Source organism: Symphalangus syndactylus, chromosome X (genome assembly GCF_028878055.3).
Source record: "Symphalangus syndactylus isolate Jambi chromosome X, NHGRI_mSymSyn1-v2.1_pri, whole genome shotgun sequence".
NCBI classification, from domain to species: Eukaryota; Metazoa; Chordata; class Mammalia; order Primates; family Hylobatidae; genus Symphalangus; species Symphalangus syndactylus.
Genome location: NC_072447.2, coordinates 120492766 through 120636944, shown reverse-complemented (window position 1 = coordinate 120636944; position 144179 = coordinate 120492766). Strand labels below are relative to the sequence as shown.

At 36.8% G+C, this 144179-nt stretch overlaps 1 pseudogene; it reads right to left on the bottom strand.

The window, feature by feature from the left end:
• Nucleotides 1-104030: 104030 nt before the first annotated feature.
• On the bottom strand, nt 104031-106773 carry LOC129475383 (protein SET-like; annotated as a pseudogene).
• Nucleotides 106774-144179: the final 37406 nt, after the last annotated feature.

Sequence of the window (144179 nt, the reverse complement as noted above, 5' to 3'; positions counted from 1 at the left end):
CCTCCTATCACTCTCCACCATGTGATAACACCCAGTGTACGTTTTCCCCTTTGTGTCCATGTGTTCTTATTGTAGATACTTTTCTAAATGTGGTAAGACATCAGATTCTCACAGCAGGAAGAGATGACTAGATATTAGCTAGGTAACTAGTTGATAACTAGTTAATAACTAACAATTGGCTAGTTATCTAGTAATTACACATTAGCTAGTTATCTATTAAAGAGCTATCAGCTATTAACTAGTTATATAGATATTAACTAGCTATTATGTAGTTATCTGGCTATTAACTAGTGATAAGCTAGTTATCCAGCTACTAATTAGCAAGCTGTTAGCTATTAGCAAGCTGCTAGTTATCAAGTTAGCCAACTATTAAGTAGTTGTCCAGCTGTTAACTAGCTATCCAGCTATTAACCATCTATTAACTAGTTACCTAGCCATTAAGTAGCTATAAACTAGCCAGATAACTAGCTGTTATCTAGCCATTAACTAGCAATAAAGCTGTTATTAACTATCCAGTTAACTAAGTATTAAGTAGCTATTTGCTAATTATCTAGATTTAATCCACTATTAACAAGTTAACTAGCTGTTAACCAGTTATTAACTAGCTGTCTAGCTATTAACTCAATCTAAAACAGTTTAGCTAGCAACCAGTCATCTAGCAATTAACTAGCTGTTAACTATATAACTCGATATTAACTAGCAATTACCTACTAACCAACTACTAACCAGCTATTAAACAGTTACTAACTAGCTGACAAGCTATTAACTAGAATTTAACTAGATATCTAGCTAGTAAAAAGTCATCTAGCAATTAAATCGCCTGTAACTTGTTATCTAGCAATTAAGTAGCTGTTAACTATTAATGACATATTAACTAGTGACTATCAACTATTAAATGTCTATAAATAGCAATTATCTACAATTAACTAGCTATTAACTAGTTATTAACTACCTTCCCAGCTATTATCTATATCTTTAACCATCTTGCAATTGACTAGCTAGTAACTATATATCTAGTGGTTAGCTGTTAACTGTATTTTAACTACCTATTAAATGGAAATTGCCTAATCAAATATGAACTAGCTATTAACGAGCTGTCCAGCTATTAACTAGATCTTAACTAGTTAGCTAGCAACCAGACATTTAGCAATTAGCCAGTAACTAGTCATCTATCAATTAAGTAGCTGTAAATTAGGTATAAACTAGCTATTAAATAGCAATTATCTACTATTAACTAGCAATTATCTACTATTAGCAAGCAAAAATCTATTAACTAGCTATTAACTAGCAATTATCTGCTATTAACTAGCTATTAACTAGTTATCAAATAGCTGTCCACATATTAACTAGATTTAACTAAACAGCAATTATCTGCTATTAACTAGCTATTAACTAGTTATCAAATAGCTGTCCACATATTAACTAGATTAAACCATTTAGTAAATAACTAGCTATTAACTGGTTATTATCTAGCTGTCCAGCTATTAACTGCAACTTAACTAGTAATGTAGCAATTAACTAGCTTTTTAACTAGTTATTAATTGTCCAGCTAACTAGATTTTTAACCACCTAGAAATTAGCTAGTAACTAGTTATCTAGTGATTAGCTGTTAAGTAGCTATTGACTTGAAATTGCCTGCTAACCAAATATTAACTAGCTATTAACTAGCTGTCCAGCTATTAACTAGCTCTAAAGTAGTTAGCCAGTAACTAGTAATCTAGCAATTAAGTAGCTGTTAACTATGTATTAACTAGCAATTAACTAGCAATTATCTACTATTAACTAGTTATTAATGAGTTATCAAATAGCTATCCAGGTATTAACTATATCTTAACTAACCAATTAGGAAATAACTAGCTATTAACTAGTTATTAACTAGCTGTTCAGCTATTAATGAGAACTTAAGTAGTAATCTAGCAATTAATTAGCTATTAACTAGCTGTCCAGCTAGTAACTAGACCTTAAATATTTAGCTAGTAACCAGTCATCTAGCTATTAACCATAAATTAGCTATTAGTGGCCATTATCTACTATTAACTATTAATTAGCTACTAAGTATGAACAGGTTTGTAGCTATAAACCACCTATGATATAGTTATGTGACTATTAGCAATTATTCATCCAGGCTGTAGCTAGCTAATAGCCTGCTATGAACTGGCAATATAGATAACTAGCTATTAGTATCCAGTTAACCAAGTATTAAGTAGCTATTCACTAATTATCTATTAATCCACTAGTAAGTAGCTGCCTAGCTATTAACTCGAACCAAAAGTTATCTAGCTAGTAACTAGCCATCTACCAAATAAGTAGCTAGTAAATTTTCTAGTGATTATCTGGTAGCTATACATTTAATAGCTATCAATTAGCAATTTTCTATCAACTAGCTATTAACTAGCTGTTAACTATAAATTAACTAGCTATTAACTAGTAATTAGTATTACCTAGCTATTAACTAGCAATTATCTACTATTAACTAGAAATATAGTTATCTAGCTTGTAAACAGCCATCTAGCAGTTAACCAGCTAGTAACTTATCTAGGATTAACTAGCTGGTAGATATACATTACCAGCTATTCTCTAATCTAGTTGTTAATCCACTATTAATCAGCTGTCTAGCTATTAAACTAAAATAGTTATCTAGCTAGTAACCAGCCATCTGGTTACTAGCTAGGTACTAGTAGTTACTCGCTAGTAACTAGGGATTAACTAGCTGGTAGATATATATTAACTGGCAATTATGTACTATTATCTAGTTATTAACTAGCTGTTAACTATATATTAACCAGCTGTTAACTAGTAATTATCTTCTATTTACCAGCTATTAACTAGCAATTATCTATTAACTAGCAAGTATCTACCACTATAACTAGCGATTAGCTAACTGGCTGTCAAGCTATTTACTAGGTTTTAATTAGTCATCTAAAAATTAACTAGCAAGTAACTAGTTATTAACTACCTAAGTATTAAGTAGAACTTTACTAGGTAGCCAGGAACTAGACATCTAGCAATTAATTAGCCATTAGTTATCTAGCAATTGAGTAGCTTTCAACCATGTACTAACTAGCTATTAGCAATTATCTACTTATAAATAGCTATTGGAAGAGAGTAGTGGTTCTCCCAGCACGCAGCTGGAGATCTGAGAACGGACAGACTGCCTCCTAAAGTGGGTCCCTCACCCCTGAGCAGCCTAACTGGGAGGCACCCCCCCAGTAGGGACAGTCTGACACCTCATTCAACCGGGTACTCCTCTGAGACAAAACTTTCAGAGGAACTATCAGACAGCTGAATTTGTGGTCTCACGAAAATCCACTGTTCTGCAGCCACCGGTGCTGACACCCAGCCAAACAGGGTCTGGAGTGGACCTCTAGTAAACTCCAACAGACCTGCAGCTGAGGGTCTTGTTTGGTAGAAGGAAAATTAACAAACAGAAAGGACATCCACACCAAAAACCCATCTGTACATCACCATCATCGAAGACAAAAAGTAGACAAAACCACAAAGATGGGGAAAAAACAGACCAAAAAAACTGGAAACTCTAAAAAACAGAGCACCTCTCCTCCTCCAAAGGAACGCAGTTCCTCACCAGCAATGGAACAAAGCTGGATGGAGGATGACTTTGATGAGTTGAGAGAAGAAGGCTTCAGACGATCAAACTACTCTGAGCTACGAGAGGAAATTCAAAACAATAGCAAAGAAGTTAAAAACTTTGAAAAAAAATTAGAAGAATGGATAACTAGAATAACCAATGGAGAGAAGGGCTTCAAGGAGATGATGGAGCTGAAAGCCAAGTTTCGAGAACTACGCGAAGAATGCAGAAGCCTCAGTAGCAGATGTGATCAACTGGAAGAAAGGGTATCGCTGATAGAAGATGAAATGAATGAAATGAAGAGAGAAGGGAAGTTTAGAGAAAAAAGAATAAAAAGAAATGAACAAAGCCTCCAAGAAATTTGGGACTATGTGAAAAGACCAAACCTACGTCTGATTGGTGTACCTGAAGATGATGGGGAGAATGGAACCAAGTTGGAAAACACTCTGCAAGATATTATCCAGGAGAACTTCCCCAATCTAGCAAGGCAGGCCAGCATTCAGATTCAGGAAATACAGAGAACGCCACAAAGATACTCCTCGAGAAGGGCAACTCCAAGACACATAATTGTCAGATTCACCAAAGTTGAAATGAAGGAAAAAATGTTAAGGGCAGCCAGAGAGAAAGGTCGGGTTACCCACAAAGGGAAGCCCATCAGACTAACAGCTGATCTCTCAGCAGAAACTCTACAAGCCAGAAGAGAGTGGGGGCCGATATTCAACATTCTTAAAGAAAAGAATTTTCAGCCCAGAATTTCCTATCCCGCCAAACTAAGCTTCATAAGTGAAGGAGAAATAAAATACTTTACAGACAAGCAAACGCTGAGTGATTTTGTCACCACCAGGCCTGCCCTAAAAGAGCTCCTGAAGGAAGCACTAAACATGGAAAGGAACAACCGGTACCAGCCCCTGCAAAAACATGCCAAATTGTAAAGACCATCGAGGCTAGGAAGAAACTATAGCAACTAACAAGCAAAATAACCAACTAACATCATAATGACAGGATCAGATTCACACATAACAATATTCACGTTAAATGTAAATGGGCTAAATGCTCCAATCAAAAGACACAGACTGGCAAACTGGATAAGGAGTCAGGACCCATCAGTGTGCTGTATTCAGGAAACCCATCTCACGTGCAGAGACACACATAGACTCAAAATAAAGGGATGGAGGAAGATCTATCAAGCAACTGGAAAACAAAAAAAGGCAGGGGTTGCAATCCTAGTCTCTGATAAAATAGACTTTAAACCAACAAAGATCAAAAGAGACAAAGAAGGCCATTACATAATGGTAAAGGGATCAATTCAACAAGAAGAGCTAACTATCCTAAATATATATGCACCCAACACAGGAGCACCCAGATTCATAAAGCAAGTCCTCAGTGACCTACAAAGGGACTTAAACTCCCACACAATAATAATGGGAGATTTTAACACCCCACTGTCAGCATTAGACAGATCAACGAGACAGAAAGTTAACAAGGATATCCAGGAATTGAACTCAGCTCTACATAAAGTGGACCTAATAGACATCTACAGAACTCTCCACCCCAAATCAACAGAATATACATTTTTTTCAGCACCACACCACACCTATTCCAAAATTGACCACATAGTTGGAAGTAAAGCTCTTCTCAGCAAATGTAAAAGAACAGAGATTATAACAAACTGTCTCTCAGACCACAGTGCAATCAAACTAGAACTCAGGATTAAGAAACTCACTCAAAACCGCTCAACTACATGGAAACTGAACAACCTGCTCCTGAATGACTACTGGGTAAATAATGAAATGAAGGCAGAAATAAAGATGTTCTTTGAAACCAACGAGAACAAAGACACAACATACCAGAATCTCTGGGACACGTTCAAAGCAGTGTGTAGAGGGAAATTTATAGCACTAAATGCCCACAAGAGAAAGCAGGAAAGATCCAAAATTGACACCCTAACATCGCAATTAAAAGAACTAGAAAAGCAAGAGCAAACACATTCAAAAGCTAGCAGAAGGCTAGAAATAACTAAAATCAGAGCAGAACTGAAGGAAATAGAGACACAAAAAACCCTTCAAAAAATTAATGAATCCAGGAGCTGGTTTTTTGAAAAGATCAACAAAATTGATGGACCGCTAGCAAGACTAATAAAGAAGAAAAGAGAGAAGAATCAAATAGATGCAATAAAAAACGAAAAAGGGGATATCACCACCGATCCCACAGAAATACAATCTACCATCAGAGAATACTACAAACACCTCTATGCAAATAAACTAGAAAATCTAGAAGAAATGGATAAATTCCTCGACAAATACACCCTCCCAAGACTAAACCAGGAAGAAGTTGAATCTCTGAATAGACCAATAACAGGTTCTGAAATTGTGGCAATAATCAATAGCTTACCAACCAAAAAGAGTCCAGGACCTGATGGATTCACAGCTGAATTCTACCAGAGGTACAAGGAGGAACTGGTACCATTCCTTCTGAAACTATTCCAATCGATAGAAAAAGAGGGAATCCTCCCTAACACATTTTACGAAGCCAGCATCGTCCTGATACCAAAACCTGGCAGAGACTTAACCAAAAAAGAGAATTTCAGACCAATATCCTTGATGAACATTGATGCAAAAATCCTCAATAAAATACTGGCAAACCGAATCCAGCAGCACATCAAAAAGCTTATCCACCATGATCAAGTGGGCTTCATCCCTGGGATGCAAGGCTGGTTCAACATACGTAAATCAATAAATGTAATCCAGCATATAAACAGAACCAAAGACAAAAACCACATGATTATCTCAATAGATGCAGAAAAGGCCTTTGACAAAATTCAACAACCCTTCATGCTAAAAACCCTCAATAAATTAGGCATTGATGGGACGTATCTCAAAATAATAAGAGCTATCTACGACAAACCCACAGCCAATATCATACTGAATGGGCAAAAACTGGAAGCATTCCCTCTGAAAACTGGCACAAGACAGGGATGCCCTCTCTCACCGCTCCTATTCAACATAGTGCTGGAAGTTCTGGCCAGAGCAATCAGGCAGGAGAAGGAAATAAAGGGTATTCAGTTAGGAAAAGAGGAAGTCAAATTGTCCCTGTTTGCAGATGACATGATTGTATATCTAGAAAACCCCATTGTCTCAGCCCAAAATCTCCTTAAGCTGATTAGCAACTTCAGCAAAGTCTCAGGATACAAAATTAATGTACAAAAATCACAAGCATTCTTGTACACCAATAACAGACAAACAGAGAGCCAAATCATGAGTGAACTCCCATTCACAATTGCTTCAAAGAGAATAAAATACCTAGGAATCCAACTTACAAGGGATGTGAAGGACCTCTTCAAGGAGAACTACAAACCACTGCTCAATGAAATCAAAGAGGATACAAACAAATGGAAGAACATTCCATGCTCATGGGTTGGAAGAATCAATATCGTGAAAATGGCCATACTGCCCAAGGTAATTTATAGATTCAATGCCATCCCCATCAAGCTACCAATGACTTTCTTCACAGAATTGGAAAAAACTACTTTAAAGTTCATATGGAACCAAAAAAGAGCCCGCATCGCCAAGTCAATCCTAAGCCAAAAGAACAAAGCTGGAGGCATCACGCTACCTGACTTTAAACTATACTACAAGGCTACAGTAACCAAAACAGCATGGTACTGGTACCACAACAGAGACATAGATCAATGGAACAGAACAGAGCCCTCAGAAATGATGCCGCATAGCTACAACTATCTGATCTTTGACAAACCTGACAAAAACAAGAAATGGGGAAAGGATTCCCTATTTAATAAATGGTGCTGGGAAAACTGGCTAGCCATATGGAGAAAGCTGAAACTGGATCCCTTCCTTACACCTGATACAAAAATTAATTCAAGATGGATTAAAGACTTATATGTTAGACCTAAAACCATTAAAATCCTACAAGAAAACCTAGGCAATACCATTCAGGACATAGGCGTGGGCAAGGACTTCATGTCTAAAACACCAAAAGCAATGGCAACAAAATCCAAAATCGACAAATGGGATCTCATTAAACTAAAGAGCTTCTGCACAGCAAAAGAAACTATCATCAGAGTGAACAGGCAACCTACACAATGGGAGAAAATTTTTGCAACCTACTCATCTGACAAAGGGCTAATATCCAGAATCTACAATGAACTCAAACAAATTTACAAGAAAAAAACAAACAACCCCATCAAAAAGTGGGCAGAGGACATGAACAGACACTTCTCAAAAGAAGACATTTATGCAGCCAAAAAACACATGAAGAAATGCTCCTCATCACTGGCCATCAGAGAAATGCAAATCAAAACCACAATGAGATACCATCTCACACCAGTTAGAATGGCCATCATTAAAAAATCAGGAAACAACAGGTGCTGGAGAGGATGTGGAGAAATAGGAACACTTTTACACTGTTGGTGGGACTGTAAACTAGTTCAACCATTGTGGAAGTCAGTGTGGCGATTCCTCAGGGATCTAGAACTAGAAATACCATTTGACCCAGCCATCCCATTACTGGGTATATACCCAAAGGACTATAAATCATGCTGCTATAAAGACACATGCACACGTATGTTTATTGCGGCACTATTCACAATAGCAAAGAGTTGGAACCAACCCAAATGTCCAACAACGATAGACTGGATTAAGAAAATGTGGCACATATACACCATGGAATACTATGCAGCCATAAAAAATGATGAGTTCGTGTCCTTTGTAGGGACATGGATGAAACTGGAAAACATCATTCTCAGTAAACTATCGCAAGGACAAAAAACCAAACACCGCATGTTCTCACTCATAGGTGGGAATTGAACAATGAGAAGTCATGGACACAGGAAGGGGAACATCACACTCCGGGGACTGTTGTGGGGTGCGGGGAGGGGGGAGGGACAGCATTAGGAGATACACCTAATGCTAAATGACAAGTTAATGGGTGCAGGAAATCAACATGGCACATGGATACATATGTAAAAAACCTGCACATTGTGCACATGTACCCTAAAACCCTAAAGTATAATAAAAAAAAAAAAAAAAAAAGAAATTCAGGAAAAAAAAAAAAAAAAAAAAAAAAACAAAAAACAAAAAAAAAAAAAAAAAAAAAATAGCTATTAAGTAGTTAATTAGCTTTCCAGCTATTAACTGGATCTTAACAAGTCATCTGGAAATTAACCAGATAATAACTAACCATTAACTAGTTATTAACTAGGTGTCCAACTATTAACTAACTTGACTAGTCATCTAGCTAGTAACAAGTCATCTCGCAAGTACGGAGTAACTATCTTGCAATTAAATAGCTGTTAACTATGTATCAACTAGCTATTAACTAGTAATTATCAACTATTAAATGGCTATAAACTAGTAGTTATCTACTATTAACTAGCTATTAACTACTTATTAACTAGATATCTGGCTATTAACTAGATCTTAACTATCTAGCAGTTAACTAGCCACTAACTAGCTATTAACTAGTTATCAACTAGCCATCCAGCAATTAACTGTATCTTAACTAACAATCTACCAATTTACTAGCTACTGTCTGGCTATTAAGTGGTTATTAACTAGCTGTCCAGCTATTAACTTAATCTTAACTAGTTAGCTAGTAGCAACACATCTAGCAATTAGCTACTAACTAGGTATTAACAGGAAATTAGCCATCCAGCTCTTAATCTTAACTAGTTAGCTAGTAACAATTCATGTATGCAATTAGGGAGTTACTCATTTTTTAGGAATTAAATAGCTGTTAACTATGTATTAACTAGACATTAATTAGCAATTATCAACTATTAACTCATATAGATTAGCAATTAACAATTAACAGTGTTAACTAGCTGTCCAGCTAATAACTAGATCATAACATCTAGCAATTATCTAGTGATTAATGATACATTAACTGGCTATTAAATGGCAATTGTCTACTATTAACTAACTGCTAAGTATGAACTGGTTTTGCAGCTATAAATGGGCTATGATGTGTGGCTATTAAGTAGCAATTAGTTATTCATCCAGGCAGTAGCTAATAGCCTGCTGTGAACTGGCAATATAGCTGATAACTAGTTATTAACTAGTGTCCAGTTAACTATTAACTAGCTATTCAAGAATTATCTGTTAATTGCTAGTAGCTGTCTAGCTATTAACTGGAACTAAAAAAGGTATGTAGCTAGTAACTAGCCATCTAGCAATTAACTAGCTAGTAAATTGTCTAGTGATTAGCTGGTTGGTATACATTCAATAGGTATTAATTAGCAATTATCTACTATTAACTAGCTGTTAACTATATATTAACTATTAACTAGAAATTGGTATTAACTAGCTATTAACTAGCAATTATCTACTGTTAACTGGTAATTATCTGCTAACGTATAACTACCTATTAACCAGTTATTAACTGGACCTTAACTAGTTATCTAGCAATTAAATAGCTACTAACTAGCTATTACCTAGTTATTAACCAGCTGTCCACCTATTAACTTAATCTTAACTAGTTAGCTAGTAGCGATACATCTAGCAATTAACCAGCGAGTTACTGGTTTTAGCAATTAGCTGTTAACTGTGTATTAAGTAGATATTAACTAACAATTATCAACTATTAACTTGTACAAACTAGCAATTATCAGAAATTAACTAGCAATTGTTAACTAGCTGTGCAGATGTTAACTAGATATTAACTGACATCTAGCAATTAACTAGCTAGTGAACTAGTTATCTAGTTATTACCTAGCTGTTAACTATAGATTAGCTATATGGCTGTTACCCAGCAATTATTTATCCAGGCATTAACTAGTCAATAGCCTGCTATGAACTGTATGTTAAACAGCTATTAACTATATATTAACTAGCTGTTAACCTCTTATATAACTAATATAACTATATATTAAATAGAACTTATCTACTAACCAAATATTAACTAATTATTAAACTATTAAACTATTAAGCTATTAAACTATTTAACTAGCTGTCCAGCTATCAACTAGATCTTAACCAGTTATCTAGGTAGAAACCAGTCATCTAGCAATTAGGTAGCCAGTAACTAGTTATTTAGCAATTAAGTAGCATTTAACTGTATTAACTAGCTGTCCAGCTGTTAACTAAATCTAAACTAACCATCTAACAATTCATTGCCTATTAATAAGTTATTAACCAGCTGTCAGCTATTAACTAGATTTGAACTCCTTATCTAGCTAGTAACTGGTCATCTACCTATTAACTGTATATTAACAAGGTATTAACTAGCAATTATCTACTATTAGCTATTAATTAGCTAATTATACACTTGTTTTTCCATCTGTTAACTAGCTATTACATAGTTACCTGGCTGTTACCTAGCAATTTATCCAGGCATTAGGTAGCTGATAGCCTGATATGAACTAGCAATATAGCTGATAACTAGTTGTTAACTAATATCTCGTTAACTGAGTATTGACTACCTATCCACCAATCCAGTCATTAGTCCACTTTTAAGCAACTGTGAAGCTATTAACTCTAAAATAGTTATCTAGCTTGTAAACAGCCATCTAGCAATTAACTAGTAACTTATCTATGGATTAATTAGCTGGTAGATATACATTAGTAGCTATTCACTATTCTAGTTATTAATCCACTATGAAGTAAATAGCTCTTAAGTCGAACTGAAATAGTTAGCTAGTAACCAGCCATCTAGAAATTAGCTAGTAACTTCTCTAGGGATTAACTAGCTGGTAGGTATACATTAGCTAGTAACTAGTCGTTATGTACTATTAACTAGCTATTAACTAGCTGTTAACTATATATTAACTGTGTATTAACAAGCAATTTTCTACCATTAACTAGTTAAGTAGCAATTATCTACTATTAACTAGCAAGTGTCTACTCCTATTACTAGATATTAAGTAGCTGTTCAGCTGTTTACTGGATTTTAGCTAGTCATTGAAAAATTAACTAGCTAGTAACTAGTTATTAACTAGCTGTCCAGCTGTTAGCTATAACTTCACTAGTTAGCTAGGAACTACACATCTAGCAAGTAGCCATTTAATCGTTATCTAGCAATTAAGTAGCTGTCAACCATATGTTAACTAGCTGTTAACTAGCAATTATCTTCTAGCTTATGGTTAACTTATTAACTAGCTGTCCAGCTATTAACTAGATCTTAAGTGATCAGTAAGTTTACTAGCTAATACCTAACCATTAGCTAGTTATTTACTAGGTGTCTAGCTATTAACTAGAACTTCATTAGTCATCTAGCTATGCAATTAACTAGGAAGTTACTAGTGTTTTAGGAATTAAATGGCTGTTAACTATGTATTAACTAGCTATTAACCAGTAATTATCAACTATTAACTGGCTATAAACTGACAATTATATACTACTAACTTGCTATTAACTACTTATTAACTAATCCTCCAGCTGTCAACTAGATCTTAACTAAGAATCCAGCAATTAACTAGCCACTAGATTGCTGCTAGTTATCAACTAGCCATCCAGCTATTAAGTAGATCCTAATTAACAATCTAGCAATTAATTAGCTACTAATTGGCTATTAATTACTTATTAACTGGCTGTGCAGCTATTAACTAGACCTTAACTAGTCATCTAGCAATTAGCTACTAGGTAGGTATTAACAGATTATTAACTAGCTGTCCAGCTATTAATCTTAACTAGTTAGCTAGTAACAATTTACACAATAAACTAGTGAGTTACTAGATTTTGATTAAATACCTGTTAACTATGTATGAACTAGATATTAACTAGCAATTATCAGCTATTAGCTCATATAAATTAGCAATTATCAACAATTAACTAGCAATTAATTAGTATTATTAGCTGTCCAGTTATTAACTGGATCTTAACTAACATCTAGCAATTATCTAACAATTACCTAGGTGTTAACTATAGATTATCTATATGGCTGTGACCTAGCAACTAGTAGTTACTAGTAACCAGTAATTTAGCTATTAACAGTGAATAAGCTATTAACTATCAATTATGTACTATTAATTAGCTATTAACTAGCTACTATGAACTTGTTTTTCTAGCTATTAATTGGCTATTATAGTTATCTTGCTGTTATCTAGCAATTATCCAGGCATTAGCTAGCTAATAGCCTGCTTTGCACTAGTAATATAGTTGATAACTAGTTATTAACTAGTATCTGGTTAACTGGAGTATTGATTAACTATTCCCTAATCTAGTTATTAATTCATTATTAATTAGCTGTCTAGCTATTAACTCAAGCCGAAGTTATCTAACTAATAACCATCCATCAATCAATTAACTAGCTACTAACTTCTCTAGGGATTAACTAGGTGGTAGATATGTATTAACTATCAATTATGTATTAAGTAGCTATTAACTAGCTGTTAACTATTAGCTAGGTATTGACAATTATCTACTATTAACTGGCAATTTTCTGCTATTAGCAAGTATTGACTATAACTAGCTATTAACTAGTTAATAACTAGCTGTCCAGCTATTTACTAGATTTTAAGTGGTCTAAAAATTAACTAGCTAGTAACTAGTTATTAACTAGCCATACATCTTTTAACTAGACCTTAACTTACCATCTATGAATTAGCTACTAACTACCCATTAACTAGTTATTAACTAGCTGTCCAGCTATTGCCTATATCTTAATTAACAATCTAGCAATTAACCAGCTGTTAGCTAGCTGTTAATATTAACTAACTTTCTGTAGAGCTGTTATCTAGAACTTTACTAGTAATATAGTAATTAATTAGCTATGAACTGGCTGTGCAGCTATTAAGGAGATCTTAACTACTTATCTAGCTAGTAACTGTTCATCTAGCTACTAACTATATATTAAGTAGCTATTAGCTAGCAATTTTCTACTATTAACTAGTTAATATCAACTGGTTTTTTGCTATTAACTAGCTATTATACAATTTTCTGGCTATTAATTAGCAAATAGCTATTCATGCATTAGCTAGCTAATAGCTTGCTATGAACTAGCAATATAGCTGATAACTAGTGATTTTCCAGTATCATTAGCTAAGTACTAACTTGCTATTCACGAATTATGCAGCTATTAATTCACTATTAACTAGCTGTATAGCTATTAACTGGAGCTAAAATAGCTAGTAACCTATCATCTAGCAATTTATTAGTAGTAACATGTTATCTAGATAATAACTAGCTGTTAACCATACATTAACTAGCAGTTATTTCCTATTAACTAGCTATTTAGTAGTAATTATTTATTAACTAGCTATTAATTTGCAATTATCTACTAATAACCAGCTATTAGCTAGTAATTAGTTAGCTGTGTAGCTACTAACTAGACCTTAACTAGTTATCTAGTAACCAGAGAGCTAGCAATTAACAAGCTGGTAACTAGGTCTCTAGCAATTAACTTGCTGTTAACTATATATTAATTAGCTATTAACTGGCTGCTATCATACAATAACTGGTTTTTTAGCTCTTAAGTATCTATTGTATACTTATCTAGCTACTAACTAGCAATTATTTATACAGCCATTAGCTAGCTAATAGTCTGCTATGAAATAGCTATTTAGCTGTCAACTACTATTAAATAGTATCCAGTTATCTAAATATTAATGTTATCTAAAAATTACCTGGCTAGTATTAACTGGCTGTCTAGCTATTAACTAGAACTTGACTAGTTAGCTAGGAACCAGACAGCTGTCTATTAAGTAGCCATTAAACAGTTATCTTGCAATTAAGTAGCTGTCAACTATGTATTTACTAGCTATTAACTAGCAATTATCTAACTCATGACTATTAACTAGTTATTAACTAGCTGCCCAGGTATTATCTAGATCTTAACCAGTTTTCTAGAAATTAATCAGATAACTTACCATTAACTAGTTATTAACTTGGTGTCCTAGCTGTTTACTAGAACTTGTCTAGTTATCTAGGTAGTAACAGGTCATCTAGCAATTAACTAGTGAGTAACTAGTTATCCAGCAATTAAATAGCTGTTATCTATGTATTTAGTACCTATTAGCTAGCAATTATCAACTATTAACAGGTTATATACTAGCAATTATCTACTATTAACTAGCTGTTAACTAGTTGTTAACTAGCTATGTGGCTATTGACTAGATCTTAAATAATCTAGCAATTAAGTAGCTACCAACTAGCTATTAGCCATCCAGCTGTTAACTGGATCTGACTAACAATCTAGCAGTTAACCAGCTGTTAACTAGCTTTAACCAGTTAGCAACTAGCTTTACAGCTATTATCTGGAACTTAACTAATAATCTAGCAATTAACTAGCTATTAAGTAACTGACCAGCTATTAACTAAATCTTAACTACTTATCTAGCTAGTAAATGCTCTTCTAGCTATTAAGTAACTGACCAGCTATTAACTAAATCTTAACTACTTATCTAGCTAGTAACTGCTCTTCTAGCTATTAACTATATGTTAACTAGCTATTAACTAGCAATTATCCACTATTAGCTAGCTACTATAAACTGGTTTTCTAGCTATTAACAAGCTATTATACAGTTATCTGGCCATTAATTAGCAATTAGTTATTCATGCATTAGCTAGCTAATAGCCTGTTTTGAACTATCAATATAGCTGATAACTAGTTATTGTCTCGTATTGAGTTAACTATTAACTAGCTATTCACAGATTATCTAGCTAATTCACTATTAGCTGTCTAGCTATTAACTCAAACTAAAATAATTAGCTAGTAACAAGTCATCTAGCAATTAACTAGCTAGTGACTTGTTCTCTAGCTGATAACTAGCTGTTAACCATACATTAACTGGCAATTATCTCCTATTAGGTATTTACTAGCAATTATCTACTATTAGCTGGCTATTAACTAGCAATTATCTGTTAATAACTAGCTATTAATTAGTGGTTAATTAGCTGTCCAACTATTAACTAGACCTTAACTAGTTTTCTAGCAAGTAACCAGACACTTAGCAATTAACAAGTAACTAGTTATCTAGCAATTAACTACCTGTTAACTGTATATTAATTAGCTATTAACCAGCTACTGTCCATACAATAACTGGTTTTCCAGCTCTTAAATAGCTACTGTTTACTGTTTTGTCTATTAACTAGCAATTATTTATTTATGCAGCCATTAGCTGGCTAATACCCTGCTATGAATCAGCAATTTAGTTGTTTACTAGTATTAAATAGTATCCAATTATCTAAATATTAAATAGCTGTTCACTAATTAGGTGTTAATCCACTATTAACTAGTTATTAACCAGTTGTTAACTAGCTGTCTATTAACTTGATCTAAAAGAGTTTTGTAGCTAGTAACCAGCCATCTAGCAATTAAGTAGCTAGTAAGAAATTATCCTGCTATTAGCTAGCTGTTAACTGTGTATTAGCTACCAATTACCTACTAACCAATATTACCTAGCTATTAACTAGTTATTAACCAGCTGTTTTGCTATTAATCTAAAATACTTAGCTAACTAGTAACCAGTTATCTAGCAGTTAACTAGATAGTAACTATTGCTGATTATCTGTTAACTATATATGAACTAGCTATTAACTAGTAATTATCTACTAACCTAACTAGCTAATAACTAGATACTAACTATATTAACTGGTTTTCTAGCTATTAACTAGCTTTTGCATACTTATCTGTCTACTAACTAGCAATTAGTTATCCAACCATTAGCTACATAATAGCCTGCTATGAACTAACAATATAACTGTTAACTATTATTAGCTAGTATCCAGTTAAGTATTTATCTAAGTATTAACTAGCTATTTTTAAATTATGTAATAACCTACTATTAACTAGTTACGTAGCTAATAACCGGTTATTCACTAGCTACCTAGCTATTAATTAGATCTTAACTAGTTATCTAGCAATTAACTAGGAATTAACTATAAATTAAATAACTGTTAACCAGCTATTAGCTAGCTATTATTGACTATTAACTAGCTGTCATGTAGTTATTACATATATAATCTAGTTTTCTTGCTATTAACTAGCTATTTTATAGTTTTGTGCCTATTAACTAGCAATTTGCTATTCAGTCATTAATTAGCTTATAGCCTGCTAGTTGCTAATTGTACAGTTATATAGCTATTAAGTGGTTGTCCACCTATTAACTAGCTACCTATTAACCAGCTGTTAAATATATCTAGCTATTAACTAGTTGTTAACCATTTATTAACTAGCAATTAACTGGTTTTCTAGCTGGTAACTAGTTAGCCAACTATTAACTACACAGCAAGTTAGCTTGCTATTAACTAGGTGTTCATTTATTAACTAGCTATCTAGCTACTAACTAGCTATTAACTGTCTAGCTATTTGCTAGATACTAACCATTATTTAACTTGCTATTAATGAGTTATCCAGCTGGTAACTAGTTAGCTATTAACTCTTATCTAGTTAGCTAGTTATTAACTAGCTGTTAACTAGTTGTGTAGCTATTAACTAGCTTTGTTATTAGCCAGCTATTAACCAGCATTTTGCTCATTATTAACTAGCTATAAAGTAGCTACTAACTAGTTGTTTATTATCTAGTTGTATGGCTATTAGCTACTTCTTAATTATCTAGTTATGAACTAGCTATTCATTCGGTTACCTGGGTATAAACTCATTATCTAAATAACCAGATATTAAGTTATCTAGTAAAATTCTCTTATTTCACTGATGGAGAAACAGGCTCAGTGAAAGAAAGGGCTCTTCTAAGGCTACTTATTAATTCTAAAGCTTTAAACTTTAAACTTTTCTATTTAAGCATGCTACTTCTCCTGCAGAAGACAAAATTAATAGAGATCATAATTAGAGGCACTTCTTTCATTCTCTCACTTATTCTGTCAAGTAGAATTGCCAAGTTTAGCAAATAATCAAACAATTTTACATTTAAGTATGTTCTGTATATTGCATTGGATATAGGTATACCTGGCAGTCCTACTTATCAACACATATCTTTTACTCCCACATTATTGCCAGACATTTCATTATTGTCTATATCAATAAAACAAGGAGAGAATAGATCAAATAATTTTCTGTACAGGCTAAACTCATTTAGACTTGGGAGAATCAGTGGATATAAGTGGCTCCTTCTGCTTCCTGGAGCCCCACTACACCAATACACTGTTTCACCCATTCAAAGGACTTTCTTTTGCATGAGATCACTTATTTCACTTATTTGGGGCTCTTATATCTTACTTCTAACAGGTATGCTTTTGAGCTGCATAATAACCAAGGATGGATCCTAAGAGATATTTGTGAAATGAGTATTTCTGTATAAACACTGTCTTTGCTCTCACAGAATGTTGTAACACAAATTTTGGAAGCTAAGGCATAAAAGATGCACCAATTACTACTAGAATACTAAAGAATAAGTACAAGAGAAATGAAGGTACTTAAGAAATCTAGTCCAGCTAATCATAAAAAACACTCTGGGAAGTTACTTAAACAACAGGTTTTAAGCCTCACTCCCAAATAATCTAATTTAGTAGATCTAGGATTTAACCCTAAATTCCCATTATGCAGATGCAGATGATCCAGGGACTAAACATTGCAAAACACTGGCCTAGGATAGGTTAAGGCAGCACTTCTCTTCCCTCCCATACCAACCTCTTTCTGCTCTCCTCTTATTCAATAGGTAAGTCCCATTCAGTATTTGTTATCATTCCCTCCTATTTATTTCAATTGTGTAGTAGTCTACTTGATATCCACTATTTTGTCCTTTTAACCATACATTCCAAAGTGTGAAGTAGCTTTCAATTTTTCTCCCAAAATAAGGTTGCTAGGTGGTGGGAATATGGATTCCCTTTCTATAAATAAGAGGCTTGTTACCGGTTAGTCTTGTTTTTATTAACCCAGTCTACAGCTCTTGCAGTTATCAAAGTGCACAGTATCAATGTATAACTTGGCGCTTTTCCTCCACCTTCATCCGAATGTCATATCACAATGGCCTCCTATAACTTATGACTAATGCCTGCCTTTTCTGTCACAATGAAAGATATCCCATCCAGAGCGGTACCACATTGGTGGCTGGATTTGAACTGTGCCTTCAAGTATGAGCTGCATTTTAACATACAAAAATGGTGGGAAAAATATTCTAGCAAAAGACACCGTCACCCATGGTTTATTCTAAAGTTTCTGAAACCTGAGTTATTCCAAGAATCACCTGCATAGTTTGGTACAATTTATCTGGGGAGCAATTTAAAAAACAGGCAGATTTAATTATAGAAAAAGGCCCTGGATTATGCCTTTTAATCATACTCAGTTGTGATTTACAACCAGGTTTAAGAACAACTTAAGCTAATATATTGGCACCTGGAAAAAAAGAAGTAAAGGACTCTGGGTAGACTGGAATTTTTTTTTCTTGTCCAGGAATAATCAAGAGGTGATGTCACATGCTATAAGGCCCCTTGTCTTTTATTGCTTTGCTGTTTTGAACTTAGATATGGTTTAAGGAAATGCACAAACATATTTTACCCCTATACACACAATGGCAAATCTGCTAAGGAGAGGAGAGTATGGAAGTGAATTGCCGACCTATATTAAACAATAACAAACAGCACATAACCAGTCATTACTTTGACCATCAGAATCAGTTTAATGACTAAAAATGACTGAGCTTTATTCAGCAATCTACATGTGCTATGAAAAACTCCTCTGATGGATTTGGCTACCTTCATTGTGATAAATGGATTAGACACAACATGGCAATGACCCAGAGAAGAAAAATCAATTTATATCTGTGGAGATTATTCCAGTAATTTGGTGGCACTCTGCGTATGAGAACAAAAATTTCAATGACATGTTTTTCATCTGAAACTAGAGATGATGTTCCAAGGTTAAAGAGGCTTATATGGATAATACAATTAGTGAGGCCAAATACTGTGTATTGTGGGAATTCTTATTTGTCTTATTGGTGTGCTTTCATTGAGGTTCTCCCCGTGGTGTTTGTATTTGCAGATGTAAATTAAACTTATTTAGAAAAATAAAATAATAACTAATCCTACCATTACTTTTGGGGGGGTGTCTTTGTGTGCCTGATATAGTAGTGGGCTTTTTACATATGTTGTTTTGTTTAGTTTCTAATGGAATCTTATGGAAATCTCATGGAGATAGAGATTATTAACCTTATTTTATGAAAGAGAAAAGTGAGGCTGAGAGAAGATTCCTTCATTCATTTATACATGCATTCATTCAACAAGTATATATTGAGGATGGAGTATATGCTAGGCATTGCTCTGGTTGCTAGGGAAACATCAATGAACAAAACAATATATCATCCTTCATGGAGTTTATGTGAAACAGAGGAATGCAGATCAACATGAAATAAATATTTGTAGTGATGATTAGTGCTAAGAAATTTTAAGAAGTGTTATAAAACCTGGGCATGGTGGCTCATGCCTGTAATCCCAGCACTTTGGGAGGCCAAGGCAGGGGCATGGCTTGAGACCAGGAGTTTGAGACCAGCCCGGGTAATATAGTCAGACCTCGTCTCTACAAAATGTTAAAAAAATTAGCTGAGCATGGTGGTGCACATCTGTCGTCCAAGCTACACTTGAGCAAGGGAGGCTGAGGATTCAGTGAGCTGAGATCATTCCACTGGACTCCAGCCTGGATGACAGAGTGAAACTTTGTCTCAGAAAAAAAAAAGGTGCTAAGAAAAAAAAATTAGGATATACCCTATCTTATAGGATAGGGATAGAGATATACCCTATCTTATAGGATAGGGATAGAGATATACCCTATCTTATAGGATAGCGATAGAGAGCAAGAGTGCTGCTTTTGTAAGGGTGTTCAGGGAAGACCTATGATAAAGTGGCATTTTTGCAGAGACCTGAATGAGGTGAGAGATGGAGTGATAAAGCCTCCCCTCACCATGACACTGCCAGAAGTATCTATAGCCTCAAATCCTTCTCAGTACCATAAGATAGTACTGCCTGAAGTTCCTCTTTGTAACAAGGTATCCCTATGTCGCAAGAAAGAGACAAAAACAGTGTTGGAATAAAAGACCCCTAACTGCAGAAAAATAAAATATTCAGAGAGAAACCTCTACGAACTTACTCAAGTTACTAGGCTAGTTCTTCATATTTCTTCTTCATTTTGTTATATATTTGTAACTTCAATGTACTTGATATGGTTTAGCTGTGTCCCCACCCAAATCTCATCTTGAATTTTAGCTCCCATAATTCCCATCTGTCATGGGAGGGACCTGGTGGGAGGTAATTGAATCGTGGGGGTGGGTCTTTCCTGTGCTGTTCTCGTGATAGTGAAAAGTCTCACGAGATCTGATGGTTTTATAAAGGGCAGTTCCCCTGCAGAAGCTCCCTTGCCTGCTGCCATGTAAGACATCCCTATGTTCTTCCTTCATCTTCTGCAATGATTGTGAGGCCTCCCCATCTATGTGGAACTGTGAGTCCATTAAACCTCTTTCCTTTATAAATTACTCAGTCCCGAGTCTGTCTTTGTTAGTAGCATGAGAACAGGCTAATACAGTACTAAAATGCTGAAGGTGTGGAGTTGTCTTGTCTACCTGTAGTCTGTGTTCCTTCTCTCTTTTCTTGAGAGAGAGAAAGAGAGTGGTAGTAGTAAAAACAGTTGTAATTTGAATGAGTCTATAGCCTTTATTTCTGTAACACAAGCTATACATATATCTTTTCAAAGATCATCCCAATGAAAGGTAACAGAAAGTCTGAAGATCTGAGGCAAGAGTGTGTTGGTGAGTTTGCCATGTGGGCGAGTATGACTCGAGTGGAGCAAGGAAGAGAAGAGTTGTAGGAGACAAGGTCACAAAGTTAAGGGACAGATCAGGCAAGTCAACAGCTAGAGAGAGTGAAAGAATTAGGATTTAACAAAGATGTCTCTGACTCTAAAGCCAGCATTGTTTTCTGCTATGATTCTGAAAATAGATGGTACCAACTAGAAATGTCTTCATCATTTTGTCACCAAATCTCCTTTCCAGCCTCCATCAGTATCTTTTAGAATGAAATGCCGTTCTTCATGTAAAGAGCCAACTTCTCCATAGGGGTGTTAGATCCCAGCCCTCTTATTTTTTCAGAGAAGTTACTCCTGAAATTCTCTCCTCTCTTTCTTGAATCATCAATTTCTTGTGTTTCACTTTACTCATTAGTATACAAGTTTGTTCTGGTGTCTCAGATTCTAAACAAACATGTACACTCATCTCCATACCACCTCCATCAATCTTGTCTGTCTTCAAACTAAAAGATAAATTAGCGTCTCTCCTTCTTTCCTTATTGATCATTTCCTTAAGCCACTTTCTCACCTCCACTGAGGTTACTCTAGTCAAGTTCACCCGGAACTTGAAGACCTCCCCGATGCCAAATCATTTTCTATTTTCATCTAACTTTGTATTTCAGCAGATTTAATAAAATTGACCAGTTCATTCTCGCAGCACTTTCTCTCTCTTTTGAGACCTCACACTCTTGTTTCTCTGGCTACTCTTTTTCATGTTTCTTTACTAGATACTCCTTTCTTTCCAATATCTATACAAATTACTGTCTTAGTTCAAGTTCTGTTTCCTTTTTTGCTCGGTCAATCTTCTCTTTCCAAGTGATCTCATCTAGTTCCTAGTGTTAACTACCATCTGTATATATGGGTGAGTTTCTAAATCTCTATCTCTATCTCATATCTCTTATCTGAGCTCCATATTGTATACTCAGTTCTCCAGTTAATATCTCAATTTTGCTGCCTAATGGGCATCTCAAATCTAATGTGTCTTGATTTCTTTCTTGAACATGGTCTTCTCCTTTCCCGAGAAGATTCAAGTAAAAAACCCTAGCATCTTCCTGATTTCTCTCTCCCCCCTCCTTCCATTAGCAACTCTTGTTAGTTCTACCTCTGAAACATATCACAAATGTATATACTTTTCGTCACCTCTGCAACTACCAACTTAGTTCTGACCACTATTCTGGTGTATCTGCGTTACTGCAATAATGTCCTAATAGGTGTCCTTACTTTTAAGTTTGACATCCCAGCAAAAAATTAACTCATAAAACAGCCAGGTTTTATAAAACCTTTTTTGATATAATTGTAGATTTGCGTATAAATATGAGAAATAATACAGACAGACACTGTATACACTTTATTTAGATTTCCCCAATGGTAACATCTTGCAAAACTATAGTATAGTATTATAACCCAGAAACTGACATTGCTATAGTCAAAATGCTGAACATCACAAGAGGAAACATCATACTGCCCTTTAATAACCATAGTAACTTCCCTCCTGTCCAGACTCCCTTCTCAGATCCTGACTGCTAATCTAGTCTCCATTTCTATAACTTTTTCATTTCAAGAATATTGTATAAATGAAATAATGCAGTATATAATATTTTGAGATTTCCGTGGAGTTTTATGCAGGATGTTATGTGTATCGATACTTTATTCCATTTTGCTAAGTATTATTGTATGATGTGGATGTACCCAACTTGTATAGCAATAGAGCTGTTCAAGCACATATAGGTTATTTTCAGTTTTGGAGTGATTTTAAATAATATTGTGTTTTTAATTTTAGTTTGCATGTGTTCATTGTTAGTGTGTTGAAATGTGCTTGATTTTTTTTTTTTCTGTTAACCTTATAGCCTGTGATTGTTCTGAAGTCACTTATCAGTTTGAGTTAGTTAAGGGTCAGTTTTTATAGATTCCTTAAGATTTTCTACTTAGACAATCATGTCATCTTAAAGAATGGATTCATCATAATGTTGATGTCATTTTATTGTTTTCTTCTCGTTCGAGTTGTGGTTTTCTTGATTCTTTGGTGGTATCCTGGGTATTTTGTCTACAATATTAGAAAACTCTGGATCCTATTCGATTTTTTTTTAGTAGGCAGTCACCCTATTTTTAATTAGTAAGCAGGTCCTGGCCTATTTTAAGGGACTATAGCTCCAATGGCAATCTAATTTTTAAAGCTTGTGTGGTGTTCTTTTGGTCTGTTTATTTTACCTAGGAGCACTGAGGCTCTCACTGGTCGTTGCCAGTGGTGCTTTGAGGGAATGGAAAGAGATTCTCCAGTTTGAGCCCCCTGGTACCTCTAGGAGGGGGAAGAGAGTCTCCGGTCCTACTGGGATGAAGATGACTTCTTGAACTAGTGCATGTTATTTTGGGATGACTCCTGTGGGTCAGGTCTGCAGCTCATTGTGGCAGGATCATTCTTGCTGGTGCTGCATGGTGTCTATGGGTGTGGGAGGGGAATTTCAGGCCATTTACTGTTTGGGCACTTGTGGTGGTGGGATGTCCCTCATTGGCCCCTCATTGTCTCTGGATGGGTGGGGGAGTCTATACATCTGTGATTTTCCCAATTTCTACCTCAATCCTGCACCTCATCTCTGTGTATCCATCAGCTGCTTAGCATCTCCATTTTAATGTCTAATGAATATCTCACATCTAATATGTTTTGATTTCTTCCATTATCATCAATATTTACTTATTCATGCAATTTCTGTAGTAGATTCGGCTCCTCTGAAAGCCAGCTTTAAGACCCAGTTGACCTTTGTGGTCAAGATGTTTACTAAGAAATATTATTAGCAGCAACACTTATAGAAGGGAAGGGAAGAAAGCAAGGCTGAGTAAAGGGAGAATTTAAACTGTGATGCATACCCAACAAGACCATACACAGAGATCTGAAGCTAGAATGGTCCTTCAAAATAGTTCCAAATATGGCAGGTATGGCTGTGTCTTCATATTCCTGCATAAATCAGTCATTAGATATGGGCCACTGGGGAATGAGTGTGGTCCTGAGTGAGGCAGCTGTCCGCAGCTAGAAGCTTTTAAGGTTACTCTCAGCAGCTGGGGCAACAAGTCCTTCACTGGAGTCTGAGCTATACATGAGTTCCAAATCAATCCTCTTGGAAACAAGAAAAACTCCTGACTACATGGCCCTCCTTAATCTCAGTGTGAAGGAATCACATTGGTTAGCACAGGGTGAGCGTTTCCATTCCTGGGTGCTGGCTAGCCAAGAGATTTCCTCTCTAACATGCCTGCTAATTGAGAGTTATCTACCTAGACTGCAGTGTGCCCACTGTCCAGGATTTTCCCATTAGCCATCTTCACACTTGTGGAGAGTTTCCTCCTGGGAACCAATGGTGTAGGCCTCAAAAGTTTCCTTCTAGCCCCTGCATATGCCCAGTTAAAAGCCCCCTTTTAAAATTTTAATTATCGTGGGTTTTCTCTGCTCTGTGTCTGTGAAAGTATAATAATTAATAATGATATTTTGTATATTTTCATATATGCTTATTGGCTAGTTTTACATATTCTTCTGTGAGTTTTCGGTACAGTTTCTTTGCCCAGTTTTGGGGAGCGCTGTTTGTGTTATTTTTGAGTTGCTTGAGATTTTTTTGACTTTCTGTGGGACACTACTGAATTCTATGGGATTGTGTGTGTGTGTGTGTGTGTGTGACAGAGAGAGAGAGAGATAGGGGAAAGAGAGAGAGAAGAGGAAGAGAGAAGATATTTATTTCTTTTTTATTCGTTTTTTTTTGAGATGGAGTCTCGCTCTGTCAAACAGGCTGGAGTGCAATGGTGTGATCTCAGCTCACTGCAATCTCCACCTCCAAGGTTCAAGTGATTCTCCTGCCTCAGCCTCCCAAGTAGCTGGGATTACAGGTGGCTGCCACCACACCTGGCTAATTTTTGTATTTTTAGTAGAGACAGGGTTTCACCATGTTGGTCAGGCTGGTCTTGAACCCCTGACCTCAAGCAATCCACCCGCCTTGGCCTCCCAAAGTGCTGGGATTATAGGCGTGAGCCACTGCTCTCAGACTTATTTTTAAATGATTAGCTTTTCTTTTCTATTCCATGTTCCTGGATAAGCTTGTCTTCTTTTCTGAACTAAGTTTATCAGTGGAGAAGCTAATTAGCTTGCTGCTATCTCTAGGCAAGAACTCCTTTGAAATGACTTAAAGGCCACAGTTTTTACTGATTTGACCACAAGCAACTCTGGTCTTTTGATGTGAAGCTCTGACTAGCACCCACAAAGGTGTCTCTTTTATAATTTCAAATCAATATTTTTAGTTTTCTGTATCATTTGGCTGCATAGACAGTTTATCTCTAAAGTTCACCACCATACTGATTAATATTCCAAGGCTAAGTGCATGCCTGAGAATTAGTCACAAAGTGATACCACAACTCTAAACCCACATTCGAATGCATTGCTTGAAATTCTTATCTCTAATGAAAATGCAGTGTCATTCCTCCTCAAACAATAATCATCCTCTAAGAGGAAGGCACAGACAGAAGTTATAAATTGAGCACCGCTTTAACACAGAACAGAATCTAAGACCAGTTTTTATGTTGAGAGATTTAGAGGTACAAGATGCAGAGAAAGTTGAGGAACAAATTGAATTGAAGTTGGTATTGATTTGTTTTGCTGTTGTTTGACCTCTCTTGTACATGGTATCAAAGCAAAACCTATGGTTTGTCCTTTCTGCTGAAGAGACCCAAGAAATGCACCCCTATTATGCAAGTGCACCTTATCCTAGAAGATAACACGTACTGTAGTTGAAGCAGAATCACAATCACAATGTCTGAAGCAGACCAGGCTTGGAAGTCATGTTATCCTACCTCTTCACTTCATAAAAGATGAAACTGCCTAGAGAGCAAAAAGAACTTTCCAAAAGTGGACTGAATTACTCTCTGATTTAGTTTACCAGAGGATTAGTCAGAGGTTATTTCCTCTACACCATTTATTTAAATTGCATGGCTTTTGGCAGTGCAATTTTATTTGTATTAGAAATGCATTCTGCATCTCATTCCTAGGTCTGGCTGCCCTTCTAAAGTGGAAAAGAATGTTGCTGGTTTCTCATTGCCTTCCAAGCCAGTTTCCTATTGTTTCTATTTCCTATTCTAGTGGTGTTCTCATTTTCTGTTCTCTGGAGTCTATTGTATTTTTAAAAAAACTTCTATTTAAATTTTTTTGCTAATGTATCTACTAAACTATATATTCTGGGAGAAAGTTTCATTGTCACTTTAGAAAAACCTGCTAATGAGAGGTATTTTACAAAATGATGTACAGGATTTGAGGAGGAGCATAGTTTTACAGAACCATCTAAAATTATATGACATATAAAGGCATAGTTTCTCTTTCTACAGTTTTTTTTTCCTAGGAGCACTTAGATGAAAAATAAAGCAAATGGAACCCCTCTTTTGATAGTTTCATGGCTATCTATAGAAATTGATTAAATCTCTCTCTGGAATGTGTGACATAATTGTTAATACTGGAAATATGTCTATCTGCCAACAATTCACAGTTCCAAGCAGGCATGGAATAGTTCATTTGGGCATGGAGATTAATTTCTGTACTAAAGGATGCTTTGAAAATCAAACTACTCAATTATGGTAGCAACTTCCTAATTGATAAAGGAATGGTTTTCATAGCAGGCTAGTTGTTCTCAACTTTTGGTAATGGGGCACCAGATTGAATATTGAAAAAATTCCCGGGTGCTGCTCATTTGCAAATAGGATTGCAAAACACTGAACCCCAATGGTAAACTACTGATTTTTGACAAAAATTTAAATTAGATGAAATTTCCTTTGTTTGATTAGTGAGGTATAGTTTCCATTCAATAGACTATATTTATTTTAAGTGTAAAGCTCAATTAATTTTGTCAAATTTAATACCTGTGCAACCTCCCTTCCCCAAGCAAACCCTGATCTGATTTTTTTTTACCATAAATTAGATTTGCTTGTTCTAGCACTTTATACATGCAAGTGTACAGCCTGTACTCTTTTTCGTCTTGCTTCTGTCACTTACCAAAATGTTGGTGAGAGCTGCCCATTTTTTTTATGTATAGTTCTTTTTGAGTAGTATTCTATTCTATGAATATATTAATGTCTCTTTATCCATGTTTCTGTTGATGGACATATGCATTCTTTTGGCTCTTTAAAGTAAATTTTCTATGAAATTCTTGTACATGTATTTTGGTGGACATGTGTTTGCATTTCTCTTGGGTGAATACCTAAAACTTGGTATGCTTAACTTTATGCAAAATGGCCAAAACATTTTGCAAAGTAATTGCATCATTTTACATTCCCTGGGGTGATATGTGAATGTTCTAATTGCTCAACATTTTTACCAGCATTTGGCTTTAGAGAAATAATTTAAATTTGAAGCATTCTTATAGGTGAGAAGTGCTAACAGATTTTGAGTTTAATTTGCATTTTCCTCATGACTAATGATATGAGCATCTCTTCATGTGTTGTTATCCACTCATAAATTTTCTTTTGTGAAGCATCTATTGAAATCTTTTGTCCATTAACAAAAAAACTACTTTACTTATAATTTGCATAGTAAATGCACACATTATAAGTTTTAACAATTATTTTAAAGTTCTGTGGCAATAACCTCAATCAAAATATCAAAATTTTTTCTACCCTAAAATAGTGATATTCTAGGAAACATTGAACAACTGGCTCTTTAAGGAAAAAAGCTCTGATTTTTACGTTTTGACCAAAATTATGATATAAATACTCCAGCTTGGTACATTTCAAGGTAGCAATGACATCACTGAATGTGAAGGTGGGAGAAAAGATGCCCACAAATGGCTCTCTCAAAGTCATATGAGCTGGCTCAGCAAAAAGACTATGAGATTTATCCATGCTGTTGCCTGTATCAGTAGTTGGGTTGTTTTTTTCCCCTTTTATTGTTGAGTAATAATGTATTGTGTGGATATGCTATATCATTTTACCCATCACCTGTTGATGGAGTTACCTTACTAATTATTTTGAATAATTCTGCTATAAACATTCATGTACAAGTATTTGTGTATATACATTTTCATTTGTCTTAGGTAAATAGGAGTGAAAGTTTTAGGTCATATGATAAATGTATGTTTAATTTTTAAAAAATGCCAAAGTATTTGCAAAGCATTGTATAATTTTACATCTCCACCAACAATATATTAGAATTCAAGTTGCTCCATATATTCTTCAATATTTGAATCATCAGTCTTTTTAATTTTAGGCATTAGACTAATTGGTACACATTGAAGTTTTAATGTGCGTTTCTTTCATGACTAATGATATTGAGAATCTTTTCCATTTGCTATTGGGCACTCTTAGATATTCTTTTGAAAAGTGTCAGTTTAAGCATTCTGCCCAATGTGTCATTTTTTGGCTTATTAATCGGATGTAAGAATTTTTATATATTCTGGGTACAAGTCTTATATTGTATATAGCTAAGGAAAATATTTTATTCTAGTCTGAGCCTTCCTTTTTCATTGTCTTGTGGATATCATTCAAAGAGCAGCATTTTAATTTTGATGAAGCATGTTCATTGATTTTTCTTTTATGATTCATGCTTTTTGAACCTATCTAAAAACCTTTACCTATTGTAAGATGACAAGGATTTCCTTCTATGTTATTCTCTAAAATCTTTTATGTTTCTAATTTAAGAAATTCTATTTTGGGATATTTAATTCTGTTCAAGTTGTGAGGTAAGAAGACACCTTTTTTTCCCATATGGATAGTCTCTTATTCCAGACCCACGTTTTCAAAATTATATCCTTTCCCCATTGAATTTCTTGGGGGCCATTGTAGAAAATCAGTTGACTCTATATGTGTGGATCTATTTCTGTTCCATTGATGTATACATTTATCCTTAGACTAATGCCCACTGTCTTGATTATTTTGGCTTTTATTAAAAGTCTTTTAAAAGGTAGTTAAGTACTTCAATATTTTTTCTCCTTCTATCCCTGTGACCATACAGTTTATTGGTGATGGAGACCCATTATAATGGGTCAAAACAGTGTAAACATCCATGTCCAAAAAGATGTTAATATTCTTACCTGTCACTTCAAGAGTTACCCAAGGTTAATCTGGAGATATGGCTAGTTGTCCAAAAGGAATTGCAGTGGAAGTTCACAGAACCTGTCACTCTTGGGCTTGCTCGGCTATTTTGGTCGTTATTGGTTCGGTGCTGATGGTTTCCTTTAGAGCACTGGGCATGCCCTCTTCCAAAGGCCAGTTTTCCTACAGTGTGCAAACTGATTTTTGCTGATTCCAGGTATGTTTTCTGGTGTTCCATGCTCATGCTGCTATCTTAAAGGAACGGAGATACTACTAACCACTAAGGTTTCCCCTATAAAACATCGTTTGGAAATTTTAAATCTATTAGATGTCGTTTTGCTGCCCAAGTAGGTAGCTGTAATTCATTCCAGAGGTCATAAAAAAGGAGATTCCAATGTGATAAGGAGAAACTCCTTTGAAGATGCTGTAGTTAAAGCCACTGCATTAAAGGAGGTGTTGTAGGCATGTTAGTGCCCATTGCCTTCCTAGTAATCGAACCAGAATATACTAAAGAGGAGCAAAACTGGGCTAAAGGTCATGGTTTAATTCAAGATCTTTCCAGCTGGCTAATTAGTGATGTTGACACTGGGTGCTAATCAATGGAAAATAGTTAAACATATGTATGTTTCTACTCGGGAAGAAATTTTCTTTTCATATTAATGTCTCATATTTTTATAGGAAGGGCTTACTTAAAACTATAAAGCATGTAACTCTGGCCTGTGAACTCTGTGCCTGAAATAACCCATGTAACCAACGTTTACTTCCTCCTCTAGTAAGTCCTGTTCAGCATAGGGGAACGTATTACCCTGATGAACACTGGCAAATAGACTATACTCAGATGACCCCATATAAAGGGTTTAAATATTTATTAGCATTCTTTGATGCCTTTACTAGTTGGATTGAGACTTTTCCTACCCCGTTTGTAAAAGCAATTGAGATTTCTATACTCTAATTAAAGGAAATAATTCTAGGTTTGGGCTGCCTAAGAGCTTACACAGTGATAATGGCCCATATTTCACAGCAAAAATAACACAAAATGTGTCTTCAGCCCTAGGAATCTAGTACCACCTTCATTCAGCATGAAGGTTGCAGTCTTCAGAGAAAGTAGAAAGAGCCCATCAAACTCTAAAAACGACTCAACAAACTCTTACAGGAAACATAAGAAGCATGGGTGTCTCTACTGCCTGTAGCCTTGTTGCGGGTTTGAGGTGTCCCTAAAGGAAAACTACAACTCAGCCCTTTTGAAATAATGCAAGGAAGGTCGTTCTTAACTACAGATTTCTAAACAGACTAATATGGTTTGGCTGTTTGCCCACCCAAATTTCATCGTGAATTGTAGTTCTCATAATCCCCATGTGTCACGGGAGGGACAAGGTGGAGATAATTAAATCATGGGGGCCGTTTCCCCCATCCTGTTATCATGATAGTGAGTTAATTCTCACAAGATCAGATGGTTTTATAAGGGGCTTCCCCCTTCGCTGGACACTCATTCTCTCTCCTGCTGTCCTGTGATGAGTTTCCTTTCTCCACGATTGTAAGTTTCCTGAAGACTCCCCAGCCGTGTGGAACTGTGAGGAAATTAAACCTCTTTTCTTTATAAATTACCCAGTCTTGGGTATGTCTTTATTAGCAGCATGAGAGTGGACCAATACAGTAAATTGGTACTGCAGAGTGGGATGCTGCTGTAAAGATACTCAAAAATGTGGAAGCAACTTTGGAGCTGGGTAACAGGCAGAGGTTGGAACAGTTTGGAGGGCTCAGAAGAAGAAAGGAAAATGTGGGAAAGTTTGGAACTTCCTAGAGACTTGGAGGGCTCAGAAGACAGGAAATGTGGGAAAGTTTGGAACTTCACAGAGACTTGCTTTGCTTCTGTTTGCTCGTATTTTGTTGAGGGCATTTGCATCTATGTTCATCAAGAATACTGGCCTGAGGTTTTCTTTCTTGTGTCTCTGCCAGGTTTTGGTACCATGTTGATACTGGCCTCATAGAATGAGTTGGGCAGTAGTCCCTCCTCCTCAATTTTTTTGGAATAGATTCAGTAGGAATGGTACCAGCTCTTCTTTGTACATTTGAAAGATTTAGACTGTGAATCCATCTGGTCCTGGGCTCCTTTTGGTTGGTAGGACATTTATTACTGATTCAATTTTGGTCCTCATTATTGGTCTGTTCAGGGATCATTTTCTTCCTGGTTCAGTCTTGGGAGGGTGTATGTGTCCAGGAATTTATCCATTTCTTCTAGATTTTCTAGTTTGTGTGCAGAGGTGTTTATAGTGGTCTCTGATGGTTACTTTTATTTCTATGGAGTCTGTGGTAACATCCCCTTTTTCATCCCTAATTGTGTTTATTTGGGTCTTCTCTCTTCTTCATTAGTCTAGCTTGCAGTCTATCTTATTTTTTTTTTAACAAAGCAACTCCTGGACTCATTGATATATTGAATGTTTTTTCTTGCCTCACTATCCCTCAGTTCAAATATAACTTTAGTTATTTCTTGTCTTCTGATAACTTTAGGGTTGGTTTGCTCTTGCTTCTTTTAGTTCTTTTAGTTGTGATGTTAACTATTAAATTTATAACTTTCTAACTTTCTGATTTGGGTGTTTACTGATATAAACTTCCCTCTTAACACTGCCTTAGGTGTGTCCCAGAGATTCTGATATGTTGTATCTTTGTTCTCATTTGTTTCACATAACTTTGATTTGTTCCGAATTTTCATTATTTACCCAAAAGTCATTCATCAGTAGGTCATTCAGTTTCCATGTAATTTTGTGGTTTTGAATGATTTTCTTAGTCTTGATTTCTATTTTTATTGTGCTGTGGTCTGGGAGAGTGGTTATTACGATTTTGGTTCTTTTACATTTGCTGAAGATTATTTTATGCATGACTGTGTGGTCTATTTTTGAGTTTGTGCCATGTGTCAATGAGAAGAATGTATATTCTGTTTGTTTTTGTTGTTGTTTTTCTATTGCGTGGGGAGTTCTGTAAACGTCTATCAGGTCCATTAGGTTGGGTCCATTATGTAATGTCCTTCTTTGTCTTTTTTGATCTTTGTTGGTTTAAAATCTGTTTTATCTGAAACTAGGATTGGAACCCCTGCTTTTGTCTGTTTTCCATTTGCTTAGTAGATTTTTCTTCATCCCTTAATTTTGAGCCCAAGGGTGTCACTGAATGTGAGATGGATCTCTTGAAGAAAGTATACTATTGGGTCATGCTTCTTTAGTCATCTTTCCACTCTGTGCCTTTTAATTGGGACACTTAACTCATTTACATTCAAGCTTAGTATTGATATGTGTGGATTTGATCCTGTCATGTTTTTAGCTGATGATTTTGCAGATTTATATGTGTGCTTTCTTTATAATGTCACTGGTCTATGTATTTAAGTGTGTTTTTGTAGAGGCTGGTAATGGCCTTTCCTTTCCATATTTAGTGCTTCTTTCAGGATTTCTTGTAAGGCAGGTCTGGTGGTAATGTATTCTCTTAGTATTTGTTTGTCTGAAGAGGATCTCATCTCTCCATTGCTTATAAAGCTTAGTTTGGCTGAATATGAAATCCTCGGTTGGGATTTCTTTTCTTTAAGAATGTTGAATATAGGCCATCAAAGTCTCCTAGCTTGTAGGGTTTTTGCTGTGAGGTTCACTATTAGTCTGATGGGCTTCCATTTGTAGGTGACCTGCCCCTTCTCTCTAGCTTCCTTTAACATTCTTTCTTCCATTTTGAACTTGGAAAATCTAATGATTTTTTGTCTTGGGGATAATCTCATGAAGTATCTTGTGAGAGATCTCTGAATTTCCAGAATTTGAATGTTGGCCTCTCTGTCTAGGTTGGGGAAGTTCTCAAGGATGATATCCTGAAATATGTTTTCTAAGTTGCTTGCATTCTCCTCATCTCTTTGGAGGATGCCAATTAGTCATAGATTTGGTCCCTTTACTTAATTCTATATTTCTTGGAGGTTTTGTTCCATTTTTCAAATTTTTGTCTGACTGTCTTATTTCAGAAAGCTATTCTTCAAGGTCTGAGGTTATTTTCTAAGCTTGGTTTATTCTGCTATTAATACTTGGGATTGCATTATGAAGCTCATAGTGTGTTTTCTGCTCTATCAAGTTAGTTATTTTTTTCTATAGTGTCTATTTTGTCTGTCAGCTTCTGTATTATTTTATTATGATTCTTAGCCTCCTTGGATTGGGTTTCAACGTTCTTCTTAATCTTGATGATCTTTCCTACACATATTTTGAATTCTATTTCTGTCATTTCATCCTGCTTAAGAATGCTTGCTGGAGAACTAGTGCAGTCTTTTGGAGGAAAGAAGGCATTCTGCCTTTTTGAGTTGTCAGAGTTCTTGCACGGGCTCTTTATCATGTTTGTGAACTGATGTTCCTTCAAACTTTGACATTGCTGTCTTTGGATGTTTTTTATTGAGCTATTTTATGACCTCGTGGGTTTGATTATAAGTTGGGTTCAGTTGATTGGTTTCAGTTGACTGGCTTCACTTCTAGAAGATTTAAGGGGCCGGAGGCTCAGTTCAGGAATCCTGAACTGCGTTCTCTAACTCTGGGGGACTAATATCAGGCCCTGACTTTGTTCTCTGACTCAAGATTAAGAACCCGCTACCCGGCCGGGCGTGGTGGCTCACACCTGTAATCCCAGCACTTTGGGAGGCTGAGGTGGGTGGATCACCTGAGGTCAGGAGTTTGAGACCAGCCTGACCAACATGGTGAAACCTCGTCTCTACTAAAAATACAAAAATAATCTGGGTATGGTGGCGGGCCCCTGTGATCCTAGCTACTCAGGAGGCTGAGGCATGAGAATTACTTGAACTCGGGAGGTGGGGGTTGCAGTGAGCCGAGATCGTGCCACTGCACTCCAGCCTGGGCGACAGAGTAAGACTTTATCTCAAAAAAAAAAAGAACCTGCTACCCTAGAGGGGCCAACCTTCTCCAGACCACTAGTCACAACACTCTGATTCATAGTACCAGCCAAAGTGCTTCACAGGATAGTGGCAGCAGGATCCATCCTCGTTTGCACATGCCAACAATGGCATCTGCAATGTAGTGGGTGCATGCTCATCAGTTGCAGCAGGGTGCGAGTGGGTGCTGGGGTGCTTGCCTGCATTTGGATATTCCCAGCAGTGATGGTGGCACCATTGCTCGGTCACATAGGCCCTCCCCCCAACCAGCAACTGTGCTTGCGTTTGCACCAGTGGTGATGTTAGCACAAGACAGGGCTCTGGTGGGTGCAGAACTGTGTTCACCCACTGTGTGTGGTCACGTGGGCATTGCTGGCCGCTCAGGGAAGGAGCAGGTCTGCTTTTTTCTGTGTCTAGTTTTGTACTGGTAGCAATGTCAGCTCAGGGGCGGGACACTGGCAGCAGCAGGGCTGGTGGGCTTCATACCCGCTAAGACTCTAATGACAATGGTGGTGTGGTGAGAGGAGGGAGTTGCTTTCTCGCTGGTAGCAGTGGCATGGCATGATGCATGCACACACACATGCTGACAAGGAAGGTTAAGCAAGGTTGTCCTGTGAGCACACACCCCAGCAAAACAATGTGGGGGTTGCCTGTGGGTGAGTGCATGCAGGCAAAGTGGCACAAGGGAGGCTGCAGTGAGGAGAGGGCATGGGCTGGCTGGTGTGTGTCCCCTGGGGCCATTCTGCTAGATCTTTCTGATAGTCAGGTGTAGCCCACCAGCACAGGAGCTATTCATATGATGTGGCCACCAGGAGATATCCCCGCTGGGCACCCAAAGTTGCACTGCAATGAGGCACCACCAGGCTGAGGCCCTGTGAGAGGTCAGCAGACCGCAAGGTACCCAGGTTGTATTGGCCCCATCTCATGGGCAAGACTGCCCTGCAGAGTTGAGATCTAACATTCCCCTAGGGTTATAGTCTCCTATGGGAGCAAGCCAAGCTTAGAGGGATGGGTATCCTTGGCCTTGCTCCACTCTAGATGATCCCACACCAAACCCTCTGAGCTCTGCACCAGCTGGAGTTCTTCCCATATGACCTCTCTGAGCAGCTCTTCCTGGCAATTCAAGTGTCCATGGTGGTTATGGATTCCAGAGGCTCATGGTGAGAGTGGGTTGCTCCTTGCCTGTTCAACTCATGCCTTCCCCAGGAGTTGTTGGGGGCCAAGAATGAGTCCTGGTGTGGGGTAGCCCCGTGCAGGGTGCCCAGCTTCCTCCCCCTTCAGCACAGTATCTGTGTCTTCCATCCTTCCACTCTCAATGCCTTCTCTCTAAAGATCTGCTAGGAGTGTGCCAGTTTTCCCAATGTCCTGATTCTTTGGTGGCAGATGTTCTTCCTGGCTGTGTCTAGTCAGCCATCTTTCCTTCCCTTTTATAATTTGAAGTATTTTTATGCTGAGTCATAAATTTTAACTATTATTTTAGCTTGTATTATTTATTATATTAAATTGTAATACGTCTGGTGCGCACCTGTGTGTATGTGTATACAAATGTGTGTAAACATATATTTGCAAGGACTTTTAATTACAAAATATTGGTCATTTTGGTTTCTGCAGCCTCACACCCTAGCACCCACTGGAGTTAAAAGTCATTTCAAAGGCAATTCAGAGACCATATTACTACATAATGATGGTTTGTTATCATCCATATTAATTTTTTGGTGATCTGAAAGAAATGCTTCAATCATTTTACTTTGTAATGGGATAGGTTTACTGTGTGGTAGTTTTGCTTTAGGAAATTAGTTGGAGATTTCATGTAAAAATACTACACTATAAATTTTCTAATTTAAGCTATTGGGAAGTTTTGATTAATGTTTTCTACACAATACCTGATTTTTAGGAATAGTGTACTGCCATTAGGTATAAAGTGCCTGATCTTAACATCATACTTATTAACGCATCCAAATGTACCAATTTGTGAACACTTCATTTTTTTATTCATTATTTGAATAGTTTGTCAATACAACACATTTTGGTAATTGTTACTTTAATAATAAATATACAAGATTTTTAAAATAATATATCTAGGTGCTCTTTTCCATCAATCTTTTTTTTCAATTTTACTGTTTATCCTTACAAATGAATTGTTTCTTCAAATTTAAAAAAAAGCCATAGTGTTTATTGTAATTGAATGAATTTGCATGTTAAAATTTGGAAGAATTACAATGCTTGCAACCTTTATTCTTCTTATGAAGCAAGTGAACTTGTATTTCTTTCAGAAAAATTTTGAAGATTTTCTGACATAGCCATCACATTTTTCTTCTTTTCTTGCTAACTTTTATGCATTGATTTTATATACACACACACAAACAAACACACGCACACTGGAATTTCACATATATGAAATATATTCATAATTCAATACATAAGGAATGAAATGTTTCCCTTTATCTTCTGACTGCATCTACCATTTAGGGTAGTTCATGATATTTTTGAGCAATTTTTTAGAAACTGGCCTCAGTACTGAACTACTGGTATATACAAATCTAATACTTGTTCAGTTAATTATTTTAAATTTTCTATTCTAGGCAAACAACCATTATCTATCAATAATGACAATTTTTAATTTCCTTTCCAATATTTTTTGTCGGTTTGTTCCTTTTTCTGCTATAGGCTAGTGATGTTGTGCATTATATTAATACATGCTTAATTAGAAATCACACTTACATTTATTAAATACGTACAAGTCAGAGATTTTATTTGCTAGTACTTTACAGATTTTTGTGGTATATCCATAAGTGCGATTGTTTTGCAATTTATATTTTTCTCCTGTATATGTTACATTCTGGTATTGAGGCATATAAATTTCATGAAATCAATTTAATTTTTTCCATTTTCATCTATGGTCCAAAAAAACTTCTGTGCCATAAAAATTTTATGCTCTTTAGAAGTTACAGAACTATCTATCTGGGTTTGGAAACTTCTTTGATCATTGTTTCACAACTTACCCATTTTCTTCTATGGTTATTGATCTCAGGTATTTCAGTTTCTACTACTTAACTTTGGTGATTCCTGTCATTTAGAAAATTACTCATTTAATTGAGTTTCTCATATTTATATTTTTAAAGCTGTAAAATATGTTTATATTTTAATTTCTTGTTATGTCACTTTTTACCTTTGTCTCAGTCCATTTGTGCTGCTATTACAAAATACCTGAGACTGGGTAATTTGTAAGGAAGAGATATTTATTCTCTCGCATTTCTGGAGGTTGAAAAGTTTACGATCAAGGCACTATCATCTGGTGTGGGCCTTCTTACATCATTGTCACATAACAGAAGGGCAAAAAAAAGCAAGCCCACTCCTGCAAGCCCTTTCTATAGTGGCATTAATCCATTCATGAGGGCAAAGCCCTCATGACCTAAACACCTCTGGAAAGGCTCCATGTCCCAACACTGCTGAGCTGGGAATCGTGTCAATATCACTAATCAGGGAAATGCAAATAAAAAACACAATGAGATACCATCTCATTCCAGTCAGAATGTCTATTTTTAAAATGTCAGAAAATAACAGATGTTGGTGAGGTTTTGAAAAAAAGGGAATGCTTATACACCACTGGTGGGAATGTAAATTAGTTCAGCCACCGTGGAAATCAGTTTGGAGAATTCTTAAAGAACTTAGAACTGCCATTCAACCTAGCAATTCTATTACTAGGTGTATACCCAGTAATATCCAAAGGTGTATAAGTCATTATATCCCCAAAGGTATATAAATCAGTCTACCAAAAATGCACATGCACACATATGTTTATTGCAGCACTATTCACAATCATAAAAACATGCAATCAACCTAGATGCCCATCAACATCAGACAACTAAATAAAATATGGTACATATATAACATGGAATACTATATAGCCTCAAAAAAGAATAAACTCATGTTTTTTGCAGCAACATGGATGCAGCTGGAGGCCATTATCCTAGACAAATTAACACAGAAACAGGAAGCCAAATACCACATGTTCACACTTATAAGTGGGAGCTAAACATTGAGTAGACATGGACACAAAGAGGAGGATGATATACACCAGGGCTTACTTGAACGTGGAAGTTGGGAGGAGGGTGAGGATAGACAAACTACCTATTGGCTACTTTCCTCACTACATGGGTGATGAAATCATTTGTACACCAAATCCCTATGATGCACAATTTACCCATATAGCAAATCTGCACACATACTTCCTGAACTTCAAATAAAAGTTGAAAAAGAAAAAAGAAATAATTTAAAATAAATGTCCTGTTTTCTTTGTTATCTAATTTTTAGAAGTACCTTTCTCTTTTTAAACATAATAAGGTTGCCTTTTTCTTGTCCTATAGTATTTTTTATTGTCCATACATAAGATTTGAATTTGTTTTTACTTTGTTTGGCTCTACTGTAATAACTTATCATGAATTCACAAGAGATCTCCTTAGAATCATTGTGCGCCACTAAACAAGCATGTGTCTTGTCCTTTCACCTCCAAATAGTCATTTGAACAATGTTGCCAGATCATTTCAAAGGAAATACTATATAGTAAGGGTCATACACCTATCAACCACACAGCAAATTGGCATTATCATATGCTACAAGCCTGTTAGTTTAAGTAATACATGTGCACACATCCCATTAGAGTACTTTCTTATTTCTATGACAGGAAAACTTAAATTCCAGACCCTCTTGTGAAAAAGAAGCTAGAATGAGGCAACTCTACCCTTGTATGTTAGTAGAATCTCCCACTCCAATCTGCCCTTGAGAACAGGGTTGATATTGATAACACCTAATTTCTAGCTCTTATTTTGTTTTAGTGTGATTCTGCTGAATTGAAATATAATTGTCTACCTCCTATAGGAGAATGATTACACTATGATGTCCTGGAAATCTTGCGGGTAACCACGTAGGTCATACAGACAAAGGCTTGTAGAAAAGCTTATCTGAATCTTGGCAAATATCTTGTAATCCTCCTGGAATTTGAGAAAACGGGAGGCCTGTGAGTAACTGTCATCTCTTACTTATCTACCTCATCTGTGAAACTATCATGAGATAATTTCTCATTAACTCCTGTGTTCCAATAAGATATTGGGATTTCTGTACTGTCTTCCTCAGAATGGAGCTGCAGACTATAAAACCTCTTAGCTGAAGTATAGTATTGGCATAAAGTATCCTACAACTCTTGTTGCTATCAATTGGCCCTTTTTGTTTCAATGTTCTTTCTTTGTATGAAACAAGGATCATGGGGACCTGGCACCTTTGCCTACTCTTCCTTCTCCTATCTACGTAAGTAATAAACTCTCTGAATCTAAAAGTACCTTCTTGTATATTTACCAGCTAAATTAGTCAGGCCTTGGCCTTAGCCTTGCATTGCCTATCTTTGGCAATTGCTTATCTTCGGACACCTTTACCACCATGTTTGTTGATGCTTTGCACTAAAAATGCAATAAAATAACTCATAATAAAATAACTCCTAATATTTCTGTAATAGAGAGATTGCTCACAATTTTCAGACTGGTATAACTCTTAGATATTTAGTCAGAGTGAAGGCAGTAGGAAAAGGATCATGTGTCTTCTTATTGTCCATCAAGACATTGAGTTTTCTCTCCCTCAAGTGACAGTGCTTGAGTCAGCATCTAGTGATGATTATCATTTCTATTTGAAAATAAGTGGTTTTGTAATTAGCAATAATGCCCCCAAAGATATGGCAACAGGAGGGCTATTGGTTTTGGTGTTCAGAGTGATTACCCATTTTGCTTTTGCTTAATCTTCATGGAAAGCTGAACCAGGGTCGTTGGGTCGTCAGATGTTATCTCTAACAAGAAACCTCACTAAGTAATGTTTTTATAATAGCAATAATAATAACAGATAGGACTTTTGAGGACTGAGTGTGTGCCAGGAATTGTGCTAAGAGAAGAGCTTCACATGCATTTTTTTCTGTAGACTTCTCAAGAGCCTTGTGTAAGGTAGTTACTGTTATTGTCTCTACATTAAATATAAGGAATCTGAGGTTTTAGTAAGGCTATGTGACATGCCTAAAGGCATACATCTAGTTAGCCAGGGTTTGATAGCACTGGCCAAGTCAATACAAAAATTCTGGTCTTTGTGACAGTTTTATTTTTAAATAACATTTGATACTTTGATAATTTGATTATATAAATTGATATCCACGATATTGGCTTACTATTCCAACTTTAAATTTTATACTTTTATTTGTAATTTAATAGCATCATTTTTTCCAAGCCTGCTGATATGGAAATAAACCACGGACTATGATGAACTCAGAAAGGGACATGCTTCTTGGTTAGGACTTAATCTGGGTAGCTAGATGGCATTCCCTGGTACTGCCCCAAATTCTTCATAGATTAGGAACCTTTCCAGTGGAACATCAACAAATGTTGACCATGTGTTTAGAATAATCATTTGTGTGGCCTATAATATTCTTACTCAGAAAAGAAGAAAGATGTTATATTTATTGTATTGTCTTTAGCAAGAGAATGCAAATGCGTACTGTTGAATTAGTGCTATAATAAAGCTTGAAACCAAAAAGATTTTCTAGTCAGCCTTCAATTGATAGAGTCAATTGATGAGAGCAATCTCATTGTATTTAAATGAGGTTTTATTGTTAATACTTCTTGACTGTAGTGGAACTGGAGGGCATGTGTGCCAAAGAGCATGAAAGCCTGGAAGCCCCTGTCATTTAGTGGTTGCGCCAAAGATTTCTGTTGGCAGTTGTCTATTATGCAAGTCAGTACAGAAGGCACCTCCAGGCCCAAATCTGACCAAACAGAGCCTCTTTCTTGGTCCATTTGGTACATATATAACAGAATACCTGAGACTGGGTAATTTATGAATAACACAAATTTATTTCTTACAGTTCTAAAGGCTGTGAAGTCAAAGATCAAGGGGACTGCATCTGGTGAAAGCAATTATGGTGCATCATCCCATGGCAGAAGGGCAAGAGAGAATTCACAAGAGCAAGAGGGGGGTTGCACTTGTTTTCTAACAAGCCCACTCTCTCGTAATAACTAACCCACTTCCATGATAACAACATTAATCCATTTATAAAGGCAGAACCTTCATGACTTAATCGCCTCTTAAAGTCCAACCTCTCAACACTGTTACATTGAAAATTGTTTCTAACACATGAACTTTGGGGGACACATTCAAATTATGGCAGCCCCAGAAAGGAATTTTTGCTCAAACTTTCATTTTACTTTTCTCACAGCTGTTTAAGACATTAGAGTGTTTCTGATAAATTCTCAGGCACCCACATCTATTGCTTTGAAGTTGAAACTTTGATTTTGATATAAACTTCAGAGAAACTGAATTATCACATTTATTTTCTCTCTATCAAGTTTTGTCCTTCACTTGTTCACCCTGCCCAGACAAGCAGAAAAGACTCACTATTTACAAAAGGTAATAACCTGGCAGGGCCAACTTGCTCACTATCTCAAGTCTCTCAGGTGGTACATTGTACTAATCTTTCAGGGTTCATTGCCCTTTATATGAGGCTCTTGGAGAGGGACTGCTTATTCCACTAGAATGTATCTCCAAAGCACTCTTGCTATATGGTTAAGAACAAAGAATTTGATGTCATAGAGTTGTATGCTCTAACCTCTGCTACATCACTTATGAATGTGTACTTTGTACAAGTTCTTAACCTCTTAAATCCTCAGTTTTTTTTTATCTATCAAATGGAGATAAGTTTCTATCTAATGTAATGTTAAGTGCTTATTATAGTGCTTGGTAAGCAGTGCTCACAAATTGTTAGACATTTTTTGGTTCCATATGAAATTTAAGGTAGTTTTTTTTCTAACTCTGTGAAGAAAGTCAATGGTAGCTTGATGGGGATAGCACTGAATCTATAAATTCTTTGGGCAGTATGGCCATTTTCACGATATTGATTCTTCTTATCCATGAGCATGGAATGTTTTTCCATTTGCTTGTGTCCTCTCTGATTTCCTTGAGCAGTGGTTTGTGGTTCTCCTTGAAGAGGTCCTTCACATCACTTGTAAGTTAGACTCCAAGGTATTTTATTCTGTTTGTAGCAATTGTGAATGGGAGTTCACTCATGATTTGGCTCTCTGTCTATTATTGGAGTAAATTCATCCTTTTTATGGCTGCATGGTATTCCATGGTGTATATGTGAAACATTTTCTTTATCCAGTCTATCATTGATGGACATTTGCATATATTCGGTATAAATATATGTATTATGTAATATATGGGTTGGTTCCAAGAGCCCGTATAGCCAAGACAATCCTAAGCAAAAAAACAAAGCTGGAGGCATCATGCTACCTGACTTCAAACTATACTACAAGGTTACAGTAACCAAAACAGCATGGGACTGGTACCAAAACAGATATATAAACCAATGGAACATAATAGGGGCCTCAGAAATAACACCACACATCTACAACCATCTGATCTTTGACAAACCTGACAAAAACAAACAATGGGGAAAGGGTTCCCTATTTAATACATGTTGTTGGGAAAACTGGCTAGCTACATGCAGAAAACTGATACTGGACCCCTTCTTTACACTTTATACAAAAATTAATTCAAGATGGATTAAAGACTTAAAAGTAAAACCTAAAGTCATAAAAACCCTAGAAGAAAACTTGGCGATATCATTCAGGACATAGGTATGTACAAAGACTTCATCACTAAAACACTAAAAGCAATGGCAACAAACGCCAAAATTGACAAATGGGATCTAATTAAAACTAAAGAGCTTCTGCACAGCAAAAAAACTATCATCAGAGTGAACAGGCAATCTACAGAATGGGAGAACATTTTTGCAATCTATCCATCTGACAAAGGGCTAATATCCAGAACCTACAAAGAACATAAACAAATTTACAAGAAAGAAACAAACAGCCCCATCAAGAAGTGGGCAAAGGATATGAACAGACACTTTTCGAAAGAAGACATTTATGCAGCCAACAAACATATGCAAAAAAGCTCACCATCACTGGTCATTAGCAAAATGCAAATCAAAACCACAGTGAGATGCCATCTCATGCCAGTTAGAATGGTGATCATTAAAAAGTCAGTAAACAACAGATGCTGGAGAGGATGTGGAGAAATAGGAATGCTTTTACACTGTTGGTGGGAGTGTAAATTAGTTCAACCATTGTGGAAGACAGTATGGCAATTCCTCAAAGATCTAGAACCAGAAATACTATTTGACCCAGCAATCCCATTACTGGGTATATACCCAAAGGATTATAAATCATTCTACTATAAAGATACATGCACACATATGTTTATTGTGGCACTGTGCACAATAGTGAAGACTTGGAACCAACCCAAATGCCCATCAGTGATAGACTGGATAAATAAAATGTGGCACATATACACCATGGAATACTATGCAGCCATAAAAAGGATGAGTTCGGCCGGGCGCGGTGGCTCACGCCTGTAATCCCAGCACTTTGGGAGGCCGAGGCGGGTGGATCACGAGGTCAGGAGATCAAGACCATCCTGGCTAACACAGTGAAACCCCGTCTCTACTAAAAATACAAAAAATTAGCCGGGTGAGGTGGCGGGCGCCTGTAGTCCCAGCTACTCGGGAGGCTGAGGCAGGAGAATGGCGTGAACCCCGGGGGGCGGAGCCTGCAGTGAGCCGAGATCGCGCCACTGCACTCCAGCCTGGGCGACAGCGAGACTCTGTCTCAAAAAAAAACAAACAAAAAAAAGGATGAGTTCATGTCCATTGCAGGGACATGGATGAAACTGGAAACCATCATTCTCAGCAAACTAACACAAGAACAGAAAATAAAACACCACATGTTCTCACTCATAGTTGGGAGTTGAACATGAGAACACATGGACATGGGAAGGGGAACATCACACACTGGGGCCTGTCAGGGTGTGGAGGGCTAGGGGAGGGATAGCATTAGGAGAAATACCTAATGTAGATGACGGTTTGATGGGTGAAGCAAACCACCACGTTGTGTGTATACCTATGTAACAAACCTGCACGTTCTGCACATGTATCCTATAACTTAAAGTATAGTAAATTTAAAAAAATTTTTAGATATTATTATTGTAAAGAACACCTTTCAACACATTTAAGAATATGACATATGTTCATAAAAGTGGCTTAATTAGTGGCAGTGATTCACAATGAAGGGGAATTTGACAAAGTCTCAGGAGAGACAATTTCAAAAAACCCAAAAAGACTCTGAACTGTTCCCTAAAGGAAGTGTGCCACCACAGAGGGGTAAATCATTTCATCAGTAATAATATTTCAGACATTGTTTCACTGAGATTATTTGAAAACTTTGGAAAAGCTAGGGAATTTCAAAATATCCCTGAGATCATGGATGTCATTGTTTCTGAAAATGTGGTCTGTGAGTCACCTTCATCAGACTTGCCTAGGGAACTATTAAACAAAAAATGCAGATTCATAAGACCTTCCTACCCCAAAGCTAATGCTCTAATAAAATCTCTGCAGCTAAGACCCAGGGATGTATATTTTCACCAAGCTTTCCAGGTAAACACCACTCTACTGAGATATGAGAACCATCGAACTGTTCAGCAGTGTACTCTGTTTACAGGAAAGGACAGTCCAAAGCCTTGGGGAAGTGATTAATTGCCTCCAAGTACAATTAATATAGCGGTAATAATAATATATTTTGCTGAGTTCTTTGCTCTAGTACAGACTGTGTTAGGAAAATAAATATTGAAATTACAGTAAATATTCTGTTCACTTTGTATTTTGAAGTGTCCCAAACTCATGAGAATAATTCCTTTTCAGTTATAAGCCTAGAGATAGCAGTCCTAATGTGACCTTTCATACCATTGAAAACTGTGCCTGGCTGTTCTCCCTCCAACACCCTGTTAGAGGATGTTTAGTCATCCTCTATTTCTGTTTATAATCTCTCCAGTTATTTGGGATATATTTCTACTCCGTGCCTCCTTCTAAAGGTCTTTTGACCTTCTCTTGCTGGGTCACAGGTTAGGCAGCAATAGAGACCCACCACTATCTGTAGGACACTCTGAAGGCTTTATTTCTTCTTTTTTAATCATTGCCACCATAAACAACACTGCTGGCCAACACCATTCTTTATTTCTCTCCAAGAGGTGAGATTTCATTTGTCTTAATTTTATTCACGAAAGCAACCACAAGAATGATAACCAACAATACAAAAATCAAATAGAGACCTGAAACTCTACCATGGCGTGTATCTGGTTCCTTTCAGTTCTCTCCCTGCTTACCTTAGAAAGATGAGAAATAACAATCTCTGGAGTTACACAGGAAGATGTTTGGGTTAAAACTAGTATCCTAACTTTTAACAAAGAATTACTAGATAATACCCCTTAATTTTCTATTCATAGCTGAAGCAAACTTAGGCCAATAATTCTAAAGATACTATACTACTACTGCTATTATTAATATTTGTATTATTGCTACTACTACAACTACTACTTCCATTATTAATACCACCACCAGTGCTATGACTATTTAAGATTGCTTTCATTATGCTGATGCTGTTTCAAATGCTTTATCTATAGTTTAGCATTTAATAGTAACAACAAAAATATGCATTAGGGTCTATAATTTCCACTTTTTTTTTCTAAAGATGAGGAAATTGAAGTATAGGGGACTTAAATTACTTGTCAAAATTCATACAGCTTGTAAGTGGTAGAACAGGATTTAGAATCCAGGCAGTCAGCCTGGATTTCTATTCTCAATTAATCCAATCTTCCCATGAGGTAGAAATCTTTTTCCCCTGTAAGTAGTCCTGGCCCATGTGTATATACTGTTAGGTGATACGCACAGTTCTAGATATCTTTTGTTTATAACCTCCCTGAAGCACTGGGAAGGTTTCTATCATTAATTTCATTGCTTGTTTAGGAAGTTCTCAACTATACACTTTATTTGTTGAGGAAAATAGAGTAGGGGATTTTACCAACATTTTTCTATTTTGAAAACTGAGGCTTGAATAAAACAACCCAAGGTGAGGACTGACAAGACTAGAACTAGATTAGAAACAGACTAGAACCAGACTAGAAGCCAAGCCTTCCGTATTCCATCGCCAGACTAAAGGTTAGAAGAGGGGAAGAAGCAACAGGATATTACTGTAGGAACTATAAGGTTCAAGCCAGGGGAGTATTTTCTATGTAGTCATTCAGCAGACACAAAACATGATAATACAAATTTAGGTTGCAAAACTGATTAACTTCCTGCCATCTATTGTGAACTATTAATTGTATCTATCATGTAAAGATAAAGATTTAAAGATTTTTACAACCTTTAAAGATGCAATTCATAAAACATTGATCTGTGACATAACAGCCCAAACCCATTGCTTTGTATTGAGCATTGTTTTCAGTTAGCCACATTATAACTTGTGTTGTGGCCAAGTCAATTAATCAAAATACAACTTACTGGGAAGAAAGGACAAAAAGGTGAGGAGATGAGGTGGAAATAAAAATCTGTGTTTATTTTCAAAACAAAATGAAAATTATGGAAACAGCCAGGTTTGGGAGCCTTTAAATAAATGTCTTTTGAAAATTGTATTTTGTAGGAAACAAAATTTAACCAGTAGAAGTAACTTTTTTATATGAAGTCGTGTGCTTCCAATCAATATGGTTTACTTCAGTGTATTATTATTTGAATGAGTGGCAGAAAGAAACGTAAAAATGAATAAATTGTAAATTTAAACTATCACAGAATATCTGATATTCTGAATATGAGAACAAGACTAAGCAGACCACAGATTCACTGTTTGGCCTTGGCCTAGGGAAATAATGCAATCTAATATTTTCATGACACACCAATCCATGTAGAAATAACATGTTGTTTTGAAGGTGGACTGGGAAAGGGTGGAGCGGAAGAATTAAGAATTTTTTTTCATTTATGATATGTGTGATGAAAGATATTTATAATTCATAGTCCAAGGGAACCAATCAAAAGCCTATGTATCCAGCTAATTCAAGAGTTCTATATTTAGAATATATTTAGAATCCCAGGTACAACACTGCAGAAGTTGAATTTATACAACATTTTCAGAAACATTTAGCTGACATAATATACCACGTGACTAATAATCATAGAAGTTAAGTAGAATTTTCAAGATCCAAGGCTATATCTGCCATAATAATAGAGAGACAGTTGAGAAATGTAATCATGACTATGATTAAGTGCTATAAATAAGAATAAATACAGAACTATTGAATGAAATACATGAAAACAGAATTGGACATTCTTTTATTAATTTTAGATTTATTGTTTAAATTACTACAGCTTATTATACTGGGTTATATAATGTTTACCTAAAATTAATGTTCACCTGGAACCTGTGCATATGACCTTATTTAGAAATAGAGTCTTTGCAGATACAATCAAATTAATATGAGGTCTTACTGCATTAGGATGAGCCCTAATCTGATGCTTGGTGTTCTTATAAGAAAAGGGAAGTTTGGACACAAACACACAGAAGGAAGATGGCCATATTAAGAAGGCTGCAGAGATTGCAACTATGCTGCCATACATCAAGGAATGCCAAAGTTTGCCAGCAAATACCAGAAGCTAGAAAAGGCAAGGAATGATTCTTCCCTAGAGACTTCAGAGGGAACATGGCCATGCTGACACCTTTATTTTGAACTTGTTGCCTCCAGAACTGTTGTTCTAAGCCCCTCAGTTTGCTGTGATAGCCCTAAAAAATTAATATAGTTATGTTCCTTGTATTATGTTTACAATATGATGTCAAAGTGTTAGAGGATTAATTTAACTTTGTAAGACAGAGTTCCTGCAAGGGAAAACTCTTTATAAATTTGATTCCAATGATGGTAAATGGAGACAAGAACTAAAGAAATGAGTATATTCTCTAGGATGCTGCATGAAGGGTGTGGCAAAACCACATAGGAGAGAGAAGCATAGGCCAATAAAAATATTCTCTGGGAGGCTAATTCCCCAAATTATCTGAGGTCTGCAACAAATCCTAGGAATATCCATAAGAGCTTTTAAAGGTATGGTGACCAACCATCTCAGTTGTCCCAAGACTGAGAGGTTTCTCATAACATGAGACTTTCAGTGTTAAAACTGAGATAGTTTTGGGCAAACTGGGATGAGTTGATAATTCTATTAAAGCTATGTACAGAATAACAAGATGGCTAAGAAAGATGTTTGCTTGCCGTTCGAGGTAGATCAGGTAATGTTTATAAATAATGGAGGGAAATTATTTAGCTCTTGACTCTTATGTTCTCTGTCAAGGAGAATTATTTTCACATAGAAAAGGAGAAAACTAAGATGGCTACAAGGAACTTGAACTTGGTGCAGAGCTAGAGAGCACATAACTTATAAAACTGGTCCACATTTTCTTCATTCAGTATCCAATTCACCAGGCAACATATAACTTTAAGTCCCGGGAAATCACAGTAAGTGGTGTTTCTCACTGTCCACTTGGGATCCTGCAACCAAAGGGGATGAATGGCAATGATGAAACCCATCATTGGCATTGTCTTTCCCCCTTTCTCCTCAAGCTACGCTGCAGAAACTCTGTAGCCCCACTACTTTGCAATGCTCCTGCCCTCCCAGGTTCCATGATCCTAGGACTGTTTAACATGACTGACTTTGCAGCCTTCAGGCTCAGATGAATAACATCTTCAGGGCATTGACAGATAGGACATTGCTTAATAATCCTGAAGGCAACCATAACGATCTACTTTTTTATTAACATTGCCGTATTGAAGCCTTTATTAATCTTCTGTGTATGCAATGGTTTTTATGAACATGTTTAATAGAATTAAATGCTTTAGTATCTCCCTTTTATAAATTGGGTGATAGAAAATTATAGATGGGCTAAAAGCATCCAATTTTTAACAAAAAACAGTGAGCCTGACATTGATCCTGAGCCAAATTCTAGAATACTTTATTAAAAGCATAGTGAGCCACTAGATGCAATTGTCACTGGTATCTATCTCATTTGAGCCTACTAAAAATAAGTGATACCAAGACAAACTTATACCCTTTTTGACAAGATAACTAGTTACCTTGTCTACTAAAGTTAACTCAAATGATATATCAGGGGAATTCATTAAATAAGTGAATCCAAACTGTATCAATGAGATTTGATTTGATATTTGATTAGGTAAGTAATGAGATATATGTGGACAAATGGAGAAATGTGGCTAGTTGTTAGTACAGTTGAGAGAATTGTTAACTGCTGAAGTGGCCCCAACCAAAGAGGCTGATTAGTATGTTGCTATTCTGAAGAAAAATTTTTAGTGAAGAATCTGTCCTCAGCCTGATCCTCCCAACAATTTGTTAAATTCTTGTGTTGTGTGAATGACATAATCATATAATCTATATGTGTGAAGGAATTAGGAAGAATAATAAATACATTAAAGGACATAATGAGGTTTGATGAGATCTGAATATGCTAGAGTGATGATGGCCAATGATAACAAGATATAATTAAATGTGGATAAATGCCAGGTTATATACTTATGTCCAGAAAACCAACTGCATATGTATCAGTTTGAGAATACAACCTCTATAAGTAAAAGACTTAAACATTTTCACTGATCATTATCAGTCACTTCTACAATGTATCTGCTAAGAAAGCTAATGTAACCCTAAGTTATATTAATACAAATATAGTCTCTGGATGGAAGGATGTGATAGGTCCATAGTCTCATTAGTTTCTTGTGCTTCACAGAGTGCATCCAGAGTATTGTGTTAAATTCTGGGCCCTTCCCTCTAAGTGAGCATTTCCTTCTAAATGCACACCTTAAGGCAACAATTTCAATCCCATATGGAAATTAATAATTCTCAAATGTATATCAGCAGCCACAATTTTTCTCTAGTTCTCACATCTATATTTCTCCATTTCCAACTGCTTACTAGTTGTCTGTAGTTGTTATGCACTTGACACCTCAAATTCAAGAAATCAAAAATGAAAATTATCATCTCCACCGCTTATGCTACCATCTACTACCACATCAATGCTCACACAATGACATCTATTTTTCCATTGATATTTTTATTATCTGAGTATGGCTCCCACATGCTTTAACCAGAAATCTGGGAACCAGAGTTGATTCCTTTAACCTTACTCCACACAACCAATATTCATCATTACATTTTGCCATTTCTACTCTTGAATCTTTCTTCAACCCCTCTATTCTCTTCATCTCCACTTAACACTGCCTGAATTTGACACTTTAGTATATTATTTCTTATTCAGTTTAACTATAGTTTCCCTCATGCCTCCCTCGTGCTTTTGCATTTACTGGTATTTACACCTACAATAAATACAATATTGGACATTGGGCTATGTATTAGAGATAAAAACTCATTTTTGCCCTTAATTCTCTCATAGTTATGTGGAAGAAAAAGCCACGTAAATTATTATAATACATGTGATGTAAAGATGGAGATTTTTACGAAGGTTCAGAGGAGAAGACTACTGTTAAGTCAGTAGGAAATCTACATACAGGGTAGAAAATTATCTTGGAGGAAATGAGACCCGAACTTGGAGTAAATAAGTATTAACCAATAATTTCTGATAGAGAGTATAGAGCATGAGCAAAGTTATGAAGGTAATGAATAGAAAGCTATATGTAGGAAACACAAAGCGTTTGATATTGATATATGGCAGAGTGAGAGATAGAAAGCTGACATTAGCTAAGACTGCAGAGGCAGGCAGGAGCTATCTTACAAGGATCATGGTAAGAAACTTGGATATTATTCTGTGAGCATCAGAGAGCCAGGAAATAATTATAGTAACAAAAATGGAATTATCTGATTATCATTTCTTAAAAAATATAGGGGTCTTTGATAATGGTGTTTTATATTTTAGCATTATTTTTAACAGCTTTAGTGAGGTATAATTCACAGACTACATACTTTACACATTTAAAGTTTACAGTTCAATGTTTTTTAGTATGTTCACAGATATGTGCAACCATCATGATAGTCAATTTTAGAACAGTTTAGTTACCTCAAAAATAAACCCCTTCATTTTTAAAGAGTGTTTAGGCTACAACTTTATTCTCCTTTACAGATAAAGATGGTTTCTTTGGGCAGAAATTAGGAGCTATCTATTTTATGGCCTGTTACTACCTTTAGGCTGAATACTTGAGTCATGGTTCTGGAGCTAGGTGTTGGGACAATGGCAAGCTTCTTTCTGAGTGACATCCCTGCTCTAGCTGTTGAGAGCACTCAGTAGAGAGGATGGACAGCAGACTGAGATAACCTCAACTTGCTGGCATGGGATTGCCACATCACAAGCAAGGCCAAGAAAGGTAAGGACCCTAGTATTCTCAGAGTACTAATCAAAGTATAGCCCCTTTCCCACGAGTGGGACAGGCGGAGGGGAACCCCAGCTTCTTAATCACACTCGTCTAGGACTTATCCTCACTATCAGGTAGCAAGGAACAGGATGAAAAATGCTAATACCTTGTTCCCCCTAAAAATAAGGCCTCTGTCTAGGCATTGTGGGGACAGGGAGTCCAGTGTTCTTAGCTGAAGGAGTCTGAGTAAAGTTTCTGTCTTGCTAGGCTGGGGTGGGGGAAGAAGTGGTCTTGAATCAAATATCACAGTCTCTGGCCTTTATGTCTGAATTTTCATGTATATTCTGGAACAGATTTTTTCTTCATTTGCTATTTGCCTTTAGGAACATTTCCAGAGATGTTAAATGTTTCTGATTGTTTGTTTTTAGTTTTCTCCAGTTTCACTGGGGACTGTATCAGTGGAACTCCTAATGCCATTGTGCCGGAAGTCAAGTTCCCTGACTGGTATTTGATATAGATCATTTTGGTAACTGTGAGAAGAGTTGATGAGTGATGAAAATAACTAGAGTCAGGGAGGTGAGTTAAGGCTTGGCTGTGTAAGTCCAAGGTATAGATGATGAGATCCTGAACTTAGGGCAGTTATATAAGACAGATTTGAAAGAGAGAAAGAGGCAAATAAATATGTAGGATTTGGTGGCGTATGTATAGAAAAATAAAGCAAAGTCAGAAATTCTCACACATTTCTAATGTAGATGATTCTGTCGGTAGAGCTAGTTCCATGTCAGTAATGAACATGGGATAAGGACTTTGGTTTGGACATACTGAGTTTAAGGTGATTGTGGACCATCTAGGTAAAAATGTCAAGTAGGCATTTTACACATATGTACAAAGCTTAGTCTGGGATGGAGATATATGTTCCAAAGTTATCAACATTGAAGATGACAATAAATATCACAAAAGTAAATGAAATTGCTAAAGTAAATGAAATTTCTCATTTTCTCATAAAATGAGAAAAGCCATGTATATGGGACAGAGCCATACAGAAGAACAATGAAGGAAAAGAGGCAGAACCAGAAGGAGCCCCTGAAAGGGAGAAAGAATGATTAGAGCAGAGTGTGATGTAATAGAAACTTAGTGCTTCAAGAATGAAGTAATCAACTTGTCTGATGTAGCAGAGAGGTCACACAGCATAAGGATTTTAAAATACCAATTGAATTTAGCAATCTCTGCTCTCTGTCCCCTTGTTCAAATGAAAAATTCCCACGGAACATTTAAAACACTTCTCAGTCATAACACACTAATCCTTCTCTGAACATTTTCCCTCTCACTCCCTCTCCCTTGTGTGTTCCAGGTAGATTTAGATTCTCCTTCCTTTATGTTCTTTAATGATCTCATTCGTAATTTTATTATAGCAGTTGTTACAAAGCTTTGTATATATTTGTCCTCTTACACATCCTCCCCCATTAGACTAAAAGTGTCCTGAGAGGTGGAAAATTTTATACTCTTCACTACAGTGTCATTTCACCGAGCACAGTGCCTGATACACAGAAGGTACAAAATAAGTATTTGCTAATGTATGAGATGACTTGAAGTAATAGTTTATAGAAGACAGTTGAAGGAACTGAAAATATTTATCAAAGAGCAAAACTTATATCAAGATTTGACCACTATAGTCAGAAATTTGAAGTGTTGACACATGGAAAAGGGATTTATCTTTTTCTTAGTGGCCTCTAAGACTAAGATGAATATGAATCTTCACAAAAAGAGAATTTGTTTAGTTCAACAAATAATTTACTAAATTATCAATTCAAGCATCAATTGCACTGTGTTTAAGAAAGTGGTAATTTCCTGCCATTGAAAGTGTCTAGTAATAAGATAGATGACTCTTTATGGGGCATATTACACAGGGCATTTGTGATTGAATTTGAGGAACATAAAATATTTCTAATACACCCTGGCTATTTTTATTATCATGTTTTATCATTCCATGTAATATCAGTCGTGGACATGCATCAAGATCAATGGACAATAGTTTTGGTATCTTAGTCTCAGAAAAATATGAAAATATAATCAGGGTGCTGAAAATTAGCAAATCAAAATCAGGATGTTTACTCAAATTTGAATTTTAGGAAAAAAAGAACAGTATTTTAGTATATCTATATTTTATGTAACGTTTGGAATGAACTTAGGCAAAAAAAAAAACCAAAATAGTTGTTGGCCCGGCACGGTGTCTCACGCCTGTAATCCCAGCACTTTGGGAGGCTGAGGTGGGCAGATCACAAGGTCAGGAGATCAAGACCATCCTGGCCAACATGGTGAAACTCCGTCTCTACCAAAAATTAGCTGGGAGTAGTGATGGTGCCTGTAGTCCCAGCAACTTGGGAAGCTGAGGCAGGAGAGTCGCTTGAACCCGGGAGCTGGAGGTTGCAATGAGCCAAGATGGCACCACTGTACTCCAGCCTGGCAATGGAGTGAGACTCAGTCTAAAAAAAAAAGTTGTTTATCTGAAATTTAAATTTAATTATCTTCAACTTTTTGTGGTAACACCATTTGTGATGTCATACAGAAAATATTCAGCTGCTACTATCAATAAGATACAGGTTGGATTTTTTGTAATTTTATAATTTTTGTGAGTACACTGTAGATGTACATATTTATGGGGCATATGAGATATTTTGGTAGAGTAATGCAATGTGTAATAATCTCATCATGGAAAATTGAGTATCCATTCCCTCAAGCACATATCTTTTGTGTTACAAACAATCCAATTGTATTCTTTTAGTTATGTTAAATGTACAATTAAAACATTATTGACTATAGTCCCCCTGTTATGCTGTTACATAATAGATCTTATTCATTCTTTCTAATTTTGTACCCATTAACTATCCCCTCCTCCCCAATGATCCCTCACTATCCTTCCCAGCCACTAGTAACCATTCTTCTATTCTCTATTTCCATGAGTTCAATTGTTTTGATTTTTAGATCCCACAAATGAGTGACAACATGCGATGTTTGTCTGTCTGTGCCTGGCTTATTTCACTTAACATAATGACTTCCAGTTCCATCCATGTTGTTGCAAGGACTCTTTAGTAAGCTGGTGATGAATCCTGCCAAGACTGAGTCATTCTCTTCAAGGCAGTGGGTTTCCTTTTGGCCCAGAGTGTGTCTAGAAATGTTATCTGAGGCCGGGCGCGGTGGCTCACGCTTGTAATCCCAGCACTTTGGGAGGCCGAGGCGGGCGGATCACGAGGTCAGGAGATCGAGACCACGGTGAAACCCCGTCTCTACTAAAAAATACAAAAAATTAGCCGGGCGCGGTGGCGGGCGCCTGTAGTCCCAGCTACTCGGAGGCTGAGGCAGGAGAATGGCGTGAACCCGGGAGGCGGAGCTTGCAGTGAGCGGAGATTGCGCCACTGCACTCCAGCCCGGGCGACAGAGCAAGACTCTGTCTCAAAAAAAAAAAAAAAAAAAAAAAAAAAAAAAAAAAAAAAAAAAAAGAAATGTTATCTGAGAGCTAGGGCCTCATGACTCTGCCTGTTGCCCTATCCTACTGTGGCTGAGCTGGTAGTCAAAAAGACAAAGGCTTCTTTATTCTTCACTGTCATCTCCTTAAGCAGAAGGAAAAAGTGACTTTCGTTGCTGTGAGCTGTGCTGCCCGCAGTTGGGGAATGGATGGCACAGGCACTCTTTTAGCCATGCCAGCTAGTATCTCCCTGGGTCATGTGCCACACTAGTTCACTGGCGCTAAGCCCAGCCTAGTACTATGAATTGCCTAGAAACTGAAGTCCTTGTGTCCTAGACTGTCTTTCAAGTTTACCTAGGACCCCAGAGCACTTTAGCCCATGATGACGAGGCTTGCTGAGAAACCCAAGTTCTGACTCTTGGGATAGATGACATCCCCTCTGGCTAGGACTGGTCCAAATGCTTGCTCTGTGCATGTGACTTGACTGAGCCCAGCATGGCTTATTCTCTGCTGTGCCAAGGCAGCACTGAGTTGAATGTAATGTTCTTCAGTTGCTGCACTCTCCCTTGTCAAAGTGCACAGATTCTCTTTCCATGGCTGCAAGGGGATAAGGGAAGGGTGGCATCAGCAATCAAAGACTATCTTTCTTGCCCTCTTCAATGCATCTTTTGGTGACATGAAGTTAAAACCAGGTACTGTGATTACTTGCTTGATTTTTGATTGTTGTGATGGTGCTTTTCTGTGTGTAGATACTTGTTAAAATCTGGTTTAATTAATCTACATATACAGTCTCTCAACATTCAAAATGAAAAATATTTGGGATGAGATTGGAAATTGGCCAGAGACAGAAAAGGTATGAGAAGAAGACTTTTCACTACACGCGTTTTTATATTTAATTTTTGCATCATGTGATCATTTTCAAAATTGTTGCAGGAAGAATGCCATAATGGTTATCTTTGGTTGAGTAATGCATGTATTATAAAATATGTATTTTTGTCACTTCCACTTGGACCTATCCATCAGAAACAGAGACACATATGTCTTTGAATAGTATATTGGGCTAGATTATTGAAGTGCCAATAACATTTGTCAACACAGAAAAGAGCTTACTCTTTTAAACTAAACGTCAAAATATCCAAAACATTAATATATTAATATGAAGCTTTAAGTTGTTTCTATGAACATATATTTATGTGAAATTATTGACTTGTTCTAAAACTTTTGGTCTGTAACATTACCATTTTCCTCTCATAGGAGACACCACATTTCAGTGACTTTGCTTTTTAGTAACTATAATTTTAAAATTTCTCATTGTTAGTTCTACCTCACCTCACCTTGCTCTTCCTGCCTCATCTCTCTGTGCTGTACCTACTATCTCTATTAACCTATCACTTTCAGTATGAATATACACACACATGCAAGCATACACATCTACATAGAATTGTGTATGTCTACTTCCTGATTCTACTGTGAGTTACTGTTGGAGAAATCAGCCTACTTAAACTTTCATGTACTCTTAGTTTACCAACTTCCTTCTAGTTAAAAATACCAATAAACTAACAGATTACTTTTATAATTTACTAATATATAAAATGATAGCAAGGTGATTTGGAGTATGCACTGTTGGAAAATGACTATTATCTCTTTCTTATGCTCTGTGGGACTAGTTTAGGAGTGAGTAAATTCTTTAATAGTTTTTTATTTTTATTTTTTGTGGGTACATAGTAGGTGTATATATTTGTGGGGTACATGAGATGTTTTGAGATAGGCATGCAATGTATGATAATCACATCATGGAAAATGGGATATCAATTCTCTCAAGCATTACAGTGCTCAAGCATTACACATGAGAGTGGAGATATCTGTTCCATATACTGATTTCTTTCTTTGGAGTATATACCTAGAAGGAAGATGGCTGGATCCTATGGTAACTCTATTTTTAGTATTTTGAAGAACTTCCAGCTGTCCTCCATAGTGGTTATATTAATTATATACTGTTAGTGGGTTGTACATTCCCATCAACAGTGTATAAGAGTTCCCTTTTCTCAACATCCTTGTCAGCATTTGTTATTGCCTATTTTTTGAATACAAGCCCTTTTAACTGGGGTGAGATTATATCTCATTTTAGTTTTGATTTGCATTTCTCTGATGATCAGTGATGTTGAGCACCTTTTCATATGCCTGTCTGCCATTTGTATGTCTTCTTTTGAGAAATGTGTATTCAAATATTTTGCCCATTTTGGGGTTGGATTATTAGATATTTTCCTATGGTGTTGTTTGTGCACCTTACATATTCTGATTATTAATTACTTATCAGAAAAGTAGTTTACAAATATTTTCTCCCATTCTGTGGATTTTCTCTTTACTTTGCTGATGGGATCCTTTGCTATGCAAAAGCTTTTTAATTTGATGTGCTCTCACTTGCCCATTTTTACTTTGGTTGCCTGTGCTTGTGGGGTATTACTCAGGAAATCTTTGCCAAAACCAATATCCTGGAGATTTTACTCAATGTTTTTGTTGTAGTAGTAGTTTCATAGTTTGAGTTACTAAATTTAAGTCTTTAATGCTTTCTGATTTTATTTCTGTATATGATGAGAGATAAGTGTCTAGTTTCATCCTTCTGCATATGGACATCCACTTTTCTCAGCACCACTTATTGAAGAGATGGTCTTTTCCCCAGTGTATGTTCTCGGCACCTTTGTTGAAAATTACTTCACTGTAGGTGTGTAGATTTATTTCTGGGTTCTCTATTCTATTCTATTAGTATATGTATCTGATGTGTCTGTTTTTATACCCGTACCATGCTGTTTTGGTTACTATAGCTCTTTTGTATAATTCAAAGTCAGGTAATGTGATTCCTCCAGTTTTGTTCTCTTTGCTTAGCATAGCATTAACTATTCTTGGTCTTTTGTGATTTCGTACTAATTTTAGAATTGTTTTCTCTATTTCTGTGGAGAATGTCAATTGGTATTTTGATAGGGATTGCATTGAATCTGTAGATTGCTTTGTGTGGTGTGAGCATTTTAACAATATTGATTCTCATGAGTGGGTAGATATTGATAATATGAATGTTGATGGTTGGGATTTTATCAGAAAGTGGTGGGTTGAGTATACAGAAAGGCCCATCAGATAGGGAACGTGATTATTGAGAGACATAATGCAGGAGATATCAATCTGTGGCTGGTGGTAGATTGATGTTAGCTCTTCCATGGACGTTTGCCTAATCCAAGGATCGTGTTCATTTTCATAAATTAGGGACATTTTAGCTATAGGATTTTTGACATCATCCTGAAAGTAGAAAATATATTTTTTGGGGATGGGTAAAGAACAAGGTCTTCTTTTTTCTTATATCAGATAGTCACCTATATTAGTTCTGTTATGAAAGGAGAACCCCCAATAGTGGATATTTGCTTATCATTTATTGGCATCACTCAGTCTTACTTCAGGCGATATTAAAGAAGTAGTGAGAGGAAGGTGTTGGGATCTCGTTGCAGGGTTACATGTGAGCATCCAGTCAGTGCTGACAGAGCTGAGGATTTAGCTTTCTGTGTAAGTCCATTTTGTATTGCTGTAACAGAATAGCTGAGATTGGATAATTTATAGAGACAGAGGTTTATTTTGCTCATGATTCTTCAGACTGGGAAGTTCAAGGATATGGTGCTAGCTTCTGAAGAGGGCTTTCCTGCTGCATAATAATGGGGCATAACATCAAGGAGAAGCATACATGTGTGAATGGTCTAAACACAAAGAGCATCCTTGTTTTATAAAAAACCTACTCTTATGGGAACTAATCCATTCCTGTGATAATTAATCCAGTTTCTTGAGAGCAAACATTCACCCTCTACAATGAGAACAGCACCGAGCCATCCTGGAGGGCAAGGCCCCCATGACCCAAATGCCTCTCATTGGTCCCCACCTTTTTAAGATTACACCTTCCAACATTGCCACACTGGGAATTAATATTTCAGCATGAGGCTTCATATTCAAACCATGAAACCATACTCTCAAGGTTGATAGAGCTGAGGAGATAGCCATATGGATACAGGATAAATATGATTTAAATAGTTCAGTCAGGTAAAGAGAATCCAGTCAATCAAAACTGAGTAAGACGGAAGAGAATTATGTAGGTGTGTGGTAGTCATCATCTGGAAGATCTGTGTATAAGGAGAGACTTCAACTAACAAGAGTAAGGTAGAGCATTAGTTGTTTTCTTCCTCACAACCTCCCATCTAGCTACTGTGCTGGTTGCAGCTCAGAGAAAGCTCCCAACATTTAAGTGGATCAGGGTACCAAGCAACTTGATTGACTAACTAATCATAGTAGTAACAGTGGGTATCTTTTAGGATGTCCTTGTTATGTTAAGACACTCTGTTAAGTGCATTAAATGCCTCATCTTATTTAATATTCTCAAGGACCTTATGACGCATGATTAGTATTCCAATTTTACAGTTTTGAAAATTGAAGTTCAAATAAATTGAGTTATTTGCACAGAGTCTCATAGCAATTCAATGATAGAGTTAGGATATGAATGAAGAAGCCTGACTCTAGAACACAAGCTCTTCAAATTTAAGGGTCAAAGCAAAACATAAGAACTAAATCAGTACTGATATGACAGTAGCCAAGGAGAGCTGGAATCTTGGGGCAAACTAGGCACATAAGTATCTTTAGACACAAAATTAATGGTGTATGTAGTAAAACTAGAAAACAATTTAGGAACCCCAAACTTGTGACTAAAATCCAGACTGGGATGGTAGCTTACACCTAAGCCACAGTGATGATTGTGGCTTACATTATAGCTAAACTCTCTGTCTTAGTCAGGAGCTGGGGCATATATTTGCCTAATGGCAGCACCAATAAAACTCAGCTTTAAGGAACTGAGGAAAGCAAAGGCATCATTACAGTATAAAAAGCCCTGCTTTACCCAGCCTAGTGCAAATCCTTTTCACACAGAAAGGAGACCTAAAGTAGTGTCAACCTTGGGAGAAGGGAGAGTTTCCTGCATTTTCTTTTGCCTGGAAGCCCTGTTCTTCTGTATTTTTAATTCAGTTTGCATTATCTTCCTTTGTAGCTAGGCATTCCTATTTGATAATGACTATATCTTTTAGGTCATTGTAGTACCTTTCAATAAATGACTTAGAATTTGTTCAATTGAACCCCTTGTGGCCTGAAAGACTAAACATTCATTTTAAAAATGAATATCACTGAGAAACTACAGGGAAGCACAAACTCCTTTGTCTGATTGAAATCACTCCCCTACAGCACAACGTGGCCATCTAGCTTTCACCAGACAGAAACAGCTGTTGAAGAACCATTGTAGCTTTCTTTTATTTTGAATCACGAAGGACATTTCAGGAAAAGATTTTGAATTATGTATTAGAACATTTATTGGTATCAATCTATATCTGAACCCTCTGTGCTTCCTCCTTAAGCATTAGCACCTCTGTAGGTACTGAGAGGACTTTCCACCAGTGGCAAATAAGCAGAAGGCATGAGTCTGCAGCATTTGCTTTTCTATGTTTCGATAAGCAGTGAAAATAAAAATAAAAATTCATATGTGACCTGAGTCATTATGTACCTTTTTATAGTTTGAGTGCTATAGCACAAAGGGAGGCTGAAATCAGCACAGTTCCAAAACCCATAGGGATTCTGTGTTGCCACTTGTTCAGCAATCAGTTAATGGGCAGACCTTGCACAATAACTTGCTTACTAAGGAAATTTTCACTTCTCACACAGCACCAGACCCTGTAAGTTGAGAGACAAAAGTGAGATGATCTCTGTAGCTAAAGACTTGATCTTTTTTCTTCTTTGGAAACTTTTCCAAATTCTCATAGTTTGTCTTATTTGATAGTTGCCTTGAGAGGTGACACTGTTGATAGGCAATTTGGTCAGTTATCAAGAAAGAAACATAGCAGCCATCTCAGTCTCCTTTTGCAGAGTTCTCTTGACAGATGCAGAAATCATCTGCATTGTGGAAGTTATCGGTCAGCTGGATGTTCTTAGGGGACAGGAAATAAGAAGTCATACTAATGGATGAATCAAGAAAGACTTCTTCAAAGATCATTCACGGCCTCTGGGCAGCCAAGAAAAACCACTGGATACAATGACCCAAAATCTCTGCAAACATAAATCTGAAGGATCTTGTCAATTGTTTTGCAAAAAAGTGCCACTGCTTTGTTAAAACCTAGAAGCTCCAGATTGAAGTTACTCCTGAAATAACCTGTTCCTTAGAGATAAAACCCTGATCAGATCACAGGACTCACCTCCCAGGGGGGAGTGTTGGAATTCCTATTTGAAGTGTGTCTTTGAGTGAAATTTTAGTTGTGCTATAGTTCCGAGTTTGAATTCAGACAATCTATATTGAAATCCTAGCACACAGTTTACTAGTTTAGCAGTGGCAGTGCTTTTATCTCTGCCTTCCACTGCCCATAATTCCTATTAGCCACCAATTAAAGTTACACCCATAATCAAAGACAGTGTGTTACTCTGCCAATAAAACTTCAAGACAAATCCCTTTACTCTTTCCTTTGTTTACCACTCCTAAATTTATTTTTTGCAGAGATTCTGGAGTTACTTTGTGAAATTGGTTAAGGTACTTAAACTTTTATTTAGAAAAAAGATATGACTTACTAACTTATGTTTCAATATTGGGAGGTTAAATTAAATAATATATGTAAAGAACATACCATAATGTTTGAGATATATTCTCTACTCAAATGGTAACTGATTATCCTCTTCTCAAATTTATATTACTAATATTATTAACAACAATAAATAAAACAATAGTCTTTATTTTTATTATTGGCTGTGTTTAGCTTGCCTCAAGTGTCATCCTCCTCCGTGATTCTAAGTTACTTCTTAATGCTTCCTTTTTTGATTCCGATGATACTTCTACCACATAGGGGACATCCACACCTGAAAGTGTCTGAACAATTAAGACTTATTGCATGCACATTTTTAACATTTCATATTAAGAATTCACTATTTGCATTACCACCTCAAATATCTATTTATCCCTACAATGTGCAAGGCTCTGGGCCAAGCAGTGTTATATTTAGACCACATTTGATTTGTTTAATGGCATTAATATTGAAAGGACTGAGGGAGATTAGGGTCAGGGAACTAGATGTCTCCCTTGTATTAGAGTAGGATCTGGTGAGGCAAACTCAAATGTAGGTCCTGGAAAGAAGTCCAATTCAACAAACAAAACATGATACTCAGATCATAGGCAATTAGTTCACTACCACCCTCAACATCAAGGATTTATCAGGCAGTAATGAAGTAGGTGGGCCAAAGACAGCAATAAGCAACTCCAAATAGGAAGAGGCAACAATTGAGGTAGATCATTGGAATAAGGGATATCTGCTACATAACTATGTAAAAGATTGTGTCTGGTTACATGACACCAGTCACTAGCTTAGAATATACTATCAAGAGCTAGTCTCTGATGTTGAGAATACAGAATGGTAGAAGAGACATAGATTCTGGAGCCACATGAATATGACTAAACCTCCAAATCTGTCAGTTATTCACTGGATGACTTTAGACACGTTACATAATCTCTCTGAGCTTCAAGTTCCATATCTCTAAAATAAAAGTAATACAATTAATAATTCGGAAATATACTGAGAATTAAGGCAGCTAGGCTGTGTCTGGAATTTATTGAGAACACTCTCCTATTATTACTGTTTAATAAAGATGTGAACAGAAAGTAGCAGCTCCAGCTTTGAACTTTAGTTTTGAAGGTTTTTAGTGTCCATGTGTAGGAAATTGGCAATGGCAAAGCAGAGTTCAGTCATAGAAGAACTATGATCCTAAACTCTAATAAGACAGGGAACTGTACTTTGGCACATGAAACAAATGTAGATAGGAATTCAACAACAATAACAAGGACTCAAGATGGCCACTTTGTTCTAAAAGCAAGTTAGAAACTCAGTAACCAAAAATAGAGCACAAGGCAAGGATGGGATTATGAGAAAGAGTAACTCAGTACTGTGTCTTGTGGCCCAAATTAGAGCTCCTAAAATTCTTGCTGATATAATAGATTATAGTTTGTTCTAGAAACAAGGCTGAGCTTATAGATGTGTGTGTATGTGTGTTTTTGTGTATGAGTGGCTATAGATAAGTGGGTTGGAGATATTCAGAATCTGGGAACTAGAGAACAACAAATGTAAGTGTGTAAGTCTTATATGGTAGGTCAGTGCTATCAAATAGAACTTCCAGCAATTATGAAAATTTTCTATATCTGCAATCTTCAACATGGTAGCACAACTGAGGACTTATTTTACATTATATTTTATTTGAGCTATTTGGAGTTTACTGAGCTGATGTATACATTAATATTTTCAGGAAATTTAAGACATTGTCAGCCATAATTTTTTGAAATATTCTTTCTGCTTTCTTCTTTTCCTTTTCTACTTCTGGAAATCCTACTATGTGTATCTTAGTATGTTTGTGTTGTTCTGCAGGTCTCTGAGGTGCTATTTATTTTTTCTCATTATTTTTTCTAATTTTTATATTGCATAACCTGTACTTATTTTCAAGTTCACTGATTCTTTTGTTTGCTCAAAGATGCTGTTGACTATTTCTAGTCAAATTTTTAATTCAGTTATTATACTTTTCAATGCTGGAATTTCTACCTGGTTCTTCCTTTAAAAATAATTTCTATCTCTTTGTTAGTATTTTCTATGCAGAGAGACATTGTTTTTACACTTTCATTTAGTTTTTTAGACATTAATTCCTCTAATTAACATATTTTGACCATATTTAAAATAACTGATTTAAAGTCTCTGTCTAGTAAGTCCAATGTCTGGGTTCCCTAGGGGACAGTTTTTATTGACTATTTTATTTACTGTGTATGAGCAATACTTTTTTTTCTGAATGCTTTATATATTTTTAGTTAAAATTGAAAATTTTAAGTAATATAATGTGGTAACTCTGGAAATCATGTTCCCTCCACCCCCCACCAGGGTCTGTTGTTGTTTGTTTGCTTAGTGGTATTTCTGAACTGATTCTGTAAAGTCTGTAGTTCGGGTCATGTGTGGCTGCTAAAGCCTCTGCTTGACTAAGTTAGTGATAAGCTAATAACTCATTAATTTAAATTCAGATAAATTTAAAGTCTAAACAATCACATGTGACTATTAAACAATGCAGCTCTAGGTTTTTATAATTATTTGGACAATATTTACAGATATGAAAAACTAATAAATAATTTTTCTATATAAAATAGTTGTCAACTTAGTGTTATCTCACATGATGAAAAAAAAAGCTTTTACAGCTAAACTAATGAAAGACAGATATTTTCCAAAGTGATAGAATTTGATTTTAGCCTATAGGGATTTTTAGGATTTACAGTGAAGAAGAAGAATAAAGATTTTAAGTGGTCAGGCAAATGATGTGAAGAAAGAAAGCTATGGTGGGAGGCATGTTGCAGAGACCATGATCAGATTAATTTTCCTTGAATAAAGAGTTCACAAAGGTGATTGATCAGTGACAACCATGGAAATTTATGTTGAGGAAAGAACATGGAAAGTCTTGAATATCAGGCTGAGATATTTTAAACTTGGCAAAGTGGGAAGCCATTAGAATTGCACACACGCACACACACACACCCACACGGTTTAGAGTTTTTCTTTTTTGGTTAGAGAAGTAAATACATTTATATTGATTTGCTATTGGCTTTCAAGCAACAGAAACTTCTTTCTTTCATTTATTTATAACATTTATATATTTAAAGTATAAAACCAATACATGTGTATACTAGTACATTTGGAAAACAGAAAAGTATGAAAAAAAAATTCAAAATTGTGCATAATCTCAAATCAATGCAGGTTTTCCAATAAGAGATTAATGTGATTAAAACAGTGTTTCAATAGATTAATCTGGTGATAGTGTACAGGATAGATTTAAGGAAGTAGGTGTTACCTAGTCTCTTCCAAAGCAGAGATGTTGGTGAAACATAGAACATCTTGGAGCATGTCTTTAACAAAGCTAGATGAATAGTTATCCCGTGAGACTCAGTAGAAACACTATAAAAGTGGAAAAATGTTCTTAGAAATAGGCTGCTCCAAACATAACTTTTATGGTAAGAACATCTCTTCTCTACTGTGTGTTCAAAGAACAGAAACAAAATCCTGTATTCATCAATATATCTAAATTAAAAATAGGTATACTTTCTGACAATTCCAATTTTAAGAGTTTATCTTAGAGATATACTTACACTAATACTCAAATTGTATGTACACAGATACTCATTGAACATTGCTTAATAGCAGGAAAATTGGAAACACTGTTAATATTTATCAAAAACGAGTGATTAAATAAATACAATAGTGTACTATACAAATGTTAAAAATAAATACTATAAAAATATTGCAAACAATGTACTGACATGGAACGATACAGAACAGTACGATTAACATGACCTGATCCACTCATTCAACATACACTTAATGAGCCTGGCACTGTGCTAGGCACTAAAACTTCAATAGTGATAAAGACAGAAACAATCACTGTACCCATGAAGTTTACATTATGAAGGTGGCATTGCAAAATTCATGTGATAATAAAGCACTCTAACAATTTAATTACAAGCCCTTTCCTTTCCTAGTGATTCATAAAATAATGATGTTAGTAACAACATCATTTTAGGTTTTATGAGATATGTTAGATGAATTAATTACAAATTGTAATGAATAATAAAGAACAAAAAAAGAGAAGGAACCACAATGGTGAATAGTAGAAACAGGAAGGGGTGCTTTAGAAAAGGAAAGTCTCTCAGCAGAGATCACAAGGAAACTGAATCCTAAAGAATTGGTAATGGCTGGCCATAAGAATAATTGAAGAATATTATAATGTTATTTTTTCTAAAACATGGGCATATATTGTTTGTATAATTAAAAAATAGCCAACCAATAAGTTATTAAAATAACCCCAAACATTTTACTTTTGTATTCAGTCTTATTTATCCTAATTTGTATTAATAATGCCACTTTATCCAATGTCATGGATAAATGTAAAGGTCTATCCAAATGTCAGACTGCTTGTAGGTTCAGAATTTATTGCTCCAAGAGTTTCAGGGAAACTTTAAAAATCTGCTGCTTGTGGGATTTTTATATCAGGTTTAGGATACCTGGCAGTATAATCCATCAATACCATTTGCTGTTTGATGAAGCTGAGCAGCTTCTTATTCTTTCAATGCCTGACATGTAGTTGGGGTGGGGAAGCACCTTCAGGGGTATAATTAAAGGTTTTATTCTAAATGCTTCCTTTTTTTATATATATATTGTTTATTATTACAAAGTTAATGATTCTTGTTGTAAAATAAGATATACATTAGATCAAAGTCTGCCACGTGGAAAGTTTCTCTCAAATCTTCACCTTCACCCAGAGATTGTTCACTGTGAGAGTTTGGTGGATGTGTTTCCAGACCATCTTCTATGCGTAAAACAATACATCCACAATACCATGGGGTAGTGTGGAAATTCAGGGCTTGGAAATGGGAGTCAGATCTCCTGTCTGGCCCTGAACGGACTCTGCTACTCATGGTCCCATCTTGGGCAAGATAATTTACTAATTTTTTTTTTTTATTATTATACTTTAGGTTTTAGGGTACATGTGCACAATGTGCAGGTTTGTTACATATGTATCCATGTGCCATGTTGATTTCCTGCACCCATTAACTCAACATTTAGCATTAGGTATATCTCCTAATGCTGTCCCTCCCCCCTCCCCAAACCACACAACAGTCCCCGGAGTGTGATGTTCCCCTTCCTGTGTCCATGAGTTCTCATTGTTCAATTCCCACCTATGAGTGAGAACATGCGGTGTTTGGTTTTTTGTCCTTGCGATAGTTTACTGAGAATGATGGTTTCCAGTTTCATCCATGTCCCTACAAAGGACATGAACTCATCATTTTTTATGGCTGCATAGTATTCCATGGTGTATATGTGCCACATTTTCTTAATCCAGTCTATCGTTGTTGGACATTTGGGTTGGTTCCAAGTATTTGCTATTGTGAATAGTGCCACAATAAACATACGTGTGCATGTGTCTTTATAGCAGCATGATTTATAGTCCTTTGGGTATATACCCAGTAATGGGATGGCTGGGTCAAATGGTATTTCTAGTTCTAGATCCCTGAGGAATCGCCACACTGACTTCCACAATGGTTGAACTAGTTTACAGTCCCACCAACAGTGTAAAAGTGTTCCTGTTTCTCCACATCCTCTCCAGCACCTGTTGTTTCCTGATTTTTTAATGATGGCCATTCTAACTGGTGTGAGATGGTATCTCACTGTGGTTTTGATTTGCATTGCTCTGATGGCCAGTGATGATGAGCATTTCTTCATGTGTTTTTTGGCTGCATGAATGTCTTCTTTTGAGAAGTGTCTGTTCATGTCCTCTGCCCACTTTTTGATGGGGTTGTTTGTTTTTTTCTTGTAAATTTGTTGGAGTTCATTGTAGATTCTGGATATTACCCCTTTGTCCGATGAGTAGGTTGCAAAAATTTTCTCCCATTCTGTAGGTTGCCTGTTCACTCTGATGGTAGTTTCTTTTGCTGTGCAGAAGCTCTTTAGTTTAATGAGATCCCATTTGTCAATTTTGGCTTTCATTGCCATTGCTTTTGGTGTTTTAGACATGAAGTCCTTGCCCACACCTATGTCCTGAATGGTATTGCCTAGGTTTTCTTGTAGGATTTTAATGGTTTTAGGTCTAACATGTAAGTCTTTAATCCATCTTGAATTAATTTTTGTATAAGGTGTAAGGAAGGGGATCCAGTTTCAGCTTTCAACATATGGCTAGCCAGTTTTCCCAGCACCATTTATTAAATAGGGAATCCTTTCCCCATTTCTTGTTTTTGTCAGGTTTGTCAAAGATAAGATAGTTGTAGATATGTGGCATCATTTCTGAGGGCTCTGTTCTGTTCCATTGATCTATGTCTCTGTTGTGGTACCAGTACCATGCTGTTTTGGTTACTGTAGCCTTGTAGTATAGTTTGAAGTCAGGTATCGTGATGCCTCCAGCTTTGTTCTTTTGGCTTAGGATTGACTTGGCGATGAGGGCTCTTTTTTGGTTCCATATGAACTTTAAAGTAGTTTTTTCCAATTCTGTGAAGAAAGTCATTGGTAGCTTGATGGGGATGGCATTGAATCTATAAATTACCTTGGGCAGTATGGCCATTTTCACGATATTGATTCTTCCAACCCATGAGCATGGAATGTTCTTCCATTTGTTTGTATCTTCTTTTATTTCATTGAGCAGTGGTTTGTAGTTCTCCTTGAAGAGGTCCTTCACATCCCTTGTAAGTTGGATTTATAGGTATTTTATACTCTTTGAAGCAATTGTGAATGGGAGTTCACTCATGATTTGGCTCTCAGTTTGTCTGTGATTGGTGTACAAGAATGCTTGTGATTTTTGTACATTGATTTTGTATCCTGAGACTTTGCTGAAGTTGCTAATCAGCTTAAGGAGATTTTGGGCTGAGACAATGAGGTTTTCTAGATATACAATCATGTCATCTGCAAACAGGGACAATTTGACTTCCTCTTTTCCTAATTGAATACCCTTTATTTCCTTCTCCTGCCTGATTGCCCTGGCCAGAACTTCCAGCACTATGTTGAATAGGAGTGGTGAGAGAGGGCATCCCTGTCTTCTGCCAGTTTTAAAAGGGAATGCTTCCAGTTTTTGCCCATTCAGTATGATATTGGCTGTGGGTTTGTCATAGATAGCTCTTATTATTTTGAGATATGTCCCATCAATACCTAATTTATTGAGAGTTTTTAGCATGAAGGGTTGTTGAATTTTGTCAAAGGCCTTTTCTGCATCTATTGAGATAATCATGTGATTTTTGTCTTTGGTTCTGTTTATGTGCTGGATTACATTTATTGATTTGCGTATGTTGAACCAGCCTTGCATCCCAGGGATGAAGCCCACTTGATCATGGTGTATAAGCTTTTTGATGTGCTGCTGGATTCGGTTTGCCAGTATTTTATTGAGGATTTTTGCATCAATGTTCATCAAGGATATTGGTCTGAAATTCTCTTTTTTGGTTATGTCTCTGCCAGGCTTTGGTATCAGGACGATGCTGGCTTCATAAAATGTGTTAGGGAGGATTCCCTCTTTTTCTGTCGATTGGAATAATTTCAGAAGGAATGGTACCAGTTCCTCCTTGTACCTCTGGTAGAATTCAGCTGTGAATCCATCAGGTCCTGGACTCTTTTTGGTTGGTAAGCTACTGATTATTGCCACAATTTCAGAACCTGTTATTGGTCTATTCAGAGATTCAACTTCTTCCTGGTTTAGTCTTGGGAGGGTGTATTTGTCGAGGAATTTATCCATTTCTTCTAGAGTTTCTAGTTTATTTGCATAGAGGTGTTTGTAGTATTCTCTGATGGTAGATTGTATTTCTGTGGGATCGGTGGTGATATCCCCTTTTTCATTTTTTATTGCATCTATTTGATTCTTCTCTCTTTTCTTCTTTATTAGTCTTGCTAGCGGTCCATCAATTTTGTTGATCTTTTCAAAAAACCAGCTCCTGGATTCATTAATTTTTTGAAGGGTTTTTTATGTCTCTATTTCCTTCAGTTCTGCTCTGATTTTAGTTATTTCTAGCCTTCTGCTAGCTTTTGAATGTGTTTGCTCTTGCTTTTCTAGTTCTTTTAATTGTGATGTTGCGGTGTCAATTTTGGATCTTTCCTGCTTTCTCTTGTGGGCATTTAGTGCTATAAATTTCCCTCTACACACTGCTTTGAACGTGTCCCAGAGATTCTGGTATGTTGTGTCTTTGTTCTCATTGGTTTCAAAGAACATCTTTATTTCTGCCTTCATTTCATTATGTACCCAATAGTCATTCAGGAGCAGGTTGTTCAGTTTCCATGTAGTTGAGCAGTTTTGAGTGAGTTTCTTAATCCTGAGTTCTAGTTTGATTGCACTGTGGTCTGAGAGACAGTTTGTTATAATTTCTGTTGTTTTACATTTGGTGAGGAGAGCTTTACTTCCAACTATGTGGTCAGTTTTTGAATAGGTGTGGTGTGGTGCTGAAAAAAATATGTATTCTGTTGATTTGGGGTGGCGAGTTCTGTAGATGTCTATTAGGTCCACTTTGCGCAGAGCTGAGTTCAATTCCTGGATATCCTTTTTAACTTTTGTCTCATTGATCTGTCTAATGTTGACAGTGGGGTGTTAAAATCTCCCATTATTATTTTGTGGGAGTTTAAGTCCCTTTGTAGGTCACTCAGGACTTCCTTTATGAATCTGGGTGCTCCTGTGTTGGGTGCATATATATTTAGGATAGTTAGTTCTTGTTGAATTGATCCCTTTACCATTATGTAATGGCCTTCTTTGTCTCTTTTGATCTTTGTTGGTTTAAAGTCTGTTTTATCAGAGACTAGGATTGCAACCCCTGCCTTTTTTTGTTTTCCGTTTGCTTGACAGATCTTCCTCCATCCCTTTATTTTGAGTCTATGTGTGTCTCTGCACGTGAGATGGGTTTCCTGAATACAGCACACTGATGGGTCCTGACTCCTTATCCAGTTTGCCAGTCTGTGTCTTTTAATTGGATCATTTAGCCCATTTACATTTAAAGTTAATATTGTTATGTGTGAATCTGATCCTGTCATTATGATATTAGTTGGTTATTTTGCTCATTAGTTGATGCAGTTTCTTCCTAGCCTCAATGGTCTTTACAATTTGGCATGTTTTTGCAGGGGCTGGTACTGGTTGTTCCTTTCCATGTTTAGTGCTTCCTTCAGGAGCTCTTTTAGGGCAGGCCTGGTGGTGACAAAATCTCTCAGCATTTGCTTGTCTGTAAAGTATTTTATTTCTCCTTCACTTATGAAGCTTAGTTTGGCTGGATGTGAAATTCTGGGTTGAAAATTATTTTCTTTAAGAATGTTGAATATTGGCCCCCACTCTCTTCTGGCTTGTAGAGTTTCTGCAGAGAGATCAGCTGTTAGTATGATGGGCTTCCCTTTGTGGGTAACCTGACCTTTCTCTCTGGCTGCCCTTAACATTTTTTCCTTCATTTCAACTTTGGTGAATCTGACAATTATGTGTCTTGGAGTTGCTCTTCTCAAGGAGTATCTTTGTGGCGTTCTCTGTATTTCCTGAATCTGAATGTTGGCCTGCCTTGCTAGATTGGGGAAGTTCTCCTGGATAATATCTTGCAGAGTGTTTTCCAACTTGGTTCCATTCTCCCTGTCATTTTCAGGTACACCAATCAGACGTAGGTTTGGTCTTTTCACATAGTCCCAAATTTCTTGGAGGCTTTGTTCATTTCTTTTTTCTCTAAACTTCCCTTCTCACTTCATTTCATTCATTTCATCTTCCATCAGTGATACCCTTTCTTCCAGTTGATGGCATCTGCTACTGAGGCTTCTGCAATCTTCGCGTAGTTCTCGAAAGTTGGCTTTCAGCTCCATCAGCTTCTTTAAGCCCTTCTCTCCATTGGTTATTCTAGTTATCCATTCTTCTAATTTTTTTTCAAAGTTTTTAACTTCTTTGCTATTGTTTTGAATTTCCTCCTGTAGCTCGGAGTAGTTTGATCGTCTGAAGCCTTCTTCTCTCAACTCGTCAAAGTCATCCTCCATCCAGCTTTGTTCCATTGCTGGTGAGGAACTGCGTTCCTTTGGAGGAGGAGAGGTGCTCTGCTTTTTAGAGTTTCCAGTTTTTCTGCTCTGTTTTTTCCCCATCTTTTTGGTTTTATCTCCTTTTTGTCTTTGATGATGGTGATGTACAGATGGGTTTTTGGTGTGGATGTCCTTTCTGTTTGTTAGTTTTCCTTCTACCAGACAGGACCCTCAGCTGCAAGTCTGTTGGAGTTTACTAGAGGTCCACTGCAGACCCTGTTTGGCTGGGTGTCAGCAGCGGTGGCTGCAGAACAGCGGCTTTTTGTGAGACCACAAATTCAGCTGTCTGATAGTTCCTCTGGAAGTTTTGTCTCAGAGGAGTACCCGGCCAAGTGAGGTGTCAGTCTGTCCCTACTGGGGGGTGCCTCCCAGTTAGGCTGCTGAGGGGTGAAGGACCCACTTTAGGAGGCAGTCTGTCCGTTCTCAGATCTCCAGCTGCGTGCTGGGAGAACCACTACTCTCTTCAAAGCTGTCAGTCAGACAGGGACATTTAAGTCTGTGGAGGTTCCTGCTGACTTTTTGTTTGTCTGTGCCCTGCCCCCAGAGGTGGAGCCTACAGAGGCAGGCAGGCCTCCTTGAGCTGTGGTGGGCTCCACCCAGTTGGAGCTTCCTGGCTGCTTTGTTTACCTAAGCAAGCCTGGGCAATGGCGGGCACCCCTCCCCCAGCCTCGCTGCCCCCTTGCAGCTTGATCTCAGACTGCTGTGCTAGCAATCAGCGAGACTCCGTGGGCATAGGACCCTCCGAGCCAGGTGCGGGACACAATCTCCTGGTGTGCCGTTTTCCAGGCCCGTTGGAAAAGCACAGTATTAGGGTGGGACTGACTGGATATTCCAGGTGCTGTCTGTTACCCCTTTCTTTGACTAGGAAAGGGAACTCCCTGACCCCTTGCGCTTCCCGAGTGAGGCAATGCCTCGCCCTGCTTCGGCTCGCGCACAGTGTGCTTCACTGACTGTCCTGCACCCACTGTTTGGCACTCCCTAGTGAGATGAAACCGGTACCTCAAACAGAAATGCAGAAATCACCCGTCTTCTGTGTCGCTCAGGCTGGGAGCTGTGGACCGGAGCTGTTCCTATTCGCCCATCTTGGCTCCACTCTCTCTAAATGCTTCTTAACTCCCAGAGGAGACTTAGTAAATCTGGAAAATAAGACTCAGTGATTTTTTTCTTTTGTTGTTTTTATTTTCCCCAGTGGGGTTATGGTTGGGGATTTGGAAAGAAAAAAAAAAACCTTAATTTTAAATTATTGTGTTTAAGCACTAAAAGGAATCCTTGAGGCTTATTTTTATGACATTCCCAGTCTGACCCAGTTTGTAACTGTTTGTATAAAGTTGTCTACAAGAAAGTAAATTAGAATTATGTGCAAGGATCCTAAATATGGCTTCAAAAGTTTTCTAGTGATTTAATTACTTGGTTTTGGAAATAGTGCCATAAACTTTGAACTGTCTTTTTGGGTCAGTATATAGCATCCTTTTGGGGAAATCAACTGTGGTGTACATTATTCCATTGTCCCTCTGAGTCTCATTGGATTGTTAACTGAGTCGGTTTTGTGCTCTTGTCCAGCTGAATCTTTGTGGTGTATTGTTAAAATTCATTTTATTGCAGCAGTCCAATCCATTGCTAGAACCAGATTATTATCAACAGAGGATGTTGAAAGGGTGAGTAATAAAAACAAAAATGATTGAGTGTGATACTTTTGAAATTAGGTACTTAGGGTAATATTTGTATATACTAAGAAAGCCATTGTGTCTTTTAGCTGTTTCTAGACATCTGGGACCTGTCTCAATTCTGCCTTTACCCTACGTTCAAAATTTTGTGTGGGCATCAAGCTTCAAAATATCTTTCCCTTATTTAGTTGCATTGAATAGTGTGTTGGTAAATGGTTAACAATTAGCTGGAGGGACAGTGTGAGAAAGGGTGATTATAGCATTTGCTGGTTTCCATGATGTAAACACAGCCCACCATAGCTGATTTCCAGCTATCAACGTAACATCCCTGAATACAGAGTTGGGAACAGATGTGTACAATCAACTTTCAAAATCATTTTTGATTATATTAAAGCATAATGGGAGGTGGCCCTGAAATTGCCACTTGTATCATTCCCAAATAATCCCTATCTCAGGCTCTGCCTCAAGGAATCAAATGTAAGAGAGCCTCTCAAACACATTTGCCTTCATTGTTTAGATAACTGCTAAAAACTGTTAATATTTATTGTGCTCTTACTATGAACCAAACAATATACTAAGTGCTATTTGTATATACATTATTTTACATAATCCTCACAGCAACGTATGGTATGATTATCATCATCATTTTATGGCTGAGAGGACTGAGGCTTAAAGAGGTGAATTAGTTTCTCCAATTTTGTATAGTTTTTAGATGCTATAGCTAGAATCCAAAAGCACAGTTCTGTCTGGTTTCAAAGCTCCTGTGTTCTATGATAGTGTTCAGAAGGTTTGTGGGCCTGCATTTTCTGAGTTAAGCCTTCAATTCTCGCCTTTCCTTAATTATTTTGCAGACACAGACCCAGCCTGGGGCCTGTAAGTTGTCTCATTAGCTATTCAACTGAGTTTTCCAAGTTTTCTCTTCAGACGCAATATGTAAGTCCTGCCCACATTCTTTGACCTGCCTGACTGTCCTGGCTGTCTCTCTCTTAGACAAGGCAAATACAGTTAGACTTTTCATCACACAACGGACATCTGCTCACCAATGCCTTTTTAGCTATTTGGAAGCCAAGGGCACTTTGAAAATCAGCATTCAGTTACCAGAGATGCTCTGTATTAATGCTTACTAATGCCATGATGTCTAAATATGCACATTAGGAAGGCTAGAGTCCATCATACCCTCATTAGGTGGCTATAAGTGACATTTTCTGCTTTATTGTCCACAAGAAAAACAACTGTGTAGAGAAACTGCTTTTTTGTCTAGTTGCAGAACAGCCCCTCCTTTCTCTCTCTCCTTTGCCCTTAGACCTATTTTAGACTTATGAACAATTATTTTTAAAGAATTTTCTTAACTTTTAGTTCAAGAGTACCTGTGCAGCTTTATTGTATCAGTAAATTTGTGTCACGGGGATTTATTGTACAGATTATTTTGTCACCCAGGTATTAAGCCTAGTACTAATTTGTTAATCATCTTTTCCTCCTCCCACCCTCCATCCTCACGTAGGCCCCAGTGTCTGTTGTTCCCCTCCGTGTGTCCATGTTGTTCTCATCATTTAGCTACCACTTCAGAGAAGATGCATTATTTGGTTTTCTTTTCCTGCATTAGTTTGCTAAGGATAATGGTTTCCAGCTCCATCCATGTTCTTACAAAAGATATGATCATATTCTTTTTATGGTTGCATAGCATTCCATGGTATACAATAGATCAGGATTTGTCTAGTCTACCAGTGATGGGCATTTAGGTTGATTCCATGTTTTTGCTATTGTGAGTAGTGCTTCAATGAACATATGCGTGCATATCTCTTTTTTTCTTTTTCTTTCTTTCCTTTTTTTTATTATACTTCTTTAAGTTTTAGGGTACATGTGCACAACGTGCAGGTTTGTTACATATGTATACATGTGCCATGTTGTTGTGCTGCACCCATTAACTCGTCATTTAGCATTAGGTATATCTATCTCCTAATGCTATCCCTCCCCCCTCCCCACAACAGGCCCTGGTGTGTGATGTTCCCCTTCCTGTGTCCATGAGTTCTCATTGTTCAATTCCCACCTATGAGTGAGAACATGTGGTGTTTGGTTTTTTTGTCCTTGCGATAGTTTGCCGAGAATGATGATAGAATGATTGATTTATATTTGTTTGGGTATATACTCAGTAATCGGATTGCTGGGTCGAATGGTAGTTCTGTTTCTTAGCTCTTTGAGGAATTGCCACACCATTTTCCACAATGGTTACACTAATTTACACTCAATTTTTTGACCAAGTGCTCGGCATTTCATCAAAAATAATCTTGTCATTGATGTTTTATCAAAGGGTAGCTGGTTTGACCTTCAAGAATAAATAAATAAAAACTATTTAGTTTAAGAACATGTCAATAAGCAACAAATTCAGCCTTGTATATTTAATAGCATCTATGAAACATTTTCCCTTCAGAATCTGTTGACCTTCCTGTAAGAAGATGTGCTCTGAAACAGACAGGTTCTATTCATTCACATTGATTCAAGAAGTTTGGCTTCTAACTCATTTCACTAGCTGGTAAATTAGGTCAACAATTAATAGCAGCCACAGTAACATTTCTAAGTTTATCCACTTTATATTGTATTAAACACAGTACCTCAAATCATCTTTTAAATATCAGAACATTATTTTTGCATGCTTTTTTGGTAACATCAAGGAGAAAAAAAATCTGTAACACAATGTTGATGTTATCCTTGCTTTACTATCAAGGATCAGACATTTCATGTACATGTACCCCATCAACATATACACCTACTATGTACCCACAAAAATTAAAAATAAAAATAAAATAGTATCAACCATCAGGAAATAAATAGATAACCGGCCAATTCTGAACTAATCTACATTTAGCAATAAAATACATTTTAATGACTTAATCATTAAATTATTTTTTAGTTGTCAACTTTGGAAAGAATGTCATGGGAGTTTAACAACTTGCAATTCTTAATTTAATAAGATATCTTGTGACAATGGATTTTCTTAAGAATCTATACTTTGATTAATTTTAGAACTTTAGTGGAGAAAATTTTTTAACTCCTGGAACAAATGTACTTTCCTTTGTCTAAGGGACAAAATACATATAAATACTAACTTTAACATGTAAAATTGGAACCATAACATCTTCCTATAAAATGAATTCTATCAGCACCTAAAAGTTATAAAAACAGCCTCAAATAGAAACATGCAATCAAACTATATTTGGACTTTTGTGATTAATAAATTACAAGCTTTGATAAAAATCAGAATGTTGTCTGTAAGATGTATCAATAATTTCAACTAGAATGTCCAATGAAGAAAAGTAAGTGCTATAATTTCTTAATTAAGGCAAATAACATTAACAGAACCTGTGGCAGCTATACAAATACTACTTTATTTCATTGAGTAAAATGCCTGCATTTTAGGGAACAAACATCATGAGACTTTTCAGTAGTAATATACTTTTAAAATACTTCAATGTCTCAATGTTCATAAAATATTCTAAAGCAGTACAGCTCTCCAGTCTCTCTGTCACTGAGATAGAACTTGCAGATGCACGAAAGACTGAACAGATGGTATGCTGGAGGAGTTTGAATATTGACAGGCTTTACAGAATAAAAAAGCATTTTTATGAGTCCACTACAAATTAGCTGAAAGGGCAATTAATTTTCATTTATTTCAAATTCTGTGTAAATAACAGTGCATTTCTATGTAATGCCATTTTTAGAGGTCCTTCAAAAACAAATTGGGAAAGTGCAACATAGATGTTCATACCTACATCAAAGGCTGAGCATTAAGTTACAACAACTTCTCTATCCAAAACTAGCCTTTCAAATATTTTCACCATTCCAACATGCTACACTGAAAGAATATACATTGTCTTCTCCATTTGTGGTTGTCTTCCAAACTCCTTTATTTCCCAACTGCACACCAAGTTGTCTTTCTCAAGAACATCTAAAAATGAAAACAGAACATATTAGAGAATGCAATGCTTTCTTATAAATAATGGGAGCAAGTTGGTATGTTTTCACCACAGCTGAAATTATGAGTCATGTGTCTGGGAACATGCAAAATGTTATGACTTTGATTTTTGTAAGGCTAACTTTATGCAGTCTATAATATAGACTCCTGCAGTATATCTGAATCACCTGAGGATGTCTTATGATACAAGTTCCTGAACCCCTCCCTCAGGGATTCTATTTCTTTAAGGCTAGGATTGAGCTGGAAAATCTGCATGTTTAAAATCCACATTTTGAGAAACACTAAAATGATATTCATAAAACACCTAACACTACTTCTCACCACACAACTCATATTGTGGCCGAGTCTTTAATATCAGCTTAAATGCAGCTTTCTCTATGAAGCTGCTCGTGAATCCCATTCCCCAGGCACAAAGCTGGAATCTGTAGTTTTGTGATGGTATAGAATGAGGTGCTAAAGGAAGAAAAGGTGAGAGGGTGGGAGTGAGGTGTCCGTGAATACAAAGAGGAGAGTTGCATATTGGGATGGGAAAAGTTGGATATATCTGGAGCATTTTATTCTGAAAATTTGTACCTGAGATTGTGCAATGAATTTGAGGTTGTAACAAGAGTTGGAATCAGAATCAACAAGTAGCAATAATAAGCAGTAAAATCTAACCACATAGTTGTCATGTATAGGGGAAAAAATTAGCAGCCATTTTATTAGAGTGTATGAAGGAAACAAAATGGCTACCCTTTAGACCGATTGTCTGTGTGCAGTAAGAAAGGAGACATCATTCAGTGAGGTGACTTAGAAAGAATACAATAGATAGATAGTGAATAGGCAATTCTAACTGAAAAATTTTCAGCTTTGAACTATGAGAGATTAATATAAGAGATGAAGTTGTGAATACAGCAAATGTGTAAGAGAGGTAGGAGTTGGGAATTGACAAGACATGAGTAGGGTGGAGGCCAACAAAAGTAAAATCATTAAGTGATAGAAATGGGATTCAAACATAAATCTAATTTATTCCAAACAGTAGGGTATTAACATTTATATCACTGTTCTTACAGTTAGTGGAAATAAGAGTCACTACATTTAAAAGCACAGTTTCTCAACTACCACTCCTAGAAGTTCTTATTTAATAGGTTTGATGTGGGGCCTGAGAGTCAACATTTTAATAATCACACCAGCTGATTAGATTGCAGGTCGCCCCTAGGATTGTCTTTCAGAAACACTAATATAGTTATCTCTTACTTTTCTTTTTTTTTTTTTTTTTGAGACGGAGTCTGTCTGTCGCCCAGGCTGGAGTGCAGTGGCACGATCTTGGCTCACTGCAAGCTCCATCTCCCGGGTTCACGCTATTCTCCTGCCTCAGCCTCCCGAGTAGCTGGGACTACAGGCACCTGCCACTGCACCCGGCTAATTTTTTTTTTTTTTTGTATTTTTAATAGAGATGGGGTTTCACCATGGTCTTGATCTCCTGACCTCGTGATCCACCCGCCTCGGCCTCCCAAAGTGCTGGGATTACAGGCATGAGCCACTGCACCCAGCCAGCTAGTTATTTCTTACTTCTTAAAGATTGTATCTGCTATATTGTTACCAACCATGAGATTTATAATTATAGACATCACACTTAAGACACCTATAATATGCTGTGGTTCCATTTGTTCTTTCTGCTAAAGGAGGCTATTAATGTACTTGAAAAGTATCTGTCTTTGAAAAAGTAAATATCTTGTTTGTAGTTCAAACAATGACAATAATAAAATGAGGACTTCAGATGTTTAGAAAAAGATATACAAACTAGAAGGGTTTCCAGCTTGGCAAAGACTTAAACCTAAAAAAATGGATTGAGGAATGTGAGTTGCCTAAATTGCTGCAAGTCTCAGTGACACCCATAGGCTCAAAGTAAAGGGATGAAGAAAAATCTACCAAGCAGACAGAAAACAGAAAGCAAGGGTTGCTATCCTAATTTCAGACAAAACAGACTTTAAACAAACAATTATTTTTAAAAATTACAAAGGATGGCATTACATAATGGCAAAGGGTTCAATTCAACAAGAAAACCTTCGTAAATATATATGCATCTAACACAGGAGCAGATTCATAAAATAAGTTCATAGAGACATATGAAGATATTTAGATAACTACACAATAAAAGTGGGAGACTTCAACACTCCACTGACAGTACTAGACAGATTATTGAGGCAGAAATCTAACAAAGATATTCTGGACCTGAACTTAACATTTGAGCAAATAAAACTAACAGACATCTATAGAACTCTCCACCCAAAAGGAACAAAATATACATTCTTCTCATCTGAACATGGCACATACTCTAAATCAAACACATAATTGACCGTAAGACAATTCTCAGCAAATAAAAAAAAAAAAAAGAAAACCAAAAAAACCTAATAAAAGTCCCCAAATTATACCAACCACACTCTGGTGCTACAGCACACACACACACAAAAATAGAAATCAATGCTAAGAAAATTGTTCAAACCATACAATTACAGGGAAAGAAAACAACCTGCTTCTGAATGACTTTTCCATAAACAAGGAAATTAAGGCAGAAATCAAGACTTTTTTGATTTATTAATTCAAAAAATAATTTAATAAGCAAATGTAAAACATACCAGGATGTCTGGGTCACAGCCAAAGCAATGTCGAGATAAAACTTTATAGTGCTAATTCCCACATCAAAAAGTTAGAAAGCTATCAAATTAACGATCTAACATCACACATAGAAGTAATAACAACGAAAAAGCAAATGAACCTCAAAGGTAGCAGAATAAATAACTGAAATCAGAGCTAATCTGAATGAAATGAAAATGAAAAAAAGTTCAAAAGATCAATGAAACAAGAAGTTGGTATTTTTAAGGTACAAATAAGATTGACAGACCACTAGCTAGACTAATAAAGAAAAACAAAAGACTGAAAAGCCAAATAAACATAATCAGAAATGACCATTCTGTTAGCACCAATGCCACAGAATGTTTTTAAAAATAGAGACTACTAAGAACACCTCTATGCACAAAAGCTAGAAAACCTAGAAAAAAATGATAAATTATTTGAAACATACAACCTCCCAGTAAAAAACGGAATCCCTGAATAGGCAAATAATAGTTTCAAAATTGAATTAGTAATAAAAAGTCTACCAACCAGAAAATGCTCAGTGTCAGATGGATTCACAAAGAAATTTTTATCAGATGTATAAAGAAGGGTTGGTACCATTTCTACTAATATAATTCCCAAAAAATTGAGAAGTGGGGGCTCCTCCCTTACTCTTTTTGAGGCGGCCAGCATCATTCTGCTACCAAAAGCTAGCAGAGACATAACAGCAACAAGAAGAAAATGTCAGGCCAATAGCCTTGATGAACATAAAAGTAAATGTCCTTAACAAAGTACTAGCAAACTGAATGTAGCAGAATATCAGAAAGCTAATCCACCATGATTGAGTAGGCTTTATACCTGGGATGCATGGTCAGTTCAACATACACAAATCAATAAATGTTATTCCTCCTATGAACTGAAGTAAAAACAAAAAACACATGATAATCTCAATAGATGCAGGAAGGGCTTTTGCTAAAATTCAACATTTCTTCGTGCTAAAAACCCTCAACAAACTAGGCATTGAAGGAACATACCTCAAAATAATAAGAGCCATCTCTGACAAACCCACAGCCACCATCATACTGAACAGGCAAAAGCTAGAAGCATTCTTCCTGAGAGCTGGAACAAGAAAAGGAGGCTCATTCTCCCTACTCCTATTGACCACAGTACTGAAAGTGCTAGCCAGAGCAATCAGGCAAAAGAAAGAAAAGGAATCCAAATAGAAAAAGAGGAAGTCAAACTATCCCTGTTTGCAGAAGGTATGGTTCTATACCTAGAAAGCCTCATAGTCTCTACCCAAAAGCTTCTAGATGTGATAAACAACTTTAGCAACTTTCCCAGATAGGAAATTAATGTATAAAAATGAGTGACTTTGCTATACACCAACAAGGTCCAAGCTGAAAGCCAAACGAGGAATGCAATCTGATTCTCAATAGCCAAAAAAAAGAATCAAATACCTAGGAATACAGCTAATCAGGGAGGTGAAAAATTTCTAATGAGAATTACAAAACACTGCTGAATGAAATCAGAAATAACACAAATAGAAAACTTTCCATGCTCATGGATAGAAAAAATCGATATTGTTAAAATGGCCATACTACCCAAAGCAGGAGCAATTTACAGACTCATTGCTATTCCTATCAAACTACCAGTGACATTGTTCACATAATTAGAAAAAAAAACTATTCTAAATTCATAAGGAATCAAAAAAAAAAACCTGAATAGCCAAAGCAATCCTAAGCAAGAAGAACAAAGATAGAGGCATCACACTACCCAACTTCAAACTATACTGCAAGGCTAGAGTAAGCCAAACAGCATTGTACTGGTGCAAAAACAGACACATAGACCAATCAAACAGAATAGAGTCCAGAAATAAAGCTTCACACCTACAGCTATCATGTCTTCAACAAAATTGACAAACATAAGCAATGGGGAAAGGATTCCCTATTCTATAAATAATACTTGGATGACTGGGTAGTGATGGCAGAAGATTGAAACTGTACCAGTTTCTTAAACCACATATGAAAATTAACTAAAGATGGACTAAAGATGTAAATTTAACACCTAAACCTATAAAAATCCTTGAAGATAAGCTAGGAAATATTATTCTGTACATAGTCTCTGGCAAAGATTTCATGACGAAGACTCCAAAAGCAATTGCAACAAAAACAAAAATTGACAAATGGAACTTAAACTAAAGGGCTTCTGCACAGCAAAAGAAACTATCAACGGAGTAAACAACCTACGGAATGGGAGAAAATATTTGCAAACTATGGATCCAACAGATGTCTAATATCCAGAATCTATAAGGAATTTGAACAAATCAACAAACAAAAATTAAACATCCTCATTAAAAAGTGGACAAAGGATATGAACAGACATGTTTCAAAAGAGACATAGATGCAGCCAAAAAGCATATAAAAATACTCAACAATATTCATCATTATAGAAATCCAAATCAAAACCAATGTGATGCCATCACACAGCAGTCAGAATGGCTATTATTAAAAAGTCAAAAAATAACAGACGCTAGCAAGGCTGCAGAGAAACGGTAACACTTATACATTGCTGGTGGGAATGTAAATTAGTTCAGCCATTGTGGAAACGGTTTGGTAATTTCTTAGAGAACTTAAAACAGAACTGCCATTTGACCGAGCAATCCCATTATTGGGCATATGCTCAAAGGAATATAAATTGTTCTACCATAAAGATGCATGCATTCGTTTATTTATTGCAGCATTATTCCCAATAGCAAAGACATGGAATCAACCTAAATACTCATCAATGGTAGATTAAATAGAGTTAATGTGGTTCATATATACCATGGAATAATACACAGCAATGAAAATAATGAGGTCATGGCTTCGACAGCAACATGGATGGAGCTGGAAGCCACTATCCTTAGCAAATTAATGCAGAAACAGAAAACTAAATAGTGCATGTTCTCACTTTTAAGTGTGAGCAAAACATTGAGTACACATTAACACAAAGAAGGGAACAGCAGACACCAAGGTCTAATTGAGGATAGAGCCTGGGGGAAGAATGAGGATCAAAAAACTACCTGGGAGGAGGGTGAGGATAAAAAAGCTACCTATTGAGTTCTGTCCTTATTACCTGGGTGACAAAATAATCTGTATACCAAACCTTCATGACACACAATTTACTTACATAACAAACCTGCATATGCACCCTGACCCTAAAGCTTAAAAAAGACAAAGTAAATGAATAAATATATAAATAAATTGCTACAAGTCTAGTGAGAAAATCTGTTATCTCAATGAAATAGAAAAACTTTCCTAAAGCATTGATCCTCAAAATTATTTTAACTCATGGATGGTTGCCACTTTCTTGTGCCTTCAGTATTATGACTTCTTTAATGTATTTTAAAATACAAAACAAATATGTGTATTAATATATGGAAAGTAAATAGCAAACTTGTATTTTAAAGGTTTTGGTGCATTTGTCTATCTTTGTCTTTGTTGCTGGTGCTTTTGAAGTCTTAATCACGGATCCCTTGCTAGATTAATGTCCAGAAAATTTTTCCCTAGGGTTTCCACCAGTATTTGTACAGTTTTATGTCTGACATTTAAGTCTTTAATCCATCTTGAGATGATATTTATACATGGTGACAAATAGGGGTCCAGTGTCATTCTGTTGCATATATCTAGCCAATTTTCTAAGGACCATTTATTGGAATGGGTGTCATTACCCCAGTGTATGCCCTTTGTCTAAGGTCACTTAGCTATAAATATGTGGCTTTATTTATGGGTTCTATATTCTGTTCCATTGATTTGTGCATTTATTTTTATACCAGTACCAATGCTGTTTTGGTTATGATAGCCTCCCTCGTAATATAATTTGGAATCAGGTAATGTGATGTCTTCAGATTTATTCTTTTTGCTTAGGATAGCTTTGGCTATCCTGGGCTCTTCTTTGGTTTTATATGCATTTTAGGATTATTTTTTCTATTTCTTTGAAAAATGACATTGGTATTTTGATAGGGATTGTATGAATTTGTATATTTTGGAGGGAAGTATGGTCATTTTAATTATATTGATTCTTCCAGTGCATGAGCGTGGGATGATTTTCCATTTGTTTGTGTCATATAGAATTTATTCCATCAGTGTGATGCAGTTTTTCTTGTAGAGGTTTTGCACTTCCTTGGTTACATATATTCTTAGGTCTTTTATTTTTTGTACCTATTGTAAATGAAATTGTGTTTGTATTTGATTCTCAGCTAGATAATTATTTGTGTATAGAAATATTACTATTTTTACATTGATTTTGTATCCAACTTTACTGATGTCGTTTATCAAATCTAGGATTATTTTGGAACAGTTATTAGGATTTTCTAGGTATTAGATCATATCATATGCAAACAGATAATTTGACTTCCTTTTTTTCCAATTTCCATGATTTTTATTCATTTGTCTTACATATCGCTCTAGCCAGGACTTCCAGTACTACATTGAATAGCAGTGGTAAATGTGGACATCCTGGCCATGTTAACAGTTCTTACGGGGAATGCTACCAACATCTCCTCATTCAGTAAGATGTTGACTGTGAGTTTTTCACTTATGGCTCTAATTTTTTATTTTTATTTATTTATTTATTTATTTGAGATGGAGTTTCTCTCTATTGCCCAAGCTGTAATGCAGTGATGTGATCTCGACTCACTGCAACCTCTGCCTCCTGGGTTCTAGCGATTTTCCTGCCTCAGCCTCCTGAGTAGCTGGGATTACAGGTGCGGGCCACCACACCCAGCTAATTGTTGTATTTTTAGCAGAGATGAGGTTTTTCCATGTTGGTTAGGCTGGTCTCGAGCTCCTGACCTTGTGATCCATCCACCTCGGCCTTCCAAAGTGCTGAAATTACAGGCATGAGCCACTGCGCCCGGCTCACATATGACTTTTATTACTTTGAGATATGTTCCTTTGATGCCTTGTTTGTTTAGAGTTTCTATCTTAAATGATGCTAAATTGTATAAAACACATTATCTGTATCTACTGAGGTGATAATATGGTTTTTGTTTTTAATTCTGTTCATGTCTTGAATCACATTTATTGATCTGTGTATTTTGAACAACACTTGCATGCCACGAATAAAAACCACTTGACCATGTACTATCTTTTTGATGTGCTGTTGAATTTGGTTTGCTAATATTTGTTCAGGATTTTTGCATCTTTGTTTATCAGTGATATTTGCCTATAGTATTCTTTTTGTTGTTGTTTCCTTGCCTGGATTTTGTATCAGGGTAATATTGGCTTTGTAGTATGAGTTAGAGAGAAGTCTCTCTCCTCAATGTTTTTGAACAGTTTCAGTGGGATTTGTACCAGTTTTTCTTTCTGCATCTGATAAAATTTGGCTGTGAACCTGTCTGGTCCTCGTCTTTTTTGTTGTTTTGGGGCGAATTTTTATTACTGATTCAACCTCACTACTCATTACTGGTCTGTTCAGGATTTCTATTTCTTCCTGGTTCAATATTGGGTGATTGTATGTTTCCAGGAATTTATAAATTCCCTCTAAGTTTTTTAGTTTTTAGCATAAAGATCCTCACTGTAATCCCTGATGGTCTCTATTTCTGTGGTACCAGTTGTAATATCTCCTTTTTTTCTGATTGTGCTTGCTAGAATCTTCTCTCTTTTTCTTGGTTATTTTAGCTAGCCATCTTTCAATTTTGTTTATGTTTTCAAAAAAATAAATTTCAGTTCATTGATCTTTTGTATTGCATTTTGTTCTCAATTTCATTTTGTACTGCTCTGATCTTTGTCATTTCTTTTCTTCTGCTAGCTTTGGTTTAGTTTTTTTTTTATCTAGTTCTTTGAGGTGTGATATTAGGTTGTCAGTTTGTGATCGTTCTATCTTTTTGATATAAACATTTAATGCTATAAGCTTCCCTCTTAACATTGCTTTGGCTACATTCCAGAGGTTTTGGTATGTTGTGTCTTTGTTTTCATTTGTTTCAATAAATTTTTTAATTGCTTCCATAATTTTATCATAGACTCAAAGGTCATTCAGAAGCAGGTTGTTTAATTTTCATATCTTTGCATAGTTTTGAGACTTCCTCTTGAAATTTATTTCTACTTTTATTCCATTGTGGTCTGACAAAATACTTGATATACTTTTGATTTTTAAAACTGTATTAAGACTTGTGGTCTAACATATGATCTGTTTTAGTGTACTTTCTGTAAATGTCTTTTAGGTCCATTTGGTTTAGAGTCTTGTTTGTATCCAAAGTTTCTTTTTTGATTTTCTGCTTCGGTGATCTTTTAGTGCTGTCAGTGGGGTGTTGAAGTCTCACACTATTATTCTACTGCTGTTTATCTCTTTTCATTGGTCCAGTAGTATTTGTTTTATGAATCTGTGTGCCAGTGTTGGGTGCATCTATATTTAGGATTGTTATATCTTCTTGTTGAATTGAACCCTTTATCATTATGTAATAACCTTCTTTTGTCTTGTTTATTGTTGTTGTTGATTTTAAGACTGTTTTACCTGATATAAGTGTAACTACTCCTGCTTGCTTTTGGTTTTTGTCTGTGTGGAATATCTTTTCCCATCCTTTTACATTGAGTCTGTAACTGTCTTTATTTGTTAAGTGGGTTTCTTGAAAACAACATTCGATTGGGTCTTATTTTTTAATCCATTCAGCCAATCTATATCTTTTAAGTGGAGAATTTGGTCAATTTATGTTCTCAATTAATATTGATGTATGAGATTTTGTTCCTATCATAATGTTAATTGTTGCCCACTTTCTTTGCAGTTTCAGTTGTGTTATTGCATTATAAGAGCTGTGAGTTTTATACTTTCGTGTGTTTTATGATGGCAAGTATTGCCCTTTAGTTTCCATGTTTAGAACTCCTTTAAGCATGTCTTTTACTGGTGATTAATTCCTTTAACATTTGCTTGTCTGAGAAAGATGTTATTTCTCCTTTATTTATGAAGCTTAGTTGAGCAGGATACAAACTAAACTTGGCTGACTGTTATTTTCTTTAAGAAGACTGAAAATAGAACCCCAATATCTTTGTGCATATAAGGTTTCTGCTGAGAAGTCTACTCCTACACTGATAGTATTTCTATTATCATTTATTAGATGCTTCTCTTTCCCTGCTTTTAGAATTTTTCCTTCATTTCTCTTTGGTTAGTCTGATGACAGTATGCCTCAGTGAAGTTAAGTCTTGCACTGTATCTCCCAAGAGTTCTTTGAGCTTCTCTTATGGGTATATCTAAATCTCTAGCATGACCAGGGAAGTTTTCCTCAATTATTCCCTCAAATAGATTTCTGAAACTTTTGACTTTTATTTTCTTCTCCCTCGGGATTACCTTGGAATCATAGATTTCAGCACCTTACATAATCTTATATTTCTTGAAAGCTTGGTTCATTTTTCAAACACTTCTCTTTATTTTTGTCTGGATGGATTAATTTGAAACACCTGTCTTCAAGTTCTTTCTTCTGCTTGGTCTAGTCTGTTGTTAAACCTTTTACCTGTATTTTATAATTCCTTCAATAAATTGTTTTCCAGAAGTTCTGTCTGGAAAATTTTGGTGTTTTTTTAAATAAATTTTTCATTCATATCCTGAATTGATTTCCATTTTTTTATGTTGGTTTTCAACTTGCCTTTGGATCTCATTGAGCTTCCTTACAATTCATATTTTCAACTCTATAACACTTCAGAATTTTCATTTTGATTATAATCCATTGCTAGAGAGCTAGTTTAATCCTTTGGGGATGTCATTACATCCTGTTTTTTCATACTGTCAGAAATGTTATGCTAGTTCCTTCTCATTTGGACAAACTATCACTTCTTGTTTTTTATTTATTTATTTTTGAGACAGAGTCTGGCTCTGTTGCCAAGGCCAGAGTTCAGTGGCGTGATCTCAGCTCACTGCAGCCTCCACCTTCCAAGTTCAAGCGATCCTCCTGCCTCGGTCTCCCAAGTAGATGGGACTACAGGCATGTGCCACCACGCTCTGCTAATGTTTGTATTTTTAGTAGAGATGGGGTTTCATGATGTTTTCCAGGCTGGTCTCGAACTTCTGACCTCAAGTTACCAGCCCGCCTTGGCCTCCCCAAGGTTCTGGGATTACAGGTGTGAGCCACCGTGCCCAGCCATTTCTTATTTTTGAATTTACTTTTGTTTGGATGTGACTTTTTTTCTACTTCTTGGGTGTAACTGTAATGTATGTTGAGTAGGGTCGTTTGCCTTTGCTTCTGGGTGTTTTCAGGGGGCCAAAGTTCTGTGTAATTTCCTTGGTCGTAGATAGCCTTACTGTGGTGGTTTTCTTTTTGTTGTTGTTGTTTTTTGTTTTTTTTTCTTTGAATAGTGATTGCAGTAGTGGTATACTGTGCATTTGAGTGTGTTCTAAGCCTCCTGCAGAGATGTGGAGTCAGAAGTCCTAGGTGCTGTATATTTAAGTCAGCAGATTTTGTATTGGATTGTGCTGTTTGACCTTCAGGCTAGTAGGTGACACTTGCAGGTAAGAGCCTTCTGGCAGAAACAGATGGGTATTTCCTTGACCTTTGATTGTCAGAAGGAGTTCTCTGTTGCCTTACCTGATGGGCTGGTCTGTGGAATGCCTGGTGCCCTGAGTTCACTGCTCATTCCTTAAGGTGGGGACAAGTTGGACAGAGCTGGACTGCCATTGTTGCCCTTAGATACCCCAATGCCCAGCAGAAGCACCAGCCTTGACCTTGGGTGGCAAGGTAGCTCTTGGTGAAAAGCACAAGGATTTCCAAGGCTGGAGAAAGGGCGGCACTGGCTCCATATCCTGGGCAAGCAGGAATGTGATTGTCTTTCTTATCTCTCCCTTTTCCTGGGGTTTGTGTCTCTTGGTTCGAACAGACTTAACCATCACTCTCCAGACCACAACATAACTGAGAGCTGTGGAAAACATCTGTCCATGGCTGCCCACCAAAATGACTTTGAGGTAGAACCACTTTCTTTAGCCCAAAACATACAACTTCATGGATAGCCTTTTTTTCTGCTGCAGGAACACTGCCTCTCTATGTAGAGAAGAGAAGGGGCTCCACCTTTTGTGCAAGAGTACACCACTAGTGGGTGCATGAACACCCAAAGTAGCTCCATGATGGACATCCATAGACACACCCATGCCATGCTTCCAGGGAAGCAGCCATGGCTGTTTCCATAGCGGTCAGCAGTTTGAAGGAGAGTTCTCCCTCTCCACTGCTGTGCCCAAGCACCAAGGCTGCTTGGATGCTGAGGAGTAACCACTCTGCTTCCCCATGGAGCACTTAGCATAGCACCTGTCTCTGCTGGATGGTGCACAGTCACCTACAGCCCACAAGCAGGGAACTACTGGGCCCAGGAGAACATGCACTCTGATTATCCTTGTTCCAAGGCATACACCCTAGGTGAACTGCACTCTCCTTTTCCCAAGGAGCAGCATACCCTGTGCACCAAACTGGCTGGGAATCCTGCAGCTTCTTTGGTCTAGACAGCCCTATATGGCTGCAGCAATCCAAGTAGATGCTTAGGAATGTCTGCAGAGAATTTGGTGATGTGGAGATATAAGGGTTGAGATTCTCTGTGCAGGGCAGACTCCCACAACAAGTGCACACTGAGTATGGCACTTACTACTGCACCTCAGATCTCACAGGACAATGAGCAACCCTGCAAGAGCAGGCAGTACAGTGCAATGACCTCACAAAATTCCCAAATTGCCGCCCACACCAATGCTTGGGTTCATGATAGGAAAGGAGGTCTCTCTAACAGTTCAGAAATCGGTAGTCTGCTGTAGGAGTGAGGGGAGCCAAAAACAGCCCTATCTACCCTTTCCTGGAACCCCAAGTCCCTCCAGGTTTGATCTCTGCCAAATTTTTACTCATTTCCTTTCTGGTGGGTACATCCACTCCTGTGGGATTGCTGGATCATATGGTAGCTCTATTTTTAGTTTTGTGAGGAAGCTCCAAACTGTTCTCCATAGTGGTTGTACTAATTTACATTCTCACCAACAGCGTGTGAGTGTTCTCTTTTCTCCACATCCTCACAAGCACTTCTTATTGCCTTGCTTTTGGATATAAGCCATTTTGCTGGGGTGAGATGATATCTCATTGTATTTTGATTTGCATTCCTCTGATGATCAGTGATGCCAAGGACCTTTTTGTATGCCTGCTTGTCATTTGTATGTCTTTTTTTGAGAAATGTCTATTCAGATATTTTGCCCATTTTTTTCAATCAATTTGTTATACTTTTTCCTATAGAGGTGTTTGAGCTCCTCATGTGTTCTGTTTATAATTCCATTGACAGATAGGTACTTTGCAAATATTTTATTTTATTCTGTGTGTTGTCACTACATTTTGTTGATTGTTTCTTTTGCTGTGCAGAAACTGTTTAACTTGATGTGATCCCATTTGTCCATGATTGCTTTGGTTGCCTGTGCTTGTGGTGTATTAATCAAGAAATTCTTGCTCACTTCAATGTCCTGGAGAGTTTTCTCAACATTTCATTGTAGTAGTTTTATAGTTTGAGGTCTTAGATTTAAGTCTTTAATCCATTTTGATTTTACCTTTGTATATACCAAGAGAGAGGAGTCTTGTTACTTTTTTCTGCATATTGATATCCACGTTTCCCAGCACTATTTATTGAAGAAACTGTCCTTTCCTCAATGTATGGTCTTGGCGCCTTTGTAAAAAATGAATTCACCGCAGATGTATGGATTTGTGTCTGGGTTTTGTATTCCATGACACTGGTCTCTGTATTAGTTTTTATGCCAGTTCCATGTTGTTTTAGTTACTATAACTCTGCAGAATAATTTGAAGTCAGTTAATGTGATTCCTCCAGTTTTGTTCTTTTTGCTTAGAATACCATTGGCTATTTGGGGTCTTTTATGATTCCAGTAAATTTCAGGATAGTTTTTTTTTCTATTTCTGTGAAGAATGTAATTGGAATTTTGATAGAAATTGCATTGAATCTGTAAATTGCTTTGGGTAGTATAAATATTTTAACAATAGTGATTCCTCCAATCTATGAACATGGAAAATCTTTCAATGTTTTAATCTTTTTTCTACTTCTTGCATAAGTGTTTTATATTTTTTATTGTAGAAATTTTTTACTTATTTGGTTAATTCCTAGGTATTTAAATTTGTGTGTAGCTATTGTAAATGGGATTACTTTTTAATTTCTGTTTCAGATTGTTCAGTGTAGGCACATAGAAATGCTACTGATTCTTGTACGTTGGTTTTGTATCTTGCAACTTTACTGAATTTATTTCTCAGTTTTAATAGTTTTGGTGGAGTCTTTAGATTTTCTCAAATGTAAGATCAGACCTTCTACAAACAACGACTTTTAAAAGAAAAATTCCAATTTGGATTCCCTTTATTTCTTTCACTTGTCTGATTGCTGTACCTAGGACTTCCAATACTGTGTTCAATAACAGTGGTGAAAGTGGATGTCTTTGTCGTGTTCCAAATTTTAGAGGAAAGGCTATCAGATTTTCCTCATTCAGTATGATACTGGCTGTGGTTCTGTCATATATAGTTTTTATTATGTTGAAGTATGTTCCTTTTATACTCAGCTTTTTGAGGGTTTTTATAATGAAGGGATGATGTATTTTATCAAAGGCTTTTTCAGCATCAATTGAAATGATCATATAGATTTAGTTCTTCATTCTGTTGAAATGATGTATCACATTGGTTGATTTACATATGTTGAACCATTCTGGCATACCAAGAGTAAATCCTACTTGGTCATGATGAAAAATTATTTTAATGTTTGTTGAATTCAGTTTGCTAGTATGTTGTTGAAGATTTTTTCATCAATATTCATCAGGGATGTTGGCCTGTAGTTTTCTTTTTTTGATGTGTCTTTGTCTGATTGTTGTATCAGGATAATACTGGCCTCAGAGAATGAATATGGAAGTATTCCTTCCTCCTCTATATTTTGGAATAGTATAAATAGAATTAGAATTAGTTTCTTAAATGACTGGCAGAATTCAGCAGTAAAGCCAAGAGATTCTGGGCTTTTCTTTGATGGCATATTTCATTACAGCTTTGATCTTGTTACTTGTTTTTGATCTCAGGTATTGGATTTCTTCCAGGTTCAACCTTGGTAGGCTGTATGTGTCTAGGAATTTACCAATTCCTCTAGATTTTCTAATAATATATTGACATATAGTTTCTCTTAGTAGCCAATAATAATCCTGTGAATTTCTGTGGTAGCAGTTGTAATGTCTCCTTTTTCATCTCTGTTTTTATATTTATTTATTTATTTTAGCCTGCTTACATTCAAGGTTAATATTCATGTGTGTAGATTTTATCATAACATTGTGTTGCCATCTGGTTTTTTATTATTATTTTTATTTTTTGTTAATTTTTTATATTCTACTTTAAGTTCTGTGGTACATGTGCAAAACGTGCAGGTTTGTCACATAGGAATACACGTGCCATGGTGGTTTGCTGCACCCATCATTAGGTATTCCTCCTAATGCTATCCCTCCCCTAGCCTCCCATCCCCCAACAGACCCTGGTGTGTGATATTCTCTCCAGCGTCATCCATGTCCCTGCAAAGGACATGAACTCATCCTTTTTTATGGCTGCATAGTATTCCAGGGTGTATATGTGCCACATTTTCTTTATCCAGTCTATCATTGATGGGCATTTGGGTTGGTTCCAAGTCTTTGCTATTGTGAACAGTGCTGCAATAATCATACATGTGCATGTGTCCTTATGGTAGAATGATTTATAATCCTTTCGGTATATACCCAGTAATGGGATTGCTGGGTCAAATGGTACTTCTAGTTCTAGATCCTTGAGGAATTGCCATACTGTCTTCCACAATGATTGAACTAACTTACACTCCCACCAACAATGTAAAAGTGTTCTTATTTCTACATATCCTCTCCAGGATCTGTTTCTGACTTTTTAATGATCGCCATTCTAATTGGTGTGAGATGGTATCTCATTGTAGTTTTGATTTGCACTACTCTAATGACAAGTGATAATGAGCTTTTTTTTCATATATTTGTTGACTGCCTAAATGACTTTCTTTGGGAAGTGTCTGTTCATATCCTTCACCCACTTTTTGATGGGGTTGTTTTATTTCTTGTAAATTTAATTTCTTTGTAGATTCTGGATATTAGCCCTTTGTCAGATGAGTAGATTGTAAAAGTTTTCTCCCATTCAGTAGGTTGCCTGTTGACTCTGATGATAGTTTCTTTTGCTGTGCAAAAGCTCTTTAGTTTATTTAGATCCCATTTGTCTATTTTGGCTTTTGTTGTCATTGCTTTTGGTGTTTTAGTCATGAAGTCTTTGCCCATGCCTATGCCCTGAATGGTATTGCCTAGGTTTTCTTCTAGGGTTTTTATGCTTTTAGGTCTTACATTTAAGTCTTTAATCCATCTCGAGTTAATTGTTGCATAAGGTGTAAGGAAGGGATCCAGTTTCAGCTTTCTGCATATGGCTAGCTAGTTTTCCCAGCACCATTTATTAAATAGGGAATCCTTTCCCCTTTGCTTATTTTTGTCAGGTTTGTCAAAGATCAGATGGTTGTAGATATGTGGCATTATTTCCGAGGACTCTGTTTTGTTCCATTGGTCTATATATCTGTTTTGGTAGCAGTACCATGCTGTTTTGGTTACTGTAGCCTTGTAGTATAGTTTGAATTCAGGTAGTGTGATGCCTGCAGCTATGTTCCATTTGCTTAGGATTGTCTTGGTTATGCAGGCTCTTTGTTGGTTCCATGAGAAATTTAAAGTAGTTTTTTCCAATTCTCTGATGAAAGTCAATGGTAGCTTGATTGGGATAGCATTGAATCTGTAAATTACTTTGGGCAGTATGGTCATTTTGATGATGATATTGATTTTTCCTACCCATGAGCATGGAATGTTTTTCCATTTGTTCGTGTCCTCTCTTATTTCCTTGAGCAGTGGTTTTTAGTTCTCCTTGCAGATGTCCTTCACATCACTTGTAAGTTCTGTTCCTAGGTATTTTACTCTCTTTATAGCAATTGTGAATGGGAGTTCATTCATGATTTGGCTCTCCGTTTGTCTATTTTTGGTGTATAGCAATGCTTGTGATTTTTGAACATTGCAACAAGAAAAGGTAACTATCCGAAAGATATATGCACCCAATACAGGAGCACCCAGATTCAAAAAGCAAGTTCTTAGAGACCTACAAAGAGACTTAGACTCCCACACAGTAATAGTGGGAGACTTTATCACCACACTGTCAATATTAGACAGATCAGTGAGACAGAAAATTAACAAGGATATCCAGGACTTGAACTCAGCTCTGGACCAAATCCACCTAATAGACATCTACGGAACTCTCCACCCCAAATCACCAGAATATACATTCTTCTCAGCATCACATTGCATTTATTCTAAAATTGACCACATAATTGGAAGTAAAACACTCCTCAGCAAATTAAAAAGAATGGAAATCATAACAAACAGTCTCTCAGACCACAGTGGACTGAAATTAGAACTCAGGATTAAGAAACTCGCTAAAAACTGCACAACTACATGGAAACTGAACAACCTGCTCGTCTGTTTTTATTTGTGTCTTTTCTCTTTTTCCTTTGTCTTGCTAAAGTTTTTCCAATTTTGTTTATCTTTCAAAAGGCCAACTTTTTACTTCATTCATTTCTTGTATTTTCTTTATTTCAAATGTATTTACATCTGTTCTGATCTTCTTTATTATTGCTTTTCTTCTACTAATGTTGGTCTTAGTTTGCTCTTGCTCTTCTAGGTTTTTAAGATGCATCTTAGGTTATTTATATGAAATTTTTCTTTTTTATGTTAACATTTATAACTATACATTTTTTTCTTAGTACTTACTTATTTCACTGTGTCTCATACATTTTCATATACTGTGTTTCCATTATCATTTGCTTCAAGAAATTTTGCAATTTCCTACTTCTTCTTTGACCTAGTGGTCTTTCAGAAGCATATTGTTCAATTTCCATGTGTTTTGTAGTTTCCAAAATTCTACTTTTTATTCATTTCTATTTATATTCCACTGTGGTCAGAGAAGATGCTTGATATTATTTCAATTTTTTGAATGTTTTAAGACTTGTTTTGTGATCTAACATATGGCCTATCTTTGAGGATGATCCTTGTGCTGAGGAAAAAAATATATATTATGTAGCTATTAGAAGAAACATTCTGTAAATATCTATTAGATCCATTTGTTCTGTAGTGCAGATTAACTATGGTGTCTGTTAATTGATTTTCTGTCTAGGAGATATGTCCAATGGTAAAAGTGAGATATTGAAGTCTGCAACTATTATTGTATTGGGGTCTAATAATATTTGTGTTATATATTTAGGTGCTCCAGTCTAGGTTGCATATATATTTAAAAGTGTTACATACTTTTATATATTATTTAATGAGCTAATTTGTCTTTTCTTACAGTTTCTGTTTTGAAAACTGTAGGCTGGTGCAAAAGTAATTGCTGTTTTTCCCATTTAGAGTAATGGCAAAAACAGCAATTACTTTCGTACCAATCTAATATTTTGTCTGATAAAGCCTACTGCTGCTCTCCTCTGATTTACTTACTTTGGTTTTGAATATATTTCTCCATCCCTTTATTTTGAGTCTATTTGTATCTTTATAGGTGATTTATGTTTCTTGTAGGCAAGATCTATGTTGTAGATCATTGGGTCTTTTTTAAAAAATCCCTTCCATCACTGTGTTTTGTTGTTGTTGTTGTTGTTGGATAGTTTAGCCAATTTACATTCAATGTTATGGCTGACAAGTAAGAACTTACTCTTGCTATTTTTTTTTTTTTTTTTTTTTTTTTTGCTTTCTGGTTATTTGTGGTCTTCTCTTTCTTCTTTTTCTTTCCTTCCTTGCTGTCTTCCTATTAGTGGAGGTCATTTTCTCAGGTGTTGTGATTTAATTTTTTGCTTTTTATTTTTCGTGTATCCATGGTAGGGTTTTTGATTTGAGTTTACCATGAGGCTTGCAGATACTATATTACAATCCATTATTTTAAATTGGAAACATCACTGATCTTATAAATGAACAAACAAATATGTAAAAAGAAAACTGATAAAAACTCTACATGTTAACTCAGTTCCCCACTTTTTAACTTTTTGCTTTTTCTCTACATCTTATTGGACTATCTGTGCCTTAAAAAGTTTGTATATTCTCGATTGCTTTATTATTTAGTCTTTCTGCTTAAGGTAAGAATGAATTATGCTCCAAAATGATAGTTTTATAATACTCTGTGTTTTTCTATTACCAGTGAGTTTTGTACATTTCAATGATTCTTTAGTGCTCATTTATATCCCTTCCTTTCAGACTGAAGAACTCCATTTAGCATTTACAGTAGGTCATATCTGGTTTTGATGAAATCCCGTAGCTCTTGTTTGTATGGGAAGGTCTTCATTTTTCCTTCATGCTTGAAGGATATTTTCACCAGATATAGTATTCCAGAATACAAAGGTTTGGGTTTTTTTTTTCCCTTCAGCACTTTAAATATGTCATGTCACTTTCATCCAGCCTATAAAGCTTCCATTGAAAAGTGTTCTGTGAGCCATATTGGAGCTTAATTGTATGTTATTTGTTTCTTTTCTTCTGCTGTTGTAGAATTCTTTCTTTATACTTGCTCTTTTGGACTTTGATTATTAATTGCCTTAAGGTAGTCTGCTTGGGGTTAAATCTCTTTGGTGTTCTACAACCTTCTTGTACTGAATATTGATATCTTTCTCTAGATTTGGGAATTTCTCTGTTATGATCCCTCGTGAATAAATTTTTTACCCCTATCTCTTTCTCTACCTCCTTTTTAAGGCCGATCACTCTCAGATTTGACCTTTTCAGGCCATTTTCTAGATTCTGTAGGTGTGCTTCCTTGATTTTTATTCTTGTTTCTTTTATCTACTTTGGTTTTGTATTTTCAAATAGTCTGTTTTCAAGCTTGCTAATTCTTTCTTCTGCTTGATCAAGTCTGCGATTAAAATACTCTGCTGAATTCTGCGGTATACCAGTTGTACTTTTCAGAATTTCTGCTTGATTCTTTCTCATTATTTCAATTTCTTTTTAAAATGTATCTAATAGGATTCTGAATTCTGTCTCTGTGCTCTCCTGAATTTCCTTGAGTTTCCTCAGCACTGCTTTTTGAATTATCTGCCTGAAGGGTCACATATGGTGGGATGAGATGCCACACTGTTTTAAACAACCAGATCTCATAGAACTATATCACACAAACAGCACTAGGGGAATGTTGCTAAACCATTTATTAAAAAATAGCTCCCATTATTTAATCGCCACCCACAAAACCCTTCCTCCAACATTGGGGATTATACTTCAACATGCGATTTCAGTGAGCACAGAGACCCAAACCATATTATTCCACACGTGTCTCCTCATGTTTTTCTCACATGTTTCTCTCTCATGTTTTTCTCACATTGCAAAATACAATCATGCCTTCCCAACAGTTTCCCAAAGTCAACTCATTCCAGCATCTCAAATGTCTAAAGTCCAAAGTCTCATCTGAGACAATGCTGGTTCCTTCTACCTATGAGTCTGTAAAATCAAAAACAAGTTAGTTACTTCCAAGATAGAATATGAATACAGGTATTGGGTAAATACATGCATTCCAAAATGGAGAAATTAGCCAAAAGAAATGGTACAGGCCACATGCAACTCCAAAACCCAGCAAGGCAGTCATTAAAATTTATAGCTCCAAAATAATCTCCTTGACCCCATGTCTCATATCCAAGGCACTCTGACACAAGGGCTGGGCTCCCCACACCTTTAGCAGCTCTACCCCTGTGCCAGCTGCTCTCAAGAGTTGGCACTGTCTGCAGCTTTTTCAGATACATTGTGCAAGCTGTTGGTTACTTTACCATTTGGGTTCTGGGAGATAGTGGCCCTCTTCTCAGAGCTCCAGTAGACCATGTCCCAGTGGGGACTCTGTGTTGGGGCTCCATCCCACATTTCCCCTCTACATTGCCATAGTAGAGGTTCCCTGTGAGGGCTTTACCCCTGTAGCAGGCTTCTACCTGGACATCCAGCCTTTTCCACATATCCTCTGAAATCTAGGTGGAGGCTCTGAAGCCTCAACTTGTGCATTCTACAAACCCAAAGGCTTAACACTGAGTGGAAGCCACCAAGGCTTACAGCTTGTACCCTCTGAAGCAGCAGTCCAAGTAGTACATGGGTTCTTTTTAGCCATGGCTGGGGTTGAGTGGCTGGGATGCACAGAACAGTGTCCTGAGGCTGCAGAAAGTGGTGGGGCTTTGGGCCCGGCCCACAAAATTATTCTGTCCTCTTAGGCCCCTGGGGCCTCTGTGTTAGTCCATTATCGCACTGCTATGAGGACATACATGAGACTGGGTAATTTATAAAGAAAAAAGGTAAAATTGACTCACAGTTTCACATGGCTGGGGAGACCTCAGGAAAAAATCATGGTAGAAGAAGAAGCAAACACATCTTTCTTCACACAGAAGCAGGAGAGAGAATGATTCCACAGTGAAGTGGGAAGCTCCTTATAAAACCATCAGATCTCATGAGAACTAATGATCACAAGAACGGAATGGGGAATACTGCCCCCATGATTCAATTTTCTCTTTCTGGTCATGCCCACTACATATAGGAATTATGGGAACTACAATTCAAGATGAGATTTGGGTGGGGACATAGACAAACCATAGTATTCTGCCCCGGCCACTCCCAAATCTCATGTTTTCACAATTCAAAACACAGTCATGGCCTTTCAACAGTCCCCCAATATCTTTACTCATTCCAGCATTAACACAAAAGCCCAAGTCTACGGTCTGATCTGAGACAAGTCATGTCCCATCTGCCTATGAACCTGTAAAATAACAAGCAAGTTTGTTACTTCCTAGATACAATGGGGATACAGGCATTGGGTAAATACACCCATTCCAAATGGGAGAAATTGACCAAAACAAAGGGGACACAGGCCCCATGCAAATTCTAAATCCAATAGGGCAGTCATTAAACCTTAAAGTTACAAAATGATCTCCTTTGACTCCATCTCTCATACCCAGGTCATGCTGATGCAAGAGGTGGGCTCCCAGAGGCTTGGCAGCTCTGCTTCTGTCACTTTGCAGGGTACAGCCCCCATCCCGGCTGCCTGCAAGGGTTGGCATTGAGTGTCTGTGGCTTTTCCAGGCATATGGTGCAAGGTGTCAGTGGATCCAACATTTTGGGTCTGGAGGACAGTGGCTTTCTTCTCAAAGCTCCACTACGCAGTACTCAAGTGGGAACTTTGCCTGGGGGCTCTGACCCTATATTTCTCTTCAGCATTGCCCTAGCAGAGGTTCTTCATGAGGGCTTCAATTCTGCAGCAAACTACTGCCTGTACATTCAGGCCTTTCCATAAATCCTCTGAAATCTAGGCAGAGATTCCCAAACTTCAATTCTCGACTTTTGCACACCCACAGGCCCAACACCATGTAGAAGCTGCCAAGACTTGGGGCTTACAACCTCTGAAGCAATGGCCTGAGCTGTAAATTGACCCCTTTTAGCCACCACTGGAATGGCTGGGATGCAGGACAGCAAGTCCCAAGGCTACACACAGCATGGCAGGGGGGCCTGATCTCAGCCCAGGAAACCGTTTTTCCAATTTAGGCTTCTGGGCCTGTGATGGGACAGGCTGCCATGAAGGTCTCTGACATGCCCTGAAGACATATTTCCCATTGCCTTGGTGATTAAATTCTGCTCCTTTTTACTTATGCAAATTCCTGCAGCAGGGTTGAATTTCTTCCCAGAAAATGTGGTTTTCTTTTCTATTGCACCATTAGGCTGCAAATTTTTTAAACTTTTATGCTCTGCTTTTTCTTGAATGCTTTGCCACTTAGAAATTTCTTCCACCAGATATCCTAAATTATCTGTCTCAAGTTTAAAATTTCACACATCACTGGGCACAGGAAAAATATCACCACTCTCTTTGCCTAGCAAGAGTGACTTTTACCCCAGTTCCCAAGAAGTTCCTCATTTCCATCTGAGATTACTTCCATCTGGATTTCATTGTCCATCAACAAGTCTCTAGGAAGTTCCAAACTTTCCCACATTTTCCTGTCTATGAGCCCTCCACATCCTAGGAAGTTCCAAACTTTCTCACATTTCCATACCTTCTTCTGAGCCCTCCAAACTTTTTCAACTTCTGCCTTTTAACCAGTTCCAATGTTGCTTCCACGGTTTTTGGTGTCTTTATAGTAGTGTCTCACTCCCTGTACCAATTTACTGTATTAGTCAGTTTTCACACTGCTATAAAAAGATATCTGACACTGGGTAATTTATAAAGAAAAGAGGTTTTATTCACTCTCACTTTTGCATGGCTAGGGAGGCCTCAGGAAACTTACAATTATGGCAGAAGGGGAAGCAAACACATTTTTCATCACATGGTGGCAGGAGAGAGAATGAGTGTCCAGCAAAGGGAGATGTCTCTTATAAAACCATCAGATCTCATGAGAACTAACTCACTATCATGAGAACAGGATAGGGAAACCCATTCTCATGATTCGATTATCTCTACCTGTTCCTCCCATAATACATAGGGATTATGGGAATTACAATTCGAGATGAGATTTGGGTGGGGACAAAAAAAAAAAAAACCATTATCTGCCTGTGATGGAAGGGTCTGCAATGATCACCTCTGACATGCCTTTGAGGCCATTCCCTCATTATCTCAGGTATTAGCAATTGGCTCTTCTTTACTTAGTCAAGTTTATGCAGGCTTTTTGAATTCCTCCCCTGAAAATGGGCTTTTCTTTTCTACCACATGGCTGGGCTACAAATTTTTCAAACTTTTATACTCTGCTTCCCCTTTTAATATATGCTCCATTTATACATCTTGTTTTTTTTTTTTTTTTTGCCCATTGGTATAAGGATAGGCCATTAGAAGAAGCAAGGCCAGATCTTGAACCTTGCTGCTTAGAAATTTCTTCCACCAGATATCCTAAATCATCACTCTAAAACTCAGTGTTCCACAAATCACTAGTGGAAGGGGCACAATGTCACTAACCTCGTTGCTAATGCATAACAAAAGTGACCTTTGCTCTAGTTCTCATTAAGTTCCTCATTTTCAAAAGAGACCTCCTCAGCCTGGTTTTCATTGTCCATATTATAGTCAGTAGTTTTGTGGCAACAATTTAACAAGTCTCTAGGAAGTTCCAAACATTCCCTCATCTTCCTGTCCATCTGAGTCCTCCGCACTCTTCTAACCTCTGCCAGTTAGCCAGTTCTAAAGCTGCTTTCACATTTTCAGGTATCTTTATAGCAATGCCCCACTTCTCAGTACCAATTTTCTGTATTAGCTTATTCTTGCATTGCTATAAAGATATACCTGAGAGTGGGTAATTTATAAACAAAAGAGATTTAATTGGCTCTCAGTTCTTCAGGCTGTACAGGAAGCATGGCAGCATCTGCTTCTGCGAAGGCTTCAGTGAGCTTTTACTCATAGTGAAAGTCAAAGGGTGAGTGGGGCAGTTCACATTGTCAAGAGTAGGAGGAAGAGGGAAAGATGGGAGGTGCCACACATTTTAAACAACCAAATCTCACAAGAACTCACTTACTATTGCAACACAGCACCAAGGGGAGTGGTGTTAAACCATGAGAAAGTGCCCCCATGATCCAATCATCTCTCACAAGGTCCCACCTCCAACCTTGGGGATTACAATTTGACATGAGATTTGGGAGAGGACACAGACCCAAACCATGTCAGCCCATATTTCACTTTTATATAAAATGAGGACAAAGTACCTATTCTGTGGTAAGTGTATCCCCTTAGATTCAATGTTTGGTGAATGAATAATAGGCTTGATTTTAGCTCTCCTTTTCCCTTTGGCTGCACAGCTTGTGCAGGGCACATCCTATACAACCTTGTGTGGCAACAGTGTGTAGCTTGCACAGAGGCTTGTGTGAGGCATACACTAGATACATGTGTACAGATAGAATAAAGGGAGCACTTGTATTTTACTGAATTCCAGAATATGACTTCACAATTTAGGGTAGTTCTCCTTTTTGCCTTTGGTCTGTAAACTCAGAAGTCTCTCTTGGTGAAAGAGAATCAGATGTTCCTTGATTTGAATACCAATTAGTACCTGATAACTGCACTAACTTGTGTTACTTGGCAGGTTTTAAACGTTGGATAAGCTCCTTCATTAAAGTTTCCTTATTTATAAAGTAGGCATACTATTTACCCTGTCTGCTATGAGTGTTAAGGAAAATTATGTATGCTAAGCACCTAAGAGAACATTTGACATATTTTAGATTATCAATACCTGTGACTTTTTTAAAAATTGTATTTCTCTTTAGCCTTATTTTTCTCACTTACTTGAATAGCTTTTTTCCTCTAGAAAGAATAGAGCTTAAATCTCTCTGTTATAATTTGTCCTGTTTTCTGTCAGGTAATATATATCACAATAATAATTGACATATATTAATTACTTACTGTATCCCATGTGTAATTCCAAGCCTTTCCATATATTATCTAATTTAATGCTTATAACAACATTATGCAGTAGGAATTAATATGGTCACCATTTTCATTTGATGAAATGAATCTGAGTGGTTAAGTAACTCCCCTTAAATTCTACAAACAACTATTGATTGAGTTGGAATGTGAATTTAGGCACTTCTACTCCTGAGTTCTCATTTGTAACCACTCAAATTATACTGTCTCCCAGGAAATCTCTGGTTCATCACAACTTAATGTTTATGCTTTTTAACATGAACATCTAGCATCTACAATTTCTCTGTTTTGTGATCCAACAGAGCATAACACCACATACAAAAAATGTAGTCTGCAGATTGAATGTGTATTCAAGAGAGGTAGCATAGTACTGTGATCAAAATCACTGGCTGTGGATTTTGAGTGCCTGAGTTTGAATCTTCTTGCTGTATGACTGGACTAGTGGCTTAACCCCTATCCTTCTTCATGCTTCAGTTTCTTCATAGGTAAAATGGCAGTAGAGAAACATCTAGTTAATTAGCTCTTTTGTGAGGATGAAATATGATAACATATGTAAAAAACAAGCAATTTGAATAGTGCTTGGCATGTAATAAAAACTCAGTAAAGTTTATATAATTGTTTTCACATTTCCATTTATGACCTAATTACCACACTTCATTACTGAATATATCCTAAAGCTGCTATACTTAAGGAATTTTTGTTAAAAGAAAATTTAATTTAACAAAACTAATCATTGGAAGTGATTACATTTTATTAAATTAGATTTTATTTTGATAAAATAATCACCTCTGAGTATTTAAAAATATTTTCCCAGAATTATTGAGGTATAATTGGCAAACAAAAGTTATGTATATTTAAAGTGTAGAACAATGTTTTATATGTATTCATTGTGAAATGATCACCACGATCAAACTAATCAACATAACCATCACCTCTTATGCTTACCTTTCTTTGGTGGTAAGAACATTTTAGACCTGCTTACTCTCTTTTGAGTCTGTGTATGTGTGTACACATTTAGTTTTATTGTAACAAAGCAACTTGTACACTTCTGATATTTTAAAACTGAGCATCATCTTTCCTTTCAAGTGAAACAGAAAGAAAATTTAAAAATTAACGAGAATAAAATTACAATGGAGAATGTCAATTCCAAATAAGATTCTACAGGTTCTGCTGATTATTCCATTGAGTGGCAGGGCTTAAGTCATCATTAGGAGATAATTCATTTTAAAAGTGTCATCTTAAACTGCAAAGATGTCTGTCAAATATCACAACTAAACATGCCAAAGGAGAAACCATGTTGTTAAAATGCCCACTTAACCCACCCAAACATCTCGAACCCACCTTGTGCTGACCTTCTATAACCCCATTTTTTAGTTTTTTTTTCTTTTTTTAAACAAGAGAGTAGACAGACAGATACATGTTGCTAAATGCTAACTGTCCATATTCACTTAGAGACACAGTGTACTCTCTGAGCCCAATATACAGAGAAAAGAGGAAAAAAGCTAGAATTCTATCCACTACTACACAGGGGCCTAGCACCTTCCAGCTTCCAGCAGAGTGAAAGGAGCAGGTTTTTCTTTTTTCCCACAGAGCTCAGTGGTGTTCATTCCATACAGTTTTTGTTCAGACAGGAAGGGATAAAAATGAATTTTGAACAAAAAGGGGTAGAGACTCTTTTCCCATTGTGTTCTGCTCAAGGTATTTCCCCCCAAATAAGTAGAGAAAAGAGAGCTCAAGAACACAGCAACTGAGCACAAGAGGAAACTTGCAACTTGCTCTCAGGGGCTGGAGAAAATTTTTAAAAAGGAAGGTTGGAATCCATCAGTTTTCTATTAGTCCTCTTCCCCTTCATCCTCCTCTCCTCCCTCCCCTTCATCATCATCTTCATCTTCACCTTCATCCTCATCCCCTTCTTCATCAATATCTTCTAATGCTTCCTCTTCTTTATCATCATCATCTTCTCCTTCTTCTTGTTCATCATCCATATTGGGAACCAAGTAGTACTATAATGGGTTTGGCCAAATATCATCTTTGATTACCTCTCCTAATTCATCAGCATCTGCATCAGAATGGTCAGTAAACAAGGTAAAGAAGCTCTCTGGTTCCTCATGCTGCCTCTTCCTACTGGCTTTATTCTGCGTTTGACTTGAACGTTTTGTCAAATCCTTTCCAGATTTCCATTTGATTTTGGTGGACTTTGAAGATGGATCACCACTCTCATTCAGATGAAATTCTTTGGAGAGAACTTTATTTTTAAAGTAAGGATTTTCATCAAAATAAAAATCTATTCCATAACCTGATTTAACATCTCCAAATTCTGTCACTGGTCAAATAATGTAGAGCCTCTTCGTTCTCCTCCCCAAGGAGTACAGACACTTGTGGATGATTGACAAATGTTGTTACCCAAAAATTCAGGATTTTGGCGATCAGTTCTGACCTCTTCTGCTGACAAGATAGCTGAATAGGAACAGCTCCGGTATGCAGCTCCCAGCAAGATTGACGCAGAAGGCAGGTAATTTCTGCACTTCCAACTGAAGTACCCAGTTCATCTCATTGGGACTGGTTGGACAGTGGGTGAAGCCCACGGAGGGTTAGCCGAAGCAGGGTGGGGTGTCCCTCACCCTGGAAGCACAAGGGGTCAGGGGATTTCCCTCCCCTAGGCAAGGGAAGCCGTGAGGGGCTGTGCCATGAGGAACTGTGCACTCGGCCCAGATTCTGTGCTTTTCCCACGGTCTTTGCAACTTGAAGACCAGGAGATTCCCTCTGGTGCCTACACCACCAGGGTCCTGGGTTTCAAGCACAAAACTGGACGGCTATTTGGGCAGACACCGAGCTAGCTGGCTGCGTTTTTTTTTTTTTTTCATACCCCAGTGGCACCTGGAAAGCCAGCAAGACAGAACAATTCACTCCCCTGGAAAGGGGGCTGAAGCCAGGGAGACAAGTGGTTTGGCTCCACAGGTCCCACCGCCACAGAGCCCAGCAAGCTAAGATCCACTGGCTTGAAATTCTCGCTGCCAACACAGCAGTCTGAGGTTGACCTGGGACGCTGGAGCTTGGTGGAGGGAGGGGCATCCACCATTGCTGAGGCTTGAGTAGGTAGTTTTACCCTCACGGTGTAAACAAAGTCGCCAGGAAGTTCAAACTGGGCAGACCCCACCACAGCTCAGCAAGGCTGCTGCAGCCAGACTGCCTCTCTAGATTCCTCCTCTCTGGGCATGGCACCTCTGAAACAAACGCAGCAGCCCCAGTCAGGGACTTATAGATAAAACCCCCATCTCCCTGGGACAGAGCACCTGGGAGAAGGGGCGGTTGTAGGCACAGCTTCAGCCGACTTAAACGTCCATGCTTACTCTCTTAGCAAATTTCAAGAATGCAATTCACTGTTATAAACTGTAGACACCATGTTGTACATTAGAGGGAGCTCATCCTCCTCATACATGTAAAATGGGATGACTTGTAAAACTTCAAAGTAAACATAACCTTTCAGGGAAAAAATTTGCTGCTGTATTTTTTTTTTTTATTGCTGCATAACAAGTTGCCCTAAAACTTAGTGGTTTAAAATGACAAACACTTATTTCACAGTTTCTATTGGTCATGGATTTGATCTTAGTTTAACTGGGTGAGAGTCTCTAACATGGCTACAAGGTAGGAGGATTTGCTTTCAAGCTCACTGAGGTGGAGTTTGACAGGCTTTTTTTTTTTTTTTTTTTTTGAGACAGACTGAGTCTCACTCTGTCACCCAGACTGGAGTGCAGTGGCCAGATCTCGGCTCACTGCAAGCTCTGCCTCCCAGGTTCACACCATTCTCCTGCTTCAGACTCCCGAGTAGCTGGGACTACAGGTGCCCGCCACCACGCCCGGCTAATTTTTGGTATTTTTAATAGAAACGGGGTTTCACCATGTTAGCCAGGATGGTCTCGATCTCCTGACCTCGTGATCTGCCCGCCTCGGCCTCCCAAAGTGTTGGGATTACAGGCGTGAGCCACCACGCCCGGCCGACAGGCTTTAAGAGAGTCACTTTCAAGCTAATTTGCATGGCTGTTCACCAGAGATACCAGTTTCTTGCCACTTGAACCACTCCACAGAGCTACTCCCAACATGGCAGCAGGCTGCCCAAGAGAAATGACTCCAAGAAAGAAAGCATGAAAGAATGAAGCAAGGTAACAGAGCCAAGCAAAATGAAAGCCTGAGTGTTTCGTTACCTAATCTAGGGAAGTAACTTTCTATCACTTTTGATCACTTTGGCTATGTTCTATTTATGAGAAGCAAGTCACTAGGTCCACTCCACACTGAAGGAGAAGGGATTATATAAGGGTGTTAATTGCAGAAGGCAGGGATCTTTGAGGCCATTTTAGAGACTGCCTATCAATAACTGAATGGAGAAAAGCAACAGGTACCTATTCATCCATTTTGGCAAATACAAATAATTAATTTAGGATCAGTTTTTAAAATGCTATAAGTTAGAAGTCTCTTACTGTTTTTGCCACACTTAAAGTACAACTTTCATCACTATACCTCCTTTAAAATCATTCTCATTTCAATCTTTGATATCACTCGCCCTGGATACCCATACATTCCTCCTCTTGTATTAGCTTCCCACCTATGTTTACCACCAAAAATGTCCAGAAAAAAGAGAACCAATCAGTTAGACAGGCCATATTAAATCATGAGTATAAATGTTTCTATTTCCTCAGATGTGATGCATAAGGATAGGAAATCAAGTCATTTTCTTCAAACTTGATTTAATTAAAAGTCAATGAAATAAAGATAGATTGAGGTTAATTTTTACCATTCCTGTGAGACTCTAAATTAGAACAAGAGAAATCCATTCAGAAATGACTTTATGCATTTCAGCTGGATAGGCTACAATATGCTTAAGATTTTTCTCCTAGGATGCTCTTTTTCTGCTTGCTTATATGCATTGAATAATTGTCAAATATGTCAGAAACATTTATACTTACTCTCATTTTTGCACACTAACAATGGTAAAGTTGGAAGCTGGCAGAGTTTGAACAATAATATATATTTCTGTAAGTTTAGGATGCTATTTATGGTTTTCTACCACCTTTCCACATGCCCCTGTGGCAAACATTTGCCACTCCATATGAAAACGGGAAGATGTAATGGTCTTATAATATGTCATATCTTCTACATTTCTATTGAAGTTTTCAAATAGAGCTTTTCAGTGGCATCTGGAAATGTCAAGAACATGCTGAGACCTGTTATATATGTATTTAACTAACCTGGCTTTATGTCTTAATCTAACTTTGTAGATAAAGAGTGAACCTAGGGGTTGATTGATCATGACCTTGTATACCAAACCCACCAAAATAATTGATCACTGACTCCATAGCTGTTGATGCTGGCACTTGCAAAAATGGAATGCTGAGGCTAGTATTTTTTCAAAAAATTACTAAATGCCTATGTTTTTGTTTTTCTTATTAAAAAATTTTCAGATAGGCAACAAAGTGAAAGTAAGTATACCTCACAGCCCAGTCCACCCTTTTTCCAGAAGTCCCCACGTTAGAATGTGCATATACTTTCAAGGATGGGCCAATGTATCTACAAGCATCTATATCTGTCTATCCTTCTAACCAATTAAATCTTCACGTCTCATATTTGCCAAACTGGAATCATGATATGTATTTTGTGTTGTAAATTGTTTTATTGGCTTGTTAATATTGTCAACTTTTGATGACAGTATATGTATAGATAATGTTATAACCCACTTGAGTAGCTGCATAATATTGCATTGTATAAGTGAACTCTGATTAATTGAACTCTTCTGATACTAATGGACATTTATATTGTCATCAACCTTTCTCTACTAAAACAATGCTGCTGAAAATTAAATATATATGTGTGAGTATACATATATATACATATATACACGAACAAATGCACATAATTTTGTGTACTTAGGAAATTTCTTACGACAATTTTTTCTGACTCAAGGGATATACATCCTTTATAAATTTTGATAGAGATTACCAAATTATCCTCTAAATTTTTACATTTATTTATAAATGTGTGAATTTATTGTGTAGACTTTTCACAATTATATAAACTACTTAGTGAGTTTATATAAAGGAAGGACAGACATTTCTGAGACTTAAATATTAACAGATCCGAATAATCTCCAAAATAAATATCTGTTGCTTTCCTCATTTAGAATTATTCTGAATTTGGATTTAGAACCTATTCTAAGTAATTTTATGAGCTCTGACCCACCCTGATATCCAGCAGGTGAATTTGTTTCTTTCTATTAATTAATTTAAACTTTCAAGGAGTTATGATGTTCAAATTATACCCTTAAACTGTATGGTTAGTGTTGAGGATTCCTTTCTTCATAGAGATTTATTGTTCTATTGGGAAAGCCCAACTTAGCTTAGAAAAAGTTAACCACATAAGATGAGATTGGATGGAGGCAAAGGTGTATAGTTGTTACTTGCACCAGCAATTTTACCTCTAGAGTCAGTTTGTTCAAATGCTTTCCCTTCTACTAATAGATCTGTAAACTTGTGCAAGGTAATAAACATGCCCAAGCCTCACTTTCCTCATCTTATATAATGGTGAGAATAATAATACCTACGCATAAGGATTTTAAAAATATTTACAAGAATTAACATATTCAAAACATTTAGTACAGTGTCTGATACACATCATTTATTATGTTTATTATAGGGCCTTTATTGAATGACAAATAAATTGAAATACTTGAGTTTTAATTATGTTCTGATATGAATCTACTTTATTGATCCAACTTTGTAAATTCAGTGTTTTTTGAACCTGACCACAGCTGACAGCTACATCGCTTACTATATTGGATGTCCGTATTAGTTTGTTTTCACACTGTTGATAAAGACATACCTGAAACTCAAGATGGCAGAAAAGGAACAGCTCCGGTCTACAGCTCCCAGTGTGAGTGGCACACAAGACGGGTGATTTCTGTATTTCCGTTTGAGCCACTGCTGCTGACACTAAGCCAAACAGAGTCTGGAGTGGACCTCTAGCAAACTCCAACAGACCTGCAGCTGAGGGTCCTGTCTGGTAGAAGGAAAACTAAGAAACAGAAAGGACATCCACACCAAAACCCATCTGTACATCACCATCATCAAAGACCAAAAGTAGATAAAACAACAAAGATGGGGAAAAAACAGAGCAGAAAAACTGGAAACTCTAAAAAGCAGAGCACCTATCCTCTTCCAAAGGAACGCAGTTCCTCACCAGCAATGGAACAAAGCTGGACGGAGAATGACTTTGATGAGTTGAGAGAAGAAGACTTCAGACGATCAAACTACTCCGAGCTACAGGAGGAAATTCAAAACAATAGCAAAGAAGTTAAAAACTTTGAAAAAAAAATTAGACGAATGGATAACTAGAATGACCAATGGAGAGAAGGGCTTAAAGGAGCTGATGGAGCTGAAAGCCAAATTTCGAGAACTACACGAAGATCGCAGAAGCCTCGGGAGCCGATGCAATCAACTGGAAGAAAGGGTATCAGTGATGGAAGATGAAATGAATGAAATGAAGCGAGAAGGGAAGTTTAGAGAAAAAAGAATAAAAAGAAATGAACAAAGCCACCAAGAAATTTGGGACTATGTGAAAAGACCAAACCTACGTCTGATTGGTATACCTGAAAATGACAGGGAGAATGGAACCAAGTTGGAAAACACTCTGCAAGATATTATCCAGGAGAACTTCCCCAATCTAGCAAGGCAGGCCAACATTCAGATTCAGGAAATACAGAGAACGCCACAAAGATACTCCTCGAGAAGAGCAACTCCAAGACACATAATTGTCAGATTCACCAAAGTTGAAATGAAGGAAAAAATGTTAAGGGCAGCCAGAGAGAAAGGTTGGGTTACCCACAAAGGGAAGCCCATCAGACTAACAGCTGATCTCTCTGCAGAAACTCTACAAGCCAGAAGAGAGTGGGGGCTGATATTCAACATTCTTAAAGAAAAGAATTTTCAACCCAGAATTTCATATCCAGCCAAACTAAGCTTCATAAGTGAAGGAGAAATAAAATACTTTACAGACAAGCAAATGCTGAGTGATTTTGTCACCACCAGGCCTGCCCTAAAAGAGCTCCTGAAGGAAGCACTAAACATGGAAAGGAACAACCGGTACCAGCCACTGCAAAAACATGCCAAATTGTAAAGACCATCGAGGCTAGGAAGAAACCGCATCAACTAACAAGCAAAATAATCAACTAACATCATAATGACAGGATCAGATTCACAGATAACAATATTAACTTTAAATGTAAATGGGCTAAATGCTCCAATTAAAAGACACAGACTGGCAAATTGGATAAAGAGTCAAGACCCGTCAGTGTGCTGTATTCAGGAAACCCATCTCACGTGCAGAGACACACATAGACTCAAAATAAAGGGATGGAGGAAGATCTATCAAGCAAATGGAAAACAAAAAAAGGCAGGGGTTGCAATCCTAGTCTCTGATAAAATAGACTTTAAACCAACAAAGATCAAAAGAGACAAAGAAGGCCATTACATAATGGTAAAGGGATCAATTCAACAAGAACTAACTATCCTAAATATATATGCACCCAACACAGGAGCACCCAGATTCATAAAGCAAGTCCTGAGTGACCTATAAAGGGACTTAAACTCCCACACAACAATAATGGGAGATTTTAACACCCTACTGTCATCATTAGACAGATCAATGAGACAGAAAGTTAACAAGGACATCCAGGAATTGAACTCAGCTCTGCACAAAGTGGACCTAATAGACATCTACAGAACTCTCCACCCCAAATCAACAGAATATACATTTTCTTCAGCACCACACCACACTTATTCCAAAATTGACCTCATAGTTGGAAGTAAAGCTCTCCTCAGCAAAGGTAAAAGAACAGAAATTATAACAAACTGTCTCTCAGACCACAGTGCAATCAAACTAGAACTCAGGATTAAGAAACTCACTCAAAACTGATCAACTACATGGAAACTGAACAACCTGCTCCTGAATGACTACTGGGTACATAATGAAATGAAGGCAGAAATAAAGATGTTCTTTGAATCCAATGAGAACAAAGACACAACATACCAGAATCTCTGGGACACATTTAAAGCAGTGTGTAGAGGGAAATTTAGAGCACTAAATGCCCACAAGAGAAAGCAGGAAAGATCCAAAATTGACACCCAAACATCACAATTAAAAGAACTAGAAAAGCAAGAGCAAACACATTCAAAAGCTAGCAGAAGGCTAGAAATAACTAAAATCAGAGCAGAACTGAAGAAAATAGAGACACAAAAAACCTTTCAAAAAATTAATGAATCCAGGAGCTGGTTTTTTGAAAGGATCAACAAAATTGATAGACCGCTAGCAAGACTAATAAAGAAGAAAAGAGAGAAGAATCAAATAGATGCAATAAAAAACGAAAAAGGGGATATCACCACCGATCCCACAGAAATACAATCTACCATCAGAGAATACTACAAACACCTCTGTGCAAATAAACTAGAAAATCTAGAAGAAATGGATAAATTCCTCAACAAATACACCCTCCCAAGACTAAACCAGGAAGAAGCTGAATCTCTGAATAGACCAATAACAGGCTCTGAAATTTTGGCAATAATCAATAGCTTACCAACCAAAAAGAGTCCAGGACCTGTTGGATTCACAGCCAAATTCTACCAGAGGTACAAGGAGGAACTGGTACCATTCCTTCTGAAACTATTCCAATCGATAGAAAAAGAGGGAATCCTCCCTAACACATTTTATGAGGCCAGCATTGTCCTGATACCAAAGCCTGGCAGAGACATAACCAAAAAAGAGAATTTCAGACCAATATCCTTGATGAATATTGATGCAAAAATCCTCAATAAAATACTGGCAAACCGAATCCAGCAGCACATCAAAAAGCTTATACACCATGATCAAGTGGGCTTCATCCATGGGATGTAAGGCTGGTTCAACATATGCAAATCAATAAATGTAATCCAGCATATAAACAGAACCAAAGACAAAAACCACATGATTATCTGAATAGATGCAGAAAAGGCCTTTGACAAAATTCAACAACGCTTCATGCTAAAAACTCTCAATAAATTAGGTATCGATGAGATGTATCTCGAAATAATAAGAGCTATCTATGACAAACCCACAGCAAATAACATACTGAATGGGCAAAAACTGGAAGCATTCCCTTTGAAAACTGGCACAAGACAGGGATGCCCTCTCTCACCACTCCTATTCAACATAGTGCTGGAAGTTCTGGCCAGGGCAATCAGGCAGGAGAAGGAAATAAAGGGTATTCAATTAGGAAAAGAGGAAGTCAAATTGTCCCTGTTTGCAGATGACATGATTGTATATCTAGAAAACCCCATTGTCTCAGCCCAAAATCTCTTTAAGCTGATTAGCAACTTCAGCAAAGTCTCAAGATACAAAATTAATGTACAAAAATCACAAGCATTCTTGTACACCAATCACAGACAAACTGAGAGCCAAATCATGAGTGAACTCCCATTCACAATTGCTTCAAAGAGAATAAAATACCTAGGAATCCAACTTACAAGGGATGTGAAGGACCTCTTCAAGGAGAGCTACAAACCACTGCTCAATGAAATAAAAGAGGATACAAACAAATGGAAGAACATTCCGTGCTCATGGGTTGGAAGAATCAATATCATGAAAATGGCCATACTGCCCAAGGTAATTTATAGATTCAATACCATCCCCATCAAGCTACCAATGACTTTCTTCACAGAATTGGAAAAAATTACTTTAAACTTCATATGGTACCAAAAAAGAGCCCGCATCGCCAAATCAATCCTAAGCCAAAAGAACAAAGCTGGAGGCATCAGGCTACCTGACTTCAAACTATACTACAAAGCTACAGTAACCAAAACAGCATGGTACTGGTAGCACAACAGAGACATAGATCGATGGAACAGAATAGAGCCGTCAGAAATGATGCCGCATATCTACAACTATCTGATCTTTGACAAACCTGACAGAAACAAAAAATGGGGAAAGGATTCCCTATTTAATAAATGGTGCTGGGAAAACTGGCTAGTCATATGTAGAAAGCTGAAACTGGATCCCTTCCTTACACCTTATACAAAAATTAATTCAAGATGGATTAAAGACTTACATGTTAGACCTAAAACTATAAAAACCCTAGAAGAAAGCCTAGGCAATACCATTCAGGACATAGGCGTGGGCAAGGACTTCATGTCTAAATCACCAAAAGCAATGGCAACAAAAGCCAAAGTTGACAAATGGGATCTCATTAAACTAAAGAGCTTCTGCACAGCAAAAGAAACTACCATCAGAGTGAACAGGCAACCTACAGAATGGGAGAAAATTTTTGCAACCTACTCATCTGACAAAGGGCTAATATCCAGAATCTACAATGAGCTCAAACAAATTTACAAGAAAAAAACAAACAACCCCATCAAAAAGTGGGCAGAGGACATGAACAGACACTTCTCAAAAGAAGACATTTATGCAGCCAAAAAACACATGAAAAAATGCTCATCATCACTGGCCATCAGAGAAATGCAAATCAAAACCACAATGAGATACCATCTCACACCCGTTAGAATGGCCATCATTAAAAAGTCAGGAAACAACAGGTGCTGGAGAGGATGTGGAGAAATAGGAACACTTTTACACTGTTGGTGGGACTGTAAACTAGTTCAACCATTGTGGAAGTCAGTGTGGCGATTCCTCAGGGATCTAGAACTAGAAATACCATTTGACCCAGCCATCCCATTACTGGGTATGTACCCAAAGGACTATAAATCATGCTGCTATAAAGACACATGCACACGTATGTTTATTGCGGCACTATTCACAATAGCAAAGACTTGGAACCAACCCAAATGTCCAACAGTGATAGACTGGATTAAGAAAATGTGGCACATATACACCATGGAATACTATGCAGCCATAAAAAATGATGAGTTCATGTCCTTTGTAGGGACATGGATGAAACTGGAAACCATCATTCTCAGTAAACTGTCGCAAGGACAAAAAACCAAACACCGCATGTTCTCACTCATAGGTGGGAATTGAACAATGAGAACTCATGGACACAGGAAGGGGAACATCACACTCCGGGGACTGTTAGGGTTGGGGGGAGGGGGGAGGGACAGCATTAGGGGATATACCTAATGCTAAATGACAAGTTAATGGGTGCAGCAAACCAACACAGCACATGGATACATATGTAACAAACCTGCACATTGTGCACGTGTACCCTAAAACCTAAAGTATAATAATAAAATAAAGTAAATAAAAATAAATAAAAAAGACATACCTGAAACTGAGAACAAAAAGAGGTTTAGTTGGACTTACAATTCCACATGGCTGGGAGGCCTCAGAATCATGGTGGAGGGCAAAAGACACTTCTTACATGGTGGCACCAAGAGAGAATGAGGAAGAAGCAAAAGTGGAAACCCCCAATAAACCCATCAGATCTCGTGAGACTTATTCACTATCATGAGAATAGCACAGGAAAGACCAGCCCCTATTATTCAGTTACCTCACCGTGAGTCCCTCCCACAACAGGTGGGAATTCTGAGAGATACAATTCAAGTTGAGATTTGGGTCGGCACACAGCCAAACCATATCAATACCGCTCATAAATATTTGTTATATCTATATTCTGACTCTTGTCCTAGTGCCATATTCTGTTATCTTTGTTTCAAGGTCTATTTCACATTTTCAGAAAATAGTTATTCAAAAAATATAGACAGAATTTTTTTTTAACTGATCAGTTTTATCATGGTTTGCTGAGTTACAAATGTGGTAGTAATTTTTTAATAATTGGCTGTCTGTAAAAATTCATGTATGAATACATGTACATAATTTATTATTTATATTACTAACATAAAGGCTGTATAGCACACAATTTAAAAGTAATGATAAAATATTCTAGTCTTTCTATCATAAATTCTATGTAACTAATGATACTTTCAGAATGTTTTAATTGTTTTTGGTAAACTCATATATTTGTGACTAACCTGTGGTTGTAATTGACAAATCAGTGTAGTTCTGACATGAATATTGATTGATATTTTTGTTTTCCTCAATGAGTAACATAAAAATAAAAAAATAAAAACTGTCAGAAATTAATGTGTTCATCAATGATGTGAATGACTTTTGGTGAATCACATAATAGCTTTTGGATACTAGGAAAATATTTTTCTTATTTTTTGTGCTATTCACAATATAACAGCCGCAACACAACAATTTTTAAGTTTAACCAGAATTATTGAGATTTTTCTGCATGTCTTCCTAGACAATCCACAATAACAACAAACTTCTTAAAACCACGTCCTTATTTGAAGTGTTTACCAACTTTTGTGGTGTAAACACTTCCATCATTGCCAGTTTCAACCTAACAACGTTATGTCACTGAACAGAAAGTGGAGAAGAGATGTGCAGTTTCAAACTATTATATAATATTCCCACTATACAGATACAAGTGACATAAATAACCTTGAGTATAGATAGTAGTATAAAATAGTTAAATAATTAAGAAGTAATGAGATTTGAGTATTTGTTACCTTGATTTTAATATAATTTACTTAATTCTGAATTTATAAAGTTACTTTTTAATAATGGCTATTTTTAATGATGGCTTGGAAAATTTCTGAAAATTTAATAATTGACTCTCATATGCAGCTCCATCACAACACTCATATAAATATTCGAATATTATTCCTCAATTAAATAAAAAGCCTTCCATAACTATCCCTTTCTTTCTGGCAACTTCCTTCTATATCTCATTTTTCTGTACCTATAAGGCAAAAATCTTTTAAAAAGCTGCTTTTATTTACTATCTCCATCTATTTATCTCCCATTCTCCCACTCAAATTTCGTTTTCTGCCCTATTCCTCTATAAAAATATCAGGCTAAGGCCACCAGTGTCATTAAATAAAATCGATTTTACAATTCTCATTTTATTGGACCTCTTTCCAGCAATGTTTACTGCTGACAAACTACTCAACTCTTCTTACAACACACTTTTCCATTAGGTTCTACAATACAATATTATCTGTGATTTTATTTCTCTGTCTCTCTGCCCATTTCTTCTCTACTTCTTTGAAAGCTCATCGTCTTCTGCCTAGCTGTTACATGTTATACTTAATTGAGGTTTGTTTCTAGACCCCACTGTCTAATTTTATAATCCTTCCTATGGCTTCAATGGCCACATGCGCCCAGATGACATGTGTAAATATGTGTGTGTGTTTGTGTGTGTGTGAATAAATATATAGTCAAGTCTTTAAAGTGTAAAATTTGGTTTTACATATGTGAACCATCACCAAAATCAACATAATAAACATATCCTTTACCTCCAAAAGTTTCCTGGTGCCAATCTGTAATTTTCCTTCCCTAGCCAATCCAACGACCGTTTCCCAAGTAACCACTGATCTGCTTCTTGTCATTATAGATTAGTTTGAATTTTATAAAGTTATATACATATATATATATATATATAAACATGTATATCCTGTAGGATACATATACATATATAGGTATATGTATTAAAGAGGATGTAGAAATAAGATACTGAGTGAAAAAATTATGCTAGGTGAAAAAAGCCACAAAAATCACTATACACTGTAGGATATATATGTATATCTTGTAGGATACATATACATACACATGCATATACATATATATATGTATATGTATCCTGTAGGATATACATATATATATCCAACAGTGTATACTCATTTTTCTGGCTTTTTTCATTTAGCATAATTAAGATTTACCTAGGTTTTTGTATGTATCAATAGTTTATTTATTTTTATTACTTAGTATCCCAGTATATGAATACACCAAATATTTTTCATCCTTTACCTATTGAGAGACATTTGGGTTGTTTTCAATTTGTGATTATTACAAATAAAGCTGCTATGAACATTCATGTACAAATCTTTGTATGTGCATATACTTTCATTTCTGTTGGGTAAGGATTAGAAGTGGAATGGCTAATATGTATCACAGGCATGTATTTAATGTTATAAGAAATTGCTGTTTTTAACATTGTATAATTTTGCATTTCCACCAGCAGTGTATCTTATTTCTACATCCTCTTTAATCCTTGGTATTTTCAGTTTTTCTAGTTTTAGCCTTTCTAGTATGTATGTTATAGTGTTTTGTTTTGTTTTTTGTTGTTGTTGACAGAGTTTCACTCTGCCACCCAGGCTGGAGTGCAGTGCGATCTCGGCTGTCTGCAACCTCCGCCTCCCAGGTTCAAGTGATTCTTCTGCATCAGCCTCCCGAGTAGCTGGGATTACAGGTGTGTGCCACCATGCTCAGCTAATTTTTGTAGTTTTAGCAGAGACAGGGTTTCCCCATGTTGGCCAGGCTGGTCTTGAACTCCTGACCTCAGGTGATCTGCCCGCCTCAGCCTCCCAAAATGCTGGGATTACAGGCATGAGCCACCACACCCAGTCTGTTGTAGTTTTTATTGTGGTTTTAGTTGGCATTTTCTTAATGGCTAATGATAGTAAGCAGCACTTAATGTGCTTATTTATTACCTGAGTGTCTTTGGTTAACTATTCAAATATTTTGCCCATTTTAATTCTGTTGTTTGTGTTCTAACAATTAAACTGTAAAGGTAATTTAGGTATTCTACATAGAAGTTCTTTTTCAGATATTTGCTTTGCAAGTGTTTTCTTCAAGCCCATGGCTCACCTTTTCACATTTGTAGCAGTGCCTTTTAAAAAGAAAAGCTTTAATATTAATGAACCGTGATTTATTGATTACTTTCTTCGTTAATTTGTTCTTTTTTGTATTTAAGAAATTTTTGTCAAATCCAAGGTTGCTAAGATTATCTCCTGTTTTGTCCTAAAATTTTTATAATTTTCATTCTTATATTTGGGCCTGTGACACATTTTCTATTAATTCTTATATAGAGTGTGAGACATGGTTGAGGTTCAATTTTTTTGCATATGTATGTCTATCAAATTGTTCCAACATATTTGTTCAAAAGTATTTTTTCTACATTACTTACGTTGGCAAATTTCTCAAAAATCAATTGACCAAATATATGTAAGGTTATGTCTAGAATCTGTTCTATTCCGTTGATCTATATGTCTATGTTTTTACAAATACTGCATTTTCATGATTACTCTATCTTTAGAATAGATTAAAAATAAGGTAGTAACTCCTCCAACTTTGTTTTAAAAAATTGTCTATATATTAATTTGTGAGTAAAGGGACATGCTAAAGCAATTATCAACATAATTCTGATGATCCTCAATATTCCTTTGCTGGCAATAGAAATTGCTTCGTGTCTTCAATGGATTTATTTTACTAACATAGATATGGTTGTGAATGTTATGCAGGCCAAAACATGACACATGGAAGCTGCCCACTTGGGATATGTGATTCTAATTGCATCAGTCCATGATTAATGAAGTTAAGCCAAGGGACTTATCTGAGAAGAATATAGTGACATAAATTCATGGCTGGGGAGGGGTACCTAAAGGAGATTCCTGAGATTACATGCCATTATATGATTATATTTTGTTTATCTCAACAGTAATTTCACTCAACTTTTTCAAAGCTTCTGATTGATGTGATAAAATTGACTACTAATGAATATGCATATTGCACCATTCTCTTAACCCTTCTCAATATGAAAGGAACTTTAATGTTATGTCTATACAAGCATAAAAACAACCAGCTGCAATTTCAAGCATTCATTCAATCAAGTAAGTAGATTTTTTATATCAAATGACCAGTTTGACTTTCACTAAATTGACTGGTTGGTTGGCACTTTGAGGAGCATTAACTTGTCATCATCATTACCATGAAATAGTATTTATTAAGCACCCGCAGTCATAAGAGATATAAAGTTAGCCAAATAATCATAGACTCTGCCCTTTAGGAGTTTATGATCTGGAAACTCAACACATCCAGATGAGCTGGATGCCATTTAGCAAAGTACTGCTGTAGGATTTTGAAATATGCTACTAAGTGGCTGTAAAGGATCAATTTTCTTCCCAAAGTGCTGAACTATCAACTGGAAAGGGAAGTAGTGCACATGTTGGGTGGTTGTAAGTGATATTCTCATTTGAGATGGTATTATTTGGGCTGAATTTAAACTAGAAATATCCTTTCTCCTCAAAAGATTGAAGTAGCACTTTAAAAAGAGAAAATTCTGTGTCTGAGATTGTCAAAAGTAAACTAGTCCTTCAGGAATCTGGAAGCAGGTAGTGATGGTGGCGGAGGCAATAGGGAAAATAAAATTTTTGCGTCAGAATAACTATGCTCTATTTTAGTATTGTCTCTTGTGAGTGGGCATTGCATAATTTATTTAACTTTTCTGCATTGTGGTTTAATTATTTGCCTAAAAAATGAGAACGCTGTAATTATGTTTATGCTATTATAGTATCCAAAACTTGTGCAGTGATTCTGCAAGACAAAGTGAACTGAAAATGTATTTATATAATAGTCATAATAATGAATTTTTTCCTAACTAGGCTGAAAAGTCTATGCTTTTGAAGAAAATTGAGTGTTTGAATAAGATGCATTTCTAAATTTTGCAGAGTATTCGTGGGTTGCAATAGTTTTACCTCTTAAAAATCACTCTAATCCAGTTAAATATATACTCTTACATGGTTCAGTTTAGAGTTTAGTTTTTGCTGCTACACAAAAACTATGACTAATCAATAGTTTGTCTATTAGAATTTATTTTTTTGGAGTAATCATAGAATATACAAATTGGTAAACCTCTTAGAAATAATGTGATTCTACCTCTTTACATAAGAACATAGGAACATTTAAGAGTGAACTGATTACCCAAGGTCCAGCAACAAGCTAATGATAAAGCAAATGCTAGAATCCAGGTTTCTTGACTCTTAATTCCAGTACTTTTGTAAGTACTTTTAATTCTTTTATTACTAGAAAAAAACTGACAGAATAGAAAACCACTGTAGTAAGGCAAACAGTATGAACTCAAAAAGTGTAACTGGTATTTGTGAGTGAGTGGGGGAACTACTATGTCTTATACACACTGCTAAAGGCTGTGCATATGCTGTTTCATATAGTCCTCACACAATCCTGAGGAGGTATTACCAACTATTCAATACATGACATAAGGCTCATACTCCAGTCTGTCTGACTGGAAAAGTGCATCATCTTTCCACTACACCATACTCTCTGGGGAAAGTTCCATTGCCATTTTGAAATTTTTTTCTGGCACGATCAGATAAGTAACCAACACTGATCAGAGACAACATTGAGGAGTTCGTCTTGAGAAATTCTCTATTTGCACTTCCCATGGCCTTCTTACACACTTCATTGATCCTATCCATCTTAGGCATTCAAATCTACACATGCTGCTCTTCCTACCCTTTTGGGCCTGGATTCCTTAGATAATACCCATGCTACAATATTACCTTTTCTAATGCTTTCCTCCCACTCCACTTATCTATTGCATTACCTTTTCTCTTGCTTTTTCTCAATTTAAACATTTTAATGCCTGAGTAATTAAGCTTAATATTTATTTGGAGGAAAATAACGGTATTTTTATACTACATAGGACTGATAAAGACTTACTGTGTTTGTTTCTTCCAGACATTGTTCCATTTGCTGAATGAAATTCAACAATTGACGTGACACCTTTTCCGTAAATGTTAATAAGAACTGTGTCCTCCTAGTCCAATTTCAGTGTTTCATACTCAAACTATGACTGAAATAAACACAAGCTAAATATCTTGAGAAAAGCCTATTTACTTGATGTTCCTAAGAAAGAATTATAAAATGATATTAAATAATAGGCATTATGACCTCTTGGTAATTTTTACATTAAATAAGATGATGAGTGTGAAGTGATTAGCACATAGATAAATGGTCAACAAGAGTTAATTATGAACATAGATTGCCTTGGATCTTACAAAAAGATTCAGAAAATAAGGAGAGTCTGATTTAGTTTTGGAGTGAGAAAGATCCATGTTTGTTTTAGAGTTATTTTCTGAGTCCATGGCTGTTTAGAATTGGACTCTGAGGTGGGTGTGGGGCTAGATAATTACACAGATGCAATGCATGTTCCATATTGACTTGTAAAATAAACTGGTATGATCTCAATTTTTCTTGATATTTGAGATAAGGCATTATAACTATTATCTAGTGATATTATAACTGAATTCAGAGGCCCTTAATTATCAAAGATCAAATATTTTCCTCCAGGCAAATATGTGTAAAATAAAATAGCATTGCCTGTCTTTCAATTGCTTGTCTTTCAAAGAATGAGCATCGCCTGCTCATTCTTATGCTAGTGAAAAATAGTCTCTTAAAATACCCAGCATTGGATCTGCCTTGAGAAATGTAATGAAGGCCATTATTTGTCTTTAAAATGCTTAATATAATTTGAAGCTATCAGGCAAGTATGTTAATATAAGCTATGTTACTGGCAAGAGTAGTAGTTATATTGCCTGAACAGATTCCTCTGCCATTACCACCTATTTATATAAGAATGTAGCACAAAGTAGGCATATTTGCAAAACAAAATATTGTTTTGTCTTTACTATAGGATTTCATATTAACCTGGAGTAGGAAGATACATATTCCCATCACCTACTTTTGAAACAAATGCACAGAACATTTTTTCAACTTTTATAAATCTATTTCTTTTTTGAAAGCTGCTACAATAATACCTCATATTTAGCTGAATAAATATGTAACTTGTTCCAGCCTTTAGAAAGTTTCACTACCTACAAACCCTCCATTATTCAATAAAATTAGACTTCAGATAAGGAATAACATGAAATGATTTTTAGATTACTTTTTGTATTTCATTTTATTAACTAAAAGAACACTAGAAAAAAATAGGATGTCTCTGAAAAAAAAGGACATTTTGTATACTCATTTTCATTCAGTGGCTCTGACAAATAGTCAAATCTCACTTTTCCTAGAGAAATGCTAATTGTAAATCACTAAACATGGTGATCAGTTAAAATAGTGATTTGAGAAACCATGTGATTTAATTTTCAAAGAGTTGTATTATTTAGTGACTCAAATTAGTGGTTTACTTTTAAAATCTTTTGGAGAAATAAAATGATACATAACCTATCTACAGCTAATCAGATTTTTTAGCATGCTTTTTAGTCACCCTTGATGATTTGTTAATCTATATGAAAATGTTGAACTGGTAATTTGAAATAGGGTCTGATCTTAGGAAGGGAGAATTCGTATTGCTGAAAATACGTGCTTTATCACAACCTGACCTCAGTCAACCTTATCTGTAAATAAGCAACTATTGAGGTGTTCTGGTTTTGAAAAGGATGTCGTATAATGCAGGACACAGTAGGATCTGTATGTATGTGTCTTTAAATGTGTGTAAACTAGGAGTTGATAAAAGATTGATGTTATTATCAGTATTGAAAAACTCAAGACTATCACTTCTATAAGAAACATCTTCTATTCAGCCTCTTTTTTTTTGCTTTCAGTAACATGCTGATATAAACACAACAGAGAAGTAAGAAATAGACTGGCTAGTTATAGTCAAAAAGGTTTCTACTGACACTAAGAAGTTAGTGAACAGACAAATGGGCTTTCTGGGCCTTCCCCTTCATGTAAGGCACACAAAAAAGTCATTATGAAAAGACAATGACAAATAACCCATCATTTCAATCACTTTTTTCTTTTCTTGTGACTGGTCTTTTTATTTTAGAGAACTGTGTCAAATCTGGCCTGTTTTTTTCCCACAATGTAACTACAGTGCGGAGTCAGCACGGACAAATCCAAGCTCTACCACTTTATGATCTTGAGCAAGTTTCTTACCTTTTTTCTTTTTTCTGAGACTTCGTTTTTATTTTATTTGTAAAATAAGGTGAGGATATAATTATCCCAACATAATCATTTCACCTTTGAAATTCTAGTGTGTATGGACTTCTGTTCACCTTTTCTTCAGTGTGGTATAGTATAAGAGACATATGGTAGGTATATGATTAATGATAGCCATAAAGCCCAGTCAAACATGTAATAACGCCTATACTATGTGCCACTTAGCAGTTTGATTAAGCCTTGCCTAGGGATTTTCAACTTTGACCTGGGGATTACCAAGTCTCTATGATAATGGGACCTAAAAACCCCTTGGTGTCATGGACATAATGTTACCTCAGCATAGATTCAACTTTCATAAACCTTAAAACAAAGCTTACTCTGACAATAATAGTTTAAATTCTCTTTATGAAATAAACACCTTGTAAATGACTCAAACTGAATGCAGGCATAAGAAAAGAAGAAGAGTTACCTAAACTCTGAAATGGCCTTTAAATAAAAACCCTCCTGGGCAGGTGGTCGCCTGTCCCTTGAATGTATCTGGCCCATGCCACTGCCCTGCTCCCATTATCCATCTTGTAAGAGCACGGCCAGAATAAACCACCTGAACATCAGCTAGTACCTAAGACTCTCATTGTTGACAGGAATTATACTGAAGGGGAGACATCACTCCGAAGGAAACTAGTCAGCTAGGATCACCTGAGGGCCCTGAACATGACACTCAGCCAAAAGAATTTTGGTTTAAGTATTTCTTTAAATATCAAGTCAAAACTTACTGGGATAATTATAAATAGAGGAAAATAAGGATTAGACATAAAAATGCAAAAGCAAATGAAAGAGGGAGGAAAAAGATTTTGTAGTGAAACATTAAGCAATGTAAAGGAAATAAGAAAAATAAAACCAGCCTCAGGATTCTCTTCCTCTATCTGTTAGAAATAAGAAAGCTAAGTAGCAGCGGTGCCAAGGTGAAGGTTTAGATCATCCATAATCTCCAGTATCCCTTCACATATGTCATATTACCCCCGAATAAAAATATTTTTAATATCAAAATGATGTGCTTCCTATGCAAATGCCGCCTCAAAATGAGTGCCCTAAAATACGTTAACAAACATATTGTTTGTATTGTGAAAGAAAGATAAATGTTGGGACACCAAAATCTCTAAGCTAAAGGGAAAAATCAAGCTGGAAACTGCTTAGGGCAAATCTGCCTCCCGTTCTATTAAGTCATCCCTGTGCTCATTGAGATAAATTTGTATCTTATTACTTCTTTTTGGAAGGCTAATCAGAAACTCAAAATAAGGCAATCTTTTGTCTCTTACCTACCTACGACCTGGAAGTCCCCTCTTCACTTCAAGTTGTCTCACCTTTCCAGACTAAACCAAGGTATATCTTACATATATTAATTGATGTCTCATGGCTCCCTAAAATGTATAAAACCAAGCTGTGTCCTGACCACATTGGGTACATGTCATCAGGAACTCCTGAGGCTGTGTCATGGGCACCTCCTTAACCTTGGCAAAATAAACTGTCTAAATTGACAGAAAACTGTCTCAGATATTAGGGATTTACATTTTGATGACCATGAGTGGATTCTGAGTGGAGGTGACCCTGACCTTTGAGAAATCTCATATCGGTGCTTGGTACTAGCTTGAGCTGTCTTTATGGCTCAAACCAATAGGGCAATTTGCTGAGGCCTGTAAGCACCTTCTCCAAAGAATCCCTGACCTCCCCAAATTTGGTTGATATCTAAGGTTTATTTTGATGCACAACTCCTTTTTCTTTTTTGGATTTTTCTTGCTTCTGACAAGGAAGGCAAGTTTTTCTTCTACCATGATGATGGAAGACGCATGACTGCTTTATGGAGTTTGAGCTTGCTTCCAACAGGGAAGGCAAGTTTGAGATATTTTTTTCCTGCTTCTAGGATGGTAGAGAGCAGTCTTCAGCCTGAGACCCATCCCTAGGTAAGTAGCTGAACTGAGGTTTTGTCTTGGCTAAAGTTAAGATGAACAACCAACTAGTCTTAACTTCTCCTTATCATTAGAGTACTCAGTAATCATATTGTTGGGTTTCTCTTGTTGTTGTTTGTTCCAGTCTTTTTCCTATCAGATTTGACCAACTCTACCTGACTTTGTCAAATCTGAATGAGAATTCCAAATTATGGGTAACAAAGCCTCTCTGAATTGGCTAAAATTCCTCGCAGCTGCAAAAGAGGGAAACAACAACAAAAACCCCACACATAAAAACATGTGCCTTGTTTCTGTGTTTGCTACCTGTCTTAAAAAACAAATGTTCTTTTGTTTACTTTTCCACTGCCCTATACCTCCTTCCCCCTTCACCATCTTCGGTAGCAAGAAAAATCTAGAGAAGTCTTCTAATGACTCAAACTCCTAAAAGAACTCAGGAAAAAGGAGCCACTTGCCCCTTTTGAGACATTCTGTTTTCTTTGTGGAGTTTCAAGAGTCATGGGCAGATTGTTTCTAGGCCTAAAGCTCTGCTCCTCTGTATTGCATTACTTGACCTCTTTGGTTTCGGGCGTACCAGAGATTACCTTATACCGTGAGAGAATTTGACCTTGGTGTGTGTAATGGTGGACAAGATCTACAAAGTTAGGGGTGGCTGAGGACAGTTTACAGGAAGTGGTCTTGGCCTTTTTTTGTTGTTATTGCTTTCTCCTAGAAAGTTATTGTTTAGAATTCTAATACTCCTTCAGAGGTGCATTCTAAAGAGTCTTCTCCATTGAATTTTCCTCCTGAAATTAATCTCAATTGGCTTGTCTGCGCATTTGTGTGAGGAAATAACTGTTGTTTTCATAGACAAATGAGAGACTGATTTTCTTCAGCTCTTAAGAGAAAGGGCATTTTGCTCCTCCCAGCCAACAGGCAACCCTGGGTGATGAGTGGGAGTATCTTAAAGGTGGTTGACCCCCCGTGAAATGTACTAGTCCTACAGGAAACCCCCAACATAATTAATTTAAAAAGATTTGTTCGGGAAGTGCATATAGGAGCTGGTCGCTCTGCATTTTGAGTCCTCTTGGAGGTCTAGACCTCCAGAGAGAGAAACTGAGACATGTAAGAGGGTGGAAACGACTCAATGGTAACACACTGTGGAGTGCCACCCACAAGCAGCACATTGCAACCCACTCAACCCACTAGGCTGCAGCTTAGTTTCTCCTTTAAAAAAAATGGTGGGAAACAAATAATCTAAGAATGAGAAAAAACAAGGAGAATGACTCTCCTTCTCAGGCACTCCTTTGGTTTTATGGTGCCTCTTCTTGCAATAGTTTGAGTAAAATGGATATATATAGTATTTTCATGCATGATTATATCAAGGAAAATTAAGAACCCAAAGGTCTACCTGCAATTATAAAGTTCCCAAGTTCTCTATCTCTCTGCTTTCTTTTCTGCCTTCTTTAAGTGTACTGTTACTTTTCTACTGAGATAAAATCCACTGCTTGAAATTAACCATATATTTTTATTACTGTTTTTGCAAACCAATGAGTTTTATTAATAGCTCATGGCTAGAATTCTGCAGTAAAAACTATAGGATCTTTGGTTGTATTAGTGTGTATATGTGTGTTTATGTGTATGTACATGTATTTTGTTGTGTTTTTGGCCACAAGGTACCAAATTGGCTTAAAGAGTACTCATAAATTACATAATAAGCACAAATGCTTTTCAAGTTCACCTGACTTAAGCAAAATATATAAAAATCTAGCTTTAAAATTATTGTTAAAGTAATATCAGAAATGTCTCAATAATTGCCAGCATACAGTTTTGTTTGCACTTACTGATCAAATGATTTCATACTTATCCCTGCCAAATACTTTAACATGTCAACATTTGGCATAAGGGTTACAAAAGTGTAAACCCAGCCTGTAACAGAATGATTTTGCTTGTGTAATTTTTGATAAATAAACCATTAATATTGGCTTAATAAAAATAGCTAAATCTTGAATTATTATTAAAATAAGCATATATTTAAACTTAAGATTCTTAATTAGGTAAACACCTGAAATTCACAGGCTATAAAATGGTTGACCAGGAAATAACTGTAAATGCCCAGTGGGTTCACCTTGCCCACTCCCTATACAAAACTGATTTATCAAAATATGGGAATTGCAATAGAAAAAGAGTAATTCACACAGAGCCAGCTGTGCAGGAGACTGGAGTTTTATTATTACTCAAATCACTTTCACAGAAAATGCAGGGATCATAATTTTTAAGGATAATTTTGTGGGTAGGGTTCCAGTGAGTCGGGAGTTTTGATTGGTTGGGTTGGAGGTCAAATCAAAGGGAGTTAATTCCTCTTACGCTGAGTCAGTTAGTCAGTGGGGGCCACAAGACCAGATGAGCTAGTTTATTGATCTGGGTGTGCCAGATGATCCGTCAAGTGCAGGGTCTGCAAAATATCGCAAGCACTGGCCTTATATTTTACAATAGTGATATTATCCTCAGGAGGAACTTGAGGAGATTTAGAATCTTGTAGCCTCCAGCTGCATGAATCCTAAACCATAATTTCTAATCTTGTGGCTGTAGGCAGTCTAGTCCCCAGGCAAGAAGGAGGTTTACTTTGGGAAAGGACTATCATTGTCTTTGTTTCAAAGTGAAACTATAAACTAGTTCCTCCCAAAGTTAATTTGGTCTAGGCCCAGGAATAAGCAAGGACAGTGTTGAGGTTAAAAGCAAGATGGAATCATTTAGGTCAGCTCTCTTTCATTGTCTCAGTTACAATTTTGCAATAGTGGTTTCATAATTTTAAATGATGACTATCACAGTTTCCATAAATAATCTAGATAAACTATTAAAATAAAATAATTAGGTTAATATAATGGGATAAATGCTTGTGGACAAACTTGCCATAATTTATAATCTAACATTATATTAATTAACAGCAATTTAATTAATTGATATTTTCCAATAAAAAAGATTGTAGTAAAACATTCTTTCTAAAAAAAAGTCCTTTTTAAAAAGTGAATACATTTTGTCTAATCAAAGCTTATTTAAAGGTTATATATGAAACAAGGTAAAGAAACTAGGAAATAACAGAGAAAATTACAGAAATAAAGAGGTATTTTGGGTAGGAAGCTTAAAGAAAAATAATTTTATATAAGAAAGAATCTTGTATGGTGATGTGGTTTGACTCTGTGTTCCCACCCAAATCCCAGTTTGAATTGTAATAATCACCACATGTCAAGGGTAGGACCAAGTGGAGATAACTGAATCATGGGGGCCAATTCCTCCATACTGTTCTTGTGATAGTGAGTGAGTTTCCATAAGGTCTGATGGTTTTATAAGGGGTATTCCTCTTGGCTAAATTCTCATTCTCTCTCCTGCCATCCTGTGAAGAGTTTCCTTCCACCATGATTGTAGGTTTTCTGAGTACTCCTCAGCCATACTGACCTGTGAGACAAACCTCTTTCCTTTATAAATTACCATCTTGGGCATTTTTTCATGGTAGCATGAGAATGGAGTAATACAGTCAATTGATACCACAGAGAATGAGGTTCTGCCATAAAGATACCAAAAAATATGAAAGCGACGTTGGAATTGGGTAACAGGCAGGGGTTGGAAAAGTTTGGAGGCCTCAAAAGAAGACAGAAAAATGTGGGAATGTTTGGAACTCCCTAGAGACTTGTAGAAGGGCTTTGATGAAAATGCTGATGGTGACATGGACAATGAAGTCCAGCCTGAGTTGGTCTAAATAGAGATGATAAACTTCTTGGCAACTGGAGCAAAGGTAACTCTTGCTAGGCTTTGGCAAAAAGACTAGCGGCATTCTGTCCCTGCTCTGGAGATATATGGATCTTTGAACTTGAGAGAGGTAATTTAGGGTATCTAGTTGAAGAAATTTCTAAGTGGCAAAGCATTTGAGAGGAAGCAGAACATAAATGTTTGAAAAATTTGCAGCTACAGGATGTGACAGAAAAGCAAATCCCATTTTGGGGGGTTAAATTCAAGCCTGCTACAGAAATTTGCATAAGTAATGAGGAGCAGAATGTTAATCACCAAGACAAAGGGCAAAATGTCTCCAGGGCATGTCAGAGACCTTCACAGCAGCCCCTCCTATCAAAGGCCCAGAGGTGTAAAAGGGAAAAATGGTATCACGGGCTGGACTCAGGGTCCCCTTGCTCTGTGTAGCCTCAGGACATGGTTCCTTGTGTTCCGGGTGCTTCAGGTCTAGCTGTGGCTAAAAGGGGCTAATATACAGCTCAGGCCATTGCTTCAGAGGGTGTAAGCCCCAAGCCTTTTTGGCTTTTATGTGGTGTTGAGCATATGGGTGTACAGAAGTCAAGAATTGAGGTTTAGGAACCTCCACCTGGATTTCACAGGACGTATGGGAACATTTGGATATCCAGGCAGAAGTTTGCTATAGGGGTGGAGCTCTCATGAATAACCTCTGCTAGGGCAGTGTAGAAGCAAAATGTAGGGTTGGAGCCCCCACACAGAGTCCCCACTGGAGCACTGCCTAGTGGAGCTGTGAGAAGAGGGCCACCATCCTCCAGACCCCAGAATGTTAGATACACTGACAGCTTGCACCATGTACCTGGAAAACCCACAGACAATCAATGCCAGCCTGTGAAGATAGCCAAGATTGGGGGCTGTACCCTGCAAAGCCACAGGGGTGGAGCCGCCCAAGGCTATGGAAGCCCACCTCTTGCATCAATATGACCTGTATGTGAGATGTGGTGTCAAAGGAGATCATTTTGAAACTTTAATGTTTAATGACTGCCTTATTGGATTTTGGACTTCCATGGGGTCTGTATCCCCTTTGTTTGACCAATTTCTCCCATCTGGAAAGGGTATATTTACCCAATGCCTGCACCTCAATTATATCTAGCAAGTAAACTTGCTATTGATTTTACAGGCTCATAGTGAAAAGGGACTTGCCTTGTATCAGATGAGATTTTGGACTTGGCCTTTTGGGTTAATACCAGAATAAGCTAAGACTTTGGGGGACTGTTTGAAGGGCATTATTGTGTTTTGAAATGTGAGGACATGAGATTTGGGAATGGCTAGGGGCAGAATATCATTTGGCTCTGTGTCCCCATCCAAATCTCACCTTGAATTGTAACAATTCCCATGTGTCAAGGATGGGACCAGGTGGAGATAATTGAATCAAGGGGGCAGTTTCCTCTATCTTGTTCTTGTGATAGTGAGTTCTCATGAGATCTGATGGTTTTACAAGGGGTTTCCCCCTTCATTCAGTTCTCATTCTCTCTCCTGCTGCCCTGGGAAGAGGTGCCTTCAGCCATGATTGTAAGTTTCTTGAAGTCTCCTCAGCCATGCTGAATTGTGAGTCAATTAAACCTATTTCCCTTTTAAAGTACCCAGTCTTGGGTATTTCTTCATGGCAGCATGAGAACAGACTATTACATATGGTAAATTGTGTCCTAGAATAAAATAACTGGTTGTTTAAGAAAAAGCGATATTCAGAATAAACCAGAAAGTCCAAGCATATCATGAGTGGTCCATGCAAGTCACAATAAAGGGATTTATTTTAAAAATTATATGATCAAGTTACCTATAATTACAGGGAAGTTATAATGGTCTTTCTAGGGATTGGGTTTTAATAAAAATAAAAACCACTTATATACTAAAGAATTGGTTCAAACTACAATTTTTTAGTTATTACTTTACTCTTAATAAATTACAAGACATTATAATTTTTTAATGCAGAGTTCAACTTGTGTTCAATCTGTTTTCAGCTTTCCCTCTCCTTTTAAAAAGCTTGAAATAATAACTCTATGCTTCAACTCATTTTCAACTCCTGTAAGTTTTTCTTTTTCCTTTGGGTTCTAACTGTTGTGGCTGGATGTTAAAAACAAAACAAAAATGTTTTATCTTAGAGGTCCAAAAGAAACGTTTCCTGCCAACATAAAATTTCCCATAGGGAATAGCAGTCACACTGCAGAAGGTCTTTTATTTTGCCTTTGGGTAACTAGCCTAATAAACAGGTCTTACACTTTATCAAAATAATTCCTATGTCATTATTACTAATTTTGGTTTTCTTAGAAAAAAACTGAGATTTTTTTTAAAATTAAGGTTATTACATTAGTGGAATTTTTTGTATGTTCTTTAAAACTCTTTGTGACATTAAGTTATGGGACTTTGACTCCTGGGTCTAAAAGGAACACCAAGTCCTGCTAACTCTTAACACTGACAGCAATTAAATCCTCATCTTCAGACCTAGTAGAAGATGGCAGTCAAAATAAACTGTGTTCATGAGACACAGGGCCAGAAATTAAAACTATTTAACTTCTCAAGGCCCAGAGACTATTCTGAAAGAGACGGCCACATGATATTGTAAGGGCTGATTTTGAGAAATAAAATAACTTCAATTTCTCTATATATTAACCATTAATGTCAAAGGCACTCTAATGCAAGTCTAGCATATGGGTCTGTGTCAGATTAACAAGGTTTTCTTGAAGCATTAACCCACTCCTTAGTAAAGGTTAAAAAGACATTTAAAGGAGCATTAACACACCCCTTAATAAGGGTTATAAAGGATATTAAAAAGCTTATGAAAATTATATTTTATTGTCAAGATGATAAAATTTCATAGTTTATAAAATTTTGAAAAACAAATTTAATGGGCCTAATGCTGTTTTTATTGGGGTTTATTGTTTGAGAAATTAAGTCTCCTCTCTCAAAGAATAAATATTTTATCCTTTTTTTGACATCTTTGAGTTATCACTTTGGCTAAATAAATGAGACTTATACAAGGACTTGTGATTGTATTTTATCATATCAAGTGATTTAAACTTTTTATATAAACGTCACATTTCAAAACCAACCATGTCTTCCCAACAGTCCCCCATAGCCTTAACTTATTCCAGCATTAACTTGAAAGTCCACAGTCTAACATCTCATTTGAGACAAGGCAAGTACTTTTTGCCTACGAGCCTGTAAAATCAAAACCAAGATAGTTACTTCCTAGATACAATGCAGATACAGACATTAGGTTTCAAATCGAAAAAATTGGCCCAAACCAAGGGGATACAAGCCCCTTGCAAATCTGAGATTCAATGAGGCAGTCAAATATTAAAGCCCCAACATGATCTCCTTTGACTCCAGGTCTTGCATCCAGGTCACGCTGATGTAAGAGGTAGGTTCCCATGCTCTTGAGCAGCCCTGCCCCACGGATCTGCAGGGTACAGCCTGCTTCCTGGTTGCTTTCACAAACTGTTGTTCAGTGTCTGTGGCTTTTCCAGGCACATGGTGCAATCTGTAGATGGATCTATGATTCTAGGGTCTGGAAGACAGTGGCCCTCTTCTCAGAGATCCACTAGGTGGTGCCCAGTAAGGACTGTGTGGGGGGGTTCCAACCCCACATTTCCAATATGCACTACCCTAGCAGAGGTTCTCCATGAGATCCCTGCCCCTGCAGCAAACTTCTGCCTGGGCATCCAGGCATTTCCATAAAACTGAAATCTAAGTGGAGATTCCCAAACCCCAGTTCTTGACTTCTATGTACTCGCAGGCTCAACAACATATGGAAGCTGTCAAGGCTTGGGGCTTGCACCCTCTGAAGCCATGGCCTGAGTTCTATGTTGGCTCCTTTTAGCCATGACTAGAGCAGCTAAGACACAATGCACCAAGTCCTAGGCTGCATACATCACAGGGACCCTGGGCTCAACCCAGGAAACCACTTTTTCCTCCTAGTCCTCTGGGCCTGTGATGGGAGGGGCTGCCGTGAAGACTTCTGACATGCCCTGGAGACATTTTCCCTATTGTCTTTGGGAATAACATTCTGTATCTTGTTACTTATGCAAATTTCTGCAGCCAGGTTGAATTTTACCTCAGAAAATGGGATTTTATTTTCTATTGCATTGTCAGGCTGCAAACTTTCCAAACTTTTATGCTCTGTTTCCTTTTTAAAGCTGAATGCCTTTAACAGCACCCAAGTCACATCTTGAATGCTTTATTGCTTAGAAATTTCTTCCATCACATACCCTAAATCATCTCTCGCAAGTTCAAAGTTCCACAAATCTCCGGGGCAGGGGCAAAATGCTGCCAGTCTTTTTGCTAAAACATAACAAGAGTCACCTTTGATCTAGTCCCCAACAAGTTCCTCATCTCCATCTGAGACCACCTCAGCCTGGACCATATTGTTCATATCTCTACCAGCATTTTGGAAAAAGTCATTCAACAAGTCTCTAGGAAGTTCCAAACTTTCCTACATTTTCCTGTCTTCTTCTGAGCCTTCCAAACTGTTCCAGTTTCTACCTCTTACCCAGTTCCAAACTTGCTTTCACATTTTCAGGTATCTTTTCAGTGACACCTCACTCTCAGTACCAACTTAATGTATTGGTCTGTTTTCACGCTGCTGATAAAGACATACCCAAGACTGGATAATTTACAAAAGAATGACGTTTATTGCACTTACAGTTTCATGTGGCTGGGGAGGCCTCACAATCATAGTGGAAGGTGAAAGGCACATCTCACATGGTGGTAGACAAGAGAAGAAAGATTGTGCAGGTAAAATCCCCTTTTTAAAACCATCAGCTCTCGTTAGACTCTTTCACTATCATGAGTACAGTGCAGGAAAGACCCGCTCTCATAATTCAATCACCTCCCACCGGGTTGCACCCATAACATGTGGGAATTTTGGGAGTTACAATTCAGGATGATATTTGTGTGGGGACAGAGCCAAACCATATTAACCACGGTTGTTTTACTTTCATCCTTTTTAAAAATGTGGTTTTATATTCGGCCTAGGACCCTGGTGTGCCGGAATGTAGGTTTTGGAGATTGTGAAATCTCCTGGAATAGAAAAAAAACTTTTAAGACTCTCATGGAGAGCTGAAATGTTCATGAATATCAAGCAGAACAGGAGCTAGTTCATGGTCTGAACTAATAGAAGACTGAAATAATCATTTTATGACATTTTGCTTAAAATGTTGCTGACCATTTCTTTGCTTTTCAGAGCCAACAAAACTTTTGAGCTATTTATGGCTTTTAACAATTGAGAAAAGTGTACTCCTACAAATAAATTCTGGGGCATAATTCCCTCTACTTGTTTTTTTCAAAATCTGCAAAGTAGTTGTGAGTATTCTCAATTTACAGAAACATCGTTATTTGCATAACTACAGTAAGAATCTGTTTTGCTTTGTAACAGGACACAATTGGAGACACTGGTTATTTTACTAAGGTTTTGACTGGCATAGAATGCTATCAGATACAGACTTTTTTTAAGGAATCAAAGTTGACTTTCAGAGCCAATAAAATTTCCTTGGGGCTGGGCATGGTGGCTCATACCTGTAATCCCAGCACTTTGGGAGGCAGAGGTGGGTAGATTGCTTGAGCTCAGGCATTCAAGACCAGACTGGCCAACATGGCGAAACCCTGTCTCCATCACAAATACAAAAAATTAGTCAGGTATACTGGTGCATGCCTGCAGTCCCAGGTACTCAGGGGGCTAACTAAGGTGGGAGGATCACCCGTGCCTGTAAGATGGAGGCTGTGGTGAGCGAAGATCATGACACTCCACTTCAGCCTGAGTGACAAAGTGAAACACTGTCTCAAAAAAAAAAAAAAAAAAAGGCCCCTTGGGAAAGCTGACCTCATACCTTGTCTACACAGTCCCCGTATACGTTTCTGACCTGTGGTAAGTAAAGAATGTTACTTTCTGACAGGCCCAGGAGCCCCAAGTTTTCTTGGGATCTCAAGGTGAGGCATTTACCCAATTAATATGGGTAATTTGCGGGCACAGGCTAAGCTTAAGGTATTAAAGTTGAACTGAGATTCCTTATGAAATGAAGTTCTAGTAAAGCCAGTTTAAAGAAAAAAGGAGGAACATATGTAGCAAATCATTATTCTTGCTGACTTCATGAAAATACTCTGGCCAAGTATAATAAGACTAAAACTTATTTTGCAAATGAATTTGTCCTATAATTTGATTTTAGTGAAAACGGAACTGGAGAGAGAGAAATTACATTTCGAAATAAACTATAATGCACCTGCTGTTAGATTCTACTTTTGCCTAATGTTTTTGAATGTTTATTATTTTCTACAGTTTAGACTGAATTCTAAATTTGTTCCTGGCTACAAGTCTCCAAAATAATGTTTTCAATTTTTTTCTTTCTTTATTTTTATTTTTCCCCATTTTTTTCTCATTTGAAATCACTGAAAACTAAGCTATGTTTTCTTAAAGCTCTGTGAACTGAAGCCAGACAACTTAAACTTCAGAAGAAAATAACATCAACCTATTTACATACAAAAGCCACTTCTATACTTGTGAGGCAGGAAAATAGGTTCTGGAGGAAGTAAGCACTATGTTTCGGATTTATTTTTCTCCTTTTCCTTTCTGCTCCATACAAGGGAATTAATCTCTCTCTCTCTCTCTCTCTCTCTCTCACTCTCTTCCTTTCCAACTCAGTACCCTTGGTGGGCAGTGCCTAAAGATGGAGGCAACTGCAGGTTTCTGGCTATGGCCAGTGAAGCTAAGGAGTTTCCATGCTGAGGCACCTAACCACCACTGCCTGATTTGCTTAAGGGAACAGGATCTTTTTACCTTTTTTTTTCTTTCTTCATTTTTCCATCCTTTCGCAGCTCCTTTCTATCAGCCTCTTCTGAATTGAGGGCAACCGGCTTGGGGTTACTGTCCAGTATTAGCTGAAGGCCTCGAAGGAGTGAATGGGGATAACTGCCCTGCCAGGAAGGGAGAAGAACTCTATTTTATCTTTTCCAGTTGTTGTCCCTGATCCCTACATGTGGCAGAGCTCAAAGCAAACTCACACTTGTTTCAGATGATTCTCTCCTTTGGTGCTGTTTGGTCCCAGTGCTCTTTGGAGTCTGAGGAGGTTTGGCCTTTAAAAAATCAAACTGCCATGGAAACTGCTTTACCTGAAGTTTTGGTTCACAGACTTCATTGGATTATCTGTTGGGGCAAAGTAAAACTGGCAAGCTTGTATTGCTGTCTCATGGATAAGTTTCCAAGCTATTGGATCTTCATTTATGTGTTTGCATACATGTCTGGATGTATTTATTTGTATGTACACTTATTGCCATATATTGTGTCTACTAAAATTGGCAAGTAAGTAAAATAGCACTTATAAATTAAGTAAATAAGTCTAAGCAATTTCAAGTTCACATGACTTAAGTAACTTTACTGAACAAGCTAGTGAGAGGAGGTGTCAGCTGGGCTTCGTGGGTCCAGTAGGGGCTCAGAAAGCTGTGAAACTCACTCATTTCCTGCATCAGGACTTACTTTGGTCCTGGATGAATAATATTAAAGATATATGCTTAAAATATTCCTAACATCAGAATTCGTGCATGTGTTTTCTTCCCCAAAAAAGCTATAAACAGCGAAAATGTTGTAAGCTTCCCTGTGTCCTCTCTCCCTCTCTCCCTTCCCCCTTCCCTGAAACTAAAAGGAACGTTAAAAATCCCATTTTTTCTGTGACAAGCAGACCTTATCTATGTTCCCAATTCCAATTCCTTGTAAACACAATTTGTAAAATCCTGTGAGATCCTGTCTCCTTTGCCATGCCGCTGCAAGGTTATAAAGTAGATAAAACTTAAGTTACAATTCCGGTTTTCCTCAAGATCTGAGACATGTTAATTGCCTTTGTTTCTCAGTCTGGTAACATCTTCCCACTGCTCGTATTTCCCGCCTTAAAGAGTTTAAAAGGTGATTAAAAAATCTAACATTGGCTACCTGCTCAGGACCCCTTCCGCACTGTGGAAGCTTTGTACTGTCACTCTGTTCAATAAAGCCTGCAGCTTTTTTTCTCTGGGTCCGATCCGTGTCTCTCTCTCACCACGGGCTGCCGCCCCACTAAATCTTTGGCGTGGCTAAGGCAAGCACCTTTGGGGTTACACTAGCTTTAAAATTATTAGTAGAATAAAAATAGAAATGCCTTCAGAATTGTCAGCATACATTTTTGTCTGGGTTTTATGTTTGTCTTTGATATATATTTTGAGATGTCAGTGTTTGCCATAGAAGGCTATGAAATTATAATCACAGCCAAAACAAAATGATCTTGGTTTGCATGCTTTCTTTTGACAAAAGAGAGCAATTATGAAAGGAAAATATATTGGGCTCCCCACAAAATCACTAAGCTGAAGGGAAAATTAAAGCTGGGAATGCTTAAGGCAAACCTGCCTCCCATTCTATTCAAAGTCATCCCCCTGCTCAGTGAGATAAATACATATCTGATTGCCTCCTTTGGAAAGGCTAATCAGAAGCTCAAAAGAATGTAACCATTTGTCTCCCACCTACCTGTGATCTGGAAACCCCCAAGCCACCCCTCACTTCCAGTTGTCCCACCTTTCCAGACCAAACCAATGTTTATTTTAGGTATGTTAAATAATGTCTCATGCCTCCCTTGTTAAAAGTAAAAAAAATAAGTACAGTAAATATAAAAAATGTTTTAGATAAACTTCTTGTGTAAATTAAAATCTTAAAGTTATTTTTAATGCTCATTGAATATCTGGGTCATTTCCAATTAAAAAGCGGTTGTAGTGTGGGAAAATACGTTTCAAAAATTGTGGGGTTGTTCTTATTTATAAATGCCAGTATCTGATAGTTCAAGACTTCTAGTTTTTTAGGGTTTCACTAACGTTTTAGGTTACTAAGATAAGAATTCTAGATAACATGTAATTCTGAATATAAAATGTGCCAGAAATGGTTATGTTATTAGTGAGAAAGATAATAATTTTGTCTAATTCAGAAGTTATCTAAAAGTTAAATTACAGATTTAATGATGTTATTTATAAAACAATGTAGTAAAAAAAAAACATTAAGTAGGGGAGAAAGATGTGGAAAACTTTAGATAATAAAATATTCTTTAAAACCTGATAGAGAATTAGAGACATTTCACTAATTAACATTTTCTTAGTTTAAGCTCCTAGTTTTAATTAAAGTAAGATAAGAAGTATTTAATGAAATACATCAGCAATTTGGCAACTTAAAAAAAGTAGTTAAGGCTCTTATTTGGTTCTGTGAACAGTTATTTTGCTTCCTATGCATTTCTAGCAAGTCATTATTTGTTCCATTTATCTGGAATTCCTAAGTTACCTTTGTTGGGCCCACAGGAATTGATGGAGCACACTAGCCTTTTAACCTTAAACTAACTGTTTGGATTTTAGGTTTCCTGATACTTTAATTGTGTTAAGTATACATTCATAAATACAAATTGAGTCATATTTCTCTCTTTTCCTAATTTCTCCAAAATTCATGATCTATTTGTGAATATTCTTATGTGTTTGCATACAGTCGAGCAGGGTAGATAGGGCTGCTCAGGAAGAGAGAGCCCAGAAACCTGACATACTGGCAAAAGGGTAAGAATTTCTTACCAAACTCTGACTTCTTTCTTTCTGTGCAAACTAGTTAAATGAAAGGTAGAAGTCACTGTTTATCTGTTCTGTAAAGTTTTAATTAATACCAAAGAGCTTCAATTAATTGCTTTAATGATAAGTACTTAAATCAAATATTTTGTCAGAGAAGTAAAAAGGACAATGCCTTTTATTTAGTTCACATAACTTGAGTAATCTTTGGAAAATAAGGACGGTTTTAAAGATTATTGGTAAAATGAAAATGTCTTCAAAATGTAAACATGTGGTTTAAATTATGTTCAAATATTAGGTTTGCTAAACGCCTTAAGGTCATAAGCTGCTTCTTTGGCTTTTGAAAATTGTTTAACTTGCCTGCTTTACAACTAGGTAAGACCTGGGGACATGTGGAGTTGGCCACACCCTTAGGTATGCTGAAAATAGTTAAACCTTATATGTAATTAACATAATTTACCAGGTTTTACATTACTAAGAATGCATGCAAGGTGTGTAAAAACATAGAATGTGTGTTTTTTAAAAAAGGGTTATAAAAAGGCATGAAAATTTAAATTCTTACCTAGGGTTAAAGGATTACTTTAAGTTAGATAAAATAAAGCTAAAAGTTTGAACAAGTGGTGGAAAGTTTCTAAAAATTAATCTTGCAAAATAAATTCTCTGTGTGAACATATTGACTAAAAACGGTATTATATGGTTTTTCTGTAAATTGCATATTAAAATAAAAGCACAATAAGGTTTTCTTAATACACTAATCTGCTCTTTGGCAAAATCCATAAAGGGTTATAAAAGGATTTTCCTTCTTTAAGATATCTGAGTTATTATTTTGGCAAAATAAATAGTTTATGGTAATCTGGAATTCTATTTCATAATATCAAGTGTTGTAAACTCTGAACATATTTAACAGCCTTCCCCAAATCAAACTTTAGTTTCAAAATTATCTTTCCTGATGCCTGGCTTTTTGGATTAATCAGCAGAGCACCCCTGAAACATCCAGAAAATAGGTAAACAGGATTATTTGAAATCTTTAGGTACATGGGATTGCCAAAATGATGTTCAATCTTCTTTAGGTTATATTATATGCTATCAATCATAATTATGGTTATGACATTAGTTATTATAAACTACAGTAATAACTAAATTTCCTTTTATAAAGCTACTAATTCAAGTTAGACAGAAATTAAATACCAAGAAAACAATTTGTCAAATAACCCTTCAGTTATTCACCTAATTTGGAAAAATAACTGATATTCGAGAGGCTATAAGTCTAATGTTAATTAAGCGTAGACTCATGGAGAACCAGGATGGCCACATTGTCCTTCCTGAGTCCTTAAAGCTTTCATTATTAAAAGTTTTCATTCCATGCCTCATCATGGAAAAAATGAAATGATCTAAATTGAATACATTGTTGTGGTGGCTTACAAATTACTAAAATAGTTTACAACCAATGTTTTGCTCCATAATCCTGGGAAAATAGTTAAAGCTTTAGGTACATTTGGTCACCAATTGGGCCACCTATTGGGCCACTTAAACATTTTATAAAGGAATTTCATTCAATTGTTATTTTCCATGCATGTTTTCTGGTTGTATAAAAGCTTTTCCATGCAAGAGGGCTGAGGTTGTAACAATAGATTATTATGCTACAGTGTATTTTTGCCAGGTAAATAAAGTGTTTTATGGTTTGGATCTTTGGAGAACATCGGAAAAAGACTGTCCTTGCCATCCACACTAGAACAAAACTTCGGGACCTTGAACTTTGGATTAATAATCTGACAACTGAGAAGGGTACCTCCACACTCCTGGAACTGTATACCCATTGGAACACATAAGGTAAAACTAACCAGGGAACTTACTCTCCAGAAGAAATGGCATCCTCGATGTAAACAGCTTTTTCCAAGTTCCCGGATTAAAACTTCTACTATTATGAAACTATTATCTTTGAATATTTTCTCTTGCTTATGCCTCTATGAACAATAGAAGGGGAAAGGGGTCCGTTTTGTGCACTTATGGGGTATACTTTTATTTGTAAAGAAGTTTGTAGCCAGCTTTATACAAGGAAAACCTTATACTTTGACAGATAAAATATGAAGGCCCAATGTAGATAAGAAACTTTAATGGTATATACGTTGCCTCATAATTAGTCAGAAACAGAACATTAATTCACTCCTCTTAACCCACATCATGGGTTAAAGAGAACATTGCCAGGAGGCCTTTGTTCTTCTACAAGAGCATCATTAGGTCCTTTTTCCATGGTTTGAAGTAAAAGAAGCAGTAATTAGAAATGTATCCCCCATGATAGGCTCTATAGCAGATTCTACTGTAAAGGCTACAGTTACACAACAGACTTTAAATTCTCTTGTGAAAGTTATGATAGAATTGTCTGAACAGAGAAGTATCTGTGCAGCTGCTGGCTCTTGTGGCCTATGAAGAAATACATCAAATAAAGATTATAGAAATTCAGTGGTAGGGGATTAATGAAGAGATTGCTTAGTCAAGCGAACAGACTCTTTAGCTCATTCTTTGATCTATTTGATTTTAGGAGTTTGGATTATGGGAACCTTGTGTAAGAAACATACTCTGAAGTCTTGGTATTATCTTCCCAATAGTCGTAATAATTGTTTCCCTGGTGTGCTGCATTCTCTCACAGGTTTAAATGCTTGCATGCAGCCATCTCTAAGATGTCAAATTGTCTCTCTTCAACTGGAATGGCAAGAACTAAAAGAAGTGTGCAACCATGAGGACACCATAACCTACGAATGACATGCCAAGACCAGAAACCCAAAATCATGGTAACTGAGAGTGATGCTAAGGCCTGATTTTTGGTCACACTCTTACCTAAGTGGGAACTTGACCAAAAAGAGGGAATTTTAAAAAACAAAATTATGAGAGGCCATTGTTTTGGACTAAGCTCATGCACTAGGCCCCAACAGACCAAACCAAAACAAATAGAGTCACTTGTGCTGAGACTTTAAGGAACACATACATTCTAGAACAGACAAGGTTTTGTTTTTCTCTCCTGCAAATTTCTATAACAAACATCCCTGAGAGCGTAGGTATCCAACCCCTGATGTTCCCATTAAATCTTTTAACCAAATTCATTTCCTCTCACCTAGAAATCACCAAGCTTCAGATAATTACGCAACAAAGGTTCCAGCCAGTTCCAAGTGAAAACACCACCCCTGGCCATCCAGAAGCTACCCTGCCTCCACTAGAAAGAGCAGGGCAAGAGTTCCATCATCCCTAATAGGTAGGTTTCGGGCCTCTGAGCCCAAGCTAAGTCATCATATCCCTTGTGACCTGCACAAATACATCCAGATGGCCTGAAGCAAGTGAAGAATCACAAAAGAAGTGAAAATGGCCGGTTCCTGCCTTAACTGATGACATTCCACCATTGTGATTTGTTCCTGCCCCACCTTAACTGAGCAATTAGCCTTGTGAAATTCCTTATCCTGGCTCAGAAGCTCCCCCACTGCTCCCCCACTGAGCACCTTGTGACCCCCGCTCCTGCCCGCAAGAGAAAAAGCCCCTTTGACTGTAATTTTCCACTACCCACCCAAATCCTATAAAATGGCCCCACGGCCCCACCCCTATCTCCCTTTACTGACACTCTTTTCATACTCAGCCCGCCTGCACCGAGGTGATTAAAAAGCTTTATTGCTCACACAAAGCCTGTTTGGTGGTCTCTCCACAGGGACGTGTGTGAGAGTAGGGACTACGCCCCAAGCCAGGATGAAGCAGGTACAGAAGAAAGACCATAGGTTCCTCTGTCTCCCATAAAGACTTATGGAGATCACATCTCTCACTGGGGGAATGAGGCAAGAAAATAGGGTCTGGAGGCAGGGAACATAAGGCTAATTTACACTTCATCTACGACAGAAAATATCCTCTTCATAGGGTGTATGCTGAGTAAATAATTTTGTAACTTAACTTCTCCCTTTTTGTTTATATAGGGTGTTCACCAAGTAACCAATAGAATCCTCTAGTGGTTATTTAAATCCTGCAAAATTCCATAATTGGGCCTTTGAGCCCCTAGGATTGGGCCCACTCTGACACTGTGGAGTGTACTTTCATTTTCAATAAATCTCTGCTTTTGTTGCTTCATTCTTTTCTTGTTTTGTTTGTGTGTTTTGTCCAATTCTTTGTTTAAGATGCTAAGAACCTGGACACCCTCCACCACTACCACTTGCCTGCTGATATGTAGACTTCAGAGTAATGTGGCCTATATGGATTTTCCAGAATTGTTCTTCTTGGTTTGATGTTGTTTTTCTCCCTTCCTCCACCTATTTTCTCTTCATAGGATGTGAGACTTCACAACCTGCTAAAAATGGGCTTTCCTAATATGTGGGACCTACTAGTCCAGAAATAAACCGTCTTAGCCATAAGAGATCAGATGAAACCTGAGACCAGAGACTCATTTTCTTCTAAAATGCTTTCTCCAAATGATCTTTTTAAAAAAGAGGAAAAGCATGAAAGGAAAATGAATCTTGGGATCCCCTCAAATCGCTAAAGGGAAAAGTCAAGCGGAGGACTGCTTAAGGCAAATCTACCTCCTATTCTAGTCAAAGTTTTCCCTCTACTCACTGAGATAAATGCATATCTGATTGCTTCCTTTGGAAAGGCTAATCAGAAACTCAAAAGAATGCACCCTTTCATCTCTTATCTACCTATGACCTGGAAGCCCCCTCACTGCTCCAAGTTGTCCTGCCTTTCCAGACTGAACCAATGTACGTCTTACATGTATTGATTGATGTCTTATTTCTCCCTAAAATATATAAAACCAATCTGTGTCCCAACCTCCTTGGGCACATGTCATCAGCACCTCCTGAGGCTGTATCAGGGACACATCCTTAACTCAAGCAAAATAAACTTTTTAAATGGACTGAGACCTGTCTCAGATATTTGGGATTCACACTATAAATTCCTGCTATATGGAAATTTGGAATCACCAATGGAGGTGAAACTTATATAAGAGGACCTGACAGTAGATGCTTTTGCCTGGAATTATCCTGTGAAGAGCTAGCCATAATTACATGGGAGGAAAATGAGAAATAAAAATTCCATTATGATTAGGATAAAAATTCCATACAATATCTCAAATATCAAGATGTCTTTTTGACCGTGGTATAAGACCTAAAATTCAGGTTTACTATAATATGTGCCTTGACATCTGGGGGAATCTGAGAGGAACTTCAATGGTCTAACTACAAGTTCTCCTTCCCATTATGCTCCTGCAGATAAAGACCCCTAGTCAACACTTCCTATCATATGGGCCAAAGTGCCTACTTATCCCCGAGTAACAAGTTTCAATTTCCTGTCAGCTAGAAAAATTATTCAAACAAGCCAATAATATTCCCCTGTGGGAACCAGAGATTATCCCATCCTCTTTATGGTACAAAGCTGGCCTCCTACAGCCCGACTGTTCACTCTGTTCTTGAGCACAACACCTATGTGTCCCTCCATGGCACATTGCCCCATCCCCTGTGCTGTGAATACAGTCATGCATTTCTTAAAGATGTGGATATGTTCTGAGAAATGCATTTTTAGATTATTTTGTTGATGTGCAACCATAATAGAGTGCACTTAATCCAGATGTTATAGCCTACCACACGAAAAGCCTGAACAGCATGTTACTGTATTGAATATTTTTGGCAACTGGAACGATATGGTATTGTGTATGTAAACATATCTAAACAGAAAAGGTAGAGTAAAAATACGGTATTATAATCTATGAGATGACACAGTCTGTTGTTGTCCAAACTATCATTATGCAGTGCATGAATGTATATGTGACTAAAAAATTGCTGTTGAGTGTCAGAGTCATGTGTTAAGCCATCCTCATAACCTGAGGCAGAAATCCTTCCTTTGCCATTGGGGTGAAGATGAGGTGAATAAAACAATTTGCATCATGAA